The sequence below is a fragment of the Papilio xuthus genome, unplaced genomic scaffold, assembly GCF_000836235.2.
Source record: "Papilio xuthus unplaced genomic scaffold, Pxut_1.1 DF825946.1, whole genome shotgun sequence".
In the NCBI taxonomy this organism is placed as follows: Eukaryota; Metazoa; Arthropoda; class Insecta; order Lepidoptera; family Papilionidae; genus Papilio; species Papilio xuthus.
In genome coordinates this window covers 12724477-12840508 of record NW_013532703.1, presented here as the reverse complement: position 1 = coordinate 12840508, position 116032 = coordinate 12724477, and the positions used below count along the sequence as shown (strand labels likewise).

Sequence of the window (116032 nt, the reverse complement as noted above, 5' to 3'; positions counted from 1 at the left end):
AATAGTTAACGACAAATATGAAATGGTCGAACAAAAGATTTCAACGCATTCGAGATATTTCTGAGTTGCGTAAATGCTTCGAGAGAAAATTGTGTTTTAACAAGTCATCATGTTTTATTAAACGAAATTTTTACTTGTAAAAACCTTATTATCGTAAATGTAAAAAAGTTTGGGTAAAATAAAGAGATCTCAAAACAAACATTTATATTTTTTGTTAGTTTTTCTGACGTTACGTTACGTTTTTTTAACGTTCTCTAATGAAGTATACTATGGTGCTAACATTTATATTTATAACTATAGTTTTTTTGTTTCTACACCCTAAGTTTTCATTTATAATTATGTATTATTATGTTGGCCTGGCGCTTGAAGTGCACCAGACATTAGTTGATATTAAAAAAATGAATTTCGATGAGAAATATTTTTTTTACTTTTTTGTAAACAAAACATCGTTCTTAACATTATGATATGTTTGTTAAATCACTACGGAGAAGAAACATAATCTTTTTTCAACTCTATCAATATAGATTTACATAAAGCCTATAATAGTTATGACTTAAAATATTAGTTTTTATGACCCAGAATATTTCTCGCCATTTAATAACAATATAATATTTTAAAACTTATCTTGCATAGTATCCGATTTAAAAAGAAGAAAGTTCACCAGACGAATAGAAAATTCGCAGACTCGTTTAAAATAAAACTAGTTTAATTAATTTGTTATATTCACAATTGTTACTACTGCGTGTGCTTGTGTCGGGTACGGGGTACGCACGTGAAACGTCAAAATGCAATGGCGTCACTAATTGCCGCCGAGAACATTATCTCAGATCGTTCACCCGCCGTACGCTCCGAGCTCGAGCGGATTAAAACAGAAAGTAATACCAAATTGGTGCACCTTACAATGGGCAATTTATTCGATTTCACTCTTTTCGTCAATTTCATATTTCGGAGCGCGACGTCGCGGTAACGTTGCTCGAGTCTTACACGTTTGTTTAAATGTTTCTCATTCGCATTTCCAATGAAATTGATATTAATTAGTAACACGATTTCATTTTATTATAATATAATCCATATACCTTCATTTCAATCTTTAAATTCATTCAGAAATCACAGAACAACTTGGTACAGTCCGGACAGTAAGACTAGTTGGCCACCGGAACATTTCAGATATACCATCATATAATCTAAGTCACCATTCCTATAATCTTAGATTTTGATGAAAACGTCCGGCGCCTGCAACTCAGATTAGAAAGAAAATTACGGTCTATCATTTAAAGTAATCCTGGCTTATCTCTTTCTGTGCTTCCTCTCCTCCGTCGATTGAAGGTAGGCAACGCATATGCTATTGCGTATGTCTATGGGCAACGGTCACTTCGCTATTTCAGCGATTTCAAGTGGCCGCTCGCTCGTATGCCACCTTATGATATAAAAAAAAATCTTTTTATATTTTATGCCATCATCTTTCTATAGCAATTAATCATAACAAAAGAGAATCAAAACGACGCGTGAATACTTAATAAATAGGCCAATTGTCTTAACCCTATTTGTACAGCTTTACTTTCGCTTGCATTATTTTGTCACCACAAAGACGTCAGAGCGGCAACGGCACCGTGAGGCGCCTCCAGTTCCGCGCACATGGATCCGCTTTGCACAACGCCGTGTCACAATAACGACCTCCTTGCGAACTGAATACGGTTCCAATTCGGCTTATGTTAGTCATTACAATACTCTAACCACATAATTTAAACATTTTTTTATGCTGAATTAGCTTTATTACTCTCTATAAGACACTATTTGTCATACAAAATGTCTTTCTCTTTTTGAATTATGGATAAATACTTTCTATAAATGTCATAAGTATATTTATTAGAGAAAAGTAAAATGGTAGCGTCGTTCAATTGTGAATGATAACCCATGATATTAAGCCATGGATTTAATATTGAAGAATGATAAATATTAATTACTACAAAATTTAAAACGTTTTAAAAACAATTGCTACTAATAGACAATATGTAGGAAAGCAATTACAAATGATTCAACTACAGCTTTTGGAAATAGGTAATCTTTGATTTATTTGTTATATGTAAAATTAAATAAAACTTAACATAATCAATCAAATCACGTCCGTCATTTGTCCTAAATAAACAATTAAAAAAGGTAACTATGATTCAATTATTGACGATACGTGTTTTGAAACTTGAGCGAATTGACGGCATTGACCCTTTGTAATTGTGTAATTAAATACGTCAAAAGAGCGATAACAATGAGGCAGTTTCGATTATCCAACGGCGCGGCTGTTCGAAGCGGACTCGGCAGAATGAGGGCGGATCTTGTTTCGTAACGCGACACCCGACCGAAGAAAGTGAGAGCGCGACTCAGACGGATGTGGGGGAACTCCAGAGCCATTTTATATCTCCTAAATATTTTCTCTATGATGTTCATTTGACGTAACTAATTGCTTGTTTTTGTACACGACGTTTAACAATGATAAATTGCTTTAAATCAAAACGTAACAGTTGTGGTAATGGTTGGAAATAACACAACATATTATTTATAAATGCATCTTTTCACTCAAACCAGTCTCGAAATACAGTATCAAAATATATTTTTATTAGAGATCTGGAACAAAAAAAAATTGTTTTTTAATTTTCTTCTATTACTCTACTATCCATATATAAGACTGCTTTTAAGACTCACTTAACCAAATTTCACTTATACGTTTCAATGAAATTATATTTTCACACAAAATACCCGAGACACTTTCGCTTATCCGACATACTATATAGATATAAAATGGTCTCTTGTCTTTGTTTGCAGATTAGCTGCATAGTTAAAAAGTACACGACGCAATTGGCTTGGTCTATTGTTTATAACAAATAATACCCTGGCTTCTCCATAGAAGCATTGCAATTAGGGTTGCCAGGTCGCCAAACCGAATAGCAGGACAGACCAGCCAGTTTAACCGGACATTTGGGTAGAAAGGCCAGACATCCTACATTATTAAGGCCACTGAGGTCACTGCCAAAACCTAACAAGAACCGAACAACCCGGACACCGTTTGTTTTGGTCGCACGCAATCAAAAAGCTTACATATGTACGGCTTTATCCGGACGCCTGGAACCGCTAGTTGCAAGTATGAAGTACATTGTTGTTTGTTTACACACCTAATACTTACCAAAATATTTTTTAGGCAAAATGTGCAAATAAATAAATTAAGCGAGTCGTACAGTAGTTATGGTAGAGCAGTCATAGTCTTTCACACTAAATTACACTCCAGACTTAAATGAATTGGTTTACGAAACAGAAATATGAAAAATTAAGATATAATAAATTTAAAACACTGTTTGGTTGGCACTGTATCGATTTCAATATATTTCATTTACGCTCAGACCTGACGTTTTGTTAAATCTCATCTGAATAGCATTCCTACATATTTCAACTCAACACAGAAGCTATTCAAACACACTTTATTTTATGGTTTTCAGCATCTAAAACGTAAATCGTATTCTATTAGAATTGATTCTTTTATAACTACGATACTGAAACTGAAATAAAAACAAATCCTGTCTAAACATGTCTTTATCTAGCATCTAGTAAGGAACTATACCGATATTCACGTAACATTAATGAATCACATTTGTTATTGTTCGTTAAATGGGGACAGTTGCGCAACGATTGCCGCTGCCGTAGAGGGTCCTGATGACGTCACCCGCTCGCTGAAACGAAAGTGAAAGTCGCCCATGTCTTGTTTAGGGTATAGAATACAACAGGCTAATGCTAATTACTTTTGTGTCTTATGAATGATGAATTTAATTCATATCTAATAGTACGCTTCCATTGCTGAAACTCTTGTATAAAAGATATTGGAATCTCACACTTTTTTCTTCAGAAAAATGTGACAGTAATATTTTTGCGTGTTATTAATGCAATGGAAACTAATATATGATAAATATGTAAATATATTATGTAAAAAAATGTGCATTTTTTTAATCGTAATAATATGTTATTTCGATCTATATATTCATAGGATAATTACAATATGCTTCCTACTAAATGATGTAATACATAGGTGAAAGTTAAATAATATTATAAAAAATATATGTATGTATGTACATTATATTATAATAAACCATAAATTGATTATGTTGTACTTCCTTTATAGAAGAAATTTCGAAAAAATGATAGTATAAAAAATTATATCGAATGTTTATATATTAGTATATTCATGATTCATATATAAATTATTAATAAGTGTTTTAATACAAACTAGCTATCGCCAGCGACTCCGTCCGCGTGGATATATAAAAAAACTTAATTAGTGTAGCCCACCCACCCATCCACATCACATCCGTCTAAACATTCGCATTTATAATATTTATAAGTTAAATAAAAAGCAACTCTTGAAGGCATAAATTCGAAAAAAATAATAAATAGTATCCTATGTCCGTCTCCTGGCTCTAAGCTCCTTACCAATTTATAGCCATATTAGTAGAGCCGTTCTTGAGTTATAAATAGTGTAACTAACACGACTTTCTTTTATATATAAAATAAGATGTAAAACATAACGTAGCAAAAGAATCTCAAATGTACACTAATTAAATATATTTTACTGAACTACGCTATTTCATTTCAGTTTTAAAGAAGTTTGTAATTGGTAGATCGTACAGGACTCGTCAGTAAAAAGTTGATCTGTGATTTAATCAAGTTGGCCAACCCTAGTCTACTACACTTGTACACATACTGTTATCCCTCATATTCTCTTTGAATATAACAGAAACAACAATACGTATCAATATATACAGTAATAAAATCAATCAATTGGCATACTTCTGACGAGTACTTCTTACTCTTAATAATAAAATATTATAAATGCGAATGTTTAGATGGATGGATGGATAAGGAGCGTCGGTGGCTCAGTGGTCTAACGCTTGACTTGCAATCTGCAGGTCCTGGGTTCGAATCCCGCCATGTACCAATGTGTTTTTCGATTTCCGATTTACATATGTACATTTATCCGACGTTCTTACGGTGAAGGAAAACATTGTGATGCAACCTGCACACATATCTGAGAAGAAATTCAAAGATATGAGTGAAGTCAACCAACCCGCAGTAGGCCAGCGTGGTTGACTATGGCCTAGTCACCCCTAACTTAGGTTAGGCTCCGAGCCCCTCGGTGGGGACTGATGATAATAGATGGATGGATGTAAGTTTCTTTAAAGGTATCTCCAGAACGGAACAGCTGAGTGTATCTCTTAAAAATATGGCATAGATGTAGAACATAGCCGGGAAGAAGACATAGGCTATTAAATAAGTTTGTTTTTAATCCCGCGCGGTCGGAGTTGTGGTCGTGCTAGTATCCCCCCCAGAGGGAGCTGCCTCGGCAGCTGGCGCAGACGGGGCCGCGAACGAGAGCGAAAGCGTGCCCGTGGTCCCGTCCCGATGCGTTGGAGGAACAGAGAGGTTTAGTGGGTATGCCTCCGCTATGGAGGGGAATCCCACATAACTACCGCGCCCCCCCCGGGGCGCGGAGTATGCATAAAGCATTCCTCTCTGGAAAAAAAAATGATCGTGCTAGTACAGCAATAAATGACGAGTACAACTTTTGCAATGTTATCATAAGATTGTGAAATTAAAAACAAATTCAATTAAATCGATCAAAGCATTCAAATCAAATTAAAAATATCTTAAAACAAATCAAATCTCATTTGGAATATGAGTTACTTTGAGTTCATTTACTTTCTTTATTAAAATGAAAAAGAAATTGTACATTTGGCTGGTATTTAATTAAGTGACGGAAGTTTACTACGTATTCTTTAATTCACTGCGCCTCACATAGCGAAAGCGTAACGACATTTCGTATGTCATATTTTTATCTTGAAAACATAATTTTAATAATAATTTTATTTAAATTATGAAAACAACGTGGGATCTTAAACACGCAACATAATAGGGAACTTTAATAAAAAGAGAACAAGCTGTAAGGCATATTTTCTACAGAATTTGACGTGAGGCAAATGTGTTCTCACAATTTTATTTCGTAGTTATCTTACCTAGAATAACATGGAATGCAAATAAAATCTAATAATCTTACTAATGTTATAAATGAGAATGTTCGGATGGATGGATGTTTGAAGTTATCTCCAGAACAGGTGCATAGATATCGCTGAAATTTAGTACAGATATACGATATAGTCTGGAAGCAGACATATAGTACTTATAAAGTTTTTATTTAATTCCGCCCGGACGGCGTCGCGGTCGACACCTAGTATCTTATAATATAATAATAGATATTATATTATGCTAAGAGAAATTGCAATAAAGTATAGGTATCCTAGAGATCGGAAGTATATTTGAATTCTATTGGCTCATTATCTCGATTAGTGAAACTCAAATGAGCATTGCCTAGAAGCAGTTGTGACCAGTAAAAGCGTACCAACCCTCGCGAGACGGCATTCTCGTCTAACTTTCACTGACGGGAACACAACGATTTCAACTGTAATTGATCCGTTGGACAGTATCCTTTGTCGCTGCATTGAATAATTTCAATTTGTGTGCAAAAAATCTATAAAATTTACGTGACATTGGTGATTGTTAGGGAATTTTGTCCTCATAATTAAAAAAAGTTTAATAAGATCACTCTGTAAATAAAAGGTCTTGTTACTATTGCTACTTTAATTTTCCTACATAATAAGTATTAAATATTAATGAACATATAAAATATTGCGTACACACATCCCAATTAAATTTTAGCGCCTGCAATAAAATTATAATAACATGTGTAATTTGAATACGCCTTAAATCCTAATTTTGTTTGTCCAGGCGTCAGGATTATTATCTGATATTCATACATAGCAAAACATGTGTATTTTATTAAAGTTTAATATTCCATAAGGACATAAACATCATAAATAAGAAAATGACTGATAATTTAAATATTATATTTTTTTATGAAACCTTAGTAATTTAACGAATATTTATTTTGTACCATTTACTTAGATACTATTATCAGGAATTCACATTACTATCACGAAAGGTCACAAAAAATGTTTTCCTTCAATAATTATTTCTCAAAACGAAACATCAATGGGTTTATAGAAAATTTTATTATAATTGTGTATATTGTCCTCTGATTAATATTAAATAAACAAAAAATAAATAAATAAACATAATATGTGAAAATTATAATTTTGGTAATATTCAATACATTTTAGATTAAAGATAAATTTTACAATTAAAAATAACATGCATATTTAATTTTATTAATAAATACAATGATTTTAAGTTACTAAACATGGATGAAAACATTTATCCTTGTTTAACAGCTTGACTGTAACTGTATGGGCGAATGACACTGGCTTTACCCTGACTATCGTAGAAGTTAATTAGATGTTGTACACTGCCGGGACCAGGTGTAGTGACAGGCTTAGCTGCTGGGGTAGGATACACGGGTACCGGTTTCACCTGGGTCGGTGCTTGAGTAGTTTGAATTGGTTTCGCAGCTGGTACAGCTTTAATCGTAGTTGGTACGGCCGGTGTCGGTTTAGGAACGTTAGCAGGTACAGATGTAGGCGCTGGAACAGCTGGAGCTGGGTTTACAGGGCGTTGACCTGCTCTCACGCCACCTGACTCCATGTTGATAAATGCGAGGTTCGCATTTTTGTCAATAGGCGCGTATACTTTACGACCTAGAATATGTCAATGACAATTAATATAAGAAATTGTTGATTTTATATTTTGTTTATTCATAAGAGTAAAAATAACAATTTTGGAAAATCCGAAACAAAACAACATTTTTATTACCAAACCTCCAAATTACAAAACCTCCATGAACGCGGAAATTATTTTGCATAAACAAAATAACAAAGAAGTAAAATGTATATAGAAATATAACCTATAAAATGGTTGTTTAGTAAACGCGTCTCCATTGCTTATCGCAAATACAAATAACAGCGCAGAGTAAAGAAATCTACGAGAAAATCAATTATAGTGAACATATTTGTTAACATTAGTTTTAAACGATATCAAAATTATAAATTATACAATTTATAACAGCTGTTACAATGTTCATTACTCAATACATATTCATAAAGCATAATTTTAAATCTTATTTATAATAGATTAAAGTTACTTACATTCAGCATAATAAAAGGCGAATAATAAAATAAACGCGATCTTCATATTGTCTAACTACAGCCTACGTTTGACATTCAAGACCAACTAACTAGTATTGAGAACCGCCTGGCAAATGTTTTCGGCAAACTTGTAGCTTGTCGGGTCACGTCATCTTTGCCTCACACTGACCTTTGTTAGTTAACCTCGAACGATAACTTGAACGGACGAGAGTGGACTGAGATTAAGAATGTTATAAACAAGAAATATTTACTTGGAAATCATTTTGATAATAAATTAAATTAATCCATCTTACTCATATGAGAAATACGAATATTTGGATAGTTGAATGGATGGATGTTTGTTTGAAGGTATCTCCGGAAGGTCTGAACAGTTTTTGATGAAATTTGGCACAGATGTAGAACATAGTCTAGAAAAACACGTAGGCTACTTATTACCTTTATTTTCAATTCCGCACCAACGGAGTCGCGAGCGACAGCTAGTTTTGAAGTTTTTTAGCTAGCTACCTCATTATGAATGTTCCTCTAAAGGTCTGGTACCTCTTACAAACTGAATTGATTATGTTTTATCGAAATACGAACAAAGAAATAAGTATGCATAATAATTTGTTTCGATACGTCACTCTGTGCTGTTGAATTATTAAATTAGAATATTAAAGTTTGAACAATGGACAGCATGTTCTTTTTTATTTGCACGGTATGTGGACATAGGAAGATAGCTATATTTATTACAATTGGCGTATCTCTTCTCAACTTGACTTATAAGAGTACAGAAAGTTAAATATATAAATATACATAATATAGCAGAATTTATTCAACAAGATATCTTTGTAATGTCATCGTGAATGGAAATCCATATAACAATATCGATCGATAGAGTTTCTTGTGCGACACTAAAGCAGTTCAATCATCGGTTCCGATGCATTATACATAAAGTATGATACGATTTTCCCGGCGAAGGAACATCTCGGCAGCTCGACAGCTCTCGGCACGCAAGTTTTGCATTACACGCGCGCGCTCGTCTGAGACTGCCTGCCTCTGATGTCTCTTTTCAAATAACTTTCTTTTTGTACTTATCGACACTTCAACGCTTCAACTAAAACATCGTACTGATATTACAAATGCGAATGTTTAAATGATGAATGGATGGATGTTTGTTTGAACGTACCTTCGGAACGGCTTAACGGATCTTGCTGAGATTTGGCATAGATGTAGATGACACTTATTAAGATTTTTTCAAAGCGGACAGAGTCGCGGGCGACAGCTAGTTTCTTATAAATTTGAGATAGAATTCTTAACCTGGGATATAAATTATTGTTGGAAAAATAGGATGACATTCCAACCATTCCCTTCTGTAAACTGAAAATACCTTGTCTAAATATTTAGAGAGCTGGGTAATGTGGCTGACACATCGGCAATAACATGGACACATGAATCTAGACGACGTACGTATGTTATTTAATACAATGGGCAGTGTATGGGAATGTGTCAATTCCTTCGTAGTACAATAACTGTATCAATCATTACGACATCAACCAATAGCATCAGCAAATATAAACAGACCAGGTAATAACGACTAGTGTGTCAGTCATTTAAAACATACGTACGATACGCGACGGAGTGATTGATTTGTGTCTATTGATACATACACCGTACGTGTGAGTCCTTAACGAGGGACCGAGGTCATTGTTGTTTACCAAGGTTTACTAACAACTGGCATTGATTATGCCGAACGATCATTGCTTCTAAAACTGGAAATCGAGTGGAAAACGAGTTGATTCTCGACAACATGCCGTATCTATAGATATATAGGCGGCTGGAAATGACGTCATCCTGAGGTCGCTCCGTATCGCAGGCGACGCGAGCGCGGGCATAGAGATCACTAGTGCGTCGCGGTCGTGCTAGAACTAACGTCCTAGCCACCACAGAAACATGAGAGTAACGCTGGTTCTTCTGCTTTGTGCGGCGGCTTGCCACGCCGATGATTTGGCGCAGGCCGCCGGCCAGATCTTCTCCAATATCCTACCGAACCTTATAGGCAATTCGGTGACGGGTCAACAAGGGAACACGGCGACTAACACGCTTCAACAGATTGGCACCGTGGTCGGTGGCGTCGTCGACTATGCCAAGAAAAAGAGCTACGAAGACATGCTGCGGCAGGTGCAGGACTCTACCACAGATGATGATATTTTGAAGCTCAGCGAGGAAATGTTCAATGCGGACATCAACAATGCACTCAATTACATACAAGTCAATTTGCAAGGGAAAACTAGCCCCCTCTCCAAAAACGACGAAGCCCAATCAAAGTGAGTAGATTCATTTTTCATCAATGTCCTTTTGATATAAAAAAACAAAACCTTCACTGATGAATCACCAAAAAAATGGTTACTCAGCTATTGTGATTTTAAAAGCAACCTTAATATGTATATCAACAAAGTTACATAACTAAGAGTATAAAGATTGAAATCATATTATTATTTAAATTACAATACCAACGAAAGGTTTATATACAATTTAAAACTTGTTTTACAGCTTATTAAATGTGCCAGAGAACGTGTGGAACGGCCCAACAATTCGACCTTTCGTTGCTCTTTTCGACAACTATCACAAGAATGTCATAAGGCCAGAGTTCGTTACACCAAATGTAAGTTATCTTTTCAAAACATATCTTCATCTGAACCTAAAAGTAGCAAGTAAATTAGCACTTTAATGACACAAATGCGAATGGTCTCTCTGAATAAGGGGATCGGATTTCGCGGGGCATGACATCATTGAAATCATGTGTATTTTCCTCACTTTGCCTTAGTCAATCGTTTATAAATACTTAGACTCAATTTGTTATCTGTGCTATTTTAACGGTAACCAAAGTCACAAAGGAAACAATTTTGTGATCACAAAATTTCAAAATTAAACGTTAGGGCTAGCCTATGTATGTGTAGTTTCTTCTCTAACAGTGCAAAAAGACAAACAGAAATCTCGATATATGTTAGCATACAAATTATGTCTGGTCAGTAGATATTAATTTAAAAACTAATCTGAAATAAGTGCGAAATCCGTTGCATGGGATTCTAACGTTTAAACTAAGATAAACGCCGGCAAAACAAGAAGTCATAAAAAACATTTATATTTTATACCAGGTCTTGCACATCCAAAGGACTATCGGTTTCAAGTTTATTTGATCCGAACGACAAAACAAAACATTAATTGATTAAATTAATATATATAAGATTAAATTAATTGTTAGTAGAATTAGTATTCTAGAGGACTATGCTATAAAGGCCCTCTTGTCCCTTTCCCTTAGGGCCGTAAATTAGTATGTAACGTAATATCATTTTTTCAGATTACTCATAATATCGTAATGTTTTTCTTCCTCAAACATACATTTACAGCAACGTTGTTATTCTTTACCGAGGAACACAATAACTCAATAACCACTTAAGTAGCATGAACAAATTGAGTGACAGCGACAAAGGGTATCGATTTCAGTTTGATCGCGAACTGTGAAATTTAAAATAAGCCTAGTATCTGTGTTAACACGGTTATAAAATTACAGTAGTAAGTTCTAATTCAGGGCCTTTTTGAGATATGGTCCAGAAAGGCCCTTATGGAGGCGTTGCTCGCGCCTGAGTTAAATATATGCTCGTTTTTTCACTTCCTATTAGAAGAAATTTATCCGTTTGCCAAACTACAACTGATGATTTTTTATTTAACAGGAGGAGTCGGAACAAACAACATACATTAACACTATCTTGGCCACCGGCCCCATTAGAAGTTTAATGACGTTCTTGGTTAACAAAGGTAAGTTTACCTAATTTATTTTTACAGTACTAGTCAGTGAAATAGTTCTTTTTATGAGGAAGCAAAAGAATACAACTTACCTTTTTTTTGTAATTTTAGGCTTGACACAACTTAATGAATACAATGAACAAGTGGAATTATTAAAAAAGATTTGGTTCACAAAGTACGCGCGTCACTGGACCGGCCTTTGCAAATGCAGTTGTGCTTTTGAAAACATCTTCATGGCTGAATTGAAATCCAATGAAGTTCTTGGTAAGATATTTTTTCACCATATTTTTTTTTTAAATTAACACGTGAAAATCGATAAGAACTCTTTTTAAACAAATTATTAATTTTTCTTTTTCATTATTTTCAGGTCTTCACAGCTGGTTATTCTTCGCAAAGCGCGAGATGGATCGCAAAGCCAATTACCTTGGCTATATTGATAAGCTGGATTTGTCCGGAGTAAGTAATTCAGAAATCTTCAAATAAGAGTTTGGAATGGGTACCTAAACCCCGAGAGTGGGGCTTACCCATTTCTTTCAATAAAAAAAGTAATGTCAAGTCTTATCGGGTCTAATATATTTTACCTTTTACAGAAAGGATTGATCCTGAAACAGCATTCCATCTTGAGTGAGACCAAAGATGCACCAGAGATCACTATGTTTGTGGGCACATCACCCGAGTTGGAGACCGCGCTCTATACTCTATGCTTCATGGCGCGACCTGACAGACCATGCAAACTGGCCTACAACAACGTACACTTTACCATACAGACTAAAACATTGAAAGCAGAAAATGTACTTCTCATTGACACCGCTTATCCGACCTATTAATTACATTTTGTAAGTTCACCAAAATAGTTGTAGGTTATGTTTGTATGGATATTCTTTTATTTATGATTTTTAGTAACATCAATTGTGAAGTCATCTAGTAAACGATATTTCTTTCATACTTGTTTTAATAAGACTGCCCACACCTAAATGTTTAAAAGACTAAACTAGAAAAATATTAAGGAAAAAGTAGGTTAAAATATGCAGAGAAAATGCTTTATTTAAGCCAATTATTTCATATTTTCGTGCTTAAATCATTGTTAGATATAAGGGACAAAGTTCGATCGATTAAGTATGATAGGAGAGGAATCAACGAAGTATGAAGTAATAATAGGTTATCAAGAGTGCCAGCAAATTGCGATAAAAACCGAATAACAAACAGATTATTAATATTTAAATTATGTCGAATAAAACAATTCAATGTTGTTTCTGATTTATTTAAAACATTTTTAAAAAACGTTTAACAATAAACAAAAAAACATATACCATAAATAATAAATCGTATCAAAATATCGCAAAATTATTCGTTATTTCAATACTTCGATGATAGGTTTTTTTTTATAAGATTATTTTGCAGATCAAAAATTCTTATTTCTATATCTTAATAATACGGCAAAAAATATATTTTATAAAACTTCCGACTAATTTATGCATGAATTATTACATTGTTTTAATTTATTATTTGAATTATGCAATTTTTTTGGATTCTTTTGTCCCTTTCATTTCCTACTTTAATTTGACATTAAAAAAATCACTTTGAATTTTGGATCTGACATTTCCTTCAAAGTTTTTGGCAAGATTGGAATTTTGTGACATTCCTGTTTAATAAACAAAAATCGAAATTTTAATACTCTACCAATATTTTAACATTTTAACGACTATCTTACAATATTAAAGAAAAAAAAAGATTATTATTTTCGATGAAAAAACACTATCCATGTACTAAGTTCTTGTTTTTCTGCATTAAAATAAAAAAAATTGAAACATTTTCAAAATTATATGCACATATAAAATGACCATAAAACTTGAATATGAAAAATATATTTTCAACTTAATAACTAACATATATCTATAAGAAAAAAACTGGAAAAGAAAATATGTTAAATACTTCGGACTAGAAAAGTATGAGCATAATTTTAACTTCATATCAAAACATCGTTTAGGAATACATAAAATGGCATATTTAAATGACAAAATTTGCATATTAGGGTTCACTTTAGAAGTTGACTTTGGAGTAAAACCTTTTAAATAATATCAGACTCTTACTACATATGGATAAATGATTTTTAATATTATGTTTTATATTTATCTATTTTTAGACATTATTAATTAAAATCCTTTAGCGCGAATGACGTGCTTTCGTTACAAAGTCCAGTGTCAGAATGAATAGTGAGGGGACATAAACGTCGACATTTTAGTAAGGCTAGTGTTGAGTCAATACACTGACACATTTTCGGATTTTCTTCCTAACACTATGTAGTAATAAAATTATGGAGTTTTAAAGACTGATTATATATGAACACTTAATTAGCGACAGATCAGTGAGTAATATTATTTTGTATTTTATTACACCAAGACATGATTTATATTAAAATATGTACTGAAACATGTGATCAGAGAAATATCCTATACTAACAGAAAATAATATTCCTTCGTAGGAATAGTAATGGCACTTACAACTTCCAAATGAAAAATACTGCAAATAAAATTTAATCAAAAATAAAATATTTTCAAAAAAATACTGTTAGATATATGAGGCAGAAGATATACTGTTCAAATCTCAATTAATCTTAACAATTATTTTACATCTTAAATATACAGGTTTTTAAAAATCAATTTTGGATCACCATGTATATCGAACACTAATCGTTGGTTTCCGAGACCAAAGTAAAAACATAGAACATATTATTATCTCTTGTCTTTATATAGGGATTTTGGTCTCAGAAACCAACAATAAATAATTCAAATTAGAAATAGAAAAACCTATAATATAGCTTGTTCAAACGAAATAAGATCCATATTCGTGCGGCATGACACCTCGCCTGGGATAAAATGTATGAGTCAATGAGTAGTTGAGAAGATTCCTTATATTTGATGTATAAATATCTGCAAATCTAAACAAACGTCTAGAGAAATACGTTGGATTGTGATAAGTGCGGAACACGCTGCCGAACTGCTTGTTGAATACCGATTTTGTATCGTTCCTGGAAATTTAAAAAAAAATCAATAATCCACGAAATAACTAAAATAGCAATTAAAATCAAGCCAATATTTAAATGCATATAACAATAAATAAAGTAAAAAAAAACATTTTTTCTTATGGCTTTCTGTTTATCTTACTAATATTATAAATGCGAATGTTTTGATGAATGAATGTTTGAAGGTATCTTCGGAATGGCTGAATGGATCTCAGTAAAATTTGGTATAGATGTAAACATAGCCTAGAAGAACACATAGGCTAAAGTTTTTTTAATTCCGCGCGGATGGAGTCGCGGGCGAAAGCTAGTAATTAATAAATAAAGATATATAAAATCAATACTACAACACTCTACGGAGAAGAACATAACCAAATCACTTCACATTTCTAATAAAAAGAGAGAAAAAATTCTAAATAAATATACGCACTGTGTTTGTTGGGCGATGCTTTGTAACAAGAAAATCATCAGTCAGTTATAAAAATAGATATTTCACAATAACATTAGTTTCTAAATGAAAATTGTAAATTTAAACGTTCCACTTCCACTTCATACAATATTAAATGCGTATTATCTTACTACTATTGTAAATGCGAATGTTTGGATGGATGGATGGATGGATGGATGGAAGAAAGACAAGGATCTTGCTGAAATTTGTCATAGATGTAGAACATAGTCTGAAAAAACACATAGGCATTAAGTTTTGTTTTACTTCTGTAGAAACGGATTCGCGGGCGATAGCTCATATTTACATAACACGGACTTTATCAAAAACCTAAGAGATGGTATTAGCAATAAGGGGCAAATTACGACATTATTAAATCAGTTTGTAATATTTTAGACTAAATTCCAGATAATAAATATTTCCATGCCAAATTAATAAGTAAACGGGGGAATTAGACATGCAAAAGTGCAACATTGGTTAGCATAAAGATAAAAAGTTGAAGTTCATATATACTGAAACGATGGTGGGAGACTGAACATTATTTGACATACCTGAGCTGGTCCCGCTCTGCCATCCACTGTGCTATGACCTCCACAGCTTCAGGTTCTTTGTGGTCTTGATGGTCTTCTATGATCTGCGTCAACATCTGTAGCCAGTTGGCATTCTCCTTGAAGGTCTGCGTGTTCAGCGTCTTTATTTCGTGCTGAGAAAGTAACAAATGGTTTTTCATGTTCACAAATATATACAGCGTGTCCCAAAATTCAACGATAAGGTATACACATAGCCAGATCAATAGCACATACTAGCACCACCGAATTTGTGTGAATTAATAGTATATTGAAGTGTAATTTAAAAAAAGTGATATTTCATACACATTATGTAGTTCCATTGCTGATAACATATAAAATGTTTGCCTGTCTGTCTGTATGTCTGTGTTCGTTCTGAGTAATCTCCAGAACGGCTCTATCGATTTTAACTGGTCTTGGATGGGAAGATAGTGATTCACGCGAGCAAATTATAAGTTACTTTTCTTAATACTCCTCTGACGAAATCGTAGGCGACCGAAAATCTTACTATCGTACTAATTATAGTTGCGAATGTTTAGATGAAGGGATGTTTGTTTGAAGGTATCTCCAAATCAGGTGCATGGATCGCGTTGAAATTTGCCATAGATGCAGAGCATAGTCTGGAAGAACACATAGGCTATTTACTAAATTCTTTCATTTCCCGCGGGAGGAGTTGCGGGTAACAGCTAGTATAACATAGATATAAGATATGTTTACTGTAAGTTCATTGATGATGGCCCCGGTGCGCCAGCCGTGTTCCAGCGTGACGTCGGCGAGGTCGCTGTAGGGATGGTCGCCGAAGTACAGCACCTGGTGACCGCACCATCCCGTCAGCTCCTGCAGCTGCTTCACCGTGCCCTGCAACAATATAATGCTAATAACTACACACCAACATGATATCTCATCATCAAGAAACTTATTCACCATTCATCATATAGGATTAATTAGACAAAGAAAAGAGTAAGAAAGTAATAAGAACTCAATCTTTCAAATTGGTAAAGCAGTTTAGACTAGAGAAATTGCAATAAAGTTAAAACTTATAGTCAAACAAGGATATGTAGCCGGATGAGAGGCCCCGTTATCGTGATTAATTCTGTCAGAAAATATGTTAACCTACATGGGCATAGAAAATGGCAAAAAAAGAAAAAAAACATGAAGTGACAGCTATGAAAAAGACCTTATGATACTTTTTTGTTATTGACAAGAGGGCGCTAGTGAGTGACAGTATTTTAGTTTGACTTATATGCACTGAGGTCAGATATCCTTCTTGCCTATCTATATATACTCTATATATATATACTCTTTTTCTAGGTTGAGATGTTTTTTATTTTTATTATAGTAGTAATTATAAAAAAAACAGTACAGTAGTTATAATATACTTATTTGCAGTTTACTTACCTCATAATAAATAATGCCTTTTTCCAGAGATGTGACTTTCTCCCAGATATGAGTGTTGGCATTCTTGTCGAAAACACGTATAGGTCGAGACACTTCAGTGAAGAATTTAGGTTTGTTCGCGTTTACTATCACAACGTCGAAGTAATCTCTCCAATCTGAACCCACTAACATCTCCATGCCGGCGTTACTGCAACAAACATGTTTTTAATAATAAATAAACTATGAACTGGGTTTGAAAGTACGTAATAATAACATATATTACATGCAAAATGCAACATCACACCAAAACCAAACCAAAACCTATACACATGCATTTACTAGAATCTATTTAGTATTTTGATAAAGTTATCAAAAGCATATACTAACTAGAACATTATTAATTTGAATAATTAAGTATTATTTTTAATTGAGATTTACATTTAAAAACTATTGTATTTTTCTCATAATATTAATAACTAAATTGTCTAAATTTTCTCAATCCATGCAACACTGGTTTAGAAATTTCTAAATATATCGGCAACACCCACAAAATAAAAATATTAATTCTTACACAAAATGATAAGGACTGTTTGTTACAAGGAACAATTTTTTATCATGGTCCCTTAGTAGTTGAAAATATTTTTTTAAATCTGAATTGGGCCGAATGTATTCATCCACATTTTGAGCTACAATCTTATGCATTATTGGATGACAGCTTTGCACTGAATTCTGAAATTAAAAACTTTATATCTAAAATAACTTATCATTTTCTAATAATATCGAAATATAAAAAAACAAAGATTTGAAAAATAAGAAAAAAAAATACAATAGTACCTTTACATCCAAGAAGAGGATTTCAGGATGATAATCTATATGGTTTCTAATAAAATATTCGGCGACATTACAAAGCAGTCCCATTTCTGGTACGGAAAACAGATCCGCTAAGTGCACCATCTTTGCACGGTTCTCCTGGAAATTAGGAAATTGCTATTTAATATTTTAAAAAAAATAATGAATAAATTACATACTGCTCAGATCTTGATCAAATTCAAATGGGTTCATACAACAATCATTAGCTAAATATAAAAAGACTCCATAAGCAATGTTTTAAGGTAACACAAAGAAAAAAACAAATGAAGAGGAAAATTCCTTTTTAATAATTTTGGTTAAAAGGGAAAAAATAACTGTCTATACTATAAACTTTTACTTTAAATAATAACAATATTGATATATGAATAAATTTTAATTCTTCAACATTTCCTATCAAACTAAGCATATCCCCGAAATCAATGCAACATGGTCACTTTACAATGAACGAACAAATGAAGTGCATTATTTAGTTATACCATATCATGCCATATAGACCTTGTGTCACAATGAAAGGGGGAATGATTGCATACAAGTGCCTTTGATTGCTTGCAACATACAACAGAATACATATGTCTACAAATGACACCACATTTGTAAATATAAAACAACATAGTATCAATACATCAAATTATGTTACTGAATTATAATTGGAGTATGTTTTTCATAATGCATTTTTTTAAACAAAATGGCAAATGCGTTATTACCTGAAATTGCCAAAATGGTGATGTGTATTGCCCATAGTCAAGTTAGAAGGTAGTTAGAGGAGATACAGAAAAGACATTTATCTTTCCTATATATCCCCTGTGTTTTAATATATGTTAAACATCTTTTAACTTTACATCGAGCCTTCTTGTTACTTGTTTTAAAAAAATATAAAATTACTTACTTTATGCGCTCTATTGTCACCCTCTACATATGCAATTGGTATTATTCTGTTCTTGTATATTTTAAGCACTTCCTCAGTTGATACCGGAGTTAATCCTCTGTAAACTGCACCAAACTGGATTTGTAGAAATGAATCCAATTTTAACAGCAGCCCCTTTTCTATGTCATAATGCAATCCTCTTACAGCAAAGTGTGGTTTATATTCCAATTTTGAAATTTCAGCTGGATACTGGAATGGAATATTAAAATTTTAAATCTTTACCAAGCTTGTACTTTCCCCTTACTTTTACTTATAGCGGGTTTAATTGGGTTTTCACTGCAATAACATATTGTCTTGCCTCACCATAAGTTTATACATTTTTTAACAGTTGAAAAAATGGGCCTGTACAGGCCTTGTGTTAATTCTCACATTTTTATTTACACTACAAAATGACATTCCTATGATTGACTATCAAATAAACATCAAACATTCCATCTATCTTATCTTAATAACATTAAAAAAACAAATTTTTTGATGGACAGATATGGATGACTATTTTTTTGTAAGTCAATGTTAATGAATTCTAACAAGAAGAACATAAAATAACATATGCTTTGAGTATTGTTATAGCTATTGATCAATGAAAAAATAAACAATGTTAAAAGGGAAAAGAAAAAGTTAATGAAGATTTATTATCAGCCAGTTCCTTGGATACAACTGGCCAGTAAGTAACACAAATGAAAGATTTTACTCAATAATACTGATAAGGACATGACTGACCTTATACTTTTCTAAAAGCATATTCCTTCCAAGGTTGTATAATAAATGTTCTAAAGATGGTTTGTAGTGGGCTAGAGTATAATCATAATCGAATCCATACACTTTAACTTCTGATAAATCTAATTCATTGCATGCAAACACGCCTTTAGGATTAACATCTTGTGGGAGTTTCTTGGCTGGAAACAATAAATTAGTTTTAAACCCAAATTAATCTTATGTAAAAAAAACTACAAACTTTCTTTTACTTACATTTACACTTTAGCTTAGTCCGAGAATAAACATCGTTAAGAAATTCTCGTGAGGAATAATTTCTAAATAGATTAAAGTATAGCTTAAGTTTATGTTGAGACAAATTTTTATTAACTGTGCCGTTAAGCAATGTATACATTGAATTCATTTTAGCTTTGAAAATTAAGCAAAAGCTTAAGTTTATTGATTACTGCAATATTTATTGTGATAGGATACAGATGTGACTTATTTAAATAAGCTAGTAAAACTAAAAACACGATAAAAATAAATTTCACATTGCATAATTTTCGTCACGATAATGTTCCATGTTCGTTAACACTCGCAACACGTGCGTTCACGTTCTCGTCTCGTTCGATTTTCGAGTTTTGGTTTGACAGATTTCAAATTTTTAGATTGTGCACAGTGTTACTAGTTAATAACAAATTTTCTACATATTTGGAGAAAATTAGTAATTGAATTTTCGACTACATATTAATTTTCACTTATACGTTTTATATGGTCTAAAAAGGTTCCTGTTGAACCCACGGTTCTGTGCAAATTCGAGGTTCAAAATTAAAGCCAAGCAAAATTGGCTTCACTGTAATATTTGAAAAAGAATTACGTATCGCAGTGTACTAAGTACTAATATCACTTTTAGGTGATGAACACACGATTTACTAACTCCTCAAATCGTTATGGAACGTTAGACTGGAAACAAGGAAATATTAAATGAACTATAAAATTGCGCGGGAATTTTAAAAAATCTTTTATTTTTAATTTTCTTATACAGACTACTTAAATTCCATACTATTAATCGATTTATTAATAAAGGTTTTAGCGAGGTTATTATAGTCAGCTCATACCCGTTCTAACCGACGGGCTCTGAGCATATATTAGGGGCGATTAGGCCTTGGTTGATATTTTACACACTCTACGCATTTTATTTTAAACAACATGGGACGTGTTGGGGTTCAATCCCAGACGTACAGGTTCCACGTCCGAGTCAATTAGCGTCCGAACCGAGTGCGTGTCCGACGGTATTCAACTTCATTGCTTTATTTTGTGCCAGATATCAGTCCAATTTGACGGTGACAGTAACCTCTGGTGATAATTCATCTAAATCATAGACTGGATGAGGTTTTAACTTAATAGGATTAATGTAAATAATATAAAGTTAAGGATTTTGGACTATTTATTGATTGTTAACAAAACATAACTTTTTAGAATAAAAATCGTAATTTACAAACCATAGTTTATTTTAACTTGTTCAGTGGTTTTATCAGAATGTACTTATATGTAGTAAGTATAAACAAGTGTAAGTACTTAAATCTGAGGGAAGGCACTGCCTATGTAATTTTTGCTTCTATATCTAAAGTTATGTGTCAGTATGTTGACATCTTGGTTGGCGAGCTTCAGTCTGCAGTCGTCTCCCTCGCGGGTGACGAAGCAAAGAGTATACAGCGCAATTTCCAATTCTGGTGAAGTGCCGATGAACATTGAATCTACTGGCTTATCCACCCCTTGTTGGTTAAAATGTAATTTGATAACCACTCCTTTCTGAAAGTAATTATTGTCGTGATTTATTCAAAAAGTTATGACAAAAAAAACTTTGTAAGTTTATGTGAATTTGTAAAGATTTCGCTTGATTTTTTATGAATAGATTACTGGAAGCGTTACTTAAAACACGTCGTTGACCTTCCAATTCATCACAGATATTACTCATTCATCGACAGATTACACTTTATACTATACGTAGATAGATTTTAATTCAAAGTAAGCGAATGACCTTTAATTGTATGCTTCGACAATGTTGTATACTCACATCATTTAGTTGAACGTATTTCAAATATCCTAAGTAATTCACACGATTTGCGGCTTCTTCTTTCGAAAAGTATATCCAATTGTGTAAACCTGAGAGTATAAAATAAATTACTTATATCTTTCCGTGCCAAAAACTCAAAAGGTTTTTGCAATTCTACTGAAGGATAAAAACATTTTTTGCTACTTAAAAACATTTTGTCTGTACCTGATACTTCTCCATTTTTCAGCTCAGACACAAAAACATGTTCAAAACCGGAACTGCTGATTTTCCCTTTTCCTCTGGAGTATAAACCAAACCATAGTTGCTTTAAGAAATCCCGCTGTTTTGCTGGATCAGGAGGGACTTTCCCTAAAAAATGATTTTTTTTTACTCTTGGGACATTTATGTCGTACGTACGTTATCATAATTAGTGAATTCATTTCTTATTTCGGGCTGTTTTAAAATCATGTAAAGTAGATTACGACAGTACATTTTATGCTCAAAAAATGTCTTAATTTTTAATTTACATTACCTTTTTCTTTGAGGAAATTCATTAAATGCCGGATAACGGTTGTAGACATGATAGCATCAATGAATGCATTTTCTTCTGTTCTTTCCTGGAATGTATTTTACGCTTTGTATAGTAAGTTCTTATCAGTAAATTTAACTTTCTTAGAAATAAGAACACACTGAATTCTACATTTTAGCTATGTCTTTCTTTGTCCCCGTAAATTTGGACCCAATTATGAATAATCTGAAATGTCCCGATTCGAGTGGTTTTACTTCGAAATTGTTAAATATGTATTGCAGATATAGCTAAGAATTGGTTTTCAAATATTTTAGTATTTACAAAATTTTGCGTAAAAGATAATGGTGAGGTGTATCCTATAAAATCAAGAAATAGGTCTTGATTTAAAAATATATATCTATTTAGTAATAGGTCATATATTTTAGTATATATGATCTGAAATATATCATCGAAGCGTAACGTTATATTTAATTTGTCGCACCTGTGACGTCACATATTCGTTAACCAAGGTATCTCTTTCGTAATTATCCAAAAGTGGCAAAAACTTTTGAATAGTTGGAATATTCCAAGCTTCGGATGCTACGGTGAGTAATCTGCAAACAAGGAAAAATTTCCGATAAGACATTGTAAACAATCACTTGATATTCTCTTCATAACTAAAGGCAAATGCCAAATTTAATCCTATAAGGTCATGTCAAGGACTATGTTAGGGTTTCTTAGGCAAGATCTAGTTATGATACTTTGGTCTTTGTTATATGAGGTACAATAGCATAGGTCCTCCCTTTTAAAGATTTTTCAGGTCTTATTTTATCCGAAGTTTCGATCCACAAAATTGTAGTATGGTGATTAGGGGGCATGATTTACTAAACTAATAACACACTAGTAAATACGTTTCATAAAATAGTACTGCCTAAATTTTAAAAAATATGGATATAAGTAAAAGTGACGATATGTAGGTATTATTTTAAGAAATTGTACGTGTCAGTTAAGAAGTTTGCTTATTTTTATGCTATTTGTAGTTAGTAATATTTAACTTAAACACGTACCAGTAGTTAAGTGTTGTATAGTTATTTAAAATAATACTCACGGTTGCGGTGCTTTATCTTCTTTGGTACTAGAAGAGGTTTTCTCTTGAAAGTTGATTGTAACGTGTCTGGCTGCATTATTCGTATCTTTTTTCAGTAGTTCTTCGCTAATTGCTTGTAATTCGGCGTCAGTAGCGATAGTCGAGGAGCTGCCTTGATTTTTGTTGTTTATTATCGTACTTGGTAGAACTGGAACTGTTCCCGGTGTATTTTTTCCACTATTCGGAACTGTTGGTTTGTGGACCGGCGTTGGTGTTGGACTAGACGCTTTTGTTGACCCGCCGACAACGGAACTGAAACTTGGTACCTTTGGTGTTATAGACGGCTTAACCGTTGTTCCGACACTAGATCCTTGCAAAATAGAACTGTAACTCGGTTTCCGAGCATTATTATTATTGTTGTTAAAGTTATCGTAGAAATTAATGAGATCCTTTACGTTTCCTGTTTGTCTATTATTTTGTTGAGGTGGTTTTAGGGTTGGAAACTGTGGGGCGACGTAATCTCTTTTTGGTGATAATGTTGGTTTAACAGTAGGTCCTGAATGTGTAGCTGGACTGGGTGTAATGTTTTGTTGGGGTGATGTTGTTTTTTGATCGTGTTTTGTTGTTGGCTGTTGCGGCGCAACATAATCCCTCTTTGGCGATTGGGGTTTTGGTGTGGTTCCAGTCACGATATTCAAGCCTTGTGTTGTTCTTGATTGCTGTTGTGTTGTTGATGACGGTTTTAATGATGGGAATTCTGCTGAATAATCCCGTTTTGGAGCACTTGTTACTCCACCGGCTTCATGAAGTAAAAAATCTATATTGGTGTTATAACGTTGCACTTTGTTGATGCCTATAAGGAAAAACGTGATATTAATATTTAGGTAATTAATATGCGTATCGTAAAAGAATTTCAATATTATACATATCTTGGCGTAGAAGAATTAAACAGGTTTGTTTTTTATTTCTAATTTATCGAGATAGAGGATTAAAGCATTGTTGTTTAGTTATCGAAAATTATTTCAAGACTTGACCCCATAACTTCCAAAACATATGTAGGCAATATTGATTACTGGCTCCTTTGATTATCCATTGAAGATTTAAAACAAATAGTGCACAAAGTTCTAATAATATTTTACAAAAATCATTGTATCGATAACACGTTCTTGACCTATTCTAATCTCGTTTAATGAGCAATATCAGCAAATTTAAAAAAATACTTACAAATTCCAGTTTGTAAAAGTATTAATGTTGATAGAAATAAAGCTCGTACTCTTGAATCCATAATTATCGTAAAAAAAATATTAATAAAAATACTTCGTTACAACAAAAACAGCACTGTTTACATTTCAATGTTCTGTGACGGAGATAAATTCCCGTTACCCTTCTAAGTGACTAGAAAACTTATCACAAAAACGACCGCAGCTTGCGAATTGATTGAATGGACTGAAGACGAAGAGCGAAATAAAAGATTCAAGATTGAGATCGTATATGACTCGTTCAGTACATATTACACAATTACACAACACAAAGCGAGATCAACATGCGCTTACGTCACCGTGGAGCTACCGCTCTCACTTCGGATAGCGAAACCACGGCCTTAGTTTTATTACCTAGCTAATATAACTCTACTGTTAGTGAAAAAGGCACTTAAAAAAGTAAACATAAACATGCAATAAAGTACACGAACAAATGTAGATGTCCTATATTGAGAAGAGTTTTCCTTCTATGCCCTGAGCAGGGCCAAAGGCCCATTTAATTATTAACTGACAAGTTGAGATAGTATTATGCGTGGTTTGCATAATGTTCAGTAGCGCTCAACACTAACTGGCACTAGCCCATACAGTCCATGACAGGCCAGATCTATTATTCTACTGTACTGACATAATGTGAAACTGGCATTATATTCAAATATTTTTTCGTTATCTTAATCGCCATTTCTCTAATTACATGTGATTAATTACATATGAGCAATAAGGGTTAGTAATAATCTAGTTATGAACGAAATGTTAAAGCAATTAAACACATTTATGTTCATATTAATTAATATATTTCTTCAACATATAGCCAAGTATTCATAAAATACAACAAGTAATATTTAGACATACTTTTAAAAAATAGCTAATCCGATGTATTCTATTGTGTAGACAAAAGCCTTTGGCATTAATTGGCTATAAAATAATACAAAATTTAATAACGCACAAGAAAATTTATTTTGAGAAGATGCAAGTAATTTTAATAGAGCTGCCCATTTTGTCTAAACTAAAGTTTATTTAAGTTAATTGTTAAATTCAGTTTCTTAAACGCAGAGAAAATTATATTTTACCATTATAGGAGAAAATTTAAACTCTGGCCACATTCGCCGATAACTTTTGACTTGACTTTGACACTTAATATCATTTGAATTTGATAGGAAAGTTTGATTGAAGTGACAATAATGTTGATGTGAATTGCCGGTAAAATTGAATCACAATGCTATTATAACAACGAAATAAACATTGAAAAAAAGAGAATTAACAATGAAAACTCAATTAAATTTTGTAGAAATATTAACATGTTTCTGTGTATGGACTAGTGCTAATTTATATTCGTTGTTCAAGTTAACAGAGGCTCAATCGGGTAATTATTAAATATAAAACATATTTAATTATTTAACTCTTTGCTTACTATAAAGGATGTTTATTTTATAATGTTCCAGAAATATTAAATGGGAATAACGGAGATATAAGTAAAATCAGAGATCTCCAACCAGGTTGGGGTTTTATTCAAAGGCACAGAGATGTATCAGATATTGAATGGAGTAGTTGGAAATATTTTATTTATACGTCATTGGGTTACATGATATTACAATTTTTTATTTCGGAAATAATACGCAGGTTGGCATTGCCCTTGTTAAAATACTGGTACATCCTGTCAAGTACAATTTTCATTGTTTATAAAATGGGAATCAGACAATTGGTTATAGTTTTAATACAACCCATTTTATATGGTACTATAATATTTTTGGGTGGTAATAAACAAAGTGTATGGCTAATCAGTTTATTGCTTCTCGGAAGTTACAATTCCTTAAAGTACAAACAATTTTTTTGGAATTATTTGGAATATGAAGAAATGCAAGATGAAGAAGTTTATCTTATATTATTTAGTGTGGCATGGATTGAACTAAGATGCATTAGTTATAGTATAGATTATATAGAGAAGAGAGACAAGGATGAGACATGTACAATCTCCTTTTGGCATGACATAATAAATATGTTAAGTTACATATTATATTTACCTCTTTTGTACACGGGACCTGTTATACTATATGCAGAATTTGAGAAGAGTTTAAAAAACAAGGGTGGACACCTATGGTTAAGACTGAAACAATTTATTTTTGATTTGTTTGTATTCAAACTGTATACATTTATTTTAGACATTGCATTTCATTATTTTTATTTTTTTGCTATGCAAGATAATATGGAGGTATGTATTGTGAATGAAATAAGAAGCCCTTACATATAATAATGTTATACAAATATATTATGAAAGACATTTTCTTACAGTTGATTAGAAAAATGCCAACTATAGCTTTATGTGGAGGAGGTCTTTGGATGGGTTTAGAGTTTCATATGAAGTATGTTATATCATATGGAACCACAACAGCCTTTGCGAAGCTTGACAATATAGAAACTCCACCGATGCCAAGATGTATTGTGAGGGTTCATATTTATTCACAAATGTGGAGATATTTTGATGTTGGACTTTATCGCTTCCTTGTAAAGTAAGTTTTAAATATAATTAAAAATAAAATAATCTGTTTATCAACACCTTGATGCACAATATGCAATAAGTGATTTGTTAACACATCCACTGCCACTGACTTGCATGGCAAGTTCATTTTAATAAAAAAAAATGGTTGTGGCATGTAATGTGTTAATTTGGTAAAATAAAATTTAACTTAATCATTTTTAATTAATATTGTTCACAGATACATCTACAAGCCCGGGCTGGCTATTATTTCAAAATCATTGACCCTACCAAAAACAGCATATAAACTGCTCGCCTCATTAGCCACTTTTGTGTTTATATTTATGTGGCATGGAACTGTTTGGCATATATTTGTTTGGTCAATATTAAATTATATAGGTATCACATTAGAACACATAGGTAAAGAATTGTCAAAACACAAAAAGTACATATGGTTCAAGACAAATGTTTTAAAGACTGAAAAAATGGAGGCATGCCTTATTGCATTATTATGTACTCCATTGTTAGCTTTGTCGGCTATTTCCAATTTTTATTTATTCGCTGGATCTGAAGTTGGGGATTTATATTTTGAATGTTTTTTAAATCCATCATTGTGGAATAGTTTATTAATTAGTATATCATTGTATTGTTGTTGCCATGTTTCAATGGCATTGGTTGATGTACCTTCTAGAGGGGGCACACAGACAACTGTTAAGATGTATGAAAATAATTCATACTAGTGTTTTTATTTGAATTGAATTGGACGGTAATTATTAATAGTTCCTTTTATTTTTATCACATTTGAAGTACATATTAAATTAAGGTTGTGTCGCTTTACGCTTTTATTGCCTTCATAATTTATTTTGTATACAATAAAGTTATTTTTATTTTGAAATATTTATTTTTTATCTATTTTTTAATTAGTTTCACATTTTTCTTATGTGAAAAAAATCACAATTTATTTGATTACGGATTTTTCATGATTGGTCAAGGATTTTTTTGGACCATGACCAATATCAATTAGATTCAATTATCTTTCAATAATGAGAAACTCTTCATTAAATCACTATCGCAGCATCCTGCACATAATGCGGATAAAAATCTTTTTAAAATAACTTTACCAATGTATCAGTATGACCAATCGAGGGATAGAAGATAAAATTTAATCCATTATCTTTTCTTATTTTTTAAATTCCAGGTATATAAATAAGTTATCCATACATTTATGTGTAACTATAACATTTTATTTTTAAACTTAAAAATATTTCTCTTACATTTTTTAATACTTACAAGTTTACAAAGTAGAAGCAATTCCGCCTATAGTCTGATGGGTGTGCCGGCGGACTATTACAGTCCTTTTCCCCTTCCTGGAATTGACTCCGGGTATGGGGAAATATCCTTTTCGGTTTGTTTTGTTCCTTTATCCATTAAGACTACGCATCAATTTGTTGAATTTGTCTATGGTCAATTCGCTTTTTAAGCGAAATCTAAGCTTATGATTATATGAGAAATCTCACTAAGGTCCCTCTTAGTGACTAACTATCGAGTCAGAGCGTGAGCTTTAATATTACAAAGCTATCAATTGGTAAGTATTGGAGGCTTTGAGTAGTAGATATGAATGTATGTGCATAGCTTCTATAAGATCTCCGGCGTCTCCCGGAATGCCAGAAGCTTTGTGTATTTCGATCATTTCCTTTCTTGTGAATATATCTTTACCCAACTGATGAGATCGCCTTGTTAACGCATCTAAGAATTTTTTTAACTAAAAAAAAATACAATTTTATTTTATTATGTAAATAAATAAGAAAGTTGTCACGTATCTCCGTAACGGTTTGACGGATACCGATCAAATTAAGCACAGGTGTAGAAAATATTCTGGAAAAACACAAAGGCTACTTACTTTACTTCTAGAACTTATTCCAGAGCCGTTTATGGACCTAGACAGCTCGATGTTCCCGAATTCATCGCTAAATGTGTCCACCAAGCTATGTTTTATTAAACTGATGACGTCATTCGCATCTTTAGCAGTCGCCACCTCCCGGAGTTCAGCTCTTGCTCGGGCCTAAAATAACAGTATCAGATTACTACGCTATTAGGCTAGTCGTAATATATAAGAGAAAATATATTAAAGTGTTTTGGCTTTGCATTTGCTAAAATCAGTTCAATAGTTTAAACCGAACGCATACACACAAGATTACGTCATAAGCTGCTAAAACAGTAGCGCCCCTTACCAGCACTGGGCGGTTGCCCGTTCCACACCCTACCATTTTTTCGGGGGGAATTCAATAAATCCCCTCGATGGCCATCCTCAAGTACAACTGGTGAAAGTCCCGGGTCTAAAGTAACTAGGACTAAACGCACCCCACCCTAACACCGGCCCTGGCTCAAAGTACCTACCTGTGTGAGTCGTATGCTAGCTTCAAGCTGTCGTGTGGTGACAGGCGTGCCATCGTTGCTGCTGCTTTGCATGTTGTGCCTCAAATCTAAGTAAAAATCCTGCAGAGTGTCTGCCGCTTCAGGGCTGAGTGTGGGATGCACGTAGCGCCGCGCGTACGCTATATACTTACGGAGTAACACAAGTGGCAGCGAGTCTATCACCTCGCCTGGCTTTAAGCGTAATCTTTTACTGGAAAATTATTTTTATTGTATTATTTTTATTTATTGTTGATGTATGCACTACTGTGCGATACATCAACTATATATGTGCACGGTATAGTTTTTTTTATATATATTGGCAGCCCAAGGTCATCAGAGCTGCGGAATGCCCTCTTAACCACATTTGTTGCCCGAATGGGTCAGCTCGCTCGATCCAATACCATGACCACACAAGACAGGCATCAAATAGAAGTAATTCCGCGTATAGTCTGACGAGTGTACGTGCCGGAGGCTTCATTTTACTCACTTTACATTCCACCCTTATAAAGAAATGGGAAAGATAGGAAGGGGAAGTGGATTTGATGAAGGAGTGGACGCAATCGGACGAAATAGCTAACACATTGTATACAGCGACTCACGCGAAGCTAATAGCCATCAAGATATATGTCAAGTATGTATATTTGGATTTCGTTAATTGGATATATTTGTTACCTTAACGATACATCTTGATCATTTTGACTTGCTTCAGTATTAAGATTAGATGTATTACTTTTCGTAGAGTTTCCTCTACCAGAATGCCGAGCTAGAACATGCTCTGATAACATTGCGTCTGTTTTCTGAAACATCGACAAGTTAACTTAATAACTTTAGTCTAGGAGTAACGTGATCCAAGAACTAATCTTATATACCTCGTCTGGTTGATCCAACAAAATAAAAACCAAATCAAATCTTGATAGTAACGCCGAATTCAGCTTTAAATTCTCGGCAACTGTTTTAGCTCTGTATGGAATTAAAGAAAAACATTGTAGGTTTCCGATACCAAAATATATCATTGTCTCTGTTTTATCAAAGATAGTGAGAGGTATAACGATATGTTTCATACATGGTATCAGAAGCCAACAATAAATAGAATAAACGCTAATTAACTATGATTGTCAGGGAAAAGTACTTCATAGAAGAAATTTTTCTTTTGTTTCTATTGAAAGCTTGAATGAAATAAATAGAAGAATATCAAATGTCATACATAGCGGCCATATTGATATTTGACTTTGATTTTTTGAAAAATTTGAAAAATGATATTGCAAAATAATATTGGCTAATCATAATTAGTAATGTAAGTATTTTATTATAAATATTTTAGTATAGACTATATATAATTTTAGTGTACATTGTAGGTTGTCTATGGTTGGAATGAGCTATATTGTATTGAGTGTATGTGTGAGTGTGAATGTGTACGACCTGTTGTAGGAGCCGGCGGCGGGGTTGGCGGCGGCGAGGAGTGTGGCGCGGGCGGGCAGGCTGCACACCACGCCGCCCTTCGCCACGCTCACCCGCCGCTGCTCCATCGCCTCCAGCAGGCTGCTGTGGTGTGACGTCATCTGATCACCACATAATATTCATCTATACTTTGTACCCTCCATATTTATTAAATACTCTAGTAAGACTGTGACAAATACATTGACAATAAAATTACGCGAAAATTAATTTGATAATCGTGCTTTAATTTTTTTTATATAGGTATCTGATATTGTACTCATGAACAAGGAGGTAAGTAAAGAAAAGTAACGATGGCTTGCGATGTTACCTTATCCAGTTCATCAAGACAGCAGACGCCCTGGTCTGCGAGCACGAGGGCTCCCGCCTCCAGCGCAAAGTCCCCGCCCGGCTCGCGGCCCAGCGCCACCGTCAGCCCGCCGCCAGATGCCGACGCCCCGCACACGTACACGCCTGCGCGCCGCACGCAATACGTACGTTTATTTAAATTAAAAAAAATCTAGTTGTCTAACAAAAGGAGGTTTCAGTATTCCTGCACACATCAGCTATCATCCAGAAAAGTTCCGACAAGATCGGCCCAGTCGTTCCGGAGATTACCCGGAACAAACTCAGAGTGTGGGCACGTAGACAGAGTAAAATTTTAAATGGGTTTTTCGTTATGGGTAAAGCAAATGTTACACGAAATATAATTCTTCATGACATCATATCTTAAGCAGAATAAAACAAAAAAAAACTACTACAAAGCTTGTAAATACATAAAGAAAATAAAGTCACAATACATTATAATAATTTTCCTACCTCTCGGTGCCGCGTGAGCCGCTGCTTGCAATAGCTGCGACTTCCCAAGGCCGGGGTCCCCCACTATCAACACATGAGGGTGTGGTCTGGTCCCACCCTCGTCCTCCGTACCACCCAACAGACCCAGTATTAAACCCGCTTTCACAACTTCATGTCCAAATATCGACGGACACAATGAATGTACCAACAATCTGAATACATCTTCAGATGCATGGATTTCCTAAAAAAAAAATATATCATCCAAATCCAGAAAATAATAAACAAAACTTTGATTATTAAATAAGATATAATATGAAATTAACCTGTATAGCATAATAATCTTTCAATGTGAAAGATAGAGTAGGATTGCTTAGATTCCTTTGACCATGTATCGAGACTGCCTCTATATATAACTGTAAGAGTCTCGCCGCCCTTCTACCATCCTCCCCTCCCTTGCTCTCTCCACGCACCTGTAAATAATTTATTAAACATTTGATATTCATTAAAAAAATACTCATTAAAATTAAATATCCATTAAAAAATTGATATTTATTAAAATTTTAATACTCAAATATTAGTTAATAGCGGACAGTACTGTACTTTCATGGAAGGATGTTTATAACTCCACTGACTCAGAAACATTATGTTTAATGTATGTGGGTTTGTATGTATGTAAATTTAATTATATTTTTTTTACTAACATAATACATCGTGTTTCCATTATACCTGAACAATACCAGTAACAGAGAGCACATCACCAGGGCATGCTGTACTAACTAAATCACCCTGTAATTCTATTTCAACACTTCTTGGTATAGTTCCGGAAACACTCTGAAATAAAAAAAAAACTAATATGTTAAAAAATATTGGTGTGTTTTCGTTTTATGAATAAAAAAATATGAACCTGAGATTGAATCTCTTGTATTTTGGCCACTTGCCAATCAGTTGTATTTGTGAAAGGAGATGATTGCAGCGGTTCAAATTTGTGCCCACTTTGACAGCTTTGGCAGAAGTTTGGAGCTAGAAAATGTTTTAATTTATTGTATAAAAGTACAGATATAGCATAAATAATAACAAGCCTATGTATATTTAATTCTTAAAAAAGCATAGGAACACTTAATGCTAAAGTAACCAGTACTAATTAAGTAGGAAACATTATAAATTTCAATTAAATTGAAGTGGCAATTACTAATATTATAAGTGCGAAGGTTTAAAAGGATGGTTACATGTTTGTTTGAAGGTATCTTTTAGATCTTGCTCAAATTTGTTATACATATAGAACATAGTCTGAAAGAACACATAGGCTACTAATAAACTTTCTTTTTAATACCATGCAGATGTGGGTGCGGGTGATTGCCAGTTTAAAGTAATACTATATATGTAGTCTATTGCAAATTGTATATGTAGTTATACTATATTTGTGTTATTTACCTGTAAATATTCCTTGTGGTTGAATAACAACTTGTATATTGTGACAACTGGTACATTCAAATGCCATTGAAGTACAAATAAGACCAACACTACCAACTTTTATAACTGTACCTTTTATAGTCACTAATTTTCCTGTAAATGAAATGAAATAATATAATTCGAGATTTTGTTTCATCAAATTAAATAAGATAAAAATTGAATTGTTATGAAAAAAGTTTGGGCAAAGTTATTAAGCAAATAGGTTTACCAAAGTAGTTCACTTTTAAATTAGCTATAGGTATCACAGGTTGATGGTTTAATATTCTCACTTTGATTTTTGACTCGCACTTTAAATTCTGAAAAAAAAATAGTCTTTTGTTAACTTCTTTTTTTATTTACTTAACAGTTTTATATAGCAGGATTTGCTATGATATTGCCAAAACACTTTGTTGGACTTTTTCGTAGGTCTCAAGGTATGGTATTAAAGTTCTAAATTTGTGTTTATCATACTGACCTCATGTAAGCAATACTCAAGGAGATGTAATGTATTTTCAGGCATATCATATAAATCATTTTGAAAAGATGGCCAGTTAGTATTGAAATCTGTATCTTCTATCATCATTTGCATATCAAGTGGAACACTGCGTGATTGGTCAATTTTTTCCAAATCAAATAAACTTCTGTTTTTAAGAACAAATGTCTTGAAGCAGTTGATCCGTTTTAAAGTATTTGGATTATTTGTTTCTTCTGGAAATAATTTGATTTTTGGTTTTAAAATTATTTAGTTTTATTACTACAACATTATTTACCATTTAAAGGTGACATTACAAACTAGTTTATATTACACTGTGTTGATATATCAATAGCAATATGTGGATTTTATTAGGATGAATTTAGTACCTTCGGTGGGGAAATATAATTTCCAAGTGTCATTGTGATGTTCTTTACTTATAGGTATCACCAGAGGTATTTGATTAGCCGGTGCCCGGGAAGATACAACTGAATTTTGCGATATTTGTCGTGATGTTGAAGGTTGATTTATGCTTCGATTTGCGGTGGTAGAATTATTGCAGGCACTTCTACCACGAGGACGGTACCAGTTACTTCGATATCGGCCTCCCCAACCTCGTCGCATTTTTAATCAAATGTAAAATGAATCTACTAATATATATTTATAACTCCCTAATGAATAATAGAAAGAATATTTTGTACGCCTTAGTCTTATTGATTAATTGTTGCAATATCTCGTTTTCCATTCGTGTATGTTATCAATTTGTAACAATAAATGTTTTCTATCAAAATGGTTTTAATTTCCCGCGTCCAAACCGAAATAAAATAATGTAGAATTGACAATGACATTTGACAATTATTTTAATTTGACACTAGTTCTTAGCAATACCAATAGTTCTTTTAGCCGATGTTGTGAGAGTGCTATTGGGATTTGTTTGCTCTCTAAGATAGTATTTTTTAGTAAAATTGAAGTAAAATTTTCGCGGGCTCACAGAAAACTTAACCAAAACTCGTTTTAAATGGTCATATACGAAAAATAGAGGAAACTTTTTAAGTGATGTAAAACAATACGTTTCCTATTTAAAATTCGAACTTAGAAGTTCATGAGTTGAAAAACGTCATATTTAATTATTATTCAATTTACGCCATTGCTTGTTCTTAGTTACATAATTTATTTTTTGTAATTATAGTACAATTGTGTAAAGATAATTTAAAAATATTATGTCTGACGATGTTGACAAACCTGCCCCAGAAGATGCGGAAACGGTTCAGGTTGAGGGTGCTCACGCATCTGGTGACGCTGAACAGAAGGTGGAAGACGTCGAACATACTGCTGTTAAAATAGACGAACTCTCAAAAAAATATTCAAGAGAGAGACGTCCCACACTTGAGGCTGAAGATAGCGATGAGGAGCGAGTGGTCGTGGACCGTACAGCTCTTGAAGCCATATTGGATGTCAGTTCCAGACTGAAGGACATTCAGAAAAAGAGTAGAGTTTCAATGAGCACTCTTGCTCTTGGCCACGAGTCTTATAAAGACAAGCAAGTAAATAAATTTGATAACTAGCAATAAAACTGTTTTATTTTACTTTTTTGCACCATTTACACACATAGTTTTTTCTAGGCAAAAGCTAAAGAAGCTCGTAGTGCCCGCATGGGAGGTATAAAAACACAGCACAGATTTTTGCTGGAAAATGCTGCTGCCATAATAAACAAGACTCCAGAATACGTACTGGTAACGCATACTCAAAGTACTATTTGAAACTTAAGTTGTACATATTTTCGGTAATGGATTAAAGTTTATGCAATCCAAAGCTCAGGTCTAAAATTCTCTTAGTAGAATAATATCGATAAGTTGTTAGTTTGCTCTTATAATTGACAATCAGTTGTGCAATTTTTTAGCCAGTTATTCGTGGTAATGGCATCCATTACTAAGCTATATTTTTAATATTCCTCCAGGAGGGTGTGTATGATGCAGACGTTCACATTGATGTATTGGATAGTGCTGTTGCTGAAGGTGGTAGAAATTGCATTGTTTTGTGCGATGCGTTGTTGCCGCCATTAAAAATGGGTAGATATTCTTAAAACATCGCTCAGTTTAATTTATTTACATTATTATTATTATTTTCATTCGGATGCTGGCGCACTGTCAGGAGAGTAATTTTTTCCCGGGTATATAAGTATGTACACATACAGTATATCGGTTTTTATTTATGTCCATTATATTGACAGTCTGTAGCCGCTTAACCTTAGGCTCTGAAATAGTGGATCATGGGTAGTAAAAATAGAATAAAGGTCCTGTAGCCTAAGCGTCTAAGATTAGTTGAGCTTTATAGTTTAAATTAAATTAGATGCGTATGCGTGCTGATTAATATTTTTGCCTGAACTAGAATCTGGCCGCTTTGTACCAAATCAAAAGACATGGATGGAGAGAGTATATTTGTCGGATACATCAACTATTCCCGTGCAAGGACGGTGCGTGGCGATGTACAGAATCAAGAACAAAGCTATCGACGTGAAAAATGTTGCAGACGTAATTCTATTTTGTTATTTATTTTACACTAGCGTTCGCCCGAGACTCCGTCCACGCGGTATAAAAAAAAACATAATTAGTAGCCTATGTCTTCTTCCAGACTATAATCTATATGTGTGCCAAATTTCATCAAGATCCGTTCAGCCGTTCTGGAGATACCTTCAAACAAACATCCATCCATCTAAACTTTCGCATTTATAGTAATACTAAGAAGTAAGATTATGTTTTGTTTGGGTAAAAATAAAAAAAGCTTTAACTAAATAAATTGTATCGCAAGAGAATTTAATTTCTTGACCTATAAGGGCTGAAAGACTTTTCACAGAAAACTAGATTATTTTAATTTCAGGATTATTATTTAGTATACATCGATATAAGTTCAGAGAAGGACAACGTTGTATCTGGAATATACAAAACAATGGTGCAAGTGTACATACCGGCATTAAAGGAATGCCAAGCTTGGGGTGATCTCAACCCTCCCAATCCAAGAAGCGGAGATATAATTCCGGCGTACATTTCCAAGATTATGTTATTCATTGATTACCTTGAAAGTAAGATTTGATAGCTTATTTAACATCTTCGCACGAATTGGCCGGTCCGCACAGTTCATTACCACGATCACACAGAAGATATGAATCCTCTTTCACTTCCCATCCTTTTTCTTATGAAGAAAGAATGGGAAGTGGAAGTGGATTTTCCGGATCAAGGAAGGGAAAATATTCTCTTTCTGTGCATCCTCTCCTCCGTCGATTAAAGGTAGGCAACGATCTGCAATTGCAGATGTCTATGGGCGCTTCGCTATTTTAGCGATTTCAGGTGGCCACTTTGTCACCTTATAATATGAAAAAAAAACAAATGTGTATTTTGCTACGCAGTAAGGTAGTTACAAAAAAAATTCTGTATTAAACAAATTTCCGTCAGTCTTTATCTTTGAAAGAACTAATTTACAAGAATTGTTTTAATGTCATTAAAAAATAACACAAATTCATTTTTGTTTTTGTTTAATTTCAAACCTCCAATGCTTGTTTTGATCTTGAAATACGTGTTATGTGTTCCGACGGCACTGTGTCTCGCATTATGAACCAAATCAAGAAATAAAGGTATCAGTGTAGTCAATACTAACTTTATTATTATTTTTAAGAAACGAAAATTGATCTCGATTGCTGTACGAGATTCAAAATAAACTATATGTTATACGAAGACGAACTGTCTGATCAAGAGAAGATGAAGCATGCGATTACAAAAACGAATGTATTAGAAGAAATCTGCAAATTTGTTAAACAATGGATGAAACAGATTACAATGGTAAAATTTATTTGTCTATTTGATTTGAGGTCCTTTCTGAGATAAGATCGTATAGGAATAAATTATTTGTCATGATCTTGATGTAATCTTCGAACCCATCCATCTACTTCTAATTCCAGGTATTGGTACAAAGTCAGCAACTGCGCCGTGAGCCATCTAACATCGGCCCTCTAGCTGAGCTGGATTACTGGCGGCGTCAACTCACAACATTCACATCGATAATTGAACACATCAAGAGTGAGGCATGTCAGATGTATATACATACACTTATCCGAGCAAAATCTAAGCTTATTAAGGTAATGCAATAGAATTTTTATACATCTAAACTATTATTATAAAGCGGAAGAGTTTGTTTGTTTAAACGCGCTAATCTCAGGAACTACAGTTCCGATTTCAAAACTTCTTTTTTGTTTGATAGTCCATTTTCAGAGGAAGGCTTTAGGCTATATAACATTACGCTGCTAACAAAAGTTTTTTTTAAATTCCGTGCGGACGGAGTCGTAGGCGACAGCTAGTGTATATTATGTGTTGAGTCATAGATTTACGCTTTTAAATTCCCACTGAATTCTTATTTAATTGGTATAAATTCTGTTTAGAAATGGAGATTACTGGATAATCAAGTTACGGATTATTATAACGAAGCGAATGATAATGTAAAGTATTTGTACGCGTTGGAAAAATACTGCGAACCTTTGTATAGGTAATGTAGTAAAATATTTACTATTAGCAACGATGTACTAAAAGTTTTAAGAACTCTGTGACTATTACTGATTGTCTTTAGATGCGATCCGGTAACGATGCACCAACACATACCAGGCTTGTTGTACACGGTGCGAATGATATTCGCAACATCACGTTACTATAATACAACCAAGCAGATATCAACACTTCTAGTCAAAGTCACCAATCAGATCCTGAATATGTGTATGGATTATTTGACTAATAAAGGCAAAAAGACAATATGGAATCAGGATAAGCAAAACTTTATCAAGAAAGCAAGGGTACTGATGTTTTATAAGTATATTGTAAAATTTTAATAAATGTATTTTTAAGAGAAAGGAAATTATAAAGTTGTTCGAATAGTATAATAGTAGAAGAAGAAGGTAGAATAGCGTTAAGAAAATGGCTGTAGTCAGAAATGCAGGAGGAAAATTACTCATTATTTTTGGACATTTATTAATTACAATCCTTTGGCGCGAATGACGTGCTTTCGTTACAAAGTCAAGGGTCAGAATGAATAGTGAGGGGACATAAACGTCGACATTTTAGTAAAGCTAGTGTTTAGTCAGTACACCGGCACAATGGCGGATTTTCTTTATAAACTAATTTTGACCTAAACGAATTTGAAATTCACATAATGTTTCAGCTCTGCCTAAGCCTTTATAGCTTTTATCGTGAATGTTACGACGAGACACAAAAAGAAATGATGGCGGCAGCTGACGAAAGACCTTTTGATTGTTCAGAAATGTACATCTTTGGAAAGTTCGAGACCTTCCAGAAGCGATTATTAAAAGTAATATAATTTGTTCATAAACTTTTTAATTACATAAACAGAATTATTACACCTATCTGAATTTGTACAAGTACATAACACAATTATATAACGGTGATTGTTTTTACAGATAATAGATTTATTCCAAACCTACATTACATACTATGTATTAAACAAAACTACTTTAGAAGGTATTGAAGAGTATGCGGCGAATTTTAACAAGCTTTTTAAAACAATATCATCAAAGACATACGATGCTTTGGATCACAGGTACGATGTTTTTTTTTTTACTAAAATAAATGGTAAGAATTGTTTATACACTTGCTATGTTATGTTTTTAGACGACCAGATTTCGATAAGGATTACAAAACTTATAAGGACGCTGTGGCTAATCAAGAGCTGCTGTTGGAAAATTTTATGATTAATGTAAGTGAAGTGTGTATGTGAAATTATATAACAATTAATAGAGCTAGTAAACCTTTAACTCTAAACTAACGGCTACTTCAAGAGATTTAAAAAGGGTAGGTTAACCAGTTCTGTGTTGTTTGATTCCATCACTAGATCGGGTTCGTGTCTTAAGTAAAATCCATCGATGTTTAGAATTTTCATCAGATGTTAGGGTGCTATTCTATTTTTTTTATTTTTAAGTGCGCAAAAATAATTACTTTCAGAGCGTGAACCTTTGTCCAACAACTGAAATTGCTTTAAGCTTGTTGAAGCGTTTTGAGAAATTAAAGCTCGACTGTTTATATCTGGAAGATCAGTATTACGATTTGATCCGTAATTTTACCGCGGAAATTGAAAATATTCGTGACAGGTAGAACTACGACAATTATTATGTTATAGAGAATAACAAACAAATATCTCTTTCTTCTTCTATCTTTGTCTCTTTCTCTCCAATGGTACAAAGATCTGCTTTCCGTTTTAGTCTCTTATCCTGCACTTTATTCTTTGCATTACAATCTCACTTTCTCTGTACTAAAATTCTTAATTTAAAGGTATAACGAAGAAAGAGAAAATCCTGAACTGCCGCGAAATATGCCACCAGTGGCTGGTAGAATTATGTGGATAAGATTCTATAATAAAAACATCAAATTACCAATGGAAGAGTTTAAACTGCATCACGAAGTTATAACTCACATGGTAGAGTAATCTAATTAATAGTGGTCGCCCGCGACTCCGTCCGTGGAATGAAAAAAAAAACTTAATATCCTATGTGTTCTTCCAATGTTCTATATCTATGCCAAATTTCATTGTGATCTAATGAGCTGTTGTGGAGATACCTTTTGACAAGCATCTATCCTTCCATCCGTCATGTGTATGCAAACATTCATCATCATCATATTCAGCCCTAATTGGTCCACTGCTTAACGTAGGCATCCCCCATCGATTGCCACAATGCACGGCCTTGTGCCGACCGCATCCAGTGCAACAAACATTCGCATTTATAATATTAGTGAGATTGTATGATATCTTTTCTGACAATCAGGTATATGTACGACGTTAAAGATAAATGAATGGTTTTTAGCTTCAAAAACTCATTACTTAGTGAAGCGGTAACTCAAGAAGTTACATACGTATTTGATGAAAAAAATCATTTGTTTTTTTTTTCAGAATACGCAACGATGTATTAAACTCTACAATGTTATGAGAATTGTTTTTACCGAATTTGAGTTAATTTATCATAGCGCTTGGCAAGAAAATGTAGGACAGGTAACATAAAAATTCAAAATTTTATACTTTTCAATTATGTTACGTTGCCTGATTGGCAAGAGATGTATGATGTATATCATTGAAAATCTGGATTATCCGAAGCCATAAAATACAAGTAATAAAACTTGTAAAAGAAATTCATTTTAGTTCTATAAGTTCTAGCGAATAAGAAGTTAGTATTTAGAAAAAAACTGATCGGTAGACTACCGAAGAGGTTGAATATATCAGAGGGGTTAAACAAAATGCATTCGCTTAGAAGCGATTCCATAGGGAACTTCAAAAATGTATGGAACTGACGCTTGACAATCACGTGACTTACCGAAAGTTATTGTCGATTCTATTCATTTTTGAAGTTTGTTATATTTAGATAAAATATTATTAATTATTTTGTGTTTTAACAGGTGAGATTGGGTTTAATCGCGCCATTGCTGATTCGTCATCCGCTCACCAATTTGTACGTTGTAAATTTTAACGTTTACATTCCGGAGTGTATAAGAGAAGTCGAATATATGTGGCAATTGGGATTAAGTAAGTTAACAAATATTTTAGTATTCAGAATCGTAAATTGGTCAATAAGGTCACCTTCGTCATCCATATACATATAATTGGAGTGTTTGTATGTAATATATAGAAAAAAATATAATTCGTGTACACAATGTAAATTGCTAAGTACCCCACTTAGCAACTTACTCGAGTACGGCAGTTAAGACTAGCAAATAATAAATGTATAGTTTTCAAGAAATGAATCTTAATAGTTTCGCGAATATCTCTAGTCACTTTATTAAATGGTAAATTTTAAGTATATTAAGTAAAATAATAAAATATTATAATATGATAGAAGATTTTTTTTATTGTCATAAAATTTAATAACAAATTTTAGGTGTACCGGACGCGGCACAAATAGTTGCCTATTGTAAAGACAGAATTTTTGCCAACTTTGAACGTATAAAAGCTTTAGTCGACAGGAATAATAAAATAAGAAGGTGAGTTTATTAAACAATATTTTTAACATACAATTTAATAATTTGTATCGAAATCGACATGTATATTAAACGTAAATTTTTAGGAGTATGCCCAAATTATATTTACCTTTATTACGGGCGCAACTTATTAAGATGGAGAAGGCGTTCCAACCTGGACTTTCCACCATCACATGGACATCTTTAGAAATACCAGCTTACTGTGACAATATATGCGAAGTTATGGATGAAGTTGATTTATTCGTTAAAGAGGTAATCATTTGTATTACGCGAGAAAGAAGTACAAAAAAAACATAGATACGTACTCAACCGTATACTAAATTAGTTAAGTAGATAAGAAAAGATAAGATAGAAAATCTGAAAGGTGTTGCAGTATTACACACAAATTAAAAAAAATATTTAATCTAATTTATCGACGGTATTGAGACCGTGGCACTATCTACTATCCACTTGCATAGTTACAAAGTAAGTTCCTGAACACAAAACGATAGTAGATCGTTCACATTATTAAATTCAATTAAATTTACAGGTTACAGACATGAAAGAGGCCCGTATAGACGAAATATTGAAATCCTTAGCAGCAACAATGTTAGTTTATTTACCAGAGAATGCGGTTGACCCTAACATATTTTATGAAGAAAATTTGGTTAGACGTGATGAAATAGGTGAGAAAATGAATTCATCATCATCATCAGCTCACTATACGTCCCCACCGCGGGGCTCGGAGCCTACCCTAAGTTAAGGGTGATTAGGCCATAGTCAACCACGCTGGCCAAGTGCGGGTTGGTTGACTTGACAGATATCTTTGTATTTCCTCTTAGATATGTGCAGGTTGCATCACGATGTTTTCCTTTACCGTAACAACGTCAGATAAACGTACATATGTAAATCGGAAATCGAAAATTGGAAAGCACATTGGTACATGGTGGGATTCGAACTCATGACCTGCAGATTGCAAGCTTAACCCCTGAGCCACCGACGCTCTGAAAATGAATTAATTTTAATCAAATTTATTCATATATTGTTTAACTAAGTAATGGCTGGTACAGAGCAAATATCATAATTATTGTTTTCCAGCGCAAAGTCTTCAGCAGAAGTCATGGAACGCAGAATTAGCTGTTATAGAACTTATCAATAAATTCTTGGGCAGTGTGCCTTCGCAAGCTATAAAAGATTTGAAAGATAAATGGTAAATTAATTGCAAATTGTCTATATTTATAATTTAGAAAGTAAATACGGCTACATAATACAAAATTTTCAGGTTAGATCCCGATAAAGCGTTGAAACCTGTTACATCGGCAACTAGAGTTTTTCCTGAAAATGCTGGTATGTTTTAAATACCTATACTTAAATTAAAATAAAAAAATCAATTGACAAGACTTACAATTTTAAATTTACTTTTTAAATGACATTCAATTTTTTATTGTTGTTTTATAGCTTTCCTGGAGATAGAAAATCCAGACCGCTTTGATGTGACTCCTACTCTTAATGAGTGCAATGAATTATTCGCATATTTTGCAACAAAATGTTTAGAATCGCTTATCAAATGTACAAGGCAAAGCCTTGATGTTTTGAGGAAACGTGCTTCTGTTTCTAGGTACTATTGTATTTTATATTATTCATATTGTAAGTAAGAGTGCAGAATATATCTACGGAAAAGAAGGAAAAGATTACCAGCGTGGTGTTGCTCTAAATAACTGATTTATGGTAGATCTTAAGCTATTAAATTATTCAAACTTTCGTGAGACATTATACTAAACTGATATATAAATAAATAAAACTGAATATACGTGAGTGTTTAGCCGTGTTTATATATCAGTTTAGATCTTAAGCTGTTTTACATCGGCGTTACATGTTATAGAAAGCGAAAAGATAGTACAGGGAGAACTTCGAAAGATCTCACGCATTTTCGATTATTTCAGTTTCTTGACGATGACCACAGATCCTGAGGAGCAGAAGAAATTAAAGCCGCTAATGTTAACGATGATGTATCTACAGATACCGCGAATTCTAATAAAACCAACTTTGGAAGAAATACAATCAGCCTTCTCACAAGTATCAAATATTTTAGTTCTGCTGTTAAATTCAAAGGTAACGTAAGGAATAATAATACTCGAATGGTTGTAGGTTGTTTTAAACTGTATTATGGATATACATCGTAATGTATACATGTGGGGACAACAAGATCAAATAAACAAGATGAAGTCAGCAGGCGCTTCGTTAACAATTACAAGAAGCATGAGTGGTAAATATAATAAGCTTATATACAACATACATAAAAAGTATTTCGTTCGTTTATGAAATAAAAGAAAGCTGATGCACCGACCTTACTTTTAGTAAACATTTTTTGTTTCACAACTTTTAATTGTGTCAATAAGTACCTGATTTATGGAAACTATAGTCTTCCCTCTCATTATCTTTCAAATAAACAAAGATAGCATTATGTTGTGCCTGTGTTAAGTATTGGTCAAGTTGTGTTTTAATTTTTTAATCTTATTTACACTTATGTACTATAGGGTCTAGATCAGCCTCAAATTTAGGTGGCATAAGAAGCTACTTCCGAATGGTTTCTGAGCACAAAGACATTGTGAGAGCGGTGATGGCGCTTCAAGGAATGATGTACATGTACAAGCCAGATATTGAAAAGTTGTTACAAGTAATTTTACTTTACATTTGGTTATATATAAGCTTTATTAAGCCAATGTTTCACTGAAGGTATTGAACCTACATTTTCCACCTCAAATTGACCTTCGTCTCATACTTTCAGGGCTATAATAGATTTGCTCATCTCTGGGCAGAGGATAGAGTGCAACAAGTGCAAAGCTTTGTTGATTCAAATCCACTTAACGTGATCATAAGAGATATGCTAAAGAAGTATGAATCACAAACAGAGGAAGTTGTTAATTTACCGCCGAGACATATAATTGGATCTATTCAAATAGACACGGGTATTTACTTTACTTAAAGACAATTTGATTAGAAAATACTCTACAAATATTTTGGACATATCAATATAATTTTAAGAGCGGCTCGATTATTGACTGGTTTTATAGTAAATTGTGATGGATGGATGTTTATGGTATTCTTAAATCCATGATGGTGTAAACGAAATATAATATTCTAGTAGTACTATTGTTCTAAAGTAAAAACTGTGATTTTAGATAATCTGAAATTGGCACTACACGTTGAGTCTGTAGAATGGAAGCGAATTTTGGGAAAGTTATTGAGTCATTCGTACAGAGAGCGCGTATTAAATTTGATGCAATTTATCAAAGACCGCATGAAGACGATGAGCAAGAAGATAAAGGATTTGGATGACGTCAGAGTTGCTATGATGTGTCTTGAATTAATACGAGATGAGTTTATTGGGTAAGGGTAGCAGGTGATCGTAGCAGTAAGCCTAAAAGATTTTTTGATTCTTGTACTAAATTACTGTTAATCAATTAGCAGCCTCTTTTCTGTATTTGCTATATTTTGTGTTAATGCCAGTTCCAATAATAAAATATACTTTATCCACATTTTAGGATGGATATGGAGTTAGATTTAATTGAAGAAAGTTATGCAACTTTTAGTCAATTCGATATTGACATTCCCAAGGACGATGCCGACATGGTTTACGGTTTACGTTACGCATTTCAAAACATGCTTGTTACTGTAAGTCGATGTTTTAGAGATGTAATAAAATTCTACTAAATTTAAGTTACTTAATAATTGTAATGTAGATTTTATTTATTAAATATCAGTGAGGCAATGAGTGTTTAAACTATTTCAGTCGCAGCAAGTTCAACAAAAGATAGTGGATATGCAAGGACCGCTGCAGATGGAACTGACAGATGGAGTGGATACATTCCTCACAGATGTGTTGAAATTCGATGCGGACTATGACTCCTTCGGACCTATGACTCCAGGCTTGTCTGCGAGAGAGGCTAGCGACAGGTTAATAAATATATGATTAGAAATATGGTTACTTGTAATCTAAGAAAATTTTTAATTCTGTCTACTAACTATTTTTTTTGTATCATAATTTATTAACGCCATTACATTATTACTAAGTATTGAATTTATAATTGTTAAATATTTTTTTGAATTCTTTGCCAGAAGTTTCTGAACAATAATTTCATGCAATTATTCTAACTTTTTGGTTTGAAATAAAACTTCTAGGGTCATACTGTTCCAATCACGATTTGACGAGCTTTGGCGGCGATTCGAAATGTATTCCAGTGGAGAAAAGTTATTTGGCATGGAAGTGAAGGATTATCCTATACTCCATCAAAAGAAGAAAGAATTCAATTTACTGAGCAAATTGTAAGATTCATTTTATTTTAAAAAAGGTTGGCTGATTGGGTGTAGCAACATTCAAAACTATAGGGGGAACGCTTTTGTATTTGGAGCCAAAATTTATTTTTACCATTAGACTTGTTTTTTTTTTGAACAAAGTATGACACTTTAAACTACTTAAACAATTCTTTTATTCCTTATTTCAGGTACAGTCTATACCTTGCTGTGATGAATTCTATCGATGGTTATTTAGAAACGCCATGGGTCGAAATTGAGATTGAACAAATTGTTGCACAATTGACTGAGTTTGATTTAAGGTTACCATTATCATTTAAATGGAAAAGTAAATTGATTTACTTTTTTACAGGTCTAATGCATTTTGTATTACTAACGTTTTTATTTTCAGATGTCGCAAGTTGCCAAGAGGCATGAAAGACTGGCCAGCGTTTATTGATTTAAAAAATAAAATCGACGACTTTAATCAGACATGCCCGTTATTGGAGCTGATGGCTGATAAATCTATGAAAGAAAGACATTGGAAGCGACTGGAAGATCTAATGCGTTAGTAGTCTACTTATTTAGTATATTTCTTTCGTTACTAGTATTGTACTATTACACGTGTAAATTTCGAACATATGAAATAGATCTGAACTGGTTTCTGAACAATTCAATATTTTAGATTGCGTTTTGGATGTGGAGTCACCAACATTTACGTTAGCAAATGTGATGGAAGCACCATTGTTGAAGTATAAAGAAGATGTTGAGGTATAATAAAACACATAAGTTTTCTATGTCAAGAATTAAATTTATTTTAATTTTTTTATTTAATTTATTAAAAAAATTATTCAATTAAAGTTGTACGTGACAATGGTCGATAAACCAAAATACTTTAAAATAAATAACAATAATTTTACTGTTTCTTAGGATATTTGCATCGGTGCAGTGAAGGAAAAAGATATTGAAGCTAAACTGAAGCAAGTAGTTTCGGATTGGGCTGTTGTCGACTTAACATTTGCTAATTTCAAGAACAGAGGCGAACTTCTAATCAAACCGCAAGAAACTCTTGATATTATAACTATGCTGGAAGATACCATGATGGTACTCAACTCTTTAGCGTCAAATAGGTGATTTAATTATTTTTATCTGTGTCTTTAAATCTTTTCAGTTACAATCTACGTCAAGACTATGTAAAATACATGTCACATAAATATAGAAAAGGATATAATATATGTTATTGGTAAAAACAATTAATAGGTATCAGGAATAGCTTACATACTTTTCTTAAATTTTAGGTACAATGCACCGTTCAAGAAAGACATTATGCTGTGGATCAACAAGTTGATTAGTACATCAGATATTTTAGAGAAATGGTTGCAAGTGCAGAATTTATGGATGTACTTGGAAGCTGTGTTTGTAGGCGGTGACATCGCCAAGCAGTTGCCCGCTGAAGCGAAGAGATTTGCTGTAAGATATAACAAAATGTCCTATTTGATCCTTTACAGTTCGTTAATACTAATAAGCCTATTGTCCTTACCTGTTTTCATAATTTCCCAACGTCCAAAAAATTTGCTTTTACCCTATCGTTCATCAATGTGTTTTATCTGTTTTCCTTTTTAGACAATCGATAAAACATACGTAAAGATTATGTATCGGGCACGTGATATTGTTAATTGTGTGGAGACGTGCACCTCAGACGACTCTCTAAAGCAACTGCTGCCGCATCTATATGATCAATTGGAGGCCTGTCAGAAGTCGCTCACTGGTTACTTGGAGACCAAACGCCTTATTTTCCCAAGATTCTTCTTTGTATCCGATCCTGTACTTTTGGAAATTCTTGGTCAAGCTTCAGATCCTCACTCTATTCAGGTACTAATAAAATTGAATACCACTGACACATACCAATTATTCAATACATAGTATTAACTGTAGATTTTAAATCTGTAATTTTTAACTATAGGCGTAACTTTTTCATAATTATCTTCTACTTAAAGTTCTTTGACTATAGTTAATTTCGAGGATCTCTATATTATTTCAGGTGCATCTTCCAAGCATATTTGATGCAATTTACACAGTTGATTTTGATGACAAGGAGAGAATTGTTGCTATGAACTCCTCAAACGGAGAGAAGATAAAGTTGGAACGAGCTGTTGTATGCGTGGGTGGCGTCGAGGTAATTAATATGCTGCAAGAATAATACATTTTTCTAGGCTTAGATGTTGTGTTTATACTAAAATAGTGTCATAACAGTGCTTAAGTAATATCTTCTCTCTTATAAATAACTGAATACAGTTATTATATTACAATTTTATTATATCTGGACAAATGAAAGACATAAAATATAAACATATATAGGTCAGGCCATATGGCGCGCCTCTTTTTGCTAGAAATGTTTCCACTTCGTGCCACGCGTAATGAATGGTTGACAACGAGTGTACTCTTTGCCTTTTAAAACAAAACCCTATTGAGAACGTTTCGCGTTTCACATTTTAGAGGGGCCATTGTACAGCATAACAATATTGTACTTAATTAAAAATAAGATATAAAGTTTTATAAAATTGAAGTTTTAACGTTGTAAATATTGATTTCAGATCTGGCTTAACACCTTGCTAGATACAATGAAAGATACAGTGAGAAATATTATTGCTAACATTTCGCAAACAATGTCGGGTGATCCTGAATTTGAATTTTTGGTTGGATTTTGGAATTTCCCTGGACAGGTAAACCCTCAAACTTTTTTAAACGAGATTGCTGTCGCTTTAAGATTTAATTAAGGTTAACATCGTCTCTTTATTTTAGGCTAGTCTTTTGGGTATGCAAATTTTGTGGACAAGTGACGCTGAATATGCTCTAAAGAAAGCTAGAGCGGATCGCTTCATCATGCGATTGACAAATCAAAAGTTCCTTGATCTGCTGAACGGGCTTATTGATCAGACCGTTAAAGATTTGATTCCACTTGATAGAACAATGATTGAAACTATGATCACAATTCACGTACATCAAAGGTACAGTACAGTACAGTACAGTTTTATTTTATGTTTTAAAATAATAATATCACGAATAATAGCAAAAATGTTGAATTTTGTTAGGGATATTTTCGATGACCTTGTAAAAATGAGGATTAAGAATGTTGGGGACTTTGAGTGGCAGAAACAAGCCCGATTCTACTATATTGAAGACACAGATGATTGCATCGTTGGTATAACCGATGTTGACTTCTTGTATCAGGTAATAATTAGGTTTTCGAAACACTTTTTACACTAAAATCTTCTCTTTTTTTCAACAAAATAAATGGTTTATTATACAGGTGTTTAAGTAATCTCTTAAATAGTTAGTCTTATAAGTAATTTGTTTTTAAATGTATTTTTAGAATGAGTACCTGGGTATAACGGAACGATTGGTAATTACGCCGTTAACGGATCGTTGTTACATCACGCTGTCTCAAGCTATCGGCATGAGCATGGGCGGCGCGCCCGCTGGCCCCGCGGGTACTGGCAAGACGGAGACCACTAAGGATATGGGCCGCGCGCTTGGCAAGCTTGTCATTGTCTTCAACTGCTCTGATCAGATGGACTTCAGAGGTGTGCAGGCTATTTCTGCTAACTGTATTTTTGGTACTAACAAAGTTTTGTGTATTATCTAATTAATTATTTGTCGATAGGGTTGGGTCGTATTTACAAGGGCCTTGCACAGTCTGGCACATGGGGCTGCTTCGATGAATTCAATCGTATTGAGTTGCCCGTGCTTTCCGTGGCCGCTCAACAAATTTACATCTGTCTCACTGCTAGGAGAGAAAAGAAAGACTTCTTCATATTTAGGTATGAACTATAATTATTAACTTACACCAAAATCATACTTCTAAATCTCATTATACCTATTATGTTTTTTTTTAAATATTATTTAGTGATGGCGACGTCGTAAGCTTGAATCCAGAATTTGCATTCATCATCACAATGAATCCTGGCTACGCAGGCCGGCAAGAGTTACCTGAGAATTTGAAGATTCAGTTCCGTTCAGTCGCTATGATGGTACCAGACAGACAGATTATTATCCGAGTGAAGTTGGCCAGCTGTGGCTTTAAAGAAAATATCTTGTTGGGTAATTTATCTCTTCTTTTTTATATTAAATTGTATTTTCATATCTATAATTCAAAATCCATTTACATAATACGTTACGTTTTAGCTCGCAAATTCTTTACTTTGTACAAACTTTGCGAGGAACAACTGTCAAAGCAAGTGCACTATGATTTTGGTCTTCGCAACATATTGTCTGTGCTAAGAACTATGGGTGCGCAAAAGCGAGCTAATCCTGACAGCACTGAGGAGAATATTATGATGAGAGTATTGAAGTAAGTATTAATACCAAAAAGTAATAGATTTTTTTCATGCTAGTGATACGTTATCGTATTTAAATAGCTTTACATACGAAATCCAATTTTGTATAATGAATCATCAACTACGTTTTTTGTAATTAAACTCTTTATATAATTACAAGTAAATTTTGTTATGCAATTAACATATTTTATTTTATAGAGAAATGAACGTATCAAAGTTAGTGGATGAAGACGAGCCGTTGTTCATTTCCCTCATTGAGGATTTGTTCCCTGGAATGAAACTAACGCAAACTGTACAGAGGTATACATATAAGTCTAGAATTATTTATTTCTTTACCGATCTGAGAATTTTCAAGAAACTTCAATTATCACAAGATTGTAAAACATTTAAATAATTATTTTTAAGGGAAATGCAACGTGGAATCACTATAGTGACGGAAAGATCTGGCCTTGTTAACCATCCGGAGTGGAATCTAAAGGTTATTCAGTTGTACGAAACATCTCTAGTACGTCACGGATTGATGACAATGGGGCCAACGGGATCTGGCAAGACTACGTGCATCCATACGTTGATGGACGCCTTGACTGAACTGGGTAAACCACACAGAGAAATGCGTATGAATCCCAAAGCGATAACAGCACCGCAAATGTTTGGAAGGCTGGATGTCGCTACCAATGATTGGACGGATGGCATCTTTTCAACGCTTTGGCGCAGAGCTTTAAAAGTGAAAAAGTCTGATACCACATGGATTGTATTAGGTATTTTTGTGATACTTTGTCTTCTTAACATTCTCATGCTTAACAAGGAGTTAAATATACTTAGTACGCGATTCTTTTAGATGGTCCTGTTGACGCTGTATGGATTGAAAATCTCAATTCAGTGTTAGACGACAACAAGACGTTGACTCTAGCTAACGGAGACCGGATCACAATGGCTCAGAACAGCAAGTTGGTATTTGAGCCTGACAACGTGGACAATGCATCGCCGGCTACCGTCAGCCGAATGGGCATGGTGTTCTTGTCCTCTTCAGTGTTGAAATGGCAACCGATATTGGAGGCGAGTTATAAATACGTTGTTTTTATATAGTTAGCTCAGTTTATCTGTTCGAGATAGTAATAAATGTCTTCTTTAATACTTTTGTAAGAAGATGTGATTGTATCTAAGTCTATATAGAGATAAAAACATATAAATCCACAGGGATGGTTAAGAAAAAGACCTCCCAGAGAAGCTGATGTATTGCGAATTGCTTTCAACAAAGTATACGATGAAGTCCATACCTACGTTCAACAAAAGTTACCGGCTAAAATGGCGCTATTAGAAGCTATTTATATTCGGTAAAACATTTTTTGTTAAGCAATAGTTACTTGTATTGATTAAATTTACACTGTTTACGATTTTCGGTATTTTTTGTAGACAGTGCATCGACGTTCTCGTTGGTCTCTTAGAAATAGAAGTTCCTGGCGGCAGTAAGTTTTAAAATACACTAATATCACACAATTGCTCAAATATTTTGATCAAAACTATAGTGGAGTAAAGTAGATTTAAGATTATAAAGCCTCCGGATCATAATTTCCACTGTGTAATTTTAGAAACCCACACGGATCGTCATTTGGAGCGTTTGTTTGTATTTTCTCTTATGTGGTCTCTGGGAGCTGTGCTAGAGTTGGATGCGCGTACGCGTATGGCCGAGTTTATGACTAAGTTACCAGTAAGGATGGATTGGCCAGGTTCAAAGTCAAAGGAATGGGTCATGCCTTTTGAATATATGGTAACCGAGGCTGGTGTTTGGCAGCACTGGTAAGTAATTAAACGTTGCGTGTTTAGTTTTCTTCAAATGATCAAGTAGCTTACAAAGTTTGTTACCACCGTCATTCATTGCATTTCTTACAGTTAAGGAAAATGTATCTTCTTTGAGTACATCAATATAGAAACTCTACGGGGTTAGACAAAGTGTATTCGCTTCAAGACGATTGCATAGCGAACTCCAAAAATGTATAAAACTGACAATAACTTTCAATGTGTCATGTGATTGTCGTGCATCAATTTCTTACATTTTTAATTCGTTATGGAATCGCTTTGAAGCGAATGCAATTTGTCTAACCCTCCTGTGCTTCCAGAACTATTGTTCGTTGTTATTGATTTTCTTATATATGGTTCTAGGTCTGAAAGCGTTGAGGATTACATTTATCCATCTGACAGCATACCAGAATACGCTTCTATTTTAGTACCCAACATTGACAACGTGTGTATCTCGTTCCTGATAGACACAATCGCTAAACAGAATAAAGCCGTACTACTGATTGGAGAACAAGGCACGGCTAAGACAGTCATGTTGAAGAGTTATATGCAGAAATACGATAATGAAGTTAAATTGTTCAAAATGATCAATTTCTCGTCTGCTACTACACCTAATATGTTCCAGGTGAGTAAAGTGAAAATTGATGAAAAAAATATATCCATTCTGATAACAATCCATTAAAAAATCATTAAAAATCAAAAATAATAGTTATTTGTGTGTTATCAATTTTCTTTAAAATAGAGAATCATCGAATCATACGTGGAGAAGCGTGTGGGTATGACTTTCGGCCCGCCCGGCGGCCGACGCATGACGGTCTTCGTCGACGATATCAATATGCCGGTAGTTAACGAGTGGGGTGATCAGGTAAGATTTTGAATTTGTTCTAAATACCTGAATTTTACTTGATTTTATATGATAACATACTTTTATTTTATAACTTTACTAGTCTTAAATTTTGTCTTAATCACTTCAATAGGTAACTAACGAGATTGTACGGCAAATGATGGAATGTGGAGGATTTTATTCTCTAGAAAAACCAGGAGAATTTATTGTAATTGCTGATATTCAAATGTTCGGCGCTATGATACATCCAGGCAAGAATAAGCAGCACTTAATTTTGTAAAATATACGTTTATAATATTTATTTAATATGTTCTTTTTATCAGGGGGCGGTCGTAACGACATTCCTCCTCGTTTGAAGAGACAATTCAACATTTTTAATTGTACTCTTCCAAGCGTTGTTTCAATGGACAAGATTTTCAGTACGTATTTCTCCTTTTAATTGATTTTAAATTATTTTGAATGAATTTTTCCAATACAATATGTTTTCTTCTTTTACTTTCAGCAACAATAAGTGCGGGCTATTTTTGTAAGACGCGATTTGATAAAAAAATTATAGACTTTATGCCGAGACTTGTACCCGTCACACGATTAATTTGGCAACAAACTAAGGTAATAATTTAAAGGTTGTAATAAAAAATCGCTGACAATTAACTATTTAATAAAAAATAAAATAACTCCAGATAAAAATGTTGCCGACCCCAGCGAAATTTCATTACGTATTCAATTTGCGTGATCTATCGAGGATATGGGAAGGAATATTATATATCAAGAAAGAAGAATTACCAAGTATAACAACTGCTCTGAAGCTATGGTTCCACGAATGTTTGAGAGTAATTTCAGATAGGTAATAAAGATTCCCATTTTTAAATTACCTTTGTTTAGCCCGTTTTTTTTGACAAGAAATGCATCTAATGTTTCTCAGATTTACAACATTTGATGACAAAGATTGGTTTGTGGAGAACTTCTGGAAGATTGCAGCTCATGAGCTACCCGACGTAATTAATGACTTCCCGACTGAAGAGACCTATTTTGTTAACTTTTTGAGGGAGCCCGTTGACCCCACGGGCGATGAGGACGAAGACTTTAGTACTGAAGCTCCCAAAATATATGAAGAGCTACCATCGTTAGTATTAAACTATATTTTATTACAGTATATTATAAATCATTATTAATATATATTATAAAATAGCTGTTCTTACGCGTGTTTTTTTTTTCTTAACCCTTTTACCTTGCAGATGGGAATTTGTATTGAAAAAATTGGGACAGTTCCAAGATCAATTTAATGAGCAAATCAGAGGGGCTCACTTGGATTTGGTATTTTTCCACGATTGCATGGTGCATTTGTTTATTATATCGCGAATTATAAACACGCCAAGGTAACCTTATATTTGTGTCTGTAGTAAATCAAATTGAAGCATTCTTCTTGCCACGTATTGTTGCTTATTCTCTATAAAATAACGTAGATAGCAAATTTGTGTTTTTTTTCAGAGGGAATGCTTTACTGGTGGGTGTCGGTGGGTCTGGTAAACAAAGTTTGACCAAATTAGCTTCGTTCATAGCTAATTTTAAATTTTATCAAATTACTTTGACAAGGTTTTTAATTCTATTTTATTGCATTTTGTCTCTATCACTTTGTTTGTTTTTAAGTTAATTAATAAGTTACTGATTATGAATACTTCTTTAGGTCTTATAACGTTAACAACTTTATGGACGATATCAAGATTTTGTATCGAATAGCAGGACTGCAAGGTCTAGGCATTTCTTTCATATTTACTGATAACGATATTAAAGAGGAGCAATTCCTTGAATTTTTGAATAATATACTCAGTTCGGGAGAAATCGCTAACCTCTTCCCTAAAGAAGAAATGGGTAAAGATATAATTTTCTTCTTTAAATTTATCTTATTTCTAGGTAGTGAGATAAAACTCGAATCTTAGCTTACATCAGTTCTAAAATAATTTTGTATTGTTGTGATGTAAGATTACTTGTTAATTTTAACCATGTAACGATTAAAATTTGAACTACTTTTGGTGTTAACCATATTTATGTTATCTAAGTAGACTATCGTTTTGTTACTTAATTGCTATTGTTTTTTAGATGAAATTCTCAACGAATTAACTCCTATTATGAAGAAATATGCACCGAAAAGAATTCCGGTTCCCGATGTATTGTACGAATACTTTATTATGAGATCTAGAGCTAACCTACATGTTGTTTTATGTTTCTCACCGGTAATACTCTTGATTTTTACTACATTATTATTTTTATAATTTGATTTTAACATTTAATATTGTTGCTAGGTTGGTGAAAAATTCCGAAGCAGAGCTCTGAAGTTTCCCGGTCTTATTTCTGGATCAACAATGGATTGGTTCCAAAAATGGCCTAAAGAGGCGTTGATAGAAGTCGCTCAGCATTTCCTTTCTGGTTTTAAGGCACGTATCAAACAACATAAGTTAAAAATATGTAATATTAAACATGCCCTCACATTTTTTTAGGCGGATGTTACTTTTTAGTTTTTATTTGGAAAATTATAGATGTCACAGTTTTAACTTTTGTATTTATTAGATTGTGTGTTCAGAAGAAACAAAAACACAGTTAATTGAAGTGATGGGCATGGTCCAAGATGACGTCGCCAGCGCCTGTGTATCTTACTACGATAGATTTAGGAGACAGACTCACGTCACTCCGAAATCTTATCTGTCTTTCTTAGAAGGCTACAAAGTTTTGTACAAGGATAAACATAATAACATAGCAGAAATGGCCAAGAGGTGATTGTATTAATTCTTAAATTATTTGAAAATTTTAACACAACTGATCAAGAGAATCGAGTTTTTTTTTTATTTTACCGCATTAACTGAAATAAAAAATTTCAGAATGACTACTGGTTTGGATAAGTTAGTTGAAGCTGCTGCAAGCGTAGATATACTGAAAAAGGAATTGGAGCTTAAAGAATTGGAAATAAAGGAAGCGACAGCAAAAGCGGAAGAAGTTTTAGCAGCTGTAGCAGAATCTGCGGCGGCTGCAGAGGTCGTGAAAGCTGAAGTGTTGGAGGTGAAGGACCGAGCTGTTAAACTCGTTAGCGTAATTGCAGCGGAAACAGCTGTGGCTGAAGATAAGTTGGCAGCGGCGAAGCCAGCGCTCGATGCCGCTGAAGCTGCTTTACAGGTATGAGACGTGGATATATAATAATTCATTTAAATCTGTTTTTTGATATTTAATACCGTCCTTTAATTTTGTAGACTATTAATGCTGCTGATATAGCCACTGTACGAAAGTTGGGAAAACCACCATTCCTAATTACTTTGATTATGGACGCTGTAATAATTCTCTTTAGAAAACGCATTGACCCAATAAAACCTGATCCGGATAAACAATTTTTGGTGGCTTCTTGGGCAGAATCTCTCAAGGTAAGATACCGATTTTACCTATTTTACCTTTATATATATATATATATATTTCATCTTTTATGTAAAGTTACGGTTCCTTTTGTCTGCATTTTTTTACTTCTTTAACTTTTCTTTTTTAAACACAGGTTATGGCCGATGCTAGATTCTTAAATAATCTGAAAAATTATCCAAAGGATGAAATTAATGCAGAAATGGTTGACTTGTTACAACCGTACTTCAACTTCAGGTGAAAAATATTTTGCTTTATAATTTAAGTATTTGTAATTAAACAATAGATATCCTTTTTTATTATTGAAATGAATATTATTTTAATAATTTTTATTAAGTAACATATGTCTTATATTTATTTTCAGTCAATATACCTTTGAAGCTGCAAAGATTGCTTGCGGCAACGTTGCAGGTTTAATTTCTTGGACTATCGCAATGGCACAATTCTATGGTGTCAATAAAGATGTGCTACCTTTAAAGGCAAATTTGGCAGTAATGCAGGGCAAGTATCAAGCTGCCAAAAAAGAATTAGAAGCAGCGGAAGCATTATTACAAGCTAAGGAGGTATACCAATATTTTTTGAACAGCTACTTATGAATTACGATATTTTATAGCCAAGAAGTTGGTGGCTTTTGACATATGACTGCGAACTTCGACTTTGATAATCTACTCTAGTACTCTACTTGATTCGTAGTTGCATTACTAGCCTGATTATATTGTAAATAATTTTAGCGAGAATTAGCGGGAGTGCAAAGAGAATTCGATCAGGCGATGGCATTGAAGCAAGCGGTATTGGATGACGCCGCTAAATGCCAGCAAAAGATGGACGCAGCTACAGCACTGATCAATGGCCTTAGTGGAGAACGAGTCCGATGGACTGAACAATCGACTCTGTTTAAAGCTCAGATAGAGCGCCTCGTTGGAGACATTCTGTTCCTCACTGGGTAATGAACCAGAATAGACTTGTGTGTTTTAAACGATAATCAGCTTTAGTAATATGTATTTAAATAATAAGTATGAATTTTGAGGACGATTTTAGGTTAATTCTAATTTTAGATGTTTTGTTTTTAATAGATTTTTGTCGTACTCTGGACCGTTCAACCAGGAGTATCGCAACTTGTTGGTCAGTAATTGGCTGAGCGAGTTGCTGCGACGTAAAGTACCAGTCTCTATGAGTTTAAGTATCACTGAGGAATTAACCGACACGGCTACGGTATCTAAAATATATTTTGAAATTTTAATATATACATTAATTGAATCATCCTTTTTAAATCAATTCGAACGTTCACCCATCGAATAAATACTAGTAACGTTCAAATTGATGATTGAACTGCCCGTTCAAAGTTATGTTGAATTTACTTACAGATTGGAGAGTGGAATTTGTACGGTTTACCGACAGACGAATTGTCTATACAAAACGGTATAATTGTGACAAAAGCTTCTCGGTTCCCATTACTTATAGATCCGCAAACACAAGGAAAGATCTGGATCAAGAACATGGAGAGACTAAACGATCTCATTGTTACTACGTTGAATCACAAATATTTTAGGTAGTGGCTATAAATTTTATTACAGTTACACTACAGTACTTACAGACGGGCTAGTTTTATACCATAAATACGAAATCTAAGCCTTTCCCTTTGTCGAATTTCTGACCTTTTTGTATAGCGACTGAAACATATTGCAATAAGATTACCTTTACGGTTTTTACCTATAAAATTTACATATATAATCAAAGATTTTGAAGTATTTGAATATTTCAAAGAAATGTAACAAAATATTTATTGCAGGAATCATATTGAGGATTGTGTATCACTGGGGAGACCTTTATTAATTGAAGATGTTGGCGAGGAGTTGGATCCAGCGCTGGATAATATTTTGGAGAAAAATTACATTAAAATCGGTTCAACGTTTAAAGTACATAAGAAATTTTGAATTGTTACGAAATTAAATAACTTGTTAATTTTCATAAATATAAGTCTTCTGTGCCAACATAAATTTTATGTTGGAAATAAAAAAAAATCCTCACAAAAAACATCTCATTTTTAATTACTGGTTTTAGGTAAGATTGGGAGATAAAGAAATTGATGTGACGGAAGGTCACAAGATCTATATTACCACGAAGCTACCGAATCCCGCATACACTCCGGAAGTTTCCGCACGAACCTCAATAATTGACTTTACTGTTACCATGCAAGGTATTACGTTGACAAATTATTTATGCCTGTCTTTCTATTCTTTTATGAATATTTAATCTTTAACAAAATCGTATCGTATCGTATATCGTAAACATAAGAACGCCTTTGTAACGCCGTTCATATTCGTTTCCAAGTTTCACTTCTCAATGATTAATTCCTTAGGGTTGGAGGACCAGCTGTTAGGTCGTGTGATATTAACGGAGAAGGCTGAATTGGAATCGGAACGAACGCATTTGATTATGGACGTAACTTCGAATAGGCGCAAGATGCAGGAGTTGGAGGCGAATTTGTTACATAAATTGACCACTATACAAGGTTCGCTCGTTGAAGATGTGACCTTGATTCAAGTGCTCAATGTCACCAAAGCTACTGCCACCGAAGTAAATAAATAAAATTATATTAAAAATTAACAGTTAATAACAGTTTCGTAAAAAAGTTAGATTGACGTAGCAATAAGACATGTTTCCAATATAGATCGAAAAAGGTTGGATCCTAGTTTATATTTCACTATGCTGATTTATCTTAATGTTAATTTGAGTTTATTAATACATTTTATTCCTTTCAAGGTAAGAGAAAAGTTAGATGTGGCGAAAGAAACTGAAATAAAAATTAACACGGCGAGAGAGGAATTCCGTCCCGTGGCGACTCGCGGATCCGTGTTGTACTTCTTGATTTGCAACATGTCTCTCGTGTGCAACATGTACCAGACCTCGTTGGCGCAGTTCCTGGAACGATTCGATATATCTATGGAGAGGTCGCCGCCCAGCCCTATAACTATAAAGAGGATTTGGTTCATCATTGATTATTTGGTATGCTGACACGGAATTTTTTTTGATACGATTTCAGGTTTAAATGATATAAGTAGAATAAACTATATTATTAGTTTTACCTTTAAGTTTTTGCAATATTGTTTTTGTTGGTTAAATTCATTCCATTGTTCCAGACATTTGACGTCTTTAAATATATCTGCCGAGGTTTTTACGAGAAACATAAATATCTCTTCACCTTACTATTGACGCTTAAAATTGACTTACAAAGAGAGTATATTACGTTTGATGAGTTTCAAACTTTTATTAAAGGTATGTTCTTTGTTTCGGTATTTAGATGTACTCATTTCTCGTTGATTGACGGAATGTAAATAATGTTTGGTTTACATTATGCCAATAGTAGGACAGTAGCGCTCAAAGTTAAGGCTAGTTTACAGCTGGTACAGTGCAAACACTGACCTGTGAGCCAAAACAGTCCATACCAGTCCGGCGCTAGTGGAAATACAGTACTGTCAGTACAGTGGTACTGGCATAATGTAAACGATACATAAAACTGCTGGTTTTAATTGTTTTTATAACTATAAATAAAAAGTCACAATTTATAATGCATTTAAACATGGTTTGTGTTATTTTTGTAGGTGGTGCAGCTTTGGATCTAAACGCATGTCCACCTAAACCATTTAAATGGTTAACTGACATGTCGTGGTTGAATCTTGTTCAACTTTCCAATTTACGACAGTTCACAAATATATTGAACCAAGTGAATAATAACGAAAAGGGATGGAAAACTTGGTAAAGCGACTTTGTTTGCTAATACTTAGCATTGTTTTTTAACGTTACTTGCACAGTAAATCACAAAATATTTTAATTTAGTTACACATAATTACAAATATTCATTATTATCCATAAGCAAAATTAACAATATTAGTACTGTGGGATGGATCATCTTCTAAGTTCATAAGTAGATCTTTTTGAGGAAATTCTTTTTTACGGGAACAGGGCAGGGAGTGTCATGATTATAATTTACACAGGTTTGAAAAGGAAGCACCAGAGGACGAGCCGCTGCCGGACGGTTATCACACCCTAGACGTGTTTAGGAAGTTGCTAGTGGTTAGGGCTTGGTGTCCAGATAGAACATTGGCTCAGAGTTTGTAAGTTATTCTGTTAAAACATGGTTCTCAATCGATCTATGCATCTTTTTAGTCTTTTATTCTTAATAAAACTATTTAAAAAAGCTGACATTTGGTTTTGTACTATGTTATAACGAAACAGCTGCTTACTGAAGTTAATTTTTCAGAAAATATGTCATCAGTTCAATGGGTGCCAGATTCTCCGAAGCTGTTATAGTCAACTATGAAGTACGCTAATTTTCTTTTAAATATTCGTTTGATTTTTATAAGAAAATTGAAGTAATCAAATAAATTGTGTTGACTGTCTTATGGTGTTAATCTCTTGTGTTATAGCATATGGTTCTAGAATCACGTCCGCTGGTTCCCTTGATCGGATTTCTGGCGATGGGGTCTGATCCGACGCCTTCCATTGAAATGACGGCAAAGCGTTTGGAGTGTATTTGCCAGAGTGTCTCCATGGGACAGGGACAGGAGGTGCACGCCAGAAAATTAATAGACAGGGGCCTTAAAGAGGTGAATGTTATTAGTTTACTTTCGTTTTAATATATTAGTACATTTTTGATTTTAATAGTTATAGTAGTTATAATCTTATCGAAAGCATCTTAATAGTAGACGGTTTCATACATAAGGAAACGTTCTCAGCTTCTTTTATTTTTCAGGGTATTTGGGTACTGCTACAAAACTGTCATTTAGGTCTAGAATATATGGTTGAAATTATGGAACAGTTTTCGGAACTGGAAAAGGAACCGGAAAAAATACACGAAACTTTCAGGTAGTACCAGAAGAATTATTAAACATTGGGCAAAAAAAAATAATCATCAGAGTGATTTAACAGTTAACTAATCATTTTTAATTATAGGCTATGGATTACGACGGAAGTTCATCCTAAGTTCCCTATAACTTTGTTACAAATGTCTATTAAATACACTTGCGAACCTCCATCAGGTAAGATCATTTTAATATTCAACCTTTTTAGTGCCCAAACTTTCTCTGGAATCTTAGGGGTCTTCACATGGGGACCAAACATTGAGTTTTGTTTAAATAAATATATTTTTCTTGTTAATGTTTACAGGAGTTAAAGCTGGTCTTATGAGGACTTACGATTCTATGAGTCAAGATTTCCTAGACTATAGCGACAGTCCTTTCTACTTACCTTTAATTTACACGATTTCGTTCCTTCACACCGTGGTGCAAGAGAGACGCAAGTTTGGTCCGCTAGGTTGGAACATTCCCTATGAGTTCAACTCGGCGGATTGGCTCGCCTCTTGCATGTTTGTGCAGAACCATCTCGATGCTTTGGAGGTCGGACAGAATATTAGCTGGACAACTGTACGGTAAGATATAATTTCATAGTTTCTTAAATGAAAACAGGTTAAAACATAAAATTTCTTAATTATTCACGTTTTACTGTTGCAGATACATGGTATCAGCCGTGCAGTATGGTGGTCGAGTCACCGATGACTACGACAACCGTCTCCTCGGCACTTTCTGTAGAGTGTGGCTCACCGACCAGTTGTTCACTGAGAGCTTCCAGTTTTATAAGGGTTACGGTATCATGACCTTCAAAAATATACCCGAGTATCTTGAGGAAATTGAAAAGATGAAGACTGTCGATCCACCTCAAACTTACGGCTTGCATACAAATGCTGATATCACGTAAGATAATCTTTCTATTTCAAAGAAGAGTAAAATGAGTGCTAATATTTTCACGTGTAAATTTTATCGCATTGAAATAGGAAAGAGTACATTTTATTCATGTTTATTTACCAGATATCAACGCAATGTCACTCAAGAACTTTTGGATACGATACTATCTATTCAACCTAAAGAGTCCAGCTCAGGCGGAGGCGAGACCCGTGAGGCATCGGTCTACCGTCAAGCTAAAGAAATGCTCGAGAAAGTTCCGCCTAACTTTGATCCTAATGAAGTAAAAGAGAGGTAAAGCTATACTTTTATTTAGTAAGTTATGATATACGATGTGTACAGGTTAATTTAAAAGCTGCGGAATATTTTCCATGAACTAGTGACTTTATTAACATATTTTTTCAGGCTAAGGTTTTATGGAATGTTGAATTCAATGGTGATTTTCCTTCGACAAGAGATTGATCGAATGCAGAAGGTTATCACGTTGGTAAGAAGTACATTGAAAGATCTGTTGCTAGCGATTGATGGAACTATTATAATGAATGAGGTATGTATTATACATGAAAATTACTCTTAACCTCCTATCATCTCCTAATCTAAACAAAAATAAAAAATGCAGTATGCCTATTATTTTTATTTACCTATATTCTTTCATGGTTAGATTATTATTACGGTTTACATAGATATAGTAAAATATAAATTTTAATGTTTTAAGGCATTGCGAGATTCACTGGACAACATTTATGACGCAAAAGTACCTAATATTTGGCTGAGGAGATCTTGGTCATCCTCTACGCTTGGTTTCTGGTTTACCGAGTTCTTAGAGAGGAACACGCAGTTTTCGACGTGGTGTTTCCAAGCAAGACCTTTCTCATTTTGGATGACTGGGTTTTTCAATCCACAAGGTATATTACTGTTACATTTTTTGTTCCATGTTAAGAAAATAGCAATGTAATGCTTGACTTATTTGGGATGTAAATCCTCTTACGATTCTTTTGTTCGATAAATATTATTTTGACATGTTCTTTACAGGTTTTCTGACAGCCATGAGACAAGAAGTAACCCGAGCACACAAGGGCTGGGCACTGGATATGGTTGCGTTGCACAATGACGTCACCAAATATATTTACGAGGAGATAAAGGCGCCCCCGCCGGTAAGATCCATAGCTTAGTTTTACAATGTGAGCCTATAATGGAGTGGAAATGAGAATTAAAATGTGCGATTTGGTGTTATCAGGAGGGTGTATATGTTCACGGGGTGTTCTTGGACGGCGCGGGCTGGGACCGACGCAACAGCCGTCTCTGCGAGTCCACGCTTAAAGTCCTGTACGCCGCTCTGCCGGTGATTCACGTCTACGCCATAAATTCTACAGCACCGAAGGATCCAAAATTGTACCAGGTAAGTTTTTTTTTTAATTTGAGTGTTAAAGAATTAATAAGTAATCACTTTGAGTCATTACAAGATTACATTTTGCTTTTTAAATGTTTAGTGTCCAGTTTACAAAAAACCTTGTCGCACGGATTTAACATTTATCACGCCTCTGTGGTTACCAACAATTAAGAACCCCGATCATTGGATCCTTAGAGGAGTTGCCATCTTGTGCGATATCAAGTAAAGCGACAGTTGTTACTCGGTCAAGGAAATACAATACGGCCCAACAGCCAATCGCTCCGCATCTGCCGCTGTTCTGTGTTTTTTTTGATACAATATCTTTTCGACTGAAGTAGTTTTACTTGTTAATCTAGTCTGGCGTAATTTTAATTATATCATGATATTATTTATAAATAAAAAAGATGTTGTCAATGTAAGCGTTTTTATTTTAAATAGTCGAAGCAGAGACGTATCGCATTTTATTTACAAGAGTCGTGTCTTTCGAACCACTGACAAACCTTTGGCAGTCTGGTTATGGATTTTGTTTGAATATAATTGACGGTTCCAATAGTTTGAATAGAGTACAGAATACATCTTAGTAACAGTGAAGACAAGTTGTACAACAATTGCATTTAACAATATAAGTGGACGGAGTATGTTCGCTGATTTATTCCTTATTATGGACTTTTTGTATTACTACGATCACTTGCTTGTAAGCATCTACGAATTCCTTCTATCCATAACCTATGTCACATACTTTTAAGTCTAAAACACATCTTGTTTCATCTGTTGTGAATTCGTTTTATAGATTTAATATACTTACTAGTAGAAAGGAAAATGTTTGTTCTTGAAAATGGATATAAAAATGCACATCAAATCTACTAGTTCAAGTAAACTGTTTTGTGTCAAATGTTACGTTTGTTTTATTTTTTTTCTTTTTCTTCAACATTTTCTCGCTAGACTATATGTTTTTCATCAATAATTAATAGGTATATTAAATCTACAAATCGTCGATATGAAGTTTAAAATTATTTGTATTACGTCTAAAACTTTGGCAGTAAAGGTACATACAAGAAACTAAAACATCAGTCTATTTTTAAATGAACGTATCGGATTTGTCTGTTCCGTTAAAATGATAAATTAAGAATGGAAATGAATTAATGCAAGACTTACTCGATTATGTACACATAACGTACACCTAGAACGAGATCTAGCATTTCTACATAAGAATATTTCATACTACAACAATATTAAGTTACTATATATTATATTATACATGCAGTCTTATTGTATTCACATTATATAAAGCTGGTTTATATCTATTACATACCAGATATAGATTTTCGGTAAAAACACAATGTATACAATAGCTCTTAAATATAAAAGAAGGATTCAAATACATATATTACAAAGCAAATAAGCTTATATACTAAAATATTCGTTGTTACAACGATGTACTTTTAATGAAATACTATAAACAGTACTGCGTACTCATTCATTACAAAGAAAGTGAGACATAAACTGTGATTTAAGAGTAAAACGAATTTCGCCTTTGGCTGATTGATGAAATTAATATTGCACACCATTATAATATGTTGAATTCTTTGGGGTCTTGAATGCCTTTAGTTCTGTTTTATTTGCCGTCAGCGCGAAAATTACCAAGAGGTTCTACTGATCTTGACCTAGGTGCTCTGAAAATAATTAGATGTTTTAAAATAACTAATGAAACAATAGAAATGCCAAGATAAAAAATCAAGTCTTTTTACAATATCTGAAAGGAATTGACATTATTTGAATTTTTCGAGACTTGTATGTTCAGAAACTTTTTGATTTTACTAGCTTGATTTAAATTTAGGGGTTACCCAGTGAGGGTTTAAGGCAATAAATTGAATTACCTTCGTCTTGAAAGCGTCAATTCTATTTTTCCTTCTTTAACTTGTTTGAAAAGCGAAATAGCTCCAGCGTGGCTTAACCCACGTGTTGGAACATTGTTAACCGACAAGATCTCGTCACCTGCAATGCAAAAATAAAATATAATTATAACCTCAGTTTGCTGTCTTACGAATATGTTCAATTTTGTATGATATCGCCCTTACCTTCAAAGATAGTTCCCTTGTCAGCGGCTTGCCCGTTTGGGAAGACAGTCTTTACAAATATTCCCATTTGTCCCTTTGGAGAATCAGTGCCACCGACAATACTAAAGCCCAAACTTTTGTGGCCTGGCCCCTTCCAGAATTCAGCTTTGTGCACCGAGCCATTAGAATGCTGTTGCTGTTCGTGATTAATAGCCGCGTTGTACTCCTGTTGCCGAGACACGTGTGTGTTTACGTTCTGTGGACCTCGTTGTGATCCAACTCTGTTGAAGAATCTACTTCGACTACTACTACGCAACTGATCTGGTATACTCTCAAAAGATCTGTTTTGGTATAATCTAGAAACATGTTTTATATAATGTGACGTATTCTCTTTGATTTCGTTTGATGTGTTCTCATTGCACGCTGCGTAATTCCCTATTACCGGTTGTGGCCTGGAGCTATGAAGGGATATTGGCCTGTAACCGTTTGCTCCCTTATTTCTTGGCACTGGAGAAGACCTCATTGAAATTTCTATATTCGTAATATTTTGTAGTGAACCAGGTTGCGCATAGCGCCTTTCCAGCAACTTTTCGTCATCACTTTTTTGATTCGATATCACTCCATGGTTAACTTGAATTCCAATTTCACATTTCTGGTTAGTTTCGTATTTATTTGTACGCGAATTCTTATTATTTGTAATATGTTTACTGTACTGGTCTTCCGCAGGAAAATGTGTTTCTATTGTAAGTTGATTAGATAAAGACGGTTTGTGCACAGTTTGTGAAATTATATCAGGAGGAACATTTAATGAAGATGGAGAAGATATCGGTTCACAGGGTTGACTGTTAATAATGCGACTTAAAGTAACCGGTGTTATTTCATCATGAGCCATAACAAGATCGACCTGATATCGTTGAAATAGAGTTTTTTCCTCGACGTTAGTTTCAGTGGAACATGAATTAACTATATGTTGAACATCTTTTAAGGACGACAATCCTCTCAAAACTCTTCCATTTACATTAACAATTTCATCCCCTATTCGAAGTCGTCCATCTCTGTGCGCGATTCCATCAAAATCAAGTTTTACCACAATATAACGTATTTCATAATTGGAACCACTATTATCGAAATCTACTCTATGCTGTGCGAGATAAACTCCGAGACTTTCATCCAGGCGAGATTTCAGTAATCTGATTTTTCTAAACCTTTTAGTACACGGTCCTCTACCTAAGATATCTCTTTCGGGCATTGGTTGCTGTTGTTGAATGTGCCGTTCTGTCACTATGTCATTATGATTCAAATTTGGCGTAGACAAATGTTGAATTGGTAATATTTGGGAATGCATTAATTTGATTCTTCTCGTTTGAACACGCTCATCCAATGTTACAGTTTTGTAGACGTATGGCATTTTCTTATTGATTGATTTCTTTGGTAGAGGTGGTGGTTTAGCATCATTGTAATCTACTGAAATTTGCTGGTTGGAGTTATTATTGACATATAATTTATTTTCGGATACTTTATTTTCATATTCATAAGATACATCTTTATCTACGGGAAAAAGTGCACACGGTGTAGAGCTTCGCCTTGCAGGAATTTTTATTTTGTTTACATCTATTTTCTGGTTAAAACTTAGTTGCCTTGAAAAGTTACCGCTATTACCATCAAAGTGCCTTACATTCGTGTCAGCCCTCGCCGTACCGCTTATTAAATGATATGAGTATATTGGTGGGGAATGATTACTATGTTCATCCATTGGTCGACTATCGCTATCATATCCCGATTCGTTCGAACTGACATAATTGCTTAGGCGATGAGCATGTAGAACTTCTTGATGGATGCTTTGGTTTGAAGAAGCAAGATCCGTTTTAAGTTCTTGTGAAGATCCCAGTCCTGCACAATAATCATATACTGGCAGGCTATTTCTGTTTCTTGGAACCAGCATAGGGTCATAATCTAACGGTCCCCTTTGTGAAATCATTGATGAACGTCTAGAGATATCGTCATTTTTCCTGTATGAATAGATATTTGCATCAAGATCATTAACACTTCTCATAGAGCTTCTTGTAAAATCGCAATTTTCTCTCAGATTCGAGTTAAATAATATGTTTTCATCATGGACGGTTATATTATCACTGCTTTGATATCGTTCCTCTGAACGGGAATTCGGTAGGTATAATCTTTCCCTTCTAAACTTTGGTGATCTTCTGTCTATTCTTTCTGAAAAGCTTTGCCTTACAGAAACTGTTGGTCTGTGTGCCATACTATTTTCTTCAGGTAAAACCGATAATTTTGAACGTAAAAATGCATATGGGAAATTTGGTTTTTTCGATAGAGTATTTGTTTGCCCTTCTAATTTAGGAATATTGTCACAGCTAATCGCCTTTGTTGAAGAGCTTACCAAATTTTCATCTGATATTATATTATGTTTCTGTTTTAGGGGAGATGACTTATTACTGTCATTTTCGCTATTCTGCAAGTCTATTCCATCGGAGGGATCATCAGCTTTGACATAAGTAGATAAATGAGAGGTAGAGCAACTGCGATAAAGAGAAGGAGTATTTGGTTGGCTAGAACTATGTTCGGATGTTCTATGAGAATTAAGAGAATGAGATTTGGATGAATTTAACATTCCAGTCGAACCCATTCTATGGAAGAATGTTTTGAAAGGACTTGGCGATCGGTCTCTTGAGCCGCTTCGAATTGAATCCGTGTCATTATCTTTTTTAAGAGCATTCGAGTCGGAACTACTGCGTCCCATTTTCCAATTTTGTTTTTTCTTATATTGCCCTGTTATAGGCAACGGTGATTCATCGTTGATAGGTTCTGTGGATGGTACTTCTTCGGAAGCTTCTTTTCCTTCAGGTTTCTTCAACATGTCTAGCTTCTTGCCCATTCGACGACCCCACGTTGCAAACACTAAAAAAATCAAGACATTGAAACATTTAACATTTAGAAGACTGACATAAATAATGAGTCTTTAGCTCAGTTACTAACCTTTCTTCATTTCCTTGACATCGTCCTCCATAACCATGGCTGGGAGTGCGGTGACGAGTGTGTAGTGGTGAGGGGCCTGCGGGGCGTGCAGGGCGTGCGACGGGGGAGCGTCTCTTCGCGGAGACGCGGCGGCGGGGGGCGCGGGTGGCGCGGCGGGCGGCGCGGTCACTTCCCTGCGCTTCGGCCCGCGGAAGAGGCGCATGATGACCGCTCACGCAACCATATCGCCGCACCGCGCACGCACTCTACTCTGACAAGAAATTCAATTATTAAAAACTGATACTATTTTAGGTAACAATCTTTAGGATACAGTTGTGTTATTTTAATGAGTTCAATTTATTTAAGGTAATCACTACTCATTAGTCAGCATATATTCATTGCTACTCAGTGTAAGGAGAAAAAAGCAAGTGAAAAGCACACATGTAGAACATAGTTTGAAAAAACAACAAGCTTATTAAGATTTTTTAATTTCACGCAGAATTAGTCGCGGGCGATAGTTAGTCTTCTATAAATCTAATGTTACTGACAACTTTTCTTATTGCTTTGAACTTATAAATAATATACTAATGTCTGTAACAACAGTCGAGTCGGTTGACCGGAAACCTATGCGGTTTCAATGTACTGTTTAACAACCGCTTTTAAAGTCCATTTCTAGAACGTGCCCTCAACTAGCGGTTCATTTTTAACTTAAATGAACTCGATTATACTTTATGTATCGTATGAGTATTTAATATAATTTTAATGACCATCCGTCGAAAAGAATATGTTAACGACATGCGCACGACAGCGACGGCGTCGCGCTGCGAATGGCATTGCCTGTAGACGTTGAAGTTATAAATAAATTATTGTAAGTCCGTGCGTCGTGATTCCGTAAAGGACTGGCGAGAAATAAAAAAGATTCATAAATAGCTAATTCCTTGGTCGTATATCTTGATGTCATTTTTTAATTTTACTTAGAACTGTTAATAACATTATTTACGTCTGACTTATTTAGTACGTTTATATACTTAAAGATGTAATCACATAAAAAATGTATATATTGCAATGATTTAAATGATGATTGTTACATAAAATGATGATTCATAAAAGATTGTACATTACTATGACGGATAAACGTAAAGGGCAAAATTAAACGATTACAACGAATTACTCCGTAATACAAAGTATGAACATACTGTAGCAAAAATCCAGGGGGGTTAGACAAAGTGCATTCGCTTCGAAGCGATTTTATAAAGAATTTCAAAAATGTATGAAATCGACGCGCGACAATCACATGACGTATCGAAAGTTATTTTCAGTTCTATGCATTTTTAAAGTTCGCTATGGAATCGTCTCGAAGCGAATGCATTTTATCTAACCACTTTGATGCTTTTAGTTTCAATGTAACAACGCCGGATGAAGAACACTATTTTTATGATTTGCATTACCATTTTTAAAATCATGTGTTTCATAATTTCAAACTTATTTGTATGCGTCACGTCAAGACTAATTCATCACGATTTTTTTGCCAATTTTATGACCGTATGATTTATGTAATGATGATCACGTAGCGACCGAGGAAGTGGGATCTTCCGGCCGGACGAAGAAGACATTGTGTTAGAGATTACTTTTGTATTGTCATATTTAACTGTTTATACCGGTATAGTAATCATGCGCGTAAAATATATGTTTCCTTGTCTTATATTATTGGAGGATTCTATTATGATTTAGAAGACATTTTAAAGTCTCGGTTAAACGGCGTTTTATACAATGCAATATTTATTGGTAATGATTAAATTACAGGTCAAAGAGCGATTTACAAAAAAAAAAAAAATATTTCATTGGAAAAATTCTTCTTATGTTCTCTCGACAAGCATTGATTTCAATCTATTTTTGAATGATATTAGAGAATATCGATAGTAAGACAAGTTTTGATAGACAACAGCTGGGATACATTTTCTCAATAACTTCTTAATATTAAATATAATATATTAGGGAGGGTGTCAAACCTCTGTCCCTACAGCAACCCCTAATGCTAGTAGGGTTATTGAACGTGGGCGAGAATAAATCATTTTATATTTAGCTATATTATGCTTTGTTAGGTTGAGTCTAGCATCATTATTCGATGTAAAATTTGTTTTTTTTTTGCCTTATACTTTCCATCAACAATAACACCAATATACGGAACGTAATTACCACTACTCATAATTATTTGTAGTTTTGAGAAATACTGTCTTTAAAAAAAATGGATACGGTTTACTTTAAGTAAAAATCTAAAGCTTGTGATGTCGCATCAGCGTGACCATAAAACTTCTTCTTCTACTTCTTCTTCTTGCTTCAGGAAATGTTATCTGTACATTTGCATAGTTAAATATATCTCTCAATTTAGACAAGAATTTATTGATTACTATAATGTAAACGTAATTATTTCATAAGTTACACGATATGCGTTTTTTCACTATAGTCAAAGAGCTCGCGTTTTGCGTGCGCGTAAGTGTTGCTTACTCTGGTCCAGTAATTATTGCCTATACATCGCATGGCCTCTTGTCCGTGCTACATGCGGTCAGACAACATTCCTATTCTATTAGTAGGTTGGCATATAAATAACGTTTGAGATTGAGCGATTTTTTAAAAGGACAGTTAAAGTAAATAAGAGCAAAGTCAAAGTGAATTAAAATTGGGATAATATCGCATATGTTTGAAATTAGAATAACAGAAGGTTGAATCTTACTAATATTATAAATGCCAATGTTTGGATGGATGGAAGGATGTATGGATGGATGTTTATATGAAGATATCTCCGGAACGGCTCAACATATCTTACTAAAATTTGGCATATATGTAGAATATAGTCTAGAAGAACACATAGGCTACTAATAAAGGTTTTTTTTTTAATTCCGCGCGGACTGAGTTGCGGGCGACAGCTAGCGATTTTATAAATAAAAGATTAATTTAATTTCAAGTACATGATACATAACAATTATTTCGTTAATGCTAGTCATCATGTGTTCAAATAAATAGCGTTTAATATACAGTGTAATAACCAGCTGACAGAGGTTACGGTGTATCTAATTGCATAATTCAAATGGTTGTCGTCGGCCTACCGTGTGCATGCCCGCACATTTCTAAATTACTCCACACTTAAGATTCCTAGCGGACGAGCAATGTCAGACCCCACCCTTCACTCACTCGATTTGTTTACGCACTTTGTAATTATGTTTTTCTTAACGGCGCCACTGCGGAGACATAATATCCTAGACGATAGCTTGAGCACTTCGCTACCGGAAAAATAGACTTGACTTCGATGTAATTTTTTGTAACTGTGGCTTTCTCTTATCGAAACTCCTGCACAATCTTGTTTTTTCTCTTATTCTTAAAAAAACAGATTATGTCATATACACGTTTTTACACTACATATAATAGATAGGTAGAAGGCAGAATGTATGGATGGATTGTGTGAAATGAGTAAAAAGGGAGTGAATTTGACCATTGATAGGAATGTATGGAAGAGAAAATGTACAATAAAAGGTCAGATTAAAGATGATGTGTACATAATATTTTTGTCCAGAATACTGTGTCAGTTTCGGTCTAGTTCTACCTTAAACGTAAGGTCTAAGACACCAGGCCGACACCGACTCCGAAATAACAATAATTGTAAAGTATAGACATATTTCGAGAAAGAAAAGAAGTTTATTGCTTTCGGGGGAATTTGTTCATGGCATTATTTTGTTTTTTTTTAGCACATTTTGTTTCAGAATGTTTTTTTTTTGGTTTCAGAAGATTGTTTCAGTATGCTTTATTTGCGATTGTTTTTTTTAAGTCGGCTTTCGTTTTTTCTTAAACATTTTGTTTTTAGAATAGTCATGGATGTTGATAGTTGTCATGTGTAAATTAGGTTAATTAAAGACATCAACGAGTAATTAAATTATTAGTATTCTGAGTATTATTAGAGGTCTATTAACATGATTATTTTATTGGGATTTTTAATGCATTTCTTTCAAATTAAGGACGACGTAGATAATGGGTTAGCTAACTATAATGATTCTTTACACGAATTAATTAGATCGTTATTAGATATATCAATTTACTTAGATTAAAAAACAAACAAAAGATTTAAAAATTCCTTAAAATGTAGGTGGAATTTAATCTTAACATGTAATTTGTATGAAGTGTTTTAGTTGCTAATTAGAGAGAACTCTTGAATAAATATTAGCTTTGTTAGTATTGAGTAAGTGAGCTTGCGCTAGGTCTTGTTCGAGGGCCGTTGACTTGTTAGACAGGCGCGTTAAGGAATATAAGTGATTATTTACTAATGGTGAACTCACGACTAACTTGGAAGGATTTGTCTCCAAGAAACATAACATTTACTTTAAAAAAAACCGTCTTTTTCCTTAGAATAACGCAGTAGTTGACGCTTGTTGCACGTTTATTTCAAGCACGGCAGTTTAGCGTTTACTCGTCCTGTGCAATTGACGTTTAATAGGAAAGCTGCCCGGATGAAAACCGCTTTGAAGACGAGTTAGGTAGCGAAGAGCTTAGACTTCAAATGAATTACATTACTTTTTTACAACGCTTTACAGTTAATATTTATGTTATTTGCATGTTTATTAGTTTTTCGTTTAGCTTTTAAATAACACACTGCAAAAGTTCTTTTACAATGATTTGTAGAGAACTTTTATATTTACTTTGTTAAGTCACTAAGTATTTTATAAAAAATTAACACTTTCCATACCACAACGATGTGTGTGAAAATTTACACGAAAGCGGCACTGAAAGTGTTAAGTGACAATAGTAACTAGATAATGTAAACTTTACATTTATAATGTTATATGAACCATTGATATTTTCTTAGGAATGGCCTGAATTAATTCCATTCCCTGAGATCCACTATCTTTCATCGTGACAGAACTCCAAATGCCATCTTATCATCTTGATAGTTTGCATTCCAGGACTGTGCGTACATCGCTGAAATTCCTGAGTCGTATGACCACTTTTTGTAATTACCTGTCGTTCCGACTTACCTGTAGTTATATGTTCCTTGAAAGATTAATCCTTAGTGAAACAAATGGACAGCGTGTCGTCCAGATGACTGAATAGGTAACTGACGCTTACATCAACAACTCAGGAAGAAGGAAAATGCAAGTTTTCTTAATAAGAGATCCTAAGTAATATTGATATTCCACGATATAATTGTATCAGATTGTTTAACTTAAACAACATTATTATTTGAGCAATTGAAAAATCCGGCAAATAGTGGTAGAGCCCGCTTTAACATCTTCGCACGAATTGGCCCGGCTCGCCCTGTGAAATACCACGACCACACAGAAGACAGGCGTGAATTGGAAGAAATTCCGCGTTTCTTCTGATGAGTGTGCGTCCAGGAGGCCTTATTTCGTCCTCTTTCCCATCCCACCCTTTTTCTTATAAGGAAAGGATGGGAAGTGGAAGTGGACTTTCCGTATGAGAGGAAGCATGGAAAGGGAAAATATTTTCTTTCTGTGCATCCTCTCCTTCGTCGGTTAAAGGTAGGCAACGGTCATTTGCTGTTTCAGAGATTTCTGGTGGCCGCTCGCTCGTTTGCCTCCTTGTGGTATAAAAAGACAACAGTTAGAAAAAAAACATGTTATCCGTAAACTATTAAAGTACTCTGCGTTCTATGTTATATTTACTTATGAGCAAGTAATCAGAGTGGTTTATGATTTTAGTATTTTATCTCAATAAATCAGTTACGAGATAATAAACGGATATACGTGTTTGGTTTTAAAACAGACGCATGTTGAGCAATGGGCGTTCGTTATCTCTTAGTTATTATTAAATTATTTAATAAAACGATTTCCTGTGTTCAGAATTATAACATAAATTAATAGTCAACTTGAATTGATTCAACATTAAAACAGAACCAAATCTAAAGAATAATAAAATTTTAGAAATTAGTAATAATTGTTGATGACTAATTCCCTTGAGTAATCGGTTTAAATTCCTATAATAATTACTATGAATTAGGCAATTGCCTTAATTTGGCTTAAGTTTGGATAAAGGAAGTTTATAACTATACTGGTTTAAAAGAATGACACACTGGAAGCTAATTCATTCGATGGTTCCGTATCAAACGCGTGTTGGATACTTCACTTATAGGTACAAAACTGTTGGATTATTTTGAACCGTTATTAGCGTAGAGTAGGGAACATGTGTTATGTTATTAGTCGTGTTATATTTATAAATAAGGCACGTGACTCACCTCATGCCAGGAATGCTCATGGAGCGGCTGCGACGGCGCAGGCGACGGTTCACTGAAAAATTAAATAACCCATTTGCACTTCACGTTTGCGTAGGTTTTTTAGTTTTTTTATGCGTATTTCTAGTTTGTTGTACTCAAGTTATTTATATCGTTAGAATAGGACACAAAAAATATCGCGATAAAGAAGCCGAGATTTTTGTGAGATCAATAAAAACTTTGAGAAAATACGTACGTCGCAAAATGCTTGAAAATTAGAAAAAAAAACACAAACAGAACGCCAACGTACAACAGTGGTAAGGGATAGGAAACATAAAAATTCCCTCACGTAGTTTTGTTTTATCCTCATCTATTGCAGGACAATGGAGCGGCGTTGAAAGAGTCGCTAATGCTACTTTCACACGAGGGTAGAATCGCAAGACAATAGACACAACAGGACTCGTTTAGACAGTAAGCAATCAAACAATAGCAGTACTGCAATGTCTTTTAATCGACTTCACTGTTCTACCCTCATGTAATCCCGGTATACTATTAATTCGAACGTGTAGTACGATACGAAAATGTAGTTATTTCTTCGTAAATAATGGCTTTTTACTGGCCGAAAACAAGTTTTTCTTGTCTTTTGTTACCAACATTACGGTTTGAGCCATCTGTTTGTTTAAATATTGACTATTGTTGAACATGAAATTTTATTTGTGTAACAATTAGTTCTTAACGTTTATTGCATATAGCTATTTGTGGTTATTTTCCATGTTCAGTTTACTTTGAGTATGGTTTTATGTGAATATTCGATTAATGTTTCCTGACATTTATTAAGAATCACTAGAATTGATGAATGACTGTTATGTGCTAGCGGTCGCATGCGACTCCGTCCGCGCAAGATTTGTTTAATTAGTAGCCAATTTGTCTCTCAGGCGAGGTCGCGGACGAAAGCGAACGCGTGCCCGCGGCCTCGCCATGATGCATAGGAGGAACAGAGGGGTTTAGTGGGTATGCTTCCCATCCGGAAGAAATCCCACAAAACTACATGGAGTATGCATAAAGCATTCCCCTCTGGAAAAAAAAAGCCTATGTGTCTACATCTATACCGAATTTGTCGAGATCCGTGAAGCGTTGTGGAGTACCTTCTAAGAAACATCCATCCATCTAAACATTCGCATTTATATTATTAGTAAGGTTTATAACATTATTAATAAAAAAAAAATCTATATTTATTAACTAACAAACTTTTATTAGAAAATGGAGTAGGATTAGTTTGGTTTAGACATTTATTCAATTAGCGAAACTTAATACAAAAGAACAATAGTATGATTTTATGAATATTATTTTAATTGATTTTTGTCAACAAAAAGTGTCAGTTTCTCTTGAGTTGAAAATAAAATTAATTTCACTTCCGCGGATATTTCTACACGCGGCTTGGTTTATTTTCGTCAGAACCCGGAATCCTATTTAAAAGTCAGAAATGTTTTGAACTGAAAAACTTAACGTCAAAGAAAATCTTCTAAAGTAGAAATGAAAGTTCAGTTCACGCTCTATATGAAATATTAATTATAAAAATATATAAATAAAACTCTACACTAGATAAATTTTCCGTCTTTTGTAATCACGTTAATGATATTTAATTTTAAATCACTAAAGTTTATTATCTTGCCTTATTAATATTATATATGTGACTGTTTGGATATTTGCTAGAAGGTATCTTCTTAACGGCTGCAAGGATCTTGCTGATATTTGGCATAGATGTAGAACATAGTCCGGAATAACACATAGGCAACTAATACAGTTTTTTTCCATTTCTGCGTGGACCGAGTCACCACAGCCTAGTGTACATAACTATGACTTTTAATATGATGTTTAAACAGTTTTATAATTCGTGCACCAAGTGCGAGTTAACGCGAGATCTCATGAAGAAACCATTTGGTGACATGCATATAGTCTTAGTCTATGACCCCAGTTCTGGATGCAGATAAATTTTGTATTAGAACTGGGTTGATCACTGTAAACTGACAAATAGTATGCCAATGGGATTCTAGACAGGAATTCGAATACAACTATGCACAACAGGCTACTCAAAGAGTAACCGCCAGTACATTTTATAGCAAATTTTTTAATAAATAGTACTCCATTGCAATGTACGTAGCAAATTATATTTGACCTTTACAAACAACATTTTTTGGAGTATGTTTTTATGGAATGTATTCAAGGAAACAGTTAATGGAGTCTATAAAAAGATTTTTAGGTACAAAGTCGAAAATTGCAACATTTACGTTTTTTACCGATAATTGTCTTCGATTCCCAGATTAGTCATATCATTGTGTGTGGGCGTAGAGCGTGAAACTACACAAGATTGAGACATGACCATCCCTTTGTCAGAATACAATTTATTTTATTATTAATATTCCAAGTCCATTCTTATAAATGTTTATTTCTTTGTTGTCAAGAGATATTATTCAAATATTAGCAATGAAAAAACAATTGTGTTCCTCGGGAAGAGAGACTTTGTATGCATGCTGAGTGATAGCGGTTTGTCTTTTATAAACTTCTTTTGTTTGATTTATAAAATGTATCGGGAATTTTAAAACGCACGTGATTTAAGAGTAATTTCTAGCGAGAGTTTCCTCGTAATTTTAGTCACGGTAATCAATGAGAATCAATTCGCATAAACTAGCTGTCGACCGCGCCCCCGTCCGCGCGGAATTAAAAAAAAAACCTTATTAGTAGCCTATGTGTTCTTCCAGACTACGTTCTACATCTGTGCCAAATTTCATCACGATCCGTTGAGCTGTTCCGGAGATAACTTCCAACAAACATGCATCCATCTAAACTTTCGCATTTATAATATTAGTAATATATGTTAACTTTTATAATAAATTCGCATAAACATAACAACAAAAGAAATGATAATTTTATCGCAAAAACTAGAAGCACAGTAGCAAAATATAAATTTAATTAACAAACATATATTAAAAATTCCAGTAGAAACTCTCTAAGCGTATGAATCATTTCTAAGCATCGTTAGTCAACTACTGAAACCTACGTAGCCCGGTTGCGTGCTCGGCCGAGACGACTGCCCACTTGACACGTTTCTGCGAACGTATGTTTACTTTAGTAGCGTGCAGCTCTGCATTTATTAAATACATCTATTGCTGCTTAGAGTATATACTTGTGAATTATAAAAACACAGTTTCAACTGCCAAAAGAAGGATACTTTCTATATATATCCTAGTGACAGAAAGTCTTTTCTTTCATCATCAACCTGCACTTATCCCGGTATAGTATGTACTACTCCATACATCTCTATCAGCCGTCATATCTGAATCCTTCTCCTTCTTACGCAAGTCTTTAACACAATCCATCAATACTTTCTTTGGTCTTCCTATCTTTGTAGTCATTCACATTCAATCTCTTTACTTTTTTTCATATGATCAATATCGCTCCGCATAACATGTCCAAACTACGCTAACCTATGGCTCCTCAATTCCTCGATCACTGGCGCTACTTTCAAACTTCCTCTAATATACACATTCTTAATTTACAGAAATTCTCTCTGCATTTTATTTAAAACGTAATTGTGTTTAAGAAAATTAAAATAAGTGTAAGGAATGTAGCAGGAAAAAGGAAATAATATTAACCAATAAAATATAATGAGTGCGTCCACACCACGGGCAATTTGTCGCGTGTACTGTTAAACTCACGATTTACAAGAGTGTGGGCGGGCGGACGACGCGCGCCTGTAGGCGGCCGCCATTGACAAGCTGTGCCCCCAGGGTCCACCTTCTGCCCACACCTCAACCTTTACGATCTACTACATAAGCGTCAATAAAAAATACGGGTCCAACGCAAAAAGACATAACTGGATTTTTAGGAAATGTAGATTTTTATACTTCTCGAAAGATTTTTATATTCCTCAAATCAAAGGTTTAGTATATTGGTCTAGTCATTAACTTATAATATATGAACAGTTTTGACGTAGGAACATAGCTGTGTAATTTTGTACCTATAGTAAAATATATATCTTACTAATATTATAAATGCGAATGTTTAGATGGATGGATGGATATTTGTTTGAAAATATCTCTAGAACGATTCAACGGATCTTGATGAAAATTGGCATAGATATGGAACATAGCCTTGTTTTGTCGTGGACGACAGTTAGTATTCTAAAAAGTCAGAATTTTTGAGTTACAACTATATGCTTAGGAGCCGCCGAAACTTTAACATACCGCAACACTTTATCGAAAGCAAACAATGTATACTATGCTCATTGAATTTCGGATTTTATTGCCACAAATATTACATCACACTAACAGTAACTACCCTTTTGTTTATTCCTTTATCCATTGTTAACATTATCTGACAGATAAAGAGGTCATTGCCCTTCCAGCTGATAGTAAGAGTTGACTTAAAAGAATCCGCCCGAATCAAATCAAAGAAAAGTAAATGAAATAAACAAGATGGGTAAAATACGAGTAAAACAACATTAATCGTCAGAATAGTCGTAAAGCAAATTAGATTCACTGAGATACTAAAAAATGTTCCCGTCACAAAATCGGATCTTAAAAAGATAACAGCATTGCTATACACGCATTAAAATAAATGTGAAATGATAACAAGAATACGTTCGATAGCGTTGTGATTTATGTTTATAGTCAGTGCGTGGTATTTCATAATTACTTGTTAAGGTAAATTTACAACGGAATAACCTAGCATTTAAGGTTCTGACCTAACCAAAGCGAGTGTAATTTGAGTATATGTCTAATTTCATAACATAAAACATTTTATTTATTTGATTAATGTTTCTACGTAGAGAAAAATGCGGTCATACACAAGAAATTGAGAATTACGATAAAATAATACAGCATTTTATCATAATTCTATGTTTAATAGCAAGAAAAGTCTAGATAGAAAACCTAGGGATTATTGACGTTGAATAGTCTAGCCTTGATCTATATTTTAAAATGTATAACGTTTTCGTTAAAATGAGTTACATTGGTATTCCAATGGAAATTATTTTATTTTTAAAATTATAAGACCCATAAAAATCCTTGAGTTTATTTCTTTTCATAAATTTGTAAATTCGCACATAAAATTTGCTAAATAAAAATAAAGTATCATATGTCAACAAGTATTTTCACCAAAACATGTTTTAGGGTTACCACAAATTATGTGTCTATAAGTAAATGTTACTCTTCTTTATATAGTATTATTTGCAGGAAGGAGGTTGTAATGATTTTCTTGAAAACAAGTAGATCATAACACGATATATTTATCCGGAACTCACGTCGGCGAGATGTGATTTGTTCCGCGTTTGATATTAACAATCCAGCAATTAAAGCAATTATCTCCAGACGTCCGTTACGCTTCACGGTCATGGAATAAGTGAAGCTTTTTTTTTGGTAAAAGCATTCAAAACCACATTTACTTTATTGGCATTCCATTCTTGAAAACATTAACTAAAAGAGAAACAATAGATAATTTAATTTTAAGCTTTAATGTGTGGCTCAGCACACTGCTATTGTAATTTAGTAATTCGGACCATCGAGAGCCTAAAAATAAATTTTGGTGAAATATTTATCAATTTAATTTACGGAGGTTCTAAAACTTTTACTTATGTTTACATTTAAAAACTGCATCAATTAGTATTATAATCAAAAGCATAGAGACATGAACCTACTGTCTTTAAATGTATATAAATAAAAAAAGCATAAAAGTATTTCGCAAGTTGCATGATCCTCGTCCGTGTCAATATACTAAAATGACCGTCCTCGTCCCATCGTTTTCTACCTGACCGCTTGCAATGTCAACTTGCACGGAACGTCAAATTTATGCTCAACAAACTGATAAAGATGGCATTTATTACACCCAGAGTCGTAAATAGAATAGGTAAATTTAATTGCTTTCTTTGCATCGTTAAAACAAAACTCTCGTAGCGTGAAGTTGGAACAGATATACATATATTAGCATATCATAAAAGTTACTATCGGACATTAAAAATATGTAATTATATGTCATAAATCGCACATAATAGTGATACGGAATAGCATAGAGAAAGTATATTTCATTAACAGATTTGATTAAAGAAATTAACATTAAGAAAAAATGTATTTATATTACGTGTTAATCGTAAAGTTTTTGTGATAACTAATTTTCTGTACAGTACACTAAATATAATGTAATATATATAATATACTAATAATCTTGATCGATGTCCGCAGTAGCGGACATAGAACTGTAATTACTAGTGCTTGCTTTCTATAAACCAGCATGATATTATGTTTTAAATCACAGCACATCACATCGATGAAGTAAATATGCGTGGTTAAAGGAAGAATCGAGTTAATTGCCAAGTACAGTCAGCCGCATAAATATGTAATCAATTAAAAACTTCAGAAACTCGCATACGGTTTCGATTTCAAAAATACGTTCGCACGTCTTCGGCAATAGCAAGAGTTCATAGTTGGAAACATAAGGACGGATACGTGCATACATATTTTTGAAACCGAAACCAAGTTTCTGAAGCTTTGTAAATGTATACATACTTATGCAGCTGACTGTACACGTTTATATCTTGGTAATCGAACCTTAGATGATCATTAGTTATAAATTAAGCAACTGAGCTACTAACTCATATAAAAATACATTATGTATTTTAATTAATAAGTTACGAGTCACTTTTTAAAACTAACCCAGGAAACACATACATTGTGTATACATTTTTTAGCGGGTCTCATTCTAGACAGAGAGTATATCGATTTGTATTCTTGCTTCGTATTATGTCACGCATGAGTTGGTGCGACAAGGAGCGCTGTCAAATGGTGTATAAGGCAATGGAGCACAATCGTCATGTTTCATTGAGCTTAGGGTACCGTAACTTGATGAGCGTTCATTAACCGAGTGTAGGTATTCAGTTACCTAAAAGGATTGCGTGATTCTTTTGTAATAACAAGTTGTGTCCAGTGAAAGTCGCAACTTACTTAATAAACGTAATGGGTGTACAAAAAGCGAGCATTCTCAGTAGCGACATTCGCTCACGATCATCTTGTTATTAATTTCAATAGCAATTAATTCTTAATAATCCACTTACGACCAGTTCGCTTCCGGTATTACGACGCGTTTGAACTCGAATCGTCTGCTTTATTATTTTACTAACTCTCTTGATATATTTCGAATGATCATGAAATATAATCGATTACAAATGAGATACAGAACCGGTGGCTTAATTAAGTACGTAATTACCTTTATGTTAGTTAAGATAAATGAGTTACTATAATATTTTTGTGTAATCTATCCACTGTTAATTTTTCTACATAAGAAAAGACAACATTCAAGGAAGCGAATTCGAAGAATGTACTTATTTCGTTTTCTAGTACATAAATCTTAAATATAGTTGCATTTCATGCTATTTGCAGTCGGTGACCTTTTAGCTAACTTAATTAAAATTATCATCCTTAGTAAACCAAGTAGCGTACACAAACTCAAAGTACACAAAAATATAACTTAATGTAAAAGTAGTATATAAGTGTACACACTATTTTAATAAATATTTAATTAAAACTGGCTTAAAGTATTAATTACGTTAAAACATGAGTATCTTTCACTATAATTACTATGAATAATGATTTAAAAACAACGAAAGATATGAGGTATAATTTTCGAAATTTTTAACTTATAATTCAAAAACCTTGTGTCAAATTATATTTAACACCCACTGTACATATTTTTACATGGCCTCCGCGATTAGAAGACAAATGAGTATAAGATACTGTTATGCATCGTTAAGGACGAATGAATCAGTCAACAGATGTTACTAAAAGCTTCTTGCAAAATCCTACATACACATTGATTACTCACTAATTTGTTTGACAAATAAATCTTCATTATAAGATTAACTTTCTGATTTTTGTATGGGTTCCCTCTTCAATCGCCAATTATTGATGTAGTTAAAAAGGGAGCCCGTTAAAGTAATTCAGTTCGCTTAATATTCGTAGATTTCTTATACAAAATCTACAGCAACGGAAGCTCTTAGAGATCACTTAACAACGTTGAGTGCAATGGAAGATATACATTGTAAATGTAATTTGCAGAACAAAAACTTAATTAATAATCTATCTGTTATTCTAAACTATGAGCCTAAAATCCATTGAGCCGTTTAGGAGATACCTTGTGACAAACATCCATCCATACATCCATCCAATGTTTTGCATTTGTAATATTATTATAGTAAAATAAAGTACATTGATCTTTTCGATATCAAAGAGTTTGGTCATATTCTGGACATGATTGTAGAGTACGTTTTTAAATCGGTCGATTTAAGGCAAGTTATTAAGTCATAATTTCACGTAAATTCTTCGAGAGTCAATCGTCGATACTGAGATCTTATGCGTAGATTACTCGTTCATTAAACTGTCATCGCCTATAAGCAACATAATATGTATTGTTTATGAAGGATTATATATATCAATGAGTTAATATATTAATTTTCTGACAGAAAGGAACTTTGGAATGTACCGACATTTTTTAACTGTTAACTTTAAAGTTATTCAAATTATTCGACACGGTTAATTAAGCATAAGATAAATGTTAAAGATTAAATTTTTCAGAAACAAGTTGGATCAGTTATGCAACTCGGTTCACCGGTCATCATATTAATTAATAAACTGTTCTTTTCATTGGTTACGTTATTATAGTTTATATTATAAATATAATTAATAAAATAAATAAAACTTTATTAGTCTAAAATAGTAAGCGTTTCACAATATTCGATTGAGAAAAAAAGTATGAAAAGAACATGACCACTTGCTAAATTGCAGCCATTAAAAAAGCTAATGATAAAGAAGCCGATCGTCCAACATCGTAAACTAGATTTGTTCATTTTATTGCTATAAACGTTTGCTTTTTTAATTATAGACCTTTTGCCTGACTGACAGGGTTGTTTTGTTGTTCTGTTTTTTGATAACACGTCTGCTCTTTTAAGCTCCTATAGCCTAAGTTTCTTGACCGATTTTGAATAAAGAGATGTTATTCAATTTCAATTCTTCAAAGTGTCGAGGTTATTAAGATTTTATTACTTTGTTATTTATCTGGTTGTTGGTATGTAATAAGCTAAAATTTCTGGAGGACAAAAAGGAAACTACCGTAATACGTAATGAAAACAGGATGGTGCAAGGACAATGTTTAAGAATGCAAATTCCCTGCCGAAGCACGAACGCGAAGCGCAGCCAGAATGAATAAGTTGTTAGAACGATTTAAACGTTATCGTGCTGTTTAATCAAATACCGATTATCGATAAGGGACAGGTCAAACCGCAAGCGATGCACTGGCTTTATAGCTTTTTAACTTGCCGTAACGGGTTCTGTACAGTTTTAAATTAGATTGCAGATGCGGTTGCGAAACTGACTCTACAAAAACCACATAAGTATGAGGGAATTTAATAGAAATCTTAAGTAGATTTTAAATTGCATCAACGCGACGATCTCTTTCCACGATATAACAGATTAGATGGAACCAGACGTCTTATAGTAAATTTTAATTCGTATTATTAGACGCATTTTGAATTTGTGAAAAGACAAATGAAAGAACGAATATACTTAATGTTTGTTTCTGACAAAAGCTAACAATGTTTTTTTTATGTAAATTAATTTGACGACGTAAAGACAGAATAATAAAAAAAATATATACCTAACCATTCCACTAATATAAATCATTATAACTATACGTAATTTTTTTTTATTTTAACACATTAAGACGGTAAGATAAATATCTAGCAATAAAAAGGATAGGATATTTAATTAAATTATAGGATAGAATTTACATGAATTGAATAATTTTTGTTCATAGCTTTAAATTTGTTAAACAAGTTAGTATTTCAATCGTAAACATAAAGCGAGCGAGGTAAAAGAAAAGGTTTTTGTTTAAATCGTTATGAAGGACGTGTAGTATACGTACATACATATATAATTACGCTTCGTAATGAATTGAACAGGCTATAACGAAACGGTTGGATGGCATTTGGGTCGCAGGCGCAGATTGCAATGCGAGTTACTTCTGTGGCTGTTCAATTCCTCTCTGTGTCATTTGAAAACATTTTTTATGTACATTCGTCCACATGTGCTATCGTTAATAACTGTCATGTGCTTTAGTTTCAGTACTCGAGTGGCAATGATCCAAAGCTAATCTTAATATGGCCTACATACCATATTTGCTTACAAGAAATATGTTCTTTAATAATCTGGGATTAACTTACATATCGTGTCAGTTTTAGTGATATTTATATTTCTTGATTTGGTTTTAAATTGTAATTTTAACTAATAACAGACTACAGATTATTAAGTACAAATTTGATCTTATACAGATACATTATATTCATACAAAATTATTAAGATTATAACAATCTTAGATATAAATAACTAGCTCTCGTCTGTTAAGTCCACGCGGAATTAAAAAAAACTTAGTTGCCTATGTGTTATTTCTGATTATGTTCTACATCTATGTCAAATTTCAGCGAGATGCATCCATCCATACATCCAAATATTTGTATTTATAATATTAGTAAAATAAGATAAGTAAATTTCATAACCATTCCATCGATTCTTTTAAAATATAACAAAAAAATAACTTAAGACCTTCATGTTAATTTTTGTTGTTTAAATTTAAATTGTTTAATTCTATAATTTTACTAAAATATTATTTAAAACAAGGTCTAATCAAAATGCAATGTTCCTTCAGTTTAATAGACAACATACAATGGTCAGTGAGGATTTTTAACGGTACTAGTCTTCATTAAGACGATGTCTTCAAATAAAAAGCGTATGCGAGTAGGAAATGCGCCGAGTTCCCGGTAAGGTAATCACAGAGGAGTTGGACAAACCTATGTTTATTATAAATCTAATGACGCCAGGGAATCGTTAGAGCTTCCGACATAAAAGTGTCTGTCATTAAAGGCCGTTTTTTCTCATTCATATTTATATTAAATTATACTAGGGCTTATATAACTTTTGGTGTTCTTTAAACGTTTTATGAATTCGGATAATTAAAGATAGATCAACAGTGGATTGGTTAAAATTTTCTCGTAGGGCTGGTCTAAAATTTATGGAACACAAATATAAAGATTTACATTGCAATAGGTGACGAACATTATAATAAGAAAAGCTACGTACTTGATAAAAAAACTTAAAGTCAAGAAGGCTTATTATTTTCAAAGTACAATAATTGTTACTTATTTTTAAATACAAAGATCATGTTGGCCAAAACATTGTGCGTAGTTATTAAACTTTGTAATCTACTTATTCATTTATTTATCATATTTTTAATATAGTACATTTCATATCCAAAAAAAATATATACAAAACATATTATATTAAAAACTGAACACCACCGGCTGCGGAATCCCATGACTCAAACAACCAGTGGTCAGGGCTGCAGACAGGAACCTTCTCACGATGCGCGCGGTTTCTAGGATAACTGCCTTTTGTATCGGGCCCTTAATCCAACTGTGTAGCGAGAGCTTCTTATTAAACTGATGGTATATTAAACTAATTATTTACAACAATTATTTATAATGTAAATTATGTATTTACATTAAAACAATATTTAAATAATATTGTAATCATGAATCATCTATACTAATATTATAAAGCGGAAGAGTTTGTTTGTTTAAACGCGCTAATCTCAAGAACTACTGGTCCGATTTGAAAAATTCTTTTTTTGTTGGATAGTCCATTTATAGACGAAAGCTTTAAGCTATATAACATTACGCTGCGATCAATAGTTTTTTTTAATTCCGCGCGGACGGAGCCGCGGCCGATAGCTAGTAATAAGATAAAAGCGCATTAATGATTGATTCAAATGTATAAAAACAGTAAAGGTGAATATTTATACATCTCAACATTGAGTATTGGTACCAAACAAATGCCGCGTACAACACTCGACGAAGGAAATTACCTTGTACTGAAATAAAGCTTGGTTTGTTTCATTTATAGCATCTGTTCCCTTTAACTCTTTTGTCGGTCCCTGAGTGTAAAAATAAGCTTGTTTTTCGATGCTTAAACAACTAGAAGTGTCTCTCGTTTTCAGTAACTTGTACTTGATTTTAACTTAGTAAGGGTTTATAAAGCTTTTTTAAGTATAAGATTTTTTAATTTCGAATGCTTTGCTAATATTTAATTGTTAAAACACTTTCATTGTCAACTCATCGAGGTTTATTTTAAAGATTAATAAAATGTGCAATTCAAGAGTACTTATCAATCCAAGATAACTAGGAATTAACTCCGCGATAAAGTGGTTCAAAAGATCAAAATGCAAAGAACATTTAAAGTTTTAAATCATTGTAATGACAAGCTAAGTTACAATTTCTATATGACTTAAAAAACATCGTCGGTGTGTATTTTATAAAGTTTACTTAAATTCTACATAAGTATGTATTAATTAAAAAAATAGCTAATTAATTTCAATTAAAAGTTGAAACTGAATTTTATTTAAGATTCTTAGTAGAAATTTTATCACATTATTAAAACTTAAAATTAACTTAAAATCATATAGTATCGGTATAAGACTTACAAGGTAGGGATCGTCAATGTTCCTAAAAAAGCGATAACACAGATAACAAAATCACAAAGTCACAACACTGGACACTGGACACGTTAGCGTTATCAAACGCAAAGCGATCGATAGCAGGTTCGCAGTGCGGGTGAAACGGTCGATGCGCGCGGCGCGACTGAGCTGCCTGAGGGACGGTGCGACGCGGCTACCGAAACCTACTACGATGATAACATTTGCCGCAACTCCATTCATTACGTTTCTATATGCTTGATGCATGGCCCGTGTTTTTTTTAATGTTTTAGCTACTGGTGAAGAAACTTATAAGATTTTTTTTTATTGGTAGATAATCTGTTATATGTTTTTACATTTCACACTGTAGATGACAGTAAATATGAATTATCCGCTTTTCTTTTTGTAGATACAGGTGTTTAAATTTTCTTTTATTTTTCGATAAATATTTCAAGAGTTTAAACTATCTAATAAAGAACTCAAGCAGTTATTGTAAGTTTTTAACAAGAGTAGGTAATAGTCTTTTTCTGGGTGTTAACTTAAAAAATCATTAGGCAAATCACTAATATCGTGTAGATTAACTAATTTTAATGCATTCAAGAATATAAATACATAACTAATTGGAATTATACAAGTAATTCGGTAATTACAGCTATTTGAAAAATTAAAAATTGGACAGCTTTTGTTATATTTTTCAATTACGTGAAAAAAAAACAATTGAAAATATATTTTTACTTTATTTTTTTTAAAACAAAACTGTGAGAGTATTTTCTTAATAATTGAAGTTTAAAAATAATTAGATTGAGAGAATAGACGATACAACGTACAACAGCTAGTATACGACTACAAGAATACCGTACAAAACCGGACATCCTATTTGTCCGGGAAGAGGATGTACATCCATATTATGCCGGACATTTGAGAGCCATATTTGTATTGAGCCGCACACGAATTTTGACTTAGTCGATATAATGAGAAATGTATGTTATTATCGTTACGTTAGCTATAAATAAAATGATTCAATTAAGTTTATTTATAATCTATCAGATGCTTCAATAATATTTTAATTATTAGAAATTCATGACTAACTTTAACTACAAAAATACATCGTCATCCTTCTCATTGTTTTTGAAAAAAAAAACAAAACAGAAATGGCCATATGTGCTGGCGTTTCTGTAGTAAAAACTCGTGATATTTTGTTTATTTATTTATTATTCAACCTATTTCACGATTCTGTAAATATTAATTTGATTTATAGCTGATTTCTGAGAATAAAATCTCTGTATATCATCATCCCTGTCATCTATGACAAAACAAAGACAACAATATGTTTTAAACTTTGAATGTAGTCTCAGAAACCCACGATTAGTACCTAGTAATAAGTAATTAGAAATGTTTATATATTAACACAGTATTGCATAATTCAATTTTATGTTTAAAAAACAAATACATAGTATTTTTCATATAGTAATATATAACTGTAATATGTATATTATCTTATCAAAATAATAATAAGATGAATAATTATTAACATAGTTCCAAATGAACTTAAATGTAAGATGTATAATAAATGTAAATATAGTACCGCACTTAACTAGTTCCTCTGGTATTGCTGATGTCCATGGGCGTCGTTGAACACCTCGGTGTTCCCGCTGCTCGTTTGCTCCCTTCTGTTATAAAAAAAAACTTATGTTCTATAAGATGCTATATTTGGCTCAGATAAAAATAACATAGCGCAAGAAACCTTACGTTTGAAGAAATAAAAAGCACTATAATACTTATATTATCCATATGCCTGTTCTTAGGCTTCGTTGGATTTTTTCTTGCCTTCCCAATGGCATTTGGCATTTCCCTCTTATATATTACAGGAAGGAATACCCATCAAGTGGTTATTTCCTGTAATTTAGAGCTTACGTTCATTTAATTTAACAGAAAAAGCGAATAAACTGTTGTAATTTTAAACTTTATTGCGTAATTATAGGTTTAACTAAATGGACTGAAATTATCGGAGATAAATGCACCTAAGCTGTCTTATAGCTTCTCAAAGACATTTCTCAAAACGGAAGGTGCAAACATTGCAATGAGACATTTAAGTTTTTTTTTTTAAGTTATTATGGAGATAAAATGCTTAATTCAAAACATTATTTAAAAAAAATCTAGTCATTAAGGAACTAAAATTTTGAAAATTTCTCTTGATATAAATTCTTTTGTACGTAAGAAAATTTTTATGTTTTAGTCAAACCGTATTTTGTAGCAATAAAGATAACCGTTTTCTGAACTCTGTAAAGCAAAAACATGAGGAACATTCTCTTGGTACTAAACAAAAACTACAAAACATCGTTAATTTTACGAAACTACGTGATAATATTTATCGGAGTTTGGAACGTTCCTTCTAAATTAATAATTCTGGTATATAAAATGTTTCCTCTTATTATCACACTAGTAAGATAAGCGACTGGGCCTTTCAAAACAAAACGTATGCTTTCTTATAATATTTTAGACGATAATTTAATCTTAATCATATTATAAATGCGAAAGTTTATATGGATAGATGGAAGGATATTTGTTGGAAAGTATCTCTAGAACGGCTGCATGGATCTCGCTGAAATTTGGCATAGATGTAGAACATAGCCTGTAAGAACATATGTCCACTATTCAAATTATTTTTTTTTAAATCCGAGCAGACGGATCGCGGGCGATAGCTACTTTTTTAAATAAAAGTGTCAGCAACAGCAGAACAAAACTTAGTGCTAACGGCAAGTTTTCACTGCCAATTGTTTTTGTACAGATGTTTCGTCACTGGAAACTTACGGTTATGATCAACGTCAAGCATCAAGGTCTGTTTATAGTTTAGCATAGACACTTTACATTCTAATTACATATAATTGGCAGGTTAGAATTATGAAAGTTATTTTGTACCTGTACAAGGCCATAAAACATTGTAATAAATATGTAAACGAATCGCTTACAGTTAGATAAACGTGCGTTTTGTTCGCAACTTTTATCAACCGTTCCTCTCTTAACAATCTGGACGCACGTTTTACGCCGATATCACGTATAGCTCATCGAACAGAACGCTTTTGATAAGTCTGTCAAATGAGATGAATAGAAGACCCGCTTAATAATGTTTCTCTACATAAATACATTTTAAATCGTATTTTTAATATTATATATTTCTGCATTACCAGTATAAATATAACTGCTTACTTCTTACTAATATTATAAACGCGAATCTTGGATAGATTAATGGATGTTTGTTAGAAGGTATCTCCGGAATGGCTGCATGGATCTCATTGAAATTTCCCTTAGATATAGAACATAGCTTAAAAGAACACATAGACTACTGATTAAGTTGTTTTTTATTAATTCCACTCGAATGGAGTCGTTGGCGGCGCCAAGTGTTATACATTGCCAGCAATTTCTATTGCACACTAGTTTTTAATTCTACACGATTACAGAAACGAAAGAAATTCTTTGCTCTTAAGTATTTAACCATAGTTATAAAAATCTTATAAATGGAAAAGACGATGTTACTCAAAGAAAATACGGAAATGATTTCTATTTCGTTCTGTGTAAAAGAAAACAAGACATCGATTTCTATTTTTGTCTAATCGTATAGTGTGAGCTAATTTTCCTTTCGATCTGCTTTCATTGCGCGTTACAGTTTACGGAGTTATCGCACCGTGGTTTATAATTTGGTTGTAAAATTGCGAAACTGTTAGTTTTTGTTAAAATAACCCGAGCATACGACGGGCTAACGGTCTGCGAGCAGATTGAATAGGGACATATTTTTGACCACTTCTTATTTGTAGTTAGGCAACGGTTTCGAGATACTTTTAATTATTTTTATTTTTCTTAAGTATGCAACGTAACCGGGCCAATGAACAAAGGCATGTTTTCATAAGAATAGTTTGTTGATATAGTCTAGTATATTTCTTTCTTTTTAATATGTATATGATGTTAAACTCTGATGTAAATTGTTGAACACATAAATTATAACGTTAAAAATAAAGCATTTTATAACAGACTACAATTTTAGAGCAGAATAAGCACATAATAATTTACAAAAAGTAAATATCAGCGAACGTTGAAATTATTTATAACTTTACTAGCCGTCGCCTTCGACTCCTTCCGCACGAAATAAAAAAAATCTTAATTGGTAACCTATGTGTTCTTCCGAACTATGATCTACATCTATGTCAAATTTCATCGAGATCCATTCAGCCGTTCTGGAGATACCTTTAAACAAATATCCACCCATCTCGACATTCGCATTTATCATATAAATTAAGCGTCAATAGCCTAATGGTTAAGGATACGGATTTCCGATCACGAGGCCGGGGTTCGAATCCCGACATTCGACTATTATCGTGAACCATGTCCTAGTTGGAATGGTAAAAGAAATAATAGTAAATTTACAAAATAATCCACAAATATTTTACAAAAAAAATTAAGTAAGATGTAAGATTTTGATGTGTCTAATAAGAAAAAAAAATTAAAATGTATTATAATTTTACACATTCGCCGTACTATTAAAATTTTATTTAATAGCCAAGCATCTTAAATCTCCTGTATTCTTTCGACAGTCAATCAACCTTGATCTGGTATTGCAGGATAATGACATTGTTATAACGTACTTAGGAAGATGTTAATGTTATAAAGATTCTCACGTGGAAATATTTGTCCGTAATTTTCGTGGCAATTGAAACATATATCCTGTTAGTTTAATTCCAAGCAGTACCAAGCACCACTCTTGCACCATCCTAAACATTCGACATCCTAAAACCCTTTAACATTATACAAAAAAATGTCTCGTTTCTGTTTTGAAATAGAATAGGAAGAATAGCATTTCCTATTTGACTTCTTACTTTGGGTTTTTAAGATTAAAATCCCCGTTTAAAACATATAGTTATGTCTGTTTTGTCGAAGATAAACAAGGATGACTATATGTTTTTTATAGAGATTTTGGTGTCAGAAACCCACAGTTAGTGTTACATGAAATGTAAACGACATAATAACTGTTGTCGCTTTTTTCGCTCGTAACACGGTCTCAGCTTAATTAAGTCCATACAGTACACGCTACAGTTAGCGTGAACAATTAATCTTTACTAGGATCAAACAATTACATTCTTAATTATACATCTTCATTTAACGAAGTATTTTATTGACATTTTATTGACCAATGTAGATAATGCCGATACAAACGGACCTCTTTAGACTTTTTAACTTATTTTTTTGTCTCTTTATTTTATCTATTTTTAAATATTTTTAAGTTTAGAACGTTTTATAATTCTTTTTCTTCTTTTTTATGATGCTTAAATGTTGTAAATAAGTTTCTATTGTACCGTTCTTATTTTTCTTTCATTATTTTCTTTAAACTTTTACTTTAATTTACTGCTCGCGTTTCCTTCGTCTATAGTAGTACAGTTTAATATTTGTCTATTAATTATATCTAAAAATACCATTGAGTAATCTGCAGTCTCTCAAGAATAATTTATTGTAATCATTTGTTGTCAGCGGCTTCTACTTTCAACATATCTGAACTCTGAACCGTCCTTATCGATATTTATGACTAACCGTTGATTTCTGAGATATGTTTGTCTCAGAAACCTAAAGTAAGAGTTTATATTTATTGTATAATGTATTATACCATCTTATGTTGCATAATATTTAAGTACCCGCAAAATTGAGACAAGAATACAATTTCGTCTTCGATTTAAGTGGGACAGTCTACCCACGGACCAGGGTCTTAAGTCTCGCCAATACTACGAATTCAGAACGAGTAACTGGCACAAAATTATCAAGTGAATCATTATTATTGACTGAATACACTTCGAAGTGACCCAGTATGAGTTAATTTAAAACAGTCTTGAATGTTAGTAACCAGGAATGAATATTAAAGTCATTTTCATTAAATCTATCGTACTAATATTATAAATGCAAGTGTTTAGATGGATGAATGTTTGTAGGTATCTCCGGAACAGATCTCGCTAAAACGTAATAGATGTTGAACATAGTCTGGAAGAATACAAAAGCAATGTATTAAGTTTTTTTAAATTCCACGCGGACGGAGTCGCGGGCGACAGCTAGTACTAGAATACATAGAGTGTGTTGACAACTTGTACCACGTTTTTACTGAGCTTCTAAAATCTTAATATTGATAGGTTTCAAGGAAATAATGTAAGCTTTTATGCAAAAGTCTAAAATAGTAAGCACCAGGTGTTCATGTATAATTTTTGTATGTATGATGTACATAATATGCACGTATATAATGTCAATATATCGTGAAACACAATTATGTATGATGGGAACATGATGATGAATAAAATGAAAATATTTTACATTTATAAATGGACAGGATATTGGATACAGAAGTAATTAAATATAAACAATTATATGGATCAGTGCGTTCTGTTATATACATGAGTAATTATTTAATATAGTTTTCTATGTTATTTTTACTTCAGATTGGAAGAGCAGAATAAAGTACGAGTCCGATCACGTTCAGATAAAGAATGCGTGCGTCTGTACATTGCATTGACACGGCTAGATTGAAATCAGTACATCGGGTTCCACACGGGGTCTTTTCACTTTTACACTTGTAAAATATTACTTAACAAATTGTTTGAAGTAATTAGTTTTATTTTTAGTCTCTCAAAATGTACTTGAAATATATTATGGCACTAGCTGTTGCCCGCGACTTCGTCCGCGCAAAATTACAAAAACTTAATTAGTCGCCTACGTGTTCTTCCATATTTCTCTTTCCCTTCCCACCCTTTTTCTTATAAGGAAAGGATGGGAAGTGGAAGTGGACTTTCCTGATGAGAGGATGCATGGAAAGTGAAAATATTTTCTTTCTGTGCATCCTCTCCTCCGTCGATTACAGGTAGGCAACGCATATGCAATTGCGTATGTCTATGGGCAACGGTCGCTTCGCTATTTCAGCGATTTCAGGTGACCGCTTGCTCGTTTGCCACCTTATGATATAAAAAAAAATACTTTGTGCTATATTTTTTCCGAATTTCAGCGAGAACCGTATGCGTAGTAACAAACATCCATACATCCATCTAAACATTCGCTACCCACATATGATAACATCCTGATGAGGATTAGAAGCGTAGGGCAACTATCTTCCGGACAAACCGATGCCACTGAAAAATATTGAAATTTTTGGCAACGGAATTCTACACTGACACTAGCTAGTGATGATTAAGTCTCAATAAAGTACGGCTATTTAATCCAGTGAAAGAGACTTCTCACTTAAAACAATCTTGGTAAATCTCTGGCTTCTTCTATATCTATTTACAGTAAACATTTTTTTTTAATTTACAAAGTATTTATAACACTTATTTTCTTGAGTGATACTGTAAAGGTAATGGAATTATAGCGATCAAATATACTAATACAAGTCAAGAGAAGCCTTTAAAAGTTTGTAATATTCTTGCTTGGTGTTCACGTTTGTACTCACGTTTGTCGACTTATATTTTTACCAGATAACAAGAGAGTAAAGTTTTTCACGCATATGTAATTGCTTTTCTGTTCACATGAAGTTGTAGTTCACGTGAACTCTCTCGGCACAATGAAGACATGAATGAACGTTTTGTAAGTCCACAAACTATCTTTTAATTTTATTTTAAATATCATCAAAATATTTATGTAACCTGCAACAAAAATTCTATTCGTGATATTTTTTATTAAAAACGCTGTTAGAAGCCCAGAAGTAAAAGTATTATGGAGAACGAAAAGATAAGATTCTTATACTTAAGTAACTCGTATTTATTTTATAACTAGGTGTCAACCGTGACATCGTCCGCACGGAATTAAAAAATCAATTAGTAGCTTCTGTCTTCTTCCAGACTGTGTTCTACATCTATGCCAAATTTCATCGAGATCCGTTCAACCGATCTGGAGATATCTTCAAACTAACAACTATTCATCTAAACATACGCACTTATAATATTAGTAAGATAGTAAGAAGTAAGATATTGCAAGTAATAATATCATATACAGATTGAAACAAGCTGGCCTACGCAATATTTGCAATTAAATAAATAATTGCAACTGTCATTTTGTCTATTGTTATTGTAAGTAAACGGCCTTTTAGTTTATAAACGCCTATACTATAAGGTCACCGCATTGCTTATGTAAGCTGTTACATTCAAGGTTCATTAATAATACGATTAGTTTTTAAATGTTGAGAAGTGTTGGTGTAGGATTTATTTCCTGTAAATGTACCTTAAAGTTATAAGTAAAAATTGTATGAATTTACTTTTCATAATACTGATATTCGTATATCTTTATTGTCTAATTTCTTTGCGTTGAATAGTTTTCTATCTGTCTTTCAATTATTCTATTCCTACCTGTCCAATTTCTTAGTTTTCTACTGGTTATAAAGCTAATTAGTCGAACATACTTGTTCAGGCAAAACAGAAACGGTACAAATTGACTGCTAGATCAAATGCCTACCTACATAAGTACGATGCTTTGTACAAAAAATCTTTAAAAAAACAAGGACAAGTTTTTATTACCTACAAGGATGTAAATATTGCAGATCGATTGTAAATGGAACTAATACTTGATAGAGACTTAACATTTGCTCCAACTGCATGTGTATCGTTTGCCATTCATTTATCATTTGCAGTTTATAACGTAATATTCAATCTTAAGTTAAATTAGATCGGTAATAGTTGCTAAACGTCTTTGTAACGACTATTTAACTATGACTAAAGTTATAAAGGAAAATGTGAAATGATTTGTCGTTACTATTTTTTAATACCAAGTTAAAGTTTCATCGTATTTATACAGAAAAAAATATTGCTTATTTACTTAATCTATCAAATTTTTCATATGGTGGTATGACAAATACATGAGTAATGTAATCTTTGCTAAATATGTGATATGTTATCTGGAATTCGCATACCTATATTACGACATACGATAAAACCCCTTCAAAAGATATGAAATTGAATATAGGTTAGTGTGTAACATTTTTTTCGGTGTAGTGTACAGCTGTGCCCTGTTTTATATAACGATTAGATATCAGCCGCAACTTCAGCCAAGCGGATTAAAAAAAACTTAATTAGTAACCTATATGTTCTTCCAGACTATGACCTACATATATGCCAAACCAAGCCGTTTTGAAGATACCTCCTAACAAACAAACATCTATAACTAAAGTTTTGCATTTATAATATAATATTAGTAAGATTAGTAAGATGGTAAAACCAATAGATGCTACAAAAGTAAGAAGAAATATTCAAAATAGGATGAATATAACATTCATTTTCTTTTTAAAACTTTGAATGAGTTATGCAAAGTCCTGACATTGATTTATTAAGTACAAATTCTAAGTTATAAACGTTATACATACTTTATAAACATCTGTAGATATTTAATATACATTTTACATGAGCGTGGGAAAATAATTTCAGTTAAATGGAATGTTTACAATGCTAACAAAAATAATTACAAGTGTAACGCAGGTGCGTACAACAAGATGACCATAGTGGTCCATCGAAAAACTACAGTTTATATACGAGACCGTGTTTCTGCGCAATTAACCAGGAGAAAAATGTCACTCGGCATCCTTGCGAAATATGGTGCATCTAGACACCTGTCTTACTTTATTAAACGATACTAATTATATCGCGCATCGTATACGCAATATTAAGCATTAAAATAATCAAACGGAACGATCATTTTTACGCATCACAATATAGAATTTCATATAGCGTGGTTATTACTTGGAAAAATTTCAAGTATCCACGCATTTTATTTGTTACTGTGGCTGACAGATGGAACGATGGGATGCGATGTTGACAAATCGAGGGTCCATCTCAATGGGACGTTCCCCTTAATATTTATATAATAGATATGTATAATTCATTGTGTCGTTATTGCAGATAAATTGCAGTCATAAATAATGGTCCATCATACGTTTGTGATTTATGGAAATTCTTGCAATGTTCTATGTTTCTAAACGAGAAATTATGACGATAGAACAATTTCAAAGGAAAGGTTAGGTTTGAAATTTGTATGTGGAAAGTGATTTGTTTATGCGGACAAGCTGACAATATCATTTATAAAACTGCCCCCTCAGTAAATATGTACAAAAATTATTATCTTTTGTCTAATTCTGTAAAAAAAAAATGTTTTTGGGTTGAACAAAATTGACATGCTTGTAAAAATTCAGGACGTTTAAAACAATAGGTTCTTAAGCTTATTGTAGAAAGACATCGTACAGCGCGTTTGTAGAGATGTTACAGACAATGAATGCAGGACAAACGCGCCGTGCTTCAATGCTAATGGCTTTTAAATTCATAGGCAAAACATTCGTACACGTTTCTCTGAAGATACATTAATGCATTTAATTAAAAATATGATTTTAAATAAATTATACATTTAAGGCTCTTCGTACACAAGGCAATTTAAATCTTAGAAACTAATATTGCATTCTTGGGTCCCGAGTATTGCGTTGCGGGTGCTACGTAAACACAATGTGCAAATATCGGCGCGCGACAGCTATTCGGTCACTACAGATATAGACAGGATGGATTTGCTCCGTCATATTGAAAATCACGGTAACATTTCCGCGCCAAACTTTATACAGATTCCGAGCGACTGACTTTGACGAATAATAAAATGTTGGCAACTCGGGTCTGTATATGAAGTTCTATGGCATTGAATTGCGAAGTCGCTTAGCAACTTGCCAGGTTTTGAAGATTTACGTTGCCTTGTGAAGGGCTGTACAGTAGTACTGAGTAGAAATTTATTTATTTGTTTGTTTATTTCCAGGCGTTGTTATCCTAAATAATCCTATTTTATTTACTATTTAGTAAATCCTATTTTGTTATAAAAATCACGAGATATTTTCAGTTAAGAGTAATTTCTGTTATATTTATACGATTCGGAGCAAAGAACTCATATAAGTTCATTGCACACATGTGTCGACTGCAGAGTACACGCGAAACAGCACGTGCTGCGGTCAAATGAAACGTCTAGTAATTTTCTTTAGATTGAGCCTACATAGTATAATAGTGTTTATGTAACATCTCTGAGTACCGTCCGTACTAAGAACGATTATAAAATGTGTAGAAAATTATCTCTGCCGTTATAATGTGTAGTAATTATTAGTACAGTTAGCAGAACATATTTATATATAGTAATTTATTTTCACAAATAACTTTTTATTGCCAGTTTTTGCGTCGAGTTTGATTTTTGTAACGAATAAGAAAATAAATAGATCATTTAATATGTTGGATTATAAATCGATTTGACGCAATTGGACAACTTAAATTTTTAATTTTAAATCATTTTTAGTGACCAAAATTTTTTTTTCATCTAGGTTATGAGCACTTTGACTTATTGCACACCAAAATATGCCAATCGAAACAGCTTTGTTTTCACAATTTTAATGAACAATCGTAACAATAGAATATCTTCTAATGCTGACATCCGTTTTCTATTCGATGTGAGAATCGATTTGAGACAGACAAAGAGGCGTCGGCATTGAATTGCCGGTCGCGTACCGCTAACGTAACATCGCCTGAAATGGTACACAGGAAGGGACCGTGAGTCAGCGGCCTTATGTGCCACCGACGCTGCCAACGCCTTTCACGATAATGAATGGCATCTTATATGACGCAACTCGATTATTGAACAACATCGATATTTATTACGCCTTATTCGGTATCGTCTGATACAGGTGTATGTTTCGCTATTGTTTGCGAGAGCTTGAATGTTTCTTGTAAATTTCAAACACTGATCGTTTTCAATCAACAAAGATCGGATACATTGACATTGAATTAGAAGTTTAAAAAAAACTTCATTTACAATGGTAGAATGTGCAATAGGTAGAACTCAAACAAATGTACTTTATAGAATATATAATATGTAATATATTTTAAATGAGAACAGTTTGTCAGTAAGACAAAGATAACTTTAGATATAATTAATTAAAGAATGTTATCGTTAAGATAAATATGAAGTAGAGCGTAACACCTATAAACTCTATGTATAGCGTGTATCTTATTCTAAATGAAGCACTAAGAATAGTGAACAAAGCGTATAAACCTTTTTTACATTGAGGGATTTTAAAAATGAATCATTTGGAACATCGTAAAGTTTATGCGTACAGATGTTATAATTTTCTTTAGCCTACTTAAACAGAGAATTTTCAGTTATAAAAAATAACATTCTATTAACCTAAGAGTGAGGATAGTGCACTTTAATTCTGAGAAGTAACACTACTGTAACCTAATTGGGTAACCCGTCGTTGGACTGCGACTGTAAAGTCGCATCTACTGCGAATAACAACATGTTTTATATGTTAACATTATAACAGTATTCTTATAATAAGAATACTTGTGACACGGCTTTATTTAATTCTAGTTTTTCTCAGTTACGTTGAACCGCGCTTTCACATTTTTCTCATGTTACTTTCCTTCTGCTCGGTTCCTAGCTCACGTAAGGTTACCTTTACATCTCCAATAATTGTCCTATCATCATCTCCCTAACTTTTTCCCACTTGCGAAGGGTCGTCGCGTCATGTTTCCGTCCTCCAAATCAATCTATCTCCATTGTCCCCTCCGTCTTGATTACGTCACCTTTCATACTATTGTCCTGTCATATGCAAAAAAAAATTTGAAATCGATCTAGTAATTTCTGAGTTGCTCGCGTTCAAACAATATTTTACATAGAATGTTCGTAAAAGTTTGTCGTCATTACACAGTTTTAAGTTACTTTTTAAAAATTCTTTTTAAATTATCTTCAAGTGAACCTAATGAGGTTGCATATAGGTCGTGAGCTTTGAAATAAAAATGATGAAGCAGAATGCTCAGCAACGTTTTAATTTTTTTTATATTTTCAACGTTTAAAACTCTACTAACTTTACTACTTTGTTTTTGTACCGTCTTACCTTTGATTTTCTCTACTTACTACAAATATTAGCAAATAAAAAAATTAGCAACATTCAACATTAAGATGTTGATAATTTCTAGCTTTATATCTTACTAATATTATAAATGCGAATGTTTACATAAATGCACGGATGGATGGATGTTTGGAAGAAGGTATTTGCAAAACGGCTGCGTGGATCTCGCTAAAATTTGGCATAAATGTAGAACAAAATTAAGTTTTATTTTAATTCTGCGCGGTTGGAGTCGCGGGCGACGGCTAGTATTAATAAATGAATTGTTATTTAAAATAAAATGAAGATGTTGCGTATAATTTCAAGGTTAATATAACTTAAGCAAATGTGACGCCATCTGTGTGTTCAAAAACGTATCTCACTATCTTTCGGGGCCCGATGACATTGCAATCACGTTGTGTCCGCCGCTCCGCCGTTAACTTTCTACAACGATGATTCTCTCCAATTAACGGAATGATTGGCGGGTGCAGAACATCTCGGTTCGTGCACGCGACACACTTCACTCTTGTTACGATTCATGCAATTTACTGACACCGATTTATAAACTGCTGATTTCTGAACGGCACCACGTACTGGCATACGAGATTGAAACATAAAAAGTTCATGCAAAATATTTTATTGAAATAACAGCAGTGGGAACCTACTGTAATGGCATCTTTGACTTTATTACATTCATAATAAAAAACTTACACAATACAGATATAAATAAGAACTGAAATTGGAATAATTTTTTTTATATGGAAAAGGTCTTCTTAAACCTTTGTCCAAATGTACGAATATTTTGTCCTGCATTATGATAATACGCTTTCATATTGTAAAGGCTTACGAATGCTACCCTCGTAGTTTCATCATGGAAAACGACCTTTTCCCCTTTTTATGTGAACCATTCCATCACAATTGACTACAAATAAATCGGTATTTCTATAGGAAACTATGTCTTCTTAAGATATTAAAAATATTAAATATTAAATCGCCCGCGACACCGTCCGCTTGTAATAAAAATACTTTATTAGAAGCCTATGTGTCCTTCTAAGATAGTTTCTACATCTGTGTCAAGTTTTAGCGACATCCCTTGCAGCACTTCTAGACATATGTCCTTTCTAACAAACATCCATCATCATCCAAACATTTAAGATTTCAATAATTTTACTATAATTTATGAACAAATCATCATATACAATCCAATTTTTTTAGCTATCATAGAAAATATACAACCAAGGCCGGCAATATTTTTTCCGAGAAATTTTATCGGGTGTCGTATTGCGTACTGTATTGGAATGCTACAACTTCCTCGTGGGGTCAATGCTCGGCATTTGAAGGCTTTGTTAGCTATCCTGCGGCCAGTAAAGGTCGGCTTAATAGTCGTGGAGAGATATATTGAACTAATTCTCACATTGGTTAGTTAGTAACAAAGGTCAGGCTTAGTTTATTAAAAAAAAAGCTAAAAAATGCGCGTATGAAGAAATGTACATAATAACTGGATAGAAATGTGTTGTCGAAAATCGCTAGATGGAAAAAAAAAATCCTACAAAAAAAACTGTAGACATTTTAATAACTGCAAATATGCAGTCGCACATTTTACCTTAAAAAATACGATTTTATTTTATTTTATAAATAGTTAGAGTTTTAATTACCAAAAAAAATATCGTAATAAATAATAAAACTTTGAATTAGTGTATTGTAGTATTAATTATGTTGCGGTTATTGTGCGGCATGCGGATATCGCGCAACTCCGCTGCGCCGTCGTCCTTCGAGGTCGTTCCAGTTGCGAGGAGCGAGGGGCGAGGGGCGAGGGGCGAAGCTTAATACTCGGTGCCTATTTCTCGTAGTCGTGTACTAATAAAACAATTAAGTATAAACACCAAACATCTTTTAACTGTATTCTTGCAGTATAATATTTTTTTTTTTGCCTTTTAACCTACGGATGGGAATGCGTGCTTATTTTTTAAAAGATAACAATTTAGTGACGTTATTTTTTAATAGTTTAAGTACTGTATCTTTTATGAATAATCTTTGTCTGTTTTTGATTTGTTTCATTAATAAATATGCCAAAATGTTTCCAACTTAGATCATAGAGAAAATATTGTTACCCACTTGCAAAGGACAACATTGTCCGGAGTCATTAAAATTGTCACTACAGCTAAGGCTAAAGTAGAATTTAAATCAATATTAGTTTCTAGTACGTTTATATAATTTATTTCATTTCAACTTAATGACTCCATGACTAATATTTAATTAAATGTAATCGGATTACGCTGAAAATAATCCGTTCAAATCATACAGTGAGTTTATTCGATGGAAAACTTTATTGTATTTTAATGCAACGTTATTTAAGTTGATTATAACATCCATTTATCAATCGCGGTCGCTATTACAGTGAGCAGGTGCTAAGAATTGCTATGTAAATCCCGCGATAACCACAGACTCCGTCCGGCGAATATCATCTTATCGTATCCAGTAACCTTATCCAACGATAAAGTGTTAAATTCAATTTACTTAATACAATTTCTTTATGGAATTAAAGTATAATTAATGTTGGACGTTTAACGTAGGTTTCTGAGTTCAAAATCTTCGTTTACAACATATTGTTATTTCTGTAATGTTGATAATGACAAGGATGACGATATGTTTCATACAGAGATTTTGGACTTGGAAACCCACGGTTAGAGAATAGATAGTTAAAATATTGGTAAGATTTATTTACAAATAAAAATAGATTTTAATTTGAAAAATGGCATCGAGATACGATATATTCGCTTTGTATTTATTCGCGCTGTGTAACAAGATTACTGACCTATATATACTTCACGTAGATTTTCTTTCTGTTATATTTTTTTTTATTTTCCACTTCGTTTTTCACTACGACAATTTTCAGACTTCAATAGTTAAACATTCACTACAATTTCTCGTACGTATCCTACCTTTAGCGGTTACCAAGAATTCAGTTTAAATACATTTTGTGGAACTTGTAAACATTATTTCTCGCGCGAAGTTCGCAAGTACAAATTGTTTGCGAAGGAAGCGCAGCCGTGACTACTTATGCAACTAACTGAATTTGCAAACAAATGAACCGCGCTTTAACTCGTCTGAGACAACGAAGTTTAATAAAATAAAATTACGACTTTGTAAAATGTTTAGAAAAAGCATTAAAATTAAACAAACAGCAAATAACGTCCTATACTCTTTTCTACAGAGTTAGATAAGATTTTAATAATGAGTTAAATTATTCATCCAATAATATACCTTTGTGGCAAAAGTAACTATGAAAAAATATTGTATATTATATTGAGCTCTATGTTGTTAAATATTAAAGTAAATAAATTGAGTAATTTTATTAAAAAACCACAATAAAGATATGTTAAGTTATAACTTAAAGTTTTGTCATTACGTATTATAAAAAGTAAACAATTTAAAAATACCAAGACGTGAGTTACATAGTACGTCGCGTCAGTAATTGTGCGTTTAAAACAAGTTTTGTTCTTACATTATGATAATTGTAGTACATTGGTAGTTGCTTTTTACCGACAATGTAATCGATTTTTTAAACAATGCAGTTGTTTGTTTACTTTTAAATTGTTATAGTTTTTATCTGTTTAATTTTTTGTTAATTATGAAAAATTGAGGAGGTTAAACAAAAAGCATCCTACGTATTCGTGTGTTAAAAACCTTAAACATTTTTGTTATCAAGAAATTAGGTACTCGGAATATATGGTACTTGTTTTATGTTTTTAATTCTTAAAGGAATGAGGTTGAATATGGATAGCTAAAAAAAGTATAGGAAGAAAAAGGAACCAACCAAAGAAAGTATGGATGGATTGAGTGAAAGAGGATATGCATAGGAACGGGGTAAGAGATGTATGGTGTAGTAGTGCATACTGTGCTGACCCTCATAGGGAGAAGGGCAGGTTGATGATGAAATTAATTCTTAAAAAATTGATTTTACATCTTTATAAATTCCTGTAAATCTATATTAATTAAATAGTAATACTACAGTTATAAACTAGATGTGGCACATTACTAGAATTATTGGACCACGCTCACTACATCTTGTTATTTCCAAGGTCTAATAATTGCTAATATCGATAGGTAGATGAAGCAATTATTAATCTAACATCTTAAAATAAAGCGTACATTGAAGCAGATTACGTGAATTACGCAGCAGGTGATGGTGCTATGACGTAAGACGCAAATGCAGATAATGATGTCGGTAAATTAGTTTTCGATAACGAACTCCCTCCAATGTAATTGGTCATTCACTCCGATCTTCATATTGTTACTTTATATGCTTGTACTTTGATTTAGAGCTTTCTTTTCTCTATATTATTGTGTTAAATGTACAATGATTCCACTGAAATAGATGCGTTATATACATAGTTGAATGCTTATATTATACTTCAATAAACTCGCGAACTTGAAAAGATATCCATTAAAAAGTACTTGAATATTAGTCTCTAAGTTCTGAAAGACTAACCTAATACCGATTACTTCGGGTCAAAAAACCTTAATTACTCGAAATAACACTACTTAAATATATTTTTTTGTTATGAACAACTTAATTATTGCTATTAGTATTATAGATTGTCGAATTTCAAAATCTTCAAATAAACTCGACTAGACTTTGTCTATTCTATTTACATTCACTTGTAATCGAATGCTTAAAGAAGCGAATAGTGACGTAGTTTATCAGGCGCGTTCATTCCCCGTTTCTAAGCCATCATAAAATTGTATAGCATTAAAGATAAAACAATGCATTAACTATGTCCAAGTACATGTAATTAAAGCACGAAGCCTGATTGTTCACTATCAGATAGATAATCATCGTAAATGTGGATCTTCGCAAACGTCACCTGTGTTTTGTTTCGTTTAAAATAAAGTTATTATTCATTTGAATACATGAAATTCGCGTCTTACAATGTTAAGTACCATATTTCTCCGGAACGGCTTCACTGATTTTTATGAAATTTTATATGCATATTCAGTAGGTCTGAGAATCGCGTACTATCTAATTTTTAATCCCGCACGGATGAAATCGCGGGCGACAGCTAGTATAACTATATGATGACATTTAATTATTTTAATTAAGATTAAGACAATCTGAGGTTAATATTGCTTATAAATAAATAAGATAATGCAGTGAAAATCTTTATATATATAATTCTTCTGTGAGTGTGTATGTCACTGAACTTCTCTCAAACGACTGGACCGATTTTGATGAAATTCTTTATGTGTGTTCAAGGGGATCTGGGAATGGTTTAGATTCACAATTTTCATCAAATATTAACTTCATATTAATTTATTCAAATTAAAGACTTGTAGACAGGACAACGTCTGTCGGGTCCGCTAGTATTGCTATAAAATAGTGTTAAGACAAGTTTGTAAAAGGAGTTTAGAGTTAAATGTACTGTTATTAAAAATATTGTTAATTATAAAATATTTTTCAATAATTACCTATAATAATAGTAGAAAATGAAAAAAAGTAATACATCACTATAGACCACTAGAGGACGCATTCCTGATTCGTTCCCTGTTGTTTTTGCGCCTAGGAACACGCTAATGGGTACAGGTTTAGCTCCGGAGTAGCGACTCGGACTAAGTTGACCACTACTGCGTAATAAAGGTTTCAAATGCAATGCCCGAGATGACTTATATTTGTTACATTGTGTATGTGTCACCTACTGAATATGAAACCTGTCCCATTATAATTTGCCGAGAAAAGTATAGATTCGTTGTAGAGATTTGTAGATAAATTGGAGATCTTACATTAACAAACTCTCGATGACATATGAACAATTGGTAATTTCAATTTTGATAAAGATTCAATATGGAAGATGGATATATTTTTAAACTCACGTACGCAAACTTACATATATCAAATATATTCTAAAAACGTGATAGTATTATGCAATTTTTTAAAAAACAATGGTCAAGACGAATATTAAATGGCACGAGTCAATGGATTTCTCAAAAATTATTACACATGATTCAGTATTACTAAATATAGTTAGGACTTGTGTACCACAGCTGTATTTTAAGTCCAAATAAGCTCTAGTAAAAACTAGATAAATACTGTTTTAATTATAAAACAACGGGTCTTAATTGTGTAAATTATTCAATGAAATGTTTATCTTATTAAATTAAATGAATGAAAAATTCCATACTTTTTTCAATGAGTTTTGTAGTATATGGTTAATAGGAAAACAAGTAAGAAGTTAAAGTCATCAACTTTAATGTAATATTATGCAATTTTTACTTTTTATATCAAATAGTATTATTTTACAACTTAACAACGAAATTTAATCACTATTTGTTCCAGGTACAGTCAGCTGCATTATAATGTATACATTTACATAGCTTAAAAAATTTGTGTACAATTTTGGTTTTAGAAATATGTATGCACGAATCGGTGCCAATACTTCTACCCACGAGTACATTTTCTTGATGAATAAGTATTTTGTCAATCGACAGCATATACAATTTTCTAAAGTTTTTTTTAATGCCTACATATTTATGTAGCTGACTGTACTGAAATTGAACAACTGTCAGAACAATAGAAGTAAAAAAAAATACGTATGTTTAAATTCTAAAATAATGTTTCGCTTAAAAGGTAGCCTCTTCACATTCCTTTAGCTCTAAGCATTCCTGCTTCGACGTTTAAATGCTTATTGGAGACGGTTTTTTTTGAGATTCTACAAATGGTCTAACTATCTACGTGCGTTACTATAGTTGGCTTGTTGTAGGATAAAAAAGGGTTCCACTTGAAGCGGCATTTCTACTTATAGCTACAGTATCTCGTTACACAGGCAACCCATAAAATATAAAAGGTAATCGAACAATATCAGTAATTCTAAGAGATGTACATGTTTTGATCCTAATGGTTCTTAATCGTTATTTGTCTGACTCGTTTGGCGATACAATATTTTTTTTAATTTTAGGATGATAATGCATATTTATCTATATGTATAAAAATCAATTTCTGTTCGTTAGTCTCGCTAAAATTCGAGAACGGCTGAACGGATATACCTTATCTTGATATTGTAATGTTCATGGAGGTCTAGGGAAGGTTTTAAAGGTGAGAAAAATTCCAATAATTACCGGGAATTAATTAACTTTTTTTCGTTCCACGCGGACGGAGTCGCGGGCGACAGCTAGTACTGGAATAAAATGAGTAGTTTAAATACGATGACACAGATGAAACATATTAAGAGTTGCGTAATTTTCAATTCATGGAAAGTTGGTACCAACGAAGGTATACTTTCACTTTCGACTAAATTCCGTTCTAAGAATTTCTTCTCATTACGTATTTATGTTTTGTAGTAAAATTAACAAATTACTTAATTAATTAAGAAAGAGTCATGTTACATTTTGGAAGCATTAAAATGAATCGGTTTTATATTTACGATTGTTGATATGGGAACCGTTAACGTCGTGCAATAAAAGTTAACATTTCGCTTTGTGAGCCGCGATCGCAATGAGAATTAATAATTTGTTTTAATTTACGATATCAATGTTTCGCTTACGGTATATCGTTTAATGTTTTTTGAATAAAATTTTGGTAAAAAAAAAATCAAAAATTTTTGGTTTCATTTTACAAATTCTTTTAGCTTTAAGATAACGACAACCTAATTTAAATTTCATGGTATGTCCGATATCTCCTGGTATGTATGATGACATAAACAACCATATTTTTTATATATGCGATGTGCTTAATATAATGACTACACTTTTATCCTATTGCCTACCCTAAATTATAGAGCTGATTACGCCTGTCAACAATGTCGGCCGACTGCGGATTAACTTCAAATTTCATCGCATTAATTTGTAGAATTATACATTGCACAATGTTTCGCCGTAAAAAATGAATGCGGCGGATATACTAGACTTATATTTTTTTCTCTGAGACAATAGACGTTTTACGTCGGTTAGAAGTCTACGGGACACCCTGCAGCGCGGTCGCTGCGTGACTCGCTAAATGAGCCTTTAATGCGACTGCAAATTACATATGAATATTAATATAGCGTCAACTCGGATGCAACGCTTTAAAAAAAAAGATTTATGCAGCGAGATTTATTTATGGTTACCATTTGAACGTTGTGTTCTTAACTAGCCGACTGCAAGAAATACTTATAAATTTTCTTTTTCTTACGTATTTTAAAGTAAATCAAAGTCAGTACTGATGTTTTTATATATTAGTAAACGTTAATAAAAACTATTTACTGTATTACAATTTATCTTTACGCATTATCTATAAAAGCAGCATTTTTTGCGCTTTGTGTCACTCGCTTTCTATATTTTCCACTAGGAATACTAGGAGTGGTACTTACGTATCTATACTAATATAATGAAGCGTAGACACACATCATTTTATAACATAACTAGCTATCGCCCGCGTCTCTGTCGGCGCGGAATTTTAAAAAAAATTCATTAGTAGCCAACGTGTTCTACATCTGCGCCAATTTTCATCGATATCTGTTGAGCCGTTCAGGAGATATTAAACAAACATCCATCCATCCATATAAACATTCGCATTTATAATATTAGTAAGAACTAATAAGCAAAATAATATTTTACGCCATATTATGGCGTATACTTCGCAAAAGGATAAGGTTATGCAATAAAGAAAAATAAACTATTTTTTTAATTTTCGAAAAACTTAATTTGAATACTCATTTTTTATTCTTTAGTGAATGTTGTGGGCGTTTTAATGGAAACTACTAACTAGCTGTATAATATATTATATTTTTTTATCTTTTATAATATGTTAGTTTTAAGATTTACGTTTATGTTTGGCTTTCCACCGCTGTAACTGGCGTGCGGATAACACTATGGGGTCTCACGGAAGATCAGCGCTGAGTGGCCCAGAGAGAAACACCCAGCAAAAGCTGAGTGAAATCTTATCCAGTCAGCATTGCTCTTTATAAATATTTTCTTCTTCTTATTAATTGTTATGTTTTTATATGTTATTTCTTTATAATTATTTTGTGCTATTTTAGCTCATTGTGTTGTAATATTGAAAAGATTAAATGTTATTTTTTTATATAACTTAGGTATTTGCTTATGTTACAAATGACCGACTTTCGATTTCATATGATTTGTTCGGTCGATTCCAACGCGAGCTTATTGAAGCGCGCAAGGCAATGAACTTTGGACCGTGACTTCCTTTTTAACAGGGCATTAGACGGAAATTGTTCAAGAATAAGAAAAGCATATAGACTTAAGCGTTTGTTTATAATAAAAAAGGTATTAAGAGTTTAGGAATTAAATTGAAATAGTTCTGTAAAAAAAATCATTTTTTTATAACTTAGTTATTGTCTTGGTAACTTTATTAATTTAATGATAGCAGTCATATTTCTTATTAATCTGATAAATGCAAATGTATGTATGTTTGTTATAATGACTCTCGGAACGGCTTCTTCTCTCTTAAATTTGGCTTGGCATATCATACGAGTATAATGTGTAAAACAGTCGAAAACATTTTTTTTTTTCATAATTACGTACGGACAGAGTCACGGGCTAAAGCTAATATTAACTAATTATTTTACGTTATTCAGTGCTGTACTAAACCTGTAACACGAAACATCAAATATTTAAAAAAAACATTTTAGACTAGTGTTCAAACTACGGGTTTAAGTTACCAGATGTTATTTAAGTGAATACTCATGTATTTTCTATCTAACGTTTAATATAACTAAAAGAAAACGATTTCAGTAAGATGCGGTTATAAACTATGGAAGAGATTTGCTAACTAACGATTAGTATGCAGTATTCATGTTCTGTCCGATCGTATTAAATTGAACATTGCGCATCTAGGGAAAGCAATAAAGTCTCAAGTCATCTAAAATAACAAGCCGGGAGTCCTCTTAAATGCTAAGATATCGGTAATAAGCCTCATAGGAAATTCAACCTTAATTGTCATTCTGTTATTTAAGATCTACAAGCTGCCATGTTGAAGGGCTATATCCTTTAAAAAGGTTTGATAAGATTACACTGCGCTAGGTGTAACCTAAACTCCGTACAGCAACATGTCAACGACCTCTAAATGTGCTTACATTTTGTATCAGTTTATTTTGAGATAACGTGGAAATTAACACGTGCTGAGGTTAAGAGAGTTATTATTAATTATGTTTATATTTTCATCACTCTAACATTTTACGATCATTTAAGAGCTTAAAGTTAACTGATTTAATGTCTAGCTGAGATAAATTTGATTTTTTTTTATAAAAAGTCGTTTTTAATTAATTTTAGTCCCACTGTTTTACTATAAAGTATACGCATGGGAAAGAGAAGAAGATTTGACAGAGGAGTGGACATATAGGAAGGGGAAATATTCACTTTCTATACATCACCTCTTCCGTCGATTAAAGGTAGGTAACTCATCTACAATTGTAGATGTCTATGGGCAATGGTTGCTTTCTTTATCGAAAAATTCAGGAGGCCGCTACCTCGCTTGCCTTGCGCTTATAACAAAAAAAAAGTTAACGAACTTTTAACTTCAAAGTGCAACCGAGTCATACAGATATGGTAAGTTTTAAATATCAATCTATCATTGATCGGCGAAGGAGTGAAGGGAACGAGGCCTCTCGATTGCGTTAATCTCGCTCTCTGAAGCTCAAGTTTCAATTATGCTTTCATCGGCTCCTGGCCAATGTATTTATGTTTGATTCGCCGCGCTTCGAATAACTTCGCAATAACTTCCTAATGTTATTTTAACTGGCTATATATTCATTTGATAGAAAAAGCACTGCCGCACTCGCTTTAAGATCTATCGATTTAGTAAAATTATAGACACTAAAGGAATGTCAGTGATCGTTAAACTTTGTGACTTTTATCTTCCGTTAAGGAATAATTATTAAACAATCAACATGCTCATTTAGATGGATAACTTGATAAAACTATTAAAATAATTAAATTTGCATGTCATTATATTTAATGCCTACCACCTGTTAGCTAATTTTATAGGTAATATAATTTTTGTTTATGCTCCAAGTTGTAGAAATTTTCAATTTAAATATGCGTCTACTGAAACTCTAGAAGTCGTATATGTCTACAAGTTTTGTTTGTTGACTTGTAGTTAAAGTTCCGTATGGACTTCGTAAGTAATAAGATATTCTATCGTATACAGGAAAGTTCGATAATATCAGATGATGTCTATAAAACGAAGATGCTGAGTTGTGTACTTTCCAGTTTTACGAACATTCTTAATGTTATAAAACTAAGCGAGTCAAGTGGCAATTTTTTTTTTCGTTTCGATATTTTAAACATGTGTTGCAACGCGTTATTTTGTTTCTAACGTATTTTTTTCTTTCTTTTAATTTTATCTTAAAACTTTCTTTTAATTTTTACCTAATTGGCAAGCTTATCAAATTACTTTACAAATATGTTAGTGGCTTAGCGTAACATACCCAAATAGAAATCAAGTCACCACACAAGCTGACGCCTGCCACTCCGTCCGCGCGGGATAAAAAAATATATACTGTATATGCATTTAAAGCATGGTAACTAACATTGTAATACATACGAGAACGTGCTTAATACTCGTATATTTGGGAATACAGTAGAGGCACGAAGCAATGGTGCGAAACTTAATCTAGTGTTGTAGCACATTGGGGAAGGTAGGGAGGGAACTGTTGAAATAATAGACGGCTGCAAATTGGCGGGGCGCCAGCGAGCGAACATCGACCTCCGTCGGACGCTTCTACCCTCGCACTTCCTAATTGGTAGCAATTCTTCTTCGAGACAAACTGGGTCACTCGCGTTCGCGACACAAATGAACATAGCTGTCACGTTATGTAATATATATAATCGTTGACGATACATAACATGGTATAGTGTTACACTTATCTGACATTTTTTTGGTCTCTTTCTGTAATGAATACACTATTCTCACACTCTTGCAATATGAAGCTAAATACGTAATACTCTTTTGATTTTGTTTATTCATTCTTAGCGGTTCATATATCATTATCCACCGGAAATATACGCTGGCAATTTGTTCCAATCCTTTGCTATGCTGTATTTATAAACTAAGATTCAAATCGCGTCATTCGAGCGCTGGGTTATAACAACAAAAGGATGGAGACTTGCTGTCTAAATGTCTGATGGTAAACTGGAGATATTGAATTGAAATTATGTAATTGCTACATACTTTACACGCAACGTAAATAATATGAGAGAAACCAAAGGTTATCCATTTTATGTCAATAATAAAGACAATCTTTTCGTTTAAAAAAATCCACAAAATACACTGCGAAACATTATAGTATAACCAGATACTTTAAGGAACTCAGTGAACAAAAGAACTGTACCATTTGGGTAGGGTTGAGTTTACACCGATGTCACAGGTTGAAAGTTGAAACTTTTTTATGCGTACGTTTCGTTAGGACACTTGAACCCCGCGCGGTGCCAGATGTCGCCCGTTCGCTTGTTTATCAGCGCACGAGATTAGGATGCGCTGGTTTGGATCGTTTTAATTTAGGGTCGTGTTTTGATAACAAGCTCTTTGTGTGCATATGCGTGGGTGCTTTGATAAGTGAACACTGCTCATGATGAGTGTATTAGAGTTTTTCTTTGTAGTCCTTTGTCTTTGTAGATTTAATTTAGGGGTTCCCGTAGGATTTCAATTTCTTAATGGTAAACGCCAAATAATATGTATATAAAAGACGTTAAGGATGGATTTTGTGAACAGTTTACTGCTGTCTAATTTCATATACTTGTTCTAACGTATTACTATCGACAAGGAAGGTTAGATTGTAAGGGGCCACTTAAAGATTGCTAACCCCACAAGTAAGAAAAACAAAAAACTAGTTTTATCGTTTAATACGACGATCGTATTCAAGTAATCTAAGTGTATGTCTCACCTAAAAACATACGCAAACAGGCGTCGTGCGTTCCACGTGTATGCATTTAAATTAGGTTGGGTCATTATTTAGTTGTTTGAACAACAGTTATTGTACATGCACTCTTAATATTGACGCAGCGGTTATAAAGTACGTGGTTATAGGGCCCTGAACGTTTACAGTATGTTTAAACTATCTATAATTACGGGACTTTAGAAAAAAATATTATGACCTTGTATCATAAAGATGCGTTTGAAGATACAACAACTTTTGCCTGCGATTTCATCCGTGTGGAATTTGAAAACTTGATAAGTAGCCTATGTGCTCTACATTAATACCTTTTATCCGGATTCAAGTAGTCGTTCTGGAGACGCTTTCTAACCAACATCCATCCATACATCAAAACTTTTTCATCCTACTAGTATTATAAATGTGAACATTTCGATGAATGGATGGACGGATGGAAGGATGTTTATTCGAAGGTATCTCCAGAACGGCTGAACGGATCTTAATGAAATTTGGCATAGATGTAGAACATAGTCCGGAAGAACGCATAGGCTACAAATGAAGTTTTTATTTATTACGCGCGGACGGAGTCGCGGGCAACCGCTTGTTAATAACATTATCGCATGTACTATGAAGTATCATTAGTCAATTGAAGTTAATTATCATGGGATTCAACGCAGCGTAAAAATGTAGCATATCAAACTTGATGAAACTGTTTTTTTTTACTCCAAACGGTGTAAATAGTTTGAGATTTCTCGATTCGCATCACTTCGCGCTCTAACAACAAGGATAGCTCCTGTCAATCTTTCGTAGCGATTACGTATTTCTCTTTGCACGGTCGTGTACACATGGTATTTTGTAATTTACAAAGATCCCGGATACATTGACTACAGAAATAAAGTATATCGTATATTAAAGATAGATAAAATTGTTTGAAACAATTTCGGCTTTGAAAAACATGGAAGTGCGTACTGATAAATGTTTTTCACCTTTATAAATCAGGTATCCACACCATGTTCGGAAGAAATAAAGGGAATGTTGAAATCATAAATTTTCTCGCGCCATTTATTCGATCCAATGCGAGGGTTGGCTTGTAACTGGGACAGGGAGGCTCGAGGGGGCGTTTTGTGAAAGAAATTTAGAGAGAAGTTGTACCCGACTTAAAATAATCTGCATTAAGTTAACGCATTTTTCGTCGTCAAGAAACGATGGCAATCGTTTTTAGTGACTAAATTTAAAAAAAAACACATGAACTTAAATTAAAATAAGAAAATCATCTATAAGCACGAATAAACTTTTAATATGATTACTAGATTTCCCGCGACTCCGTCCGCCCGAAATTAAAAAAAAAAACTTAATAACTAGCCAATGTGTTCTTCCATACTATGTTCTACATCTGTGTCAAATTTCAGCGAGATCCATCCAGCCGTTTTGGAGATACCTTTCAACAAATATCCATTCATCCATCTAGCTAAACATTCCCAGTTATAATATTATTAAGATTTTAGTAAGAATTAAGATATACAATATTCACCTACTTGTAAAATAAATTACAGTGTAAAGAAAAAAATATTAACGGACGAGAACGTAACATGTAACTTACAGATACCTATATCTGTATGTTACATACTATCAACTACATATACTGACGTTATAAAGCGAAAGAGTGTGTTTGTTTAAACGCGCTAATCTCAGGAACTACTAGTCCGATTTGAAAAATCCTTTTTTTGTTGGATATTCCATTTACAGAGGAAGGCTTTAGGCTTTATAACATTATGCTGCGACCAATAGCTCTTTTTTATTTCGCGCGGACATAGTCGCGGGCGACAGCTAGTTTGTTAATAACATGGTATTAATCTTAGAATATACGTGAGTGTTTAGCCGTTTTTATATAAGTTGAATATAATGTCTCACGAAAGTTTGAATAATTTAATAACATGGTATTGTTAAAAAATTCACTCAATCAATACCACAATAATGCCGTATTATAAAACCCGAATACGAATTCTTTTAAGTTAATGTGTGATAGCAAAAAATCGTAAATTGACAAACATGAATGGTAATGTTTGAATTTTAACAAGTATTATTTAGTCAAGGTCTGTATTTCGTATGCCAAGTACTAATTATTTATACACGTTCTTAGGAATGTTTAATTTAAACAGTATGTGATCGCAATGGCGGAGTGACTGCGTGGACATAGGGCTGCGTGACCGCACTGTTAAATCCATCGTCACTTGCTTCGGCTTGTATGCGATACGACACAACTCCGATGTGTATGCAATTGTTTAAACGGAAAAGAAAAAAAAAGAACCGTTTTTTCGACCCACAAAGAAATGAGCTCAAACATTCACTACTTGTGTGGTATCTAATTCTTAACACATTACAACACGTTTTAATTTCATTGACCACATTTTATTGAGATTTGAGTAATAAAGCAATTTTTGAACGAATTTTGCTACATTTTTTTTGCCTTTAACTCTTCAGCGCTTCTCAAAATCTTTTAGCTACGGAAATGAAGTATTTGATGGAACCCTACATTCTAAGTTATATTCTAGAGCCTAGAATAATGAAATATCAATTTGGTTGCAACTCTATATTACGCCGTCTCGTCGCTCTTTCAATACGGGCCCACCTTTTTGTACATATGTACGCAATATTAAAGTTTTGACCGATTTTTTCTTTGGATACTTTTAGTTCTGCAATTAAATTTTATTAATTATGACCAGTGCCCATTGTCGTAGACAACCAGAAAGGTTTCAATGGGGTTCGAGGGTCCGAGGATACAATTCTAAGTACATCTGCATTACACTAGAAATCTCTGAAGTCTCTAGGCGTCTGTAGGCCATTTAAAACCAAGTTTTTATGTCGACAACGATAAAAAAACGACAAACACTTTACCAGAAA

The 116032-nt window shown here is 33.3% G+C and overlaps 8 protein-coding genes across 11 annotated transcripts; 3 read left to right on the top strand and 5 right to left on the bottom strand.

Annotated features, from left to right (window-relative positions):
* Window positions 1–7084: 7084 nt before the first annotated feature.
* Window positions 7085–8177, bottom strand: LOC106124094 (gamete and mating-type specific protein A-like). Its single transcript, NM_001312033.1, is given in 2 exon segments — window positions 7085–7685; window positions 8133–8177. A coding segment is annotated over 1 exon segment (327 nt). The 5' UTR covers window positions 7633–7685; window positions 8133–8177; the 3' UTR covers window positions 7085–7305.
* A 1870-nt stretch (window positions 8178–10047) lies between these two features.
* Window positions 10048–12856, top strand: LOC106124850 (poly(U)-specific endoribonuclease homolog). Its single transcript, NM_001311991.1, is given in 6 exon segments — window positions 10048–10435; window positions 10662–10773; window positions 11843–11927; window positions 12027–12179; window positions 12283–12371; window positions 12506–12856. Coding segments are annotated over 6 exon segments (1050 nt in total). The 5' UTR covers window positions 10048–10061; the 3' UTR covers window positions 12743–12856.
* Window positions 12857–14695: 1839 nt separating this feature from the next.
* On the bottom strand, window positions 14696–20441 carry Nt5c (5' nucleotidase C). Its single transcript, XM_013320359.1, has 9 exons — window positions 20087–20441; window positions 19838–20013; window positions 19079–19306; window positions 18157–18291; window positions 17894–18051; window positions 17344–17530; window positions 16663–16803; window positions 15931–16082; window positions 14696–14943 (listed from the first exon to the last, which is right to left on the bottom strand). Exons 1-9 carry the CDS (start codon window positions 20232–20234, stop codon window positions 14739–14741), a joined length of 1530 nt encoding a protein of 509 aa, XP_013175813.1. The 5' UTR covers window positions 20235–20441; the 3' UTR covers window positions 14696–14738.
* An 803-nt stretch (window positions 20442–21244) lies between these two features.
* Window positions 21245–24932, bottom strand: LOC106124700 (poly(U)-specific endoribonuclease homolog). Its single transcript, XM_013321618.1, has 7 exons — window positions 24686–24932; window positions 23483–24314; window positions 22877–22988; window positions 22399–22483; window positions 22092–22235; window positions 21888–21976; window positions 21245–21622 (listed from the first exon to the last, which is right to left on the bottom strand). The coding sequence occupies exons 1-7, from the start codon at window positions 24744–24746 to the stop codon at window positions 21389–21391; spliced, it is 1557 nt and encodes a 518-aa protein (XP_013177072.1). The 5' UTR covers window positions 24747–24932; the 3' UTR covers window positions 21245–21388.
* Window positions 24933–25874: 942 nt separating this feature from the next.
* On the top strand, window positions 25875–28062 carry rasp (protein-cysteine N-palmitoyltransferase Rasp). Its single transcript, XM_013321617.1, has 4 exons — window positions 25875–26080; window positions 26160–26926; window positions 27007–27224; window positions 27432–28062. Exons 1-4 carry the CDS (start codon window positions 25981–25983, stop codon window positions 27928–27930), a joined length of 1584 nt encoding a protein of 527 aa, XP_013177071.1. The 5' UTR covers window positions 25875–25980; the 3' UTR covers window positions 27931–28062.
* Window positions 28063–28481: 419 nt separating this feature from the next.
* On the bottom strand, window positions 28482–34578 carry LOC106124967 (minichromosome maintenance 8 factor recombination-defective). Its single transcript, XM_013322014.1, has 15 exons — window positions 34148–34578; window positions 33762–33994; window positions 33516–33603; window positions 33269–33400; window positions 32742–32857; window positions 32564–32668; window positions 32161–32307; window positions 31859–32078; window positions 31371–31513; window positions 31025–31164; window positions 30475–30565; window positions 30278–30402; window positions 29588–29816; window positions 29091–29252; window positions 28482–28952 (listed from the first exon to the last, which is right to left on the bottom strand). The coding sequence occupies exons 1-15, from the start codon at window positions 34380–34382 to the stop codon at window positions 28758–28760; spliced, it is 2361 nt and encodes a 786-aa protein (XP_013177468.1). The 5' UTR covers window positions 34383–34578; the 3' UTR covers window positions 28482–28757.
* Window positions 34579–34906: 328 nt separating this feature from the next.
* kl-3 (dynein heavy chain 8, axonemal kl-3) lies at window positions 34907–63964 on the top strand. Its single transcript, XM_013320999.1, has 89 exons — window positions 34907–35302; window positions 35381–35491; window positions 35716–35827; window positions 36147–36289; window positions 36636–36837; window positions 37428–37591; window positions 37711–37887; window positions 38188–38291; window positions 38373–38592; window positions 38958–39104; window positions 39214–39353; window positions 39425–39509; window positions 39755–39900; window positions 40082–40226; window positions 40698–40796; window positions 41198–41324; window positions 41677–41779; window positions 41863–42028; window positions 42306–42441; window positions 42854–42965; window positions 43038–43102; window positions 43214–43373; window positions 43699–43831; window positions 43904–44021; window positions 44293–44432; window positions 44544–44724; window positions 44938–45145; window positions 45301–45430; window positions 45549–45712; window positions 45938–46081; window positions 46261–46371; window positions 46461–46615; window positions 46734–46819; window positions 46979–47178; window positions 47347–47518; window positions 47672–47920; window positions 48090–48224; window positions 48643–48771; window positions 48851–49056; window positions 49141–49279; window positions 49422–49632; window positions 49713–49869; window positions 49956–50149; window positions 50234–50399; window positions 50584–50685; window positions 50791–51143; window positions 51224–51441; window positions 51583–51719; window positions 51799–51851; window positions 51975–52182; window positions 52546–52807; window positions 52925–53047; window positions 53160–53277; window positions 53350–53445; window positions 53529–53635; window positions 53707–53870; window positions 53949–54149; window positions 54262–54402; window positions 54515–54619; window positions 54711–54895; window positions 55124–55257; window positions 55327–55458; window positions 55592–55794; window positions 55900–56191; window positions 56266–56433; window positions 56559–56659; window positions 56787–56985; window positions 57154–57365; window positions 57496–57634; window positions 57787–57971; window positions 58212–58338; window positions 58484–58619; window positions 58782–58999; window positions 59186–59428; window positions 59563–59698; window positions 60025–60178; window positions 60418–60537; window positions 60684–60744; window positions 60850–61029; window positions 61176–61288; window positions 61376–61461; window positions 61589–61850; window positions 61933–62172; window positions 62287–62454; window positions 62566–62707; window positions 62876–63065; window positions 63193–63314; window positions 63398–63559; window positions 63651–63964. Exons 1-89 carry the CDS (start codon window positions 34979–34981, stop codon window positions 63774–63776), a joined length of 14040 nt encoding a protein of 4679 aa, XP_013176453.1. The 5' UTR covers window positions 34907–34978; the 3' UTR covers window positions 63777–63964.
* LOC106124383 (uncharacterized) lies at window positions 63964–87514 on the bottom strand. Of its 4 annotated transcripts, none has more exons than XM_013321000.1 (6): window positions 87371–87514; window positions 74819–74870; window positions 68602–68851; window positions 65629–68523; window positions 65428–65545; window positions 63964–65223 (listed from the first exon to the last, which is right to left on the bottom strand). In XM_013321000.1, the coding sequence occupies exons 3-6, from the start codon at window positions 68801–68803 to the stop codon at window positions 65166–65168; spliced, it is 3273 nt and encodes a 1090-aa protein (XP_013176454.1). In that variant the 5' UTR covers window positions 68804–68851; window positions 74819–74870; window positions 87371–87514; the 3' UTR covers window positions 63964–65165. The 4 variants fall into 4 exon arrangements, with proteins under 4 accessions (XP_013176454.1, XP_013176455.1, XP_013176456.1 ...); XM_013321001.1 differs by having other exon boundaries at window positions 68602–68846; XM_013321002.1 differs by lacking the exon at window positions 74819–74870.
* Window positions 87515–116032: the final 28518 nt, after the last annotated feature.

Excerpts from the sequence above, each read along its gene's own strand:
- Nt5c (XM_013320359.1), bottom strand. The coding sequence starts at position 20,234 with ATGAATTCAATGTATACATTGCTTAACGGCACAGTTAATAAAAATTTG. Across the intron at positions 20,014-20,086 it reads GACTAAGCTAAAGTGTAAAT|CCAAGAAACTCCCACAAGAT; the intron begins GTAAGTAAAAGA and ends TATTGTTTCCAG. Across the intron at positions 16,804-17,343 it reads AAGGCATTATTTATTATGAG|GGCACGGTGAAGCAGCTGCA; the intron begins GTAAGTAAACTG and ends ATATTGTTGCAG.
- kl-3 (XM_013320999.1), top strand. The coding sequence starts at position 34,979 with ATGTCTGACGATGTTGACAAACCTGCCCCAGAAGATGCGGAAACGGTT. Across the intron at positions 56,434-56,558 it reads CTTGGGCAGAATCTCTCAAG|GTTATGGCCGATGCTAGATT; the intron begins GTAAGATACCGA and ends TTTTAAACACAG. Across the intron at positions 61,851-61,932 it reads ATTAGCTGGACAACTGTACG|ATACATGGTATCAGCCGTGC; the intron begins GTAAGATATAAT and ends TTACTGTTGCAG.
- rasp (XM_013321617.1), top strand. The coding sequence starts at position 25,981 with ATGAAAACTCAATTAAATTTTGTAGAAATATTAACATGTTTCTGTGTA. Across the intron at positions 26,081-26,159 it reads GTTAACAGAGGCTCAATCGG|AAATATTAAATGGGAATAAC; the intron begins GTAATTATTAAA and ends ATAATGTTCCAG. Across the intron at positions 27,225-27,431 it reads CTTTATCGCTTCCTTGTAAA|ATACATCTACAAGCCCGGGC; the intron begins GTAAGTTTTAAA and ends TATTGTTCACAG.
- LOC106124383 (XM_013321000.1), bottom strand. The coding sequence starts at position 68,803 with ATGCGCCTCTTCCGCGGGCCGAAGCGCAGGGAAGTGACCGCGCCGCCC. Across the intron at positions 65,546-65,628 it reads CAAGGGAACTATCTTTGAAG|GTGACGAGATCTTGTCGGTT; the intron begins GTAAGGGCGATA and ends TTTGCATTGCAG. Across the intron at positions 65,224-65,427 it reads TTGACGCTTTCAAGACGAAG|AGCACCTAGGTCAAGATCAG; the intron begins GTAATTCAATTT and ends AATTATTTTCAG.
- LOC106124967 (XM_013322014.1), bottom strand. The coding sequence starts at position 34,382 with ATGCGACGAGGTTGGGGAGGCCGATATCGAAGTAACTGGTACCGTCCT. Across the intron at positions 33,995-34,147 it reads ATTATATTTCCCCACCGAAG|AAGAAACAAATAATCCAAAT; the intron begins GTACTAAATTCA and ends AATTATTTCCAG. Across the intron at positions 32,858-33,268 it reads ACCACAAGGAATATTTACAG|CTCCAAACTTCTGCCAAAGC; the intron begins GTAAATAACACA and ends AACATTTTCTAG.
- LOC106124700 (XM_013321618.1), bottom strand. The coding sequence starts at position 24,746 with ATGGATTCAAGAGTACGAGCTTTATTTCTATCAACATTAATACTTTTA. Across the intron at positions 24,315-24,685 it reads ACTTTTACAAACTGGAATTT|GCATCAACAAAGTGCAACGT; the intron begins GTAAGTATTTTT and ends TTTTCCTTATAG. Across the intron at positions 22,484-22,876 it reads ACGAATATGTGACGTCACAG|GAAAGAACAGAAGAAAATGC; the intron begins GTGCGACAAATT and ends AATACATTCCAG.